General features: G+C 39.9%; 1 protein-coding gene across 25 annotated transcripts; it reads right to left on the bottom strand.

Moving 5' to 3' along the window:
- Positions 1 to 7,599: 7,599 nt before the first annotated feature.
- Positions 7,600 to 105,344, bottom strand: camk2g2 (calcium/calmodulin-dependent protein kinase (CaM kinase) II gamma 2). 25 transcript variants are annotated; one of them, XM_051959513.1, is made up of 21 exons: positions 105,072 to 105,337; positions 104,141 to 104,235; positions 63,744 to 63,803; positions 58,908 to 58,962; positions 56,298 to 56,363; positions 49,811 to 49,883; positions 46,037 to 46,139; positions 45,493 to 45,576; positions 45,009 to 45,103; positions 39,325 to 39,447; positions 37,614 to 37,697; positions 37,487 to 37,529; positions 36,815 to 36,874; positions 33,206 to 33,246; positions 28,957 to 29,037; positions 26,190 to 26,234; positions 25,140 to 25,185; positions 18,927 to 19,002; positions 18,652 to 18,746; positions 17,063 to 17,313; positions 7,600 to 12,833 (listed from the first exon to the last, which is right to left on the bottom strand). In XM_051959513.1, exons 1-20 carry the CDS (start codon positions 105,134 to 105,136, stop codon positions 17,081 to 17,083), a joined length of 1,623 nt encoding a protein of 540 aa, XP_051815473.1. In that variant the 5' UTR covers positions 105,137 to 105,337; the 3' UTR covers positions 7,600 to 12,833; positions 17,063 to 17,080. The 25 variants fall into 25 exon arrangements, with proteins under 25 accessions (XP_051815473.1, XP_051815477.1, XP_051815472.1 ...); XM_051959517.1 differs by lacking the exon at positions 28,957 to 29,037 and adding an exon at positions 32,472 to 32,504 and having other exon boundaries at positions 105,072 to 105,336; XM_051959512.1 differs by having other exon boundaries at positions 25,131 to 25,185; positions 105,072 to 105,336.
- Positions 105,345 to 109,820: the final 4,476 nt, after the last annotated feature.

The raw sequence follows: 109,820 nt of genomic DNA, 5'->3' as shown, positions 1-109,820 counted from the left end.
TGTTGCTTTAGTTTGTTCTTTAGGCGTTGGCTTGCAGCTTCCAGCAGTAAAATCCTCTTTAATGTGTTTCTTGGTGTGTTTTAGGTAGTGATGGTGAAATCGAAGCTTCATGAAGCAGTGAACCACTTTGACACATCTGCTTCAAGAATGACACATTGCTTCGAAGCATTTGACACAACCAGAAGAGTGACATCTGCTGGTCCTGTGTCAGAACTGCATCTAAGTGGAAAAAAATGAAAAAGCCTCAGGACTGCTTGTCTCACACTGCTTTGTACTTGCAATAAATGTTTTAAAATGTTATATATGTATGTTTGTGTGCATATATGTGTAGTGTGTTTCTATGAATGAATGTGTTGTGTATGAGTGAATCTATGCGTATGTATCTGTGTGTTATTTAATGTATGAAATGCAACTAGATATATCTAAACTAAATTCTAACTAAATGTATACTCTCCCTAACTTCTCTCAAAATGACAAATGGCAAATGCACTAGCGTGATCTCCTCCTCTGAAAAACCCACAGTTTGAGGAGTGAATCAGACCCCTATGCCCAGTGGCGGCTGGTGAAAAAAAATCTTGGTGGGGCTGGTGTGCCAACAGATTTCCCTGCCTAATCTAGCATAAGCATTCAAATGAACAGTCGGAAAATGACTACAGGTCCACAATAATAATAATTTAATTTCAGTTTCCAGTTTCACAGAAGAAGTAACAATTTACAGACATATTAGATGTTATGCTATCAATGTGGGTTGAGTTATTTTTAAAGAGAGAATTAAAGAGAACATTTCCTATAAAAATGTAACATACAAAGAATTGAGAACCAACCAACCAACCCACAACTATATTATTACATACTGCCCATTGAATGTAAAATAAACTTAAAAGACACTCTGTCTCTGCTCCTGTGTGTGTTTGTTCCTCTGTGAGTCTCTGTTGCTGTGTGTCTATTTTTCTGTGTGCATGTGTTTGTCTCTCTCTAGGTTTCATATATACAAGAATCTTCTCCCTCCTCTTTTCCTTCCGATGTAGGACGGAGTCTGGGAGTCGCACTACGAAAAAAACTATCGCTGGCTCCTCAAGAAGCTCTAGCGATCATAAACGTTCACGCTTTTTACGTAGCAGTTGGGGCGACATTTCCAGCGCCCCATCGGCGTTAAATTTGGTGACGCCGATAGGCCAATTATCAGTAATTTCCCCGAGCAACCATAACCTGATTGGCTATTTAGCTGCAGGTCAGGGGCACCGAGCTCCCTGTGGGAGAATGACATATTGTAGTTCGGCGGAAATTCGGTTGTCGGTTGGTGTTAATGTAGTTTAAATGATTTAAAATACATGTAGGCACACACATACTATTAAGTAAAACTGAAGCTGACTAAAAAAATAATAATAATAATTTAAAAAAAAATCCCCTCCACAGCTGGTGGGGCGGAGCCCCAGCGCCCCCTATGGGCCAGCCGCCACTGCCTATGCCCTTTAAGACCTGGACAGATTGAAATGTCCAACCTCTTCAAAGTTCGTGCGAAGCACCGCGACACGCGATGTGACGTAACGAGGCCTCGTTCTGGATAGTCACGTGACTGTGGGCGTGCTGAAGCAGGGATCGAAACACCGTTTCGGAACACTTTCGCTTCTCGGCACTGTGTCGAGCAAAGTGGCTCGAGCGTAACATCAGTAGTTTTAGGGCTTTGTACTGAATAGTAGTCTTGGTAAATGTGGTCCTTTAGCCACAGTTAGCACATGGTGCTAATGTGTGCAGTGATTAGTGGATTTGGTGCAGCTGAGTTGTGTCTTTATCTTGGCTGTAGTGAGTCTTTAGAGGTTTTTGGTCAGACACATTCTGTATTCTTGTTTGTGAACCAACGTTGGTTGTCCAGAAGGTAAGAGTTCCTGTCCTGATTCTCTGTTTAAAGAGCTTCTCTGGTAGGCTGCAGGAGACTTTAGCGTTTGGGTTGAACTAGTTTGGTTTTTGTATGGTTTCATTTAGACAAATATCTTGAGGCTTCTCCATGTGGTTTAGTGAGGTTTTCTGGAACAGTTCTACAAAGCAACCTGCAGCAGAAGAGACTTTGAGAGTTTTTAGGAAGTTCTGGAGACCAGACTTTAGAGCAGCAGAAACATTTGTCAGCAGTTTGAGCAGAAGAAGGTGAGCTTCAGAGTAGAAATGAGAAGGAAACCTTGTTGATGTGTGGTGAGGTCCTGTACCAAGAGTTTGAGCAGGTTGTGAAGAGTCTGTAGTTCTTTGGTCTGAAAGCACCAGAAGAGTCGACTCATTAAAGGAGAAAATAGGAGACGTTGGTTCTTCTGTTGCTCTGCAGTTTCCTTAGACTGAACATCAAGTTTCTGTTTTAAATGATTTACCGTGTGAACCCAAGAAGACTTCAATAAACTCCCTCCATCCCCTGAACACAACACATTTTATGACCATGCTAAATCTTTTTTTTAATGTTTTTGAGTTTTAATAGTTTTAGCATAGTTTGTCCTCTTTGCTTGTGTAGTTTTGTCGTCTGTGTGAAAGGTGCTAAACAAATAAAGTTGAATTGATAAACTGAATAACTGACTAACTCATGATTGTGACATCAGAAGTATTTTTATTGTGATTTAAGGGTTTGTTTCATTTTTAAGGTTGGGGTTAAAATCTTGACAGAAAAAAAAGATTACAGAAATAAACTACATTAAAAAAGCAATTAAATCAAATGAAAAAAGATTTAATACAATAAAACTTTAAAAAGAAAATTCAACATTAAATGCAATTAAATTATAATAAAACATACAAAATATTTAATCAGATAATTAAACAGAAGATACAAAACATGTAATTATGAAATCAAACATTTTGAAAAACAAAAATATTAAAGAAAGATGAAATATTTTAGATAAACATTTAAAAAATACAATTAAACAAGAATATTAAACATTTTTAAAAAATACAAAACATTGAGATTAAACCTTTAAAAAGAAAACATTAAAAAAATTTAAATGTTTAATTAGAAAATTAAATCTTAAAGACAATAAATCATTAAATAGGAATTAAACTGAAAATACAATGAAGCATTTAAAAAGAAAATTAAACATTAAAAGGTGGTAAAACATTTAAAAAGAGAAACCTGAACAAAGATTTAATCTAAAAATTAAACATTGGGAAAGAAAAGGACATTTTTCAAACAAGCCGATAAAGCATTTGAAAAAACAACAATTAAACATTAAAAAGACAAAACATTTCAAAATCAAATCAGACAGAAAATAATAAAAAGTGAGAAAAGAGCAAAACTAAACATTTAAGAAGAATCAAACTAAAGACAAAACATTTGAAAAGACACCAGTTAGACTTCAGAAGATCAAATTAAACAGAAGAGACGATAAAACGATCAAAAAGACCAAAAACAGAGAAAGGTCTTCAAGCATTTTCTAGTCTGAAATGAAAACATCAAGTTGTTTCTTCAAACATTTCCTCTTTCTGTGTTCTTGGTTTGATTATGGACAAAAAAATCGATGATAAATGCGCAAAAAAAAGTAGAATTCATATCTAAGTGAGTAGCTCAGGGGGATAAGAAAAGAGACTACTGAGTGGAAGGTAGTAGGATCAAGTCCCACCACTGGCATTTTGCTTTCTTCCTTTGTCTAAGTTTTTCAGAAAATTTAAGAAAGGCTTGTTCTTGAACCAGTGACCTGCAGCTCCACAGGTAAACCCTTAACTCACTGAGCTACAGATCAGATAAGAAAATATGATTTCGTCGTCCATTTGACATCGTAGTTTCCAAGTGACTACATGGGTGGAGCCAGGGCAGAGTCAGGGCGGAAAGTAGGGGGGGAGGTGGGTGGTGGCCTCCCCCCATACTAAACTATGACTTTTTTGGTCACATTTTGGACGACATACTAACCAATGACATTTTTGGTCATATTTTGGACGACATACTAAACTATGACTTTTTTGGTCATATTTTGGACGACATACAAACTATGACATTTTTGGTCACATTTTGGACGACATACTAAACTATGACTTTTTTGGTCACATTTTGGACGACATACTAAACTATGACATTTTTGGTCATATTTTGGATGACAAACTAACCTATGATTTTTTTGGTCATATTTTGGACGACATACTAAACTATGAAGTTTTTGGTCACATTTTGGACGACATACTAAACTACGACATTTTGGTCACATTTTGGACAACATACTAAACTATGACATTTTTGGTCACATTTTGGACGACATACTAAACTATGACTTTCTTGGTCATATTTTGGACGACATACTAAACTATGACGTTTTTGGTCACATTTTGGACGACATACTAAACTATGACTTTTTTGGTCACATTTTGGACAACATACTAAACTATGACTTTTTTGGTCACATTTTGGACGACATACTAAACTATGACTTTTTTGGTCATATTTTGGACGACATACTAAACTATGACGTTTTTGGTCACATTTTGGACAACATACTAAACTATGACGTTTTTGGTCACATTTTGGACGACATACTAAACTATGATTTTTTTGGTCACATTTTGGATGACATACTAACCTATGATTTTTTTGGTCACATTTTGGACGACATACTAAACTATGACATTTTTGGTTATATTTTGGACGACATACTAACCTATGACTTTTTTGGTCACATTTTGGACGACATACTAAACTATGACATTTTTGGTTATATTTTGGACGACATACTAACCTATGACATTTTTGGTCATATTTTGGATGACATACTAACCTAGGATTTTTTTGGTCATATTTTGGACGACATACTAAACTATGACTTTTTTGGTCATATTTTGGACGACATACTAAACTATGACTTTTTTGGTCACATTTTGGACGACATACTAAACTATGACATTTTTGGTTTTATTTTGGAAGACATACTAAACTACGACATTTTGGTCACATTTTGGACGACATACTAAACTATGACATTTTTGGTCATATTTTGGATGACATACTAACCTAGGATTTTTTTGGTCATATTTTGGACGACATACTAAACTATGAAGTTTTTGGTCACATTTTGGACGACATACTAAACTACGAAATTTTGGTCACATTTTGGACAACATACTAAACTATGACGTTTTTGGTCATATTTTGGATGACATACTAAACTTTGATGTTTTTGGTCACATTTTGGATGACATACTAAACTATGACTTTTTTGGTCATATTTTGGACGACATACTAAACTATGACTTTTTGGTCATATTTTGGACGACATACTAAACTATGACGTTTTTTTAAATATATTTCGACGACATACTAAACTATGACATTTTTTTAAAATATATTTCAACGACATACTAAACTATGACATTTTTGGTCACATTTTGGACGACATACTAAAATATGACGTCTTTGGTTATATTTTGGATGACATACTAAACTATGATGTTTTTGGATCACATTTCTTCCCCATTTTGGATGACAAACTGCAGTGTTTTTTGGGGGGATCCGTTTTGTTGGTTTTATTAGACCTGCAGTAAATGTCCACGAGCTGGAATCGAACGTGTATCTCTGATGCAGTTCTTTTTATGAGTCGTCCTCTCAACCAGTTGAGCTATAAGGGCACCTTTTCCACTGCTTTATAATCGCGGCTAATATGGCCTCAAGCTAGCTCAACCGTGAATTGATTATCCATTGATGGACTCAAATGTGTATTTATGTAATTATCATGCATCTATTTTTTCCGTTTGTAATTTCTAAGCACATCGTCAACTCAACTGATGAGTAAGAGTTCATTTTTTGACAACTTCCTCTACAGGTAGTTAGCTTGTCTTCTACCTTGAACTGACATGTAACATCACTGAGTTACATTTATATAGATAGTAATACCGAATATTGGCGGCTGAATTTTCAGGGAAGTTTTCTGTTTTGACAAAGTAAAAACGGATGTCGTAATAATGTTCACAGGGACGTCCCTCACCTAAAAATAATGGAAAAGTGGATTCTTGCCTTGACAACCCACGCAGGTGTTTTCAGTTAATATGGCGGACCAAGACAAACTTACACAAACATTTTCTGCTAGTTTTTCTCTCAGCAGCTAAAATGAGGCAGCTCTATTTTAATCAGAATAAGTAAGAATAGCTGTGAGGGTTTGCAGAGCCTCTGATACAACATGAGCTCTCACCTGCATGCTGTTGTTCTCCTGAACTGTTTGTCAAGGAAACCTTCATCTGTACGTCAAGTCCACGTCAGTCTTCCTTTTGTGAGTCAGTACAGGTAAACACACCTGATCCTGCCTGAGTGATGGAGGAGGATCAATCAGCGGTATGAAACACCTGGCTTCGTCCCCACACAGAGCAGCAAAGGCTTCAAGGAGAAATATGTCTGAAAACTTAAGCCCGTTTTTTCAGCTTTTGTTTGCAACTTGTCCTCCCTCCTGTTCAAACAGGCTGTTAAAGAACAAGGACTTTATAAATACTTAAGAACAGTACTTGAGTAAATGTACTTTCTTACATTCCAGCTCTGAAAAATGACTTCTAAAGCTAAAACAAGGAGTTACACAGATCTAGTAATTAGTCTTTGCAGCATAAAATTCCTCTTTAGTCGATAAAAACACAAAGAGGAGATTTTGTACTACAAAGATTGGCCTTGACAAGAACTTTTAAATACATAATTTGTTGTGTCAATACTGACACTGGATGTGCTTTAGGTTGATTAGTTTGGTGCATGGCGCTCTCTAGAGGTAACTGTTGATACTGCACTCAAAGCAGATGTCATTTTTCTGTGAGGGCAGGTTTTTTTTTTTTTTTTTTTTTTTTTTTGAGGGCAGGTATTAATTTATGGGGATGACAGTTGATTAATCCATCCTTTATTTTCTGGATTCACCTATTACTTCTCTGGTCAACAGAATGTCAGGAAAAGTTGAGAAATGTAAATCAGTCTTTCCCGAAGCCCAGAATGACATCCTCAAATGTCCTTTTTTTTTGTCAATTTTACAGTTATAAAGACATCCGGTTTACTCCGGTAGACTAATAAAACAAGAAAATCTGAAAATTTTCACATTCAACAAGCAGGAATCAGAGAATTTTTACATTTGTTTTTACTTTGAAAGCTACTTATCAGCTGTCAAAATAGTCGGAAAATAATTGATTGTTGGAAGTGCAGCAGATACAACTGCATTAAGATATTTAAACATATACAATACCGCATGTAATTTTCATTAAGAATCACTCTTCAGGTCTAATTTCCTTTAGTCCAATCACAGCCACTAAACAAATCTTTTTTTTTTTTTTTAAAGTCATTAAACACTGTAAATTGATTGGTTCCATAAAAACAGAACATTTTGAGTATTGGATCATTTTGGTACAATTTAGTTTTGTTAGTTTTTCTTGTAAACAATAAACAAGAACATAATTTGCATTTGTTTGTGTCTGTCTAATGCAGCCACACTTTTTAAGACGACAAAAAATTTTTCCACAATTATTTCATGATCATTTTTGAGATTGTGTCAAACTTTAAGGGCGTCCTAAAGTTTTTCTCGCCACTGTATTTGTTCTAAAGTTGACAGATCACGCTCTTATTTCTTTTTCTGAGCTTAAAGCATGCACACAGAGTAAAAAGCCACACAACAGGAAACAGACAGATCCGTTTTGAAATGCTATTTTTATTAAATACTCTTTCATTTTCCAGTAATAACAAAGCTATGAAGAACAACCATCCAAACAAACACTTGATAGTTTTTAATGTATGCTTTTTATTAATGGTCATGCAAAAATCCAGCATCCAATTGAAACCGATAGTATAGACATACGTGGCCCCTTTTCTCGGAAGGTTACAATGCGGTAAGTTCACCTTCAAAGGGCCACATACAAGCTAAGGCTTTTGCTCATCTTTTATGCATTTAATGCGAGATAACAACACTGGATTTGGATACCTCAGACAGCCATTTCATAACCTCGAGGATGCAAGTAACATAGATTTCCATTTCTTTATCAAGTAAACAGTGAAAAATTACCAGAAAGTAGACATGCATATTTCTTCCATTTGTAAAACTGCATATATAGTGTTGCTGTTAAAGATTGTGGTTTTTAAATTCTCCTTTTTCCAACATCTGCAGCGTTCCAAGAATCTTTTCGGCCCACCAGTTTCTGCTAACGCATATTAGACTTTTGCCAAAGTGTTTGAACTGTTTGGTTTTAGTTTTGCACACATTTTAAAAATAAAAATGTAGATGCAGCAAAACGACAGACGACAAACTACTTCAGCTCCTGTGATTTGTATTTAGGTAGTTCCTGCAGTCATCCCGAAGTTAATTAATATTTGGTCACATTTCTTATTTACAGCATACCCTGTCACATTAAAACACTGTTAAACTACACTGCATCCCAATATCATTTTACATTTATTAGCAAATGAGCACTGAACTGTGACGTACTTTATATTGATGCTGATTTGATTTTACAGCACTGAAACGTTTCACAGTTAAAACCATTAGATCCAAGTTTGTCTGGTTTGAAATCAGCTCTTTAAAACGTGAAGCGGTGCAGTGTCAAAAGCAAATTTAAAAAGATTACTTCCTCTAACAAATTCGCACAGATGATTTCAAATCAATGCTGGAATTACAATTATCAGCTGATCAAAACCTGAAACCAAGGCAGCACATCTGGTTTCTACTGACCCCAAGTGGCCAAAATGATGTTACTGCACGTGCACATGTCCGGTTCTACGATAATCAAATTGGTCATTTTAAGGGTTATTTTCAGATGTATAAAAATCGAGATGCTGAATTGGACTGGTGAGAAATTTTAACATCAAAACACAACATGAAAATTCATCTTTCAAGAGAGGCAAGTTAAGGCTTCACCTGAAAAAAGGTATTCGTACTGTATGAGGTGTATTTCAACCAGATAAACGGCCCCAGATGATTCTGAAAGTAAAATAATTCAATGCTGGCACTGACTGTCAGTTCAGTAATTATTTGCAGATAAAACATAATAACTGTCTTTCTTTGACTGATAAACTGAGATTCAGCGCCCAGATCCTCAGCTAATAGGTCAAATATGAGAAATACCTTTTACTGTCTCATGTCACACAAGATTGGATGTGTTGTAGCCGTTTAGTAAAACTCAGCAGGGCCTGGTGATGGTTTAACAAACAGTGATTCCCAACCTGGAGTAGAATAAATAAATTTAAGGTGTCATGTGGAGTTCAGTATCTCTACAAAAAAAACAACAACTATCCAACATATTCTTAACATTAATAAACATGTTGAACGAATGCATTTCCTTCAGCAAAACATCTTCAAAGCCAGATTTCTTACAAGTCTATAATTGCATCCATATTGACTTACTGACAGCCACCTTCTTCACTGCCTTTGTTGGCGCTTTGCTACAGATCTAGGCTTGTTTTTACCACCTGTAGATGGATGGAATAACCTGAAACCATCAGCAGGAATGTATCGTGTTACCCGCATGCACCACATGAGGAAAAAATAACTAAAAGTCGACAGTGTCTTTAACGAGATATATTATAAACTCTTTCCATATTTAGGCCCGTGTTTCACCTGTGTGATGAAATGTGTCACAAGACAAAAGGTTGAGAATCACTGTTTGGTAACTAACTAAAAAAGCGTGAGTGGGTTCACTTCAGCACAAACAGATTTTTGTAATAACAGGACAAGCAGAGGTGTAATAATTAACATTATAACAGAAAGCTGCACCATTATTAACCCTCGTGTCGTCCTGCACGTCAAAATTGACCCGTTTTAAAGTTTGAAAATGTGGAGAAAAAAATTATTTTCTCAGTGAAACTTCTGATGTCCACATTTTCAACATTTTCAGGAAATTTTTGAAAATTTTTTGGTGGAAAAAAGAAGCTAAAAAAATGTTTCTTTAAGAACATTCAAGAAAAACAAACCTAACAAAATCCAGCAAATTCCACTGGATTTTGGTAGATTTTAATGATATATATGTAATCACTTTAGATATTTTTAGGATTTATTTGGGAAAATTTGTACTCATTTTTTGGAAAATAGTTACAAACATTTTCTTTTTGCCAAATTCAAGGGGATTTTCTTTATATAAAACTTTCCAGGGAAATTTTCAAGGAATTATTGGAATTTTCTTCCTGAAGATTTTTGCAAATTTTCAGAAATTTTTTTTGCTGAATTTTTGAATTTTTTTCAGACAAGGAAACAATATTTTTGGTGCCCGTAAATGACGACGACAGGAGGGTTAATGCCCCTGTTTATGTTTACATCTTTGTTTTTCCTGCTACTACATCTCAACATGTTGACGTTTTAGCTTCCTTTTAATCAAAAACTCTAATATCAACTGTCCAAAAACTTTGGCAAACCTGTTCTCCCCCAAATCAGTCCCCCTGCTTTTTAGATAACCCCTGAAGTTCAACTGCGTCTCACTTTTCCCTGTCGACATTCCCATGACTGTGTGGAAACGCACAATGAAAGAAAAGCATCTGGTCAGAACGGTGGCATCAACAGACAACTGGGCCGGCGCCCACAGCACGAACAGAACTACTTAGAACCATAAAAAACATCACATAGTTTCAGTACTGGTTTTACAACGCGTCGTCATGGTGCAAAAAGTGTAGGGGGGGGGGGGGGCACAGTTTTCATGGCGTGTCAGATATGTCACAGCACAGGCGGCTGATACAGGAGGACGGGGTCACGTATGATTCACAACGTTGTTCTTTTAAAGTTTGCTTCAAGGTGTCGGTACACAGACATGATATGTGATGTTCTGAAGCATCTTTGTGGTTTCTGCTCGAACAGAAGCAGCAGCAACAGCCTACGTAGTGCACGAGTTACGATGGAGCAGCGTAGCACAGAGACGGGACGGACGGCAAGCCTCACCCCTCCACAGGTACAAAGTCACACACTCACAAGGTTCTACAACAGTGAAAAAACAGTGCTGCAAAGTGGAACCACTGACACACAGATATGTTTAGTCCTCTTTTAAAGGGAGAATCGTTCACCTCCTGTGCTTATATGATGCTGTGACTTCCAATAGCAAAGGATTTTGTCTCAAGATTGCGCATCGATCAGTGAGTGAGGGGCGTTTTTAAAAATAGTTGTGGCAGTCTCCATTCATTTCAACCCCTCTAATATATTCTTTAAAGTTCTGGCTAAAACAACTGATAAAAATATCAACATCAAAACACTGACAACTACAACATTTACAACAAAAACTGACAGAAGGGACCAAATCATTGATTGCCATCAGCAAAGGTCCCACAGCCCTCCAGACGGCGTCGCCCTCTCCCCGTCATGCCTTTTTTTTTTGTGTCCAATCCCTCGGCATGGATTTCCTTTTTAACATGCTTTTTATAGCCAGGACTTCACACCGAAGTACAGCAAGCCAAGACGGACGATACACAAACTTTTAGGAACACAGTCAGAACAAGAGACAGGCGTTTAGGGTGACATCATCATCATCACACGGCGTGGCGCTACTACGACAGTAATGGGGCTGATCAGCGAAGGTCACGACACCCGGAGAGGCAGGAATGATGAAGTAGAGGGGCAGAGGTAGGGTGGAAGGGAAGGATTTTGGCGAGCGTAACCTGAAGTTGCAGAAAGGTTCACTCCCTCGGAAGAGCAAACACAACAGCATCGAGTCGTAAGTGTCTGTGCAAAAACAGTACAGGCCATTAGATAGTTCAGTTATCATGCTTCACGGCAAAAAACACAGAAAAACAAAAGAAAAGTAAGAAGTTGGCGTGAGAGTGTCCGTGCTTTCAGATTTGGTCGTCAAACGTGAGGAGCTCTAGACTTCTAACTGACGGCGCCACCTAGTGTTCAAACACCGCAGGGCGGACAGATGGAGACCTTCTGCAACTTCAGGATGAGCTGGCCTGGACGCCGTCTGAAGCTCCGGAGAGGCTCGACCTCAAAGGCTGGAGCACAGTGTGTGTTCATGCAGGTTGTGTGTGGATATGTTTTTTATTATTTACACCTCAGGACATCAAAACAGGAAGAAAAAGACCCACTCTCATGCCAAAATCCCCTCCCTACACCCTGAAAGCAAAGAACGTTTCCCTCCTATATAAATATCTGTTTATACACAATTCTGTTAAATAAAATCCCCTTTTGATTAAAAATTACTCAACACAAAATACTTTAAAATATTATCCCTCCTTCAGGGGATAAAACAAAACACATGATACAAAAAGACAAAATAAAAATAAGGGTCCCTTCAGTAACACATCAAACGCCTAAACCCTTTAAAACATCATGTCAGATCAAAGCGGACACTGAAAATGTTGTTAAATTCTGATATTGAGTAGATATTAGTTGCTCCCCACCCGCATAAACCTGTAAAGTGTAAAACAAACAACACCTGTAATAAAGTCGACTTTCTGCTGCTCCGTCGAGACAAAAACAACTCACATTGTTCCAGATGCTGCCCCAGTCATACGCACTAAGTGTGTGAAGTGTTTTCAGTTGTTATATATATTTTTTAACACGTTAATACTTTTCCACACGGCAGACAAAACAAAGACGGGGGGGGGAGGCCATGGGAGGAAAGGAGCAGGACAGCATCACCCCTGTGTTGCCACCAGAAGCATGCACCATCTCCAAGCAGGGGTTGACATCCGCCGGGCCCCAACATCATCTAGCTAGGGTTGGACTGGATTGGTGTTGCTCGGTGTGGTCGGTCATTCACTCAAGCTTTTGAAATATGCTTTTTTTTGTTTGTTTTTTTTTGGTTTGTGTTTGTGTTTTTTTTTTTTTTTTTTAAACTGTAATGTATTTTTCCAACTTTTGTGTTTTCCAAGCAGCCTCTTCCCAGCCAGGATCCCGGCACCACTCCGACCACGGAGGATAAATGCTCCAAAAAGCTTCAGAGTTCAGGCAAAGCTGGAGAAGAGAGAACACAGTGGCTGGTGAGAAAGCCGTCGATCCCAATCACTGACAGAGGAGCATGCACAGAGTTACACCCCCTGTCAGAAGTTTTAGGACACTGTCTCATTCAAATAAAGTAGAACCTGTCCTACAACTTCTGACAGGGGGTGTATTTCATCATATGGATGTGATCAGGGCAGGACTCTGATCATACATGTAAAGTTTCAGGCAGATTGGAGCATGTTCAGGACATTTACACAGCATTTGAAATTTCATGGTGAAGGATCAAATTCCAGAGGCCGCCACGGACACGCCCTTTGACTTTGGAAAAAGATTTTAATAACTTTGGGTCATTAAGGCCTCCTGTATGTACTGGCCCAATTTGAGGTGAATTGGAGTTTCCCCCTAGGAGGAGTTCACTCTAGAAAAACATGAAAAATGGGCAAAATCTGACATTCAACGCTAAATAGCTCACTTCCTGTTGGGTTGGGAATGTGGCTGTCACTGACTTTTTTGTTCAGTGCTGCATATGTGTACCAAATTTGGTAGATACACCCCCTGTCAAAAGTTTTAGGACAGGTTCTACTTTATTTGAATGAGAAAGTGTCCTAAAGCTTTTGACAGGCGGTGTATATGTCATGGTATTGACTTCCATCTAAAATTTCCACCCTAAGCTCGATACAAATTGAATTCAGAACCATCCTGCAAAGCTTCAGACAGATCTGTTGTAAATGTTTGCACAAAAACATAACAAATGGAGAACTGTCAGTAGGTGTAACAGGGGATTTGTGCTGTGCAGGTGATGGTTACAAATGAACTTGGATGCTAAAGTGGGTGCAGAAAATTCAGAGGCAGATATCTCAAAACCTCAGCAGCTAAAATCTGAAGTCCAGGCATGACTGGACAGCAACAAGTCCCAGTGAGACAGTGTGCATGTTGTAATTTGATTACAAAAACAAAACATCTTTGTTCTACATGTCTGAAAACAGGTGAAACTGTAACAAAAAACTCAAATTCAGCACAAATAAACTTGCAAAATCTCCACAAAAACGGTCAAAACTACCACAAAAAGTCACAAAAGTCACCCCAAAAAGAGCCAAAACTACCCTGAAAGGTTCAAACGACAGAAAAAAGTCCAAAATCACCACAAAAGAACAAAACTACCACAAAACAGGAGAAATTGTGACACGAACTCAGCACAAAAACATGCAACATCTCCACAAAAACGAAACAAACAAAACAACAAAAACATCTTTTAATGCTGGATAACTCACCAAAGTATTTAGATGTTTGGAAAATGTGCTTCTTTGCTAAGATGTGCTTAGTTTAACCCGACATTCATCCTGTAAGCAGGGTGTCCAAACTTCAAGATGAACGGTTTTAGGCCATTAATAGACACAGTTTCACATTTTCCCAGAGCCAGGTTAGCTGCTTCATTTGCACCTGTAGTCTTTAGGTTCACCTTAACTAACCACGCTCCGACTCTGTATTAAATGTAAAAACAGGAGTGGCATCGAATGGAACTAACAGAATGTCACAGCTGATGTTCAAACATTTTTCCTTGAGTTAGCTCATAATAACGTCTCCATCCTCTCTGACCCACAGCTGTATTATGACACAGTGTCAAGTAAAATACCAGACCGCTGTGAGTCAGTGTACCCTCAGCTGTGGCTGCTCAGGCATGCAATGGGATGGAAGAATTTTTGGAGAATTACTAGTGATTCCTGACAGGATGATTTATATTCCTCTGGTCCTCATGAACAGCAGGTTTGTTGGTCCAGTAATGAGGAGAAATGCAGTGACAGCTGATTACCACACCAAAATAACAACACTAGTCCATGATCATTCTACTTATGATGTTCTGAAGTGACGTTTTTCATTTGTAAAGGGCCGACATTAAACACCTGCTGGTTGTGAGCATGTCTGCTTTTCCCGACTGCAAGGGTGAAGCTGTGGTTGGATTTGGTTTTTGTTACTCTGCCAAGGAACGTGGTGAAGTCCGTTTGTCTTTCTGTGAATCCGTCTGTCTGTCAGCAACATTTCTCAAAAACGGACTAACGGATTTGGATGAAATTTTCAGGGAAGGTCAGAAATGATATTGTGAGACAGCAGCATGGCGTCCCTGTAACCATGACAACAAGCGACAGATAAAATGACTCCAAATACGTCTGAAACAAGTTTTAAACTGTACATTTTAACGACCAAACTGTGACTTAAACAGTTTATTCCACCCAAAATACCACGTTCTGCCCAAATACTTGTAGTTTATTCCACCCAAACAGAACTTTCTAACAAATTAAATCAACAAATTTGTCCAAAATGACTTAATTGTTTCCAAACTGACTGGAAATTTGTCAAATTTTCCTAAAGTCTGTCTGAAATTTGTCAAAAATGACCTAAACTTTGCGCTAGATGACTCATAACTTCCCCCAAATGCTCAAAATCCATCTAAAACAAGGTAAAAGTTGCCAAAAAATTACATAAAATGAATCAAATGTTTCCAAACTGACAGATTTGTCCAAAATCATTGAAATTTCTATCATTGAAATCATTGAAATGTGCTTTAATGTAACCCAGTGAGTCAAAATTGTACCTAAATTATTTGAAATTTGGCCACAAATAAATTTAAAAAACACTCTAATCTGTCCAGAATGACAGAAAATTTTTCCTAAATGAGTTTTGAAGAATTGTCATCTGACCGCTGCGGACTTATCGGGACTTATCCATCGGAAATGACACAAGGCCGCTCAGTCTGTGTGTCAGGCACAGCTGGTGAAAAAGCTCCTCTAGTTTCCTTTTTAACGCAGTGATGCAGACTGGTGCCTGACACACAGACTCAACCACAACCAGCAGCAGAACTGTACGCCTGCGGTGGTTGTTTTTCTGGCTGAGCGTTGTATCGACCCTACTGTATTCCTTAATAATCAAACAAATCTGTCACAGAAGCACCACAGGTTAAAACAGTAACAGCTGCTGAAGTCCAAACAACAGCCAGAGCTTCACCAGCACAGCGGGCAGAACAACTGCAGCTGTGTTCACAACCAGCAGCTGAATCCTGTCCTTTTAAAAAGATGAATGCAGGTGTCACATCATCTGTCCTCCTCCTGTAGAAACTGCAGAATGTTTCAATAAACTGGCAGCATGTTGCGACAGGACTGGACCAAGACACCGACTGTTCATAAGGACTGGAAGAAAAGCAACAATTACTGCAAACTGATGCAAAAATCGTCCTCAAAGAAATGTTCACTGTGACCTTTGGAGGCTCCATAACATGAACCTTCTCATCTAGCACTTGAAAAGATGAGGACAAGAGTGTGATCATGTATTACCATGTAAGTACAGTCCTGCAGATTTATCTACAAATGGAACTTGCAGGAATTCAGAGGTGTACGTATTTTATATAAGCATATATTTTTACATAATTTACACATTTATAATTATGTAGTGTTTTACTTTTCACCACAAAAATGGCAAAAATTACCACAAAAAGACACAAAATCATCCCAAAAAGAGCCAAAACTACCCCGCAAGTTTCAAATATGGCAGCAAAAACGTGCAAAATCATCACAAAAAGAAGCTAAACTACCATAAAACAGGCGAAATTGCGACAAAAAATTCAAATTCAGCACAAAAAGTACCAAAACCACTACAAATGGACAAAAAAATCACCCCAAAAAGAACCAAAACTACCCTAAAAAGTTTCAAATATGACAGCAATTACATGCAAAATCCCACAAAAAGCAACAAAACAGGTGAGAACAGATAACGCTACAACAACACTGAAAGAAATGTATTTTTGCAAGTTGTGAGGAAGCCTGTCTCTAACTATCGCTGTCCATAAAACAGCTGAAGTGTTCCTTAATAATAAACTATCAGACAGACGTGTGGAACCATCAGTATGTCTTCCTGCTTCGATTCCTGTTAAATTGGCTTTCGCAGTGCACCGTATGAAGTCATGATGAATCGTGTTTGTGGGGAACTGTTCATTAGAATGCTGACAAGCTAATGAACAGGATGAATTCTGTGTCAGGGACGAGTCCACCCAAGAGGACGACGAGACAAACAGTAAAGATCTGCTCCCTCAAGGCTACAAGCTCCACATTGTAGCTTTAAATGCTGCACTGTAAAAACCCCTGAAGAGCCAAACAACCCGTGCAAACAGCTTTTACAGGCTGTAATCCTTCCACGCAGCATAAAACTGTCAGTACCCCCTGCAGAGTGTCATTCCAGTGAGGTGTTCTCACCTTGCCTGGCTTGTCAGTTCACTGCAGGGGTGCTGCCGGCGCTCCTGAACAGTGGAAGTGAACGTTGAGCCACTTGGCGTCGCGGCGATGCCAAACGCGCGTCTCCTCTGACTGGCAGGAGCGCGGCCGTCCCTGGCTGTCCATGTACTGCGTCAGGCGGATGTAGGCGATGCAGGCGGCGTCCTCACCGATCAGATGGACGTGAGGGTTGAGGATGGTGGTGTGCACCGGCTTGCTGTTTTTACTCAGAACTGTGGGGATGAAAACGTGCGGGTTAGGTGTCAGTGAGCAGCTCGGTTATCATGCTAGATAACGGCTGGAGGAACAGTTTAACTCACGAATTAATGGCTTCACTTTGACATTTAACGCATTTGAATAAACAGACATTGACGTCAGCATGACATTAAGCACTTTTGAAAACGCCGCAATCTGGACTTGAACTTTAAAGTTTAGTGCAGAAGCTGTTAAATGGGAAAAGAGGAAACAGTACAGAGTTTACTGGCTAATTGTTCCTGCTACAAAGATGTTTAACGGGATGGACAGCAGCAACGACAAGTAAATTACCGGTTATATTTTTTTAAGCAAACAATTTAGTGGATCGAGCGTCACAAACGGTCAAATTTCATTTTTTAAAAAAATCTGGACTGTGGATTGTTAGTTGGAAAAAATGACTTTGGTCCTCATTATATTTATATTAAAGTGGAAATAAACTATCATTATGCAGTACATGTTGACTGCTAGGGCTGCATAGTGGTTAGCACTTTCGCCTTGCAGCAAGAAGATCCCCGGTTCAAATCCCAGGGTGGGATCTTTCTGCATGGAGTTTGCATGTTCTCCCTGTGCATGCGTGGGTTTTCTCCGGGTACTCCGGCTTCCTCCCACAGTCCAAAAATATGCTGAGGTTAATTGGTTACTCTAAATTGTCCGTAGGTGTGAATGTGAGTGTGATTGTGTGTCTGTATATGTAGCCCTGTGACAGACTGGTGACCTGTCCAGGGTGTCCCCTGCCTTCACCCGAGTCAGCTGAGATAGACTCCAGCACCCCCCATGACCCTAGTGAGGATAAAGCGGTGTATAGAGAATGGATGGATGGATGGATGTTGATTGCTAGTGTCAGAATGTGGCAGGAGCACTGGGAGTGGAGTTATTGCTGCAGAAGACCACTACTAATAATACTATGAAGGGCAGAGCAGCCAATTTTAAATCAGGTTTTTGCTGGAACTTCCTGGTTACACTTCATAATGCAGAGAGAAGGCTTTTCCACTCATCAGTTAGCAGGAACTACAGTAATGTGCCGGCTAAGGAGGCAGCGAGGAACACTGAAAGCCAGCAAACATGCGTGTAAACAATGCTCTATTAAATATATTAGTTTATAAAATTAGAAGAAAGATGGGCCACTTCCTCACTGCCTTCTAACTTCAGCATCACTTACTATTTACTTTTTGTTTACCATTTTCTTCCTGATCTATCTTTTCTTTTACTCTGATATATAATTTTGCTAACACTGATTCTAGACTGAACTCCTGTAAGCAGAGTAATCAAACACAGCGGTAAATTCTGCTACAAATCTACCAAACTGAGCAACTTACGGTTCTCAAAGTAGAACTTGTGGAAGTCCATCCCCTCCACCAGGTTTCCGAGGGCCTCTGGCTCAAAAGAAGTCAGTCCAGGGTCGCAGATTCTCCTGTCAGAGGAAAATACCACCTTAAATAATCCTCCAGATGTATAACACGTATATCGAACACAAAAATGACTTCTTGTAGAGCAACACATAAAAATGACTCAGAGTTTCTCTTGACAAGATGTTTTGATCAATGATGACTCGTACACAAAGGAATGTATTAACCGGCTTCTGTTAACTCACGTGTAAGCCTCAAAGTCTCCGTTGTTGATGGCTTCAATCAGCTGCTCTGTCATCTTTATTATCTCCTGTTTACGAGCTGAAAACACAGAGAGACGAGGAGACGACCACAAGAGGTTACAGACGGTCAGGAGTTGTCTGAAGGTTCAGCATGCACGTCCCCAAACCACACGCTTCACCTCAGCTTACTGTCTGACATTTGGAATAAATTCCTCACATGGGCACCGCCTTTGGTAAAAATGAGTGACATTTGAAGTCACCCCGGAAAAAAAAAAAAATAGAAAAACCCACACCAGACTCTCCACACTGCACACAAAATCAAAAAGAGTATTTAATGCTGCATGTAAGCGTCTCTAAGTAAAAACATCTGCTCCAAAATCTAACTCTGCTGCAATTTTTACATCTGAGAACATTAAATTCTGCAGGTGCACCATCACTCAACCAGACCAGATAATAAGAGCAAGGCTGGAAGTACATCACACTGAATAAACTACAGCAGAAGACAGAAGCACACCTCAGACTTCATGGATGTTTATATTCAACAAATGACTAAAGTACCATGCAGTCCGAAACCTGCGTGTAGCTCCGACCATAAAGTCCAACCTTCTGCCAACAAGTGGCTCAGAAAGTTAGAACAAACCACACGAACACTGCTTCAGGAGCACAACCTGCCCGACACTTACTCTGCTGCAGGTTGCTGCTGCTGCCTGCAGGGGGCGACAGAGCTGACTCCGGTTCAGGACAGGAGCTCTGAGGTGGACTGGGCTGAGCTACGGAGGCAGAGGGGCTATTAACAGCCTCCTGTGGGGGAGCAGCTGTAGGCAGGTACAGTCCAAGTAAAATAATGTCACAGACATGGCTTCTCAGCTTCGGTAAATACTTTAGTATGAAGTATATCACAAAGGTAATGTACGAAATTAGGCTCAAGACACTCAGTGAACTGCAGTTACATCAGAAGGCCAGTAGATGGCAGCACAGGAGGGCAGCGCAGGAAGTTAGTGGAAAGACTGGAAGCGAGAATGTCACATTTTTCATTTATTATTTAGGTGTGGAATTTCAACAACAATGCGTCTTGTTTTTCTTGCAGGAGGACCGTTTCAGAGGAAAGGCCAGAGCAGAAAGGTCAGAGCTGAATCAGGTAAACTGCTGCTGACTTACAGGAGGCTGGAGGGCCGCGAGGAGATGGAGTCTGGACCTGTTCCTCAGCAGTGCTGCACTGTGTTAACCCTGAACTGTCTGTACGAGGAGACTCACCGGCAGCCGCTGCCCTCATCACAAGACAAACACACAAATACACACAGATGCAAACTGACAGGAAGTCTCAGAGGATTCTCTTATAATCCAGCACAGACTCACTTTAAATTATTCTGTCACTAATTTTTGATCCACTGATTGTTTTGTTGGTAACATAATAGAAAAAAAGAGTCGTAAGCTTCCAGTGTGACATATTCAAACAGCTTGTCTGAAAAAAATCCAGAAACATTCAATCTTAATTCACATAAAAACAAAGAAAAGCACCAAATCATGATGTTTGTTGAGCTGAAGCTAGCGAATACTTTAAGAATTTGCTTCATAAATGAACTAAACTCAATAGACGCCTCCGTTAACTGGCTAAACATTTCAGCACTAATATCTATTTATTATTGCATCACCGGAAAAAAAAAAAAGAAATATGAGCTGGACATGCCACCTGAAAGCAGCAAAACCTCTCAGGTCAGTTGTGCTGTAAAGTGAGACGCCTTTCAGGAGGTTTAAGTACAGACATTAAGGCCAAATGATGCAGATCAGCAGCCTGTTGCACCAGTAAGCTACCGTTATAAGTCAGTTTAGTGTGGGAGGTAAAACAGACCATTCAAGTTCACAACAATGTAGATTTAAGATAGAACATGCAAGACCTGAAGTCGTAAACACAACCCTGACTTTATGCTCTCAGTTGATACAGCAAACTGCTTGTTTACACGTTCAACAATTACAGAGGAACAACTGCTGTCATGTTTGTGTTCACCTGAAGAGTACACGTTTATTATTATTAACGTTATAATACGTCTTTTAGCTCTGCGTGTCGACTCTACCAACACAGGGGCATACTGTACTCTGCAGCTGATAAGTGTGGAGTGTAAAATGGGGGTTTAGAGCTTCACATTGTTATTATAAAATATTAAATACAGATTAATGTACACCTACTTAGAGAAAAAAAAAACTTTTTGGTGTTTTTAATGCACGCCCTGTTTCAGTTCTGAGTCATTCTGTGAACTATTTATGATTCTCACAAAGTTATGACTTAAAACACTGAAACTGATTATTGTAAAAAAGGTACAGAAATTAATTTGTATTGTTAATATTAACTTAATACCACTTTATGGTATTTTTGCTCCTCAAAGCATTTTTTTTTTTTACAAAGTTAACATTGTTTGAGCAGTAGGTTATTTTCTGCGTGAAATTATTCTGTTATTTGGAATACATTCAAGCTTGACTTCTATGATGTTTTATTTGAAATGAACATAGCCGCTCACACTGCTTACTAGCCTAAACAGAAACAAACCTACTCTGGATAAAACATGACTCTTTAGAGCAACGTTTTGATTACAGCTGTCTCGGTTAGTGTAATAAGAGACGGTGCAGCTGATCAAAGAGAGGCTTTTGGTTTGAAACTAACCGGTTAAAACGTCATTGTTGGTGCTAATTTACACTAAAAATTTATCATCACCTGGTACAAAAGGCTGCAGAAGGCTTATAAGATGCCGATTATCTAACATTCTGTTCACTTTCTTCTTTAACTGCACGTCAGCTTGTGTTTTGTATTAGAAGGAGAAATCTGATTTCGAGGCAGTGATGCATCCCAGCAGTGTTTGAGGTAGAATGTCAGTGTAGCCAGTTGAATTTATGTTGTATTCATTTAGCAGATTCTTTCATGTAACGCAACTTAAAGTGCACTCGACCCTGACAAAGAGCCTCTGGACTGCATGTCGGCAGTGATTCTCCATAAGATCAGGTTCTGCTAAACCCATGGAACGCTGCCTTAAGTAACAGGATTAGCTCTTTACTGTAGGTAGCTCTGTTTGACTTCATTCACTTTAAAAGGTCATCCCTAAGCCGAAGACGACTGATTAAAAGCTAAGCAGTGTGGGGCGCTGGCATGCGGACGCTCGGACGACCAGTCAGAGTGAGGCAAAGGAACTCACATAGAGCAGCTTCATTTCAGGGGTTCCAGTTTTTGAAATGCTGTTAAGAGTGTTCCCTTGTTCTACACACAGCTGTAAATACTCCGATCACTGAAGCCATGACTTTGACTTCTAAATACAACCTTGATTAAAGGCCACTCTGCTTAGAACTTCTTCAATCTTACCGAAAACTGTCACGGAGGGAAATGTATTTACTTTCAACTGACTCATCTTGGAGCCTGGTTATATCTGCTGCCTAGTGGACACGTGTTGGTCGTTATTATACTACTTTATAATCTGTTTGAGTCACACATGCACAGTAGATCTCTGTCTATGTGTTGCAAAAACTTGGAGGGTATGTAGACATGCGCCCAGTCTTACGTTTACCCTCTGGTGCTGAATTTTGTGTTGTAGTTGACCTTCACGTACTTGAAGATGTGGAACGTTTGAAGACATCCCAGTGCAGTGACCCGTGTAGACTTGCAGTGAATACAGTCACAAAATGTGGGCCTCATGCGGGCGTCTTCAGAGGGGTTCACAAGGGACCTTTGCAGACTCCGCAGAAAGCATGAATTGAGTAAATCTTAGTGTCTTCAGCTTAGAAAACTATCGGCACAAAAATCAGTCTGAGAAGTTTAAATTCTGCACATAGTGACTTAGAAATAAAAATTAGTTTGTCATAAAGGTTTGTCGAGCTGCATCATTCAGTTTTAAACTCCTTTTGCAAACAGATAAACTCCCCTAACAGCTGAAAAACGCATACCTGAGATATTTGTTCACTATGGCTAGCAGCATTTATGTTTATTAGAAATCGGCTCACTTTTTTTTTTTTACATATAAAACAGTGTTAATGTTACAATTTGTTGAGTAGAATCAGTTTCAATTTATATTAGTTTCAATGATATGTGAAGATTTTACTGAGTTATCAGCTAGTTGTAAGTGAAACACATTTGTTCACGTGAGAAATATTCTATGCATCGATACACCCCCACTGAAAAGGAGGGGAAGTTAAGAGAAATGAGTAGAAACAGGTTTGACGTTTTGCTCTGGAGTTGGGACCTGCCTCCCTAAATAAGCAGAACTCCATCATGCCGTCGGTTCGTACAGAAGACGTAATACTCCCAGAATCTCTTGTCCTTCGCCACACTTGTCGCCAGACGTCAAATTCTGATTAGATGGAAGGACTGTTACCCTCCAACGTTCAGAGAGTGGATCAGAGATATGCTTCATTTTATCAAACTAGAGAAGATCAGGTACACACAGTCAAGGGGTCAGCTGACAAATTTCTCATAATATGGCAGCCTTTTCTGAGTAATGTTGAGACTTTGAGTTCTGATAATTTTGTAGAGGAATAACCTATATAGGTATGACTTAAAGGCATTATGGAGGATGTTTTTTTTGTCTGATTCACATAAAATGAATATACTGACCTTTAGTGGACTTGTATGTATGGTCTCTAAAAGAATAAAAAAAAAAAAAAAATAACTGTGGACATGGCAGGACCTGAAAAACATCAGCCAATCAATGCGCTCGGACCGAGGCGTTTGGTTTGCTCCCTTTCCTGTCAATCAAAAATCTTCCGGCTCAGGCCTAGTTACGTAGATTACGTACGCCTTGGACTTACGTGTTTTCTGTATGTGTTACTTTGGTATAGCTTCGTAGTTAGCTGGCGACTTGTTTTGCTCATCTTTTTTTTTTTTTACATAATGGCAGATAAAGATCCAGGGGGACCCAGCCGTAAAAGACAACTTCACGAGTCCTACGCAAGTTTCTGGAGGGGGGCGTTTCTTCGTAAATGTTAAGAGGGGGGAGGTTAGAGGGGGGTGAGGGAGAGGTTGTATGTGCGCATGCGCATGCTACGTTCAAAGTCGTAGGAAATTTAATCTCCTCTAATGCCTTTAAGATGCTCTGGAAGATACAACTGAAAAGACTCCTGAAAGGTTCCTTTTTCTTGTGTATTTAAATGCTGTCTCTGCACTAGAGTGTTAGATGTCCTGCTATAGACCCCTAAACCCTTATTCAGGGATGGGATCAGCAAGTTCTGATTCCAGCGGAAAGTTGTTGGGGGGGGGGGTTAGATATGTGTGCGGCGGCGGCGGAGCAGCGACTTCCAATCGCTGGGCAGTTTACAATCGTTGTTAACAAGCTATCGTTAACGTCGTTACCATCTCGCGGGAGTATCAGCGACAATAAAGTGTTCAAACATGAAATGAAATCGGCGGATCCGCAGAAAATTCCCATCCCTGGACTCTACACTTCATGGTGATTCGATTACAGTATTGTACATGACTGCTCTCACTGAGTGGCAGCTAGCATTCAGCGCGGTGGATATTAGCAGCCGTTCGATATTACGACTCACCGACCATAAACATACCTCACCCCCCAAAAAAATTTTCTCCTCAAATTTAGACGATTCACAAGAATGACCCTGGCAATGATAAAATCCGCGGAATTCCCCGGATCCGCAGAAAATTCTCATCCCTGCTTATTATATATATATTACTCTGCGCCCCCCCCCCCCTTTTTGTGTATGTACTGGAGAAACATGTCTTTGTATCCTTAATACGAAGTTGTTTTCTTTTTTGTTTTCTTTCTTCTGGATGTTATCAAGGTTTTGGGAGGGGGTGGAGGCTCATATTTGCACTTAATACTGTTTTGACATCATTGTACCATTGTGAGTTACTGGAAATGTGAAAATTTAAATAAATAAACCTTGTTCAAAAAGAAGACGTAAACGGAGACGACAGCAGAAGTGTATTATCTGTTAAAGCGGCGTTCAAACACAACATTTATCTTTCCTGTGGTGCCCATCCAACTACTTAACGTGCTGGGTCCTGAAGCCTCGGCTGCCCAGACCGAAGCTCTTTGTTGTGGAACAACAGACTTGACAGCTGCCTGAAACCTCCACCCAGCAGACATGCACTAGCCCCATATGAAGTGAAGTGAAAGATATTTTGTCATTTTTATCTGCCTGACCCGGACAGGATTTAAAGTGAGCAAAAAAAAAAAAAGAGGCATGCAGAGTAGGTGAAGGTTGGACAAGTACCTTTCCTACCTTTCATCTCCTCCTCTTCTGTGTTGTTGCAGCTCTCTGTGGAGCCCTGTCAGACACAAAGGGGGAGACATAAAGGCCGACGGACAGAGAGGGTGGGAGAGGAAAAGACGGAAAAAGGGGAGGGGAGAGAGATAGCAAGGTGACAGGTTTTTAAAAATCTACATGTGAGAAGCTTTGGACGCTTTGGATATAAAGACACGGAGACGATCGGACGGAAAGATGGGCGGATGGATGACTCCCTCCCAGGAGCACAAACCAGCCAGGACAGCAGCGAGGGGAAGCCACAGGAACAGAGCAACAAGGTGTGTGAGATTGTGTAGGTTAACTTTAACAGGAAGGAGTGTGTGTTAGTGTGCTACAGAGCTCCTTGAGAGGAAGCCAAGTGAGAAAAAAAGTGAAAGAAAAGTGATTCTGCAAGCAACACGACAGTGCAAGCATCGTGACAGTTTGCTCCTATTTTAGTAAAAACTCTGACATGAATATTTGAGGACGGCAGTTTTCAGTGTGTATGTGCATCTGCTACAGACGTACGTGTAGGATTTTCTCTTTCATGTCAATCTGAAATTTGAGTTTCATCCCTGCTTAATTTGTCAATTACTTCCTCAATTGATAAGCTGTTTGGTCTATAAATTCTTCAAAAAATGGGTAAAAAAAAATGACGGCTTCAAATGTCCTGTTTCATCTACAACCCACACGTATTAGTCTTAAAGTGGTGAAGAAACCAGAAAATATTTTCAATTTAAGATACCGAAAATCACTCTAACAGAGAATTTATTATCAAAAAATTTGGAGTCTGCTTCTGACTTTTTGCAAGCTGGAAAACGTCGTTACAAATCATCAGTCAAAACAAAGTGCTGAAGTTTGAGAAAAACTTTACTGAGATTCAACCAGTTGGACCTGGATAAGCAGTATGCCATCTACAGCGATGAAGCGTATACTGCTGTTGTAGCTGCTTTGACAGTGATGTTTGGGAATTTGTTTAGAGAAAATCCTCCACGGCTCATTTACGAGTGTTAGCGGTGGCTGGAGGCTGGAGGAGGAGCAGCTTACCTTGGTGCCGTCAGCTGGGTTGTGTACAACAGTTGTCTGGGCTTCCTGGGGGGAGGTAGGAGACACTTTACCATGCAGGGAGGGAATGGATGGAGGGGCACCAGCAGATGATGCCAGGGAATACCCACATATTCCATGACCAACAAAATAAGACGCATGTGCGCACACCAAACCAAAGTAAAGCAGCTACAGTACAGCGGCTGTGGAGCGTTTATGGCGATTCTGGTCCCCATTCACCAGCACTGGATCGATTTAGGGTCTCCACAATGCATGAAAACAGCCACGAACACAATTAAACACCACATATTCACCGGTCAGGACCAGGGCCGAGGAGGAGGATGAAGTCTGGATGCAGATGTTGTCTGCATCAACATCCATGTGAACGTTGGGAAAGCGCTGATCTAATAAACTTAGTTCAAACAATTAGTGATTGTTGCACTAATAAATACCGCTGTTTATTCTTTTTAAGGCCATCAAAAAAAAGATTTCTTTTTGTAGAGAATAATCAAAGATTGTCAGCAGCAAGATTAAAAACCAGGTTGTCTAAAAAAAAAAAAAAATCACCAAAATTTGATCATTAATCAGAGAAAGAAAATGTAAAAACAGAAAAATATTTTGGGATTTTTTTATTATCCAACAGTCCTTGAACTAATAACTTGTGATGTGGGGTTCTGTCTCATTTAAAAACATGCAAAAAATAAATTAGATTCTGTTACAAAAAAACACGAAAAATTCCACACTCTTTACAGGTTTCAGTTTTTGTCAATTAAATTTAACTTTTGCTTTTTATTTTTTTTTATAATTTGTGGTATTACTACTGCGTCATACTGCACAGAAGACATTTTTCAGTTTTCTCTACTTCTGGTCCATTTCCATAGAGGTACATTTCAGTTTAAAAAAAAAGAGCCCACAGTGAGTAAAAATGTGACCGAAACAAAAAATATTCAGACATTCTTTGGGGTCGAGAGTGTTAAGAAAAAAAAAACACAGTATTGACATTTTTTTTAGGAGTGATGAGAACAAGCTAAAGTTCCAGATTCATTAGAGATTAAAAAAAAAAAACACCAACAAACAAAAGCTTTTATCAACCATAAGAATTTTTAAAGATATAATAACCATTTGATGAAGTAAATTCTCTACATGTCGAATTATGCTAGCTCAAAGCTCAGCAACGAATTAGCAACACTTCTGGGTTATAATCAGGTTTATCTTTCCTGCTCCTCATCCTCAGCCTTCACCCTTCCACAGAAACATTCAGCACAAAGCGATTCAAGAGCTCCAAATACTGCACAGTTTGGAAAACAAACCCACAGTTTTACTGGTTTTAGTCGGCCGGTCACACACGCCTCACCTGGATCCAACATTAGAGCATGCAGCCCCTTCAAACACGTATGGGATGGAGGAGAACGTTCGATCTGGGGCCTTTAAAACCGTTACTGTGAACAACGTTGGTGTCCAATTGTTACCTGTGTAGACTGATCTCAAGAGTGCGGAATTTAGTTTGGGATCATGAATACTTTCTTGCATATTTGTGAGAAGACTGACACCAGCAGCTAGTTAGCTTAGCTTAGCACAAACACTGAAGAATTGAGGGTTACAGCCAGCTCAGTTCTGTCCAAAGTTAACGGAACTGCCTCATCAGCACCTCTAAAGCTCAATGCTACATTTAGTTTATTTCCTTTGTGCAAAAACTGGAGTTTAGAATGACAAATTGAGGTTTTACAGGATGTTATTTGCTGGAGCAGAGGTCTCCAACGGGTAAGTTAGTTTGCTTAGAAGTGGTGGTAGATGGGCGTTTTATGCTAAGCTAGGCTACTTGGCTCCGGCTTGAGGCTGATAGTTAAGACAAGAGTAGTACTGTGTTCAAATCTAGTCATTCCCTTAAACTGTTGGATTAACAGCCAGTTAATAATTTCAAAGATTTAGTCATAAATTCAACCAAACTAAACTTAGTTTTCAGTCACTGACTTTGTTCTTCAACATTCAGAAGAAAAAAAATCAGTCATATAGTTTTAAAAGTGTATAAACTGATATAAAAATCAATCCAGCTACGTGTTAGTAAAAGGAAAATGTAACTTTTTCCAAGTTTTCCACGTTTCAAACCTGAGACTGCATCTTTAAAGCTCCACTATGTCTGCCTCAATCCCATTAATGAACACGGGGCTGCATCCTCACGCACCTATGGTCTGTCGGTCATTCATCCACTCGGGCTGCTGTTTTACCCAGAAGTCCTCCTGTTTCACCATTTACTAATTTAAGAGCAATTTCTGTTTTGATGTAGCAGAGCTTCACCCTCTGAGTTCTCCAGCTCTGCTTTCCATGAAATCGTAATAACCCCACTTCAACAGAGCTGAGGTTGAACACGCAAAGGAGTCACCAGGACGTGGCCGAGCACAACTCGATTGAAGTGTCTGCCGTTGTACCGCAAAATGAAAGTCATTTGTCTACCTGTCGGCGTTTGTGCACCGCGTAAATATGAGCGAGTCCACAGGAGGCTTCGGGTAAAACACGAGCCAGGAGAGACGCAGAGCAGTCGTTCAGTTTCAAAGTCATCAAATTCACCGCCAACATCACAATTTGTGCTCAAAAAACAGAAGCGAAAGAGGCAGAGGGTGATGGACGAGACAGAGGACGAAGCGCAGAGAAAATCTGACTCCACATGGGATGTGACCAAAACATGAAGGGGGGGAGACAGAACTAAACACTAAAAAGATGGAAATGATGCCATAAAAAGCCACGTGAGAGAAACCAAAGAGAGATGAGGTACCATTGGAGCTGAAGATGACATGCTGCTGTCTTTGGTGCTGCTGCTGCTTACTACACTGTTTTTACTGTTGGTTCCCTGCGACTGGGGCAAAGAAACACAACACAGGGTGATTCCCACGGGGGCTAAAGCATAAACCAACCGGTGGGAATCACAGGTGCAAAACAGGAATTGAGCCATTATACGGCCGATAGAAATACTCCACACACTAACAGATTTGAAGGAGCACGATCTGAGAGTTAAATGCTAAACAGATTTATCTGAATATCTCTGGAAATCCTCTGCAGCTGGCCGCTTTGTGCGTTTTAAAGGGCAGTTGTTGTGTCATCCTGCTCGTCTGTTGTGTACATAGCTGCAAAGTTCAATCCTTTAATCCATTTCTTTTGATCGGAAACTTGTAGAAGCAGATACCTGCTGAAATGTAAGCGTAGCGACTTTCTGACTGACACGACTAGTTCCTGACTTCAGTGATGAAACTACATCTTACTTTACATCTGCATTAAATGCCTACAATGTTTGCAGATGCTACAACAAATTCAAAAACTAGGGGGGAAAAAAAACATAATGGTTAGTCATTACATGCATTTTTAAACAATAAACATATTTTCAGACTGGATTTCGTGGCATCTGCTGCAGTAAAAGGAGATTTAAGTTTAAATCTAAATCACGCTTAACTAATTAATGGCTGATTTCTGGTAGCAACAAAGTCAGAAATCAGAAAATATGTGGAAAAATGAACAGTCCAGGTCTGTGCATGCAGTGAAAGGCCTTCATGAAGGGGTTTTCTCTAATTGAGAATGAGTGGAAGTATGCACTGTATGTTAGCTTAAACAAATGCAGCATAAAAGCATATTTTACCGAGAAAACTGCTCAGTTTGACCCGATTGTCTTAAACGCATCGTCTTGATTGCTCTAACATAATTAAATCGTCCTATTCTGGTTTACCAATAAAAAAGTCAGAATATGGTTGAAACTAAAGCTCAGTTTATTCTCACCATAATATTAACTGAAATATCATTTCTCTATGCAAATGTGTGATTAAGTTTAACGTTAATTCATTCATTCATAGTCTGCACTTTTAGGTAATTAACCAGGAAAACAAAATATTTTAAGCACAATCACGTACAAAAAATGCATCTGCAGTGTTGTACTTTTAACTACACTGTAAAAAAAAGTTGTTCTTACGGTAAAATTACGGTAAAACATTTCCTACACGTACGGTAAAGAAATGTACTGATATTGTTGATTTTAGGGTTGAAAACATGCTTCATTCCATATTTTACTGTAAAAAAATAGTTTTAACCTTTAAAAATATGAAAATACTACATAAAATAAAGTTTGTGTATAAATATTACAGCATTTTCCATTATCAACACAACAGTTAGTGTATTTAACATTAAATTTATGTATTTCTAGCAAAAATTATGAAACATATTAAAGCATGTTTGTTATTTACAGAAAAGTACATTAATTTGACCGGTACACACTGTATTTTTTACATGTAATAAATGCAGAAATTGCCATGTTACTTGTTATAAATACTGCAGCATGTTTCCATTATCTGTGCAACAATAAGTACATTTAACTGTGACTCTTTTTGAGAATTAAATGCACAAATTACAGTATTGTTATACATATTCCAGCATTTTTCCATTAAAAACTGTGCAGGAGTTAGGAAATGTATTTTTTCAAGAGAAAAAAAAACGTAAAATGTGCAATTTTTCTTTTTTACAGTGTGCAGTTTATGCAATACTTCAAGTAAAACTAAATAAAACTTGGCTTATGAGCAGTTTAAAATAAACTGAGCAGGCAGAGGGTGGAACATAAAGGTGGAATCGACTCATTATGGGGAGAATTTAGCGTCTCTAGTTGGGTTGTTTTGCCCTCTGTTGCTTCAGTGTTCACCTTTTTTCTTTTATATCTGCCGCACCCAATTTCATGGAAGCGAGAACCCCTTTAATAACATTGTTTTCTCCCTCAAACTCTTATTTCTGCTTCTTGTCTGTGTTGTTGGGACCTCCGGGCCGCATGTTCTAGTTCTGCTGCAGATTATAGCCGGAGTAAACAAGAAAACAGTCTGAGCTGGACTCTCCCTTCAGCCGGAGGCTAACTGGATGGAAAGGAGAATGCAAATATTCCCACAGGAAAGTTTAGAGGTGTGGACGAGCGGATTACGTCAATAAAAGGTTAAGAGCTAAGTGCTGGGGGGGTTTTCAGCTGTTTTCCTACAACTCTGAGATGAGCAAATACCTCAGTGTGACTCGTGAAAGCAGCATTTCGGCAGCCCTGTGGCTTACGGGGAACGTCTTCTAGCGGCTCCACAGTCTTTCAATGAGTTGTAGGGAGACTTGTTCGTTAATTAGAAACATTTGAACCCTCAAGAGGTGGATATATAGCGACTGGATTTCACCTGCAGTTATCAAAATGCTTCTCAGTCATGACTGTGAGCATCAGCTTCACAAAACCCCGACTCAGTTTGGTCTTATAGCATCAGAATTAAGTGTTTTAGGAGACTGAATGGTCTTGATTTGAAACTGAATTTTGTTTTTTTTTCTCTCTCCAATAATACTTATTAACTCCAGAAAGATTATCTGTGAAATTCAGGGCTGTTGAAAGAACTAAAGCACGGGTTCATTAAAGCCAAGCTGCAGACTTTGGTGTTAAAAAAAGTGAAATCTGAGATTCCCCCCCCCCCCGAAGTGTGTTGAATGCATGTAACTTCTGATTTAAACACAAAACAGTGTCAATATTAGATTCTATTTTACTCTAATAAAGTTCCTATTTGGCTGTTTTTACTTTTGCCAAACTTCCCATGTTTAACATTTGAAGTTTGGCTTCTTTTCTTGTCTCTAGGGAAAAATTTTTTTTATATTTGTCAAAGCAAGCAAGATATCTTCATAAAAAAACTTGTTGATTAAATAGTAATTGTGATTTTAGGGGCCTATATTGTAATTTTAAAAGTTTTGTAGCAACTAACAAACAATTTAAATATCAGTTTGACTTAGAAAATGCATTAAAATAGCCAAAAAAAAAGGAAATTCCTAAAGAATACTAAAATGTACATTCAATCTTGTTTTTTTTTTGCTTCTTTTTTACTTCCTATAAACCATTTCTAGACCTGAACTGTCTCTAGTTTAATGCTGGAGGTTGTTTGCAGGTGACCAAGACAGCTGTTTAATTTATAGGAAAAAGGGGGAAAAGTAATGAGGGTACAATAATTATGCAAGAAAAAAAAAGGAAAATGGTTGCATATTGATGTTTGCAGTGATTAAAATGTCCAAAATGGCATTCGAGTCAGCATGTTGTGTTACTTGTCACGAGCTGAAATGGTTTTGGCGGCACTTGGGATGAAGGTATGTTGGATGAAATCGGGAAATCCAACAGAAACGACGCCTAAAACACCTCTGCCCAAAAAAGATTCAGGTGAACGTAAGAGATAAAGGGAAGAGGACGACCGGAGGGGGAAAAGACGAAGATAAAGAATGAAAAATGAAGGAAAACGACAGAGCTGATCTCACCATCAAACAAACACTCGAGCTGGACTTCCTTTTCTGACAGACAGCAATGGAAAGGAGGAGGGAAAAAAAATAAAATAAGGGGTCATCGGGAAACAAGGAACTAATTAAAAGAGCAAAAAAAGTGACTCTGCCAGATTGATCCCAGAAAGAGAGAAAAAGAAAAGAGCTGCAGAAGCTCACAGGAACAGAGATGAGACAGAGGAAAAACAGAATCAGCTGCAAAAAAACAGTGCGTTAATTTTTAAAGAAGTCAGTTAATTTGTGTATATTTTAGAGGGTTTAGTTCTGGTTTAAACTGCTGTATGTTATGGGGGTTTTGTTTGGTCATGGCGCTTCACTGCATGCATGGACGCTGACTGTCGGTGAAAACAAAATAACCGCTGAAAAAAAAACTGCATTTCAATAAGCTTGTTGCTCTTTATTGTGTTCCTTACTTTCACTTTAATCTCCAATCTGTGTCACCTTTATCTGCTAACTCAAACATGATCACGCGCCTGCCTCATTTTTAAGATCAATCCTTTCCCCGAAGCCACAAAAATCTTTAAATCGCATTTATCAGATAAATACGGAGCACAAAGGTAATCCAAACTAAAGAGCATAGTGCTTCTCTGTGTGCTTGTAGTATCACAGATATTAGACAGTAGTTAGGGTGGCACAACAAAAGGGAGTTAACAGAAGACAGGAAGAGTAGAAAAAATAAGGCAAGAAAAACCCTCATGGGTCTGAAAACTTACCTTCACACCGTCCGACTTTTTGTTTAGTAAGGTTTTGCACGCTGAAAGAAAGTGATAAAAGACAGTGAGGATGGAGTTGTCCAAAAAAATAATCAAATAATGTCTGAGATCGCTAAAGAGACTAAAAATTGTCCAACTAAAAAGTGTGCTTTCTGAATCACTGAGGGCATAATCTGGCTTTTTCAAGGAATATTTGATGTTGATGATACAGAAATAGCAAACTGAAAATGAAAGGTGCATTTTATAAACAGAAAGCCCAAAAACATCTGAAACTCTTGCTATTTTCTTCCAGCGCATTGTTGGTGTCTATGGAAGACCATTCATGCCAAAGAAAAAAAGAAAGCTGTAAATATTTTACTTAGCTATTACATAATTGAGTAATTAAAAAAAGATCAGATGTAAGCTATAGTTATAATATAGTTACAAAAGAATGATATCATAAAATTTATGCAGAACTACAAGCCGATAACTCAGAATTATACTTAATTATGTATATTTTGCATATATGTTAAAATCAGGCATCAATAAGTCAAATTAAGTGATAATAGGTTTAAAAAAAGCTAAAAAAATTTCATTAACTGATAATTTTAGCGTAGAATCTAATATTTTCTGTACTTTCATTCATGTATAACTTTATGTATTTTCTATTCAGCATTGACATATGTTGATTAAAAACATTAAAAGTAAAAAAAAAGAGAAATTTAGAGGCACTATTGCTCAGAATAAAAGCTAAAATAATCAGCATCAGGAACGATATCCTTAAGCTTTCTTCATTATGTTTTCATCCTTTTAATATTAAAGGTCATTTTACTGCCTGGTTTTACTTTTCATTTCATCAACTATCAAATTTCCTTTTTTCATCAACATTTTTCTTTTTAACATTTATTCCTCCATATGCATGTCTGGTTGTAGAGCAAGAACTAACTTTAAACTTTTACAACCGTACTGTCGAGGAATTAAAAACAATAAACATCAAAAGCAAGCTGAAAAAACAAACAAAAGACTGTTTTCTCCCAAAAATATCAATTTTGGTTGAGTGCAGTCTGATCCTGGTTCAGCGTTTGATCTGCAGACAATCCTCCTCCCTCCTGAAGGCTTTCAGGGATCAGATACGATCAGATTCAGAATGGACGCATTAATAAATTAATGAATGAAATGAATGAATGAGCCTCTAAACAAAACAACCTCATCTGAGTTTCTGCTAAAAATCCGGTAAATACAGTTTGTTTCAGTGCAAGATAATCCAGTTTTCGTGAAACCGACGCTGACCACATCGATATAATATGTACATGAATGACACAGACACACAAAACTAACAGAAAACTTAATAAAAATGTTCACGTAAAAACACTGACTAAAAATAAACACAAACACTCATATTTGTGTCACAGTAATGTTCCAATAATTCACCCTTACCTTCCATTTATAAAGAAGGAAGGAGGGCATTGAAGAGGGCAAGAGAACAGTAATGGATTTAATATCTGCATCTTAACATCTGAACTGAACACTAAAGATGACAGCTGCCAGGCTTTTAGTTAAAAGGCGTTCTTAGACCACAGAGGTGATGGGTTCATGCGGTGACGGTGGCTCATCAACATGTTTGGCATGCAGCAACCACTTCAACGCCTTCATCGAAGAACACATTCCCAACACGTACGAAACTACGAAGAAACCTTTAGGCTCAGGACGTCATCGGTGCAGATTTAAACCCAATTTCTTCACTTTTACACTGTACGAAAACTCGGTCTTTCCAAGTGAAGAAATCTAGCGATTGGAATCGAGCATAAAGAGGATTCCATTAATAACTTATCGGACAAAAACATCCTCTTGTTGATTTATCCCCCTGAATGAACGCAAGCAAGCAGCGAGTTCTGTCATGTGACTGACGTTTACCTCTAGCGGGTTCAGTATGCTTCAAACAAACCGCCCTAAATGGGTCGCTACATTCACCAGTCAGGAAATAAGTAAAAGCAGCCGAGCGTATCTGAAGGCAAAGACTGTTTGTAGCTGTTCTGGATTACCACACTTAATTAAAAGTCTGCTGTCAAGGAGAAGGATGACATCGATCATACTTTGGGTATCGGATAATTGGTTGGCTTTGATTTGTACATACTTTCCATCAAAGTTGCCCAAACACAGTTCAGTTGTAAAATCTCCAGAAGTCCTGCGCTCTGCTCAACTCAAGAATAAATAAAATATGATGCTAGAGTCAAACCTTTAACTAGCTGCTATATTCTGTGAAAAAAAAAAAAAAAAAAAAAAAAGTCTCAGCGAGTCTTTCAGAAACATCCACTTAAGTGCTTGTGTGTTTCTAGTCTTCAAAATTCGAGGCAATGCAACCATCGCAGACATGTTATTGTATGTGTAAGGGCATTTTCTGTCATCCATATCATTAAAAGACTTGTAATTCAATTCTTCTGGACTTGAGAGATGCTTTGATTTGTAGCTACATGCTTTCCATTGAAGCTAGCCAAGCAGTTCAAAGTCCTAAAATCTCCATAAGTCCTGTGTTATGTCCATCCACTGGTGTTAGAGCTCAACCTCTAACTAGCTGCTCTATTCTGTAAAAAGAGCAAAGTCACAGCCAGACTTCCAGAAACATCAACGAGTGGCCATGTGTGTTTTTCTGTGTTCGAAATGCGGGGCTATGTGACCATTGTGTACATATTGTAGCATGAATAAAACCGCTTGTGCGTCCGGTCAGCACACTTATTTTTTTGTTTTCAAAATGTATATCACAACTGTTCCTCAATTCACTTCAAACCACATGACCAGTGCAGGAGCTTTGCCATAAATTCTACTTTAATTTAGCTTTTGTTTGTTTCAGAAACTTATGATCCTACAGCTAGCGCTTTGTTTGAAGCACACTGACGCCTCGAGTTTTCCTCTCTTGGTTTTGTCTGTTCACACAGAAACAACAGAGCAGGCAGGAGAAAGGAGACAAAGAAAAATCGTGAACACAGGACACCGCATTCTGTTTATCCAGCTTCCCATGCAGCTTGGCAAACTGTACTGTACGCTCATAAACATGCTCGGCTGGCTGCTGGTGCCAGAGCCATGCGGAGGGAAGGTTGCAGCGAGCACAGGCAGGCATCCACTGGGCATCAGTGCTGTGGATACTAATCAGTTAAAAGGAATGGAGTAAATGCTAGAATGTCTGTTTGTACTTATAAAATGTTAAAAGGTTGCGCTGCAGAGGATAAGACCTGCAGCATTCGTGTTAATGCAGAAGTGTGTAACCAGAGCTATGTTAAGTGGCAGCTGTGGCAGTTGGAAGGAGGTCAGGGGGTCATGCCGGGTGTCAGTTAAATGGTCGTCGTATTCGACGCAGGAGATTAAATTACCAGTCCTGGAGATGAATTCTGTTCATCGGAGCATCAAAAAAACGCAGCAGCACTAAAAGGTCAAGATCTGTGTTTTCTATTTACATGTTTATGTGTGTGTTTGTACGTGAGATGCCTCAGTGCAATGACGACCGTTTCAAAGTGGTCCATCAGTGTGCAGGCAGCAGGTGGGTGGTGGGGGGTTCAAGCAGACCAGGTCACATGCCAATAGCCTGAGTACGAAGTTGGCAGTGCGAGACTCCAACACCCCCTCCAGCAAACGTACCTTCCTGTGCCATTGCGGCCGTGCTGGTGGTAGCGGCAGGGCTGGTATGCTGCCGTCCCACTATTGGACAGAGAGGGATTCAGTGTGGAGCCGCAGGTGGGACAAGAGCCAACCTAGCCTGACTCTTCTCTTTTTCTTTAACTGATTTTAAAGAGCAAAAACATGACGCATTCGGATCCTGTGCTGCTCCCATAACAAAATGAACTGTAGCAGGAGATGCAAAATCTCAGCGCTAAAACACCCTAGCCCCAAAATACTGATCGTACTCCCATGGACTTTAATTGAAAAAAATAAGCCGAGAGTGACGTACAAATTAATTCAGAGGTCTGGCCCATCTGCCTTCTTCAGCCTACGCTCTTCTTGACTTCTAGAAAGTAGCTGGCCACAATCCACTGAAGCAGCTTTGCTTACATGAAAGCATACAAACACTGGGCCAATAGCATTAATGCATTAGCTCACTAGGCCATTGTCCAGCCCACAAATTGGGTGTACGATTAAAAGTGCCCTGTGTTTTCGGTGATCAAACTGCTCACGAGGCCAAGCCAAGCCCCATTCAATTTGAAACAGTTGAAGAAGCGGATCGCAGACTGGAGGTATAGTAGCAGGACAGCAGTGGTTAGATCAGGGGAAACGGTACATTTACCTAATTTCAAACCGAGCGCCAAAGCTCACCTGAAAAGTTCCTGGACACCAGCATCGTTGTGAGAATAGCTCCCTAGAGACGAGACAAAAACAACTTGATAGGGATGTGTGCTTCGTAAACATGCAAACGAGTACGTAGAGCTGCGTCCACGCTCACTTTAAGTTTCCTCCTGGCGTTGAACTTGCGCAGACATTCGACAGTCTCTTGACGGTGCATCATGGAGGCCACGGTGGAGCGTTGCTGCAAGTAGAGAGGAAACAATTAGGATTACGGATAAACCCAACTTTCATGTACTCCCATGTGAAATGATTCAAAGTGGCAAAAAGTCCTGATAAATGTCAGCAAAAAGCACAAGGTTTGTGTCTTTCTTCTTCAGTCAGCTCCATTCCTACATTAGGACACTACATTACTGTGGCTGTATTATTTATGTATTTAATTGGTAGGTGTAGGGCTGGCCCGAATAGTGGTTTCTGGCATCCGAATATTCGGGCCCTATTGTAAGATGAATATCTGAATATTTGTTCCGCGCGGCGGCGGCTTGTGGCGGAGACGTCCCAAATATTCGGATCCGTTCGTCTGGTCTCAGGTCCAAATTTTGCCTTCGTTTTGTCTTCAGTTAAACTGAAGAATTCCCAAACAGCGGAGGTCTTCAGCATCTTGTCTTGTGTTTATGCAATGGAATGAAGCGTGACGTCAGAGTCGGCAGCAACCCGGCCATTCAGGTGGTGGAAACAAACACGAATGGATGAGGAGGAGCCGAGATGAGCCGAACACGACGGGATGAGCCGAAGTGGGCCAAAGGCGAAGGGAAGAGACAAGCTCCGAATATTTTCGTCTTGGGGGGGAAGGGGTGATCACATAGACATATGTGTATATGTTTATGTGATCACAGGACAGGATGAGCCGATATGAGCCGATGGCGGAGGGAAGACAGTAACGCCGAATATTCGAATACCAAAATTAATATCCGGATACCGCCGTAGCGAACGAATATTCTGATATTTGGGTCCAGCCCGAGTAGGTGGTGTGTTTGTAGTCAGTTTAAGCTTGTTTTTGGTGTCTTATCAGCATTAACTTCCCAGGTACAAAAGATTAATGACTGCTTTGTAAGATTTCTTCGATTAAAAAGCTGAAGCCTGTGATTGGGGAGCTATGACTCCTGAGGTGCATTTGGTAAGAAACTTATAATCGCAACTTCAGAGACTTAGACAACCATGGAACCATGTTTTGTTTAGATTTCTAATTCAGTACAGCGCTGATATGCTCCTGTGAGTGTTTTTTCTTCAAGGCTCAGGCATATTGCCGTATTTGAACTTATCTGTGATACAAAACTGACTAAAAAAAGCTTGCAAATAAGTTTGAACTATTAAAACTGGTGGCTGCAGAATGAACCTTTGGGATTCTGACCTTAGCTGTGAGTTCTATGTAAAGGATATTGCAGGAGCTTTGGTGTTACGTGACTTTACTAGACAAGTGTTTCGGGAACCTTTTAACTTTTATCTTGTGCAAATGTGAAGCTAATGAAATGAGAGCTCTAAATGTGTGTCATTCTACCCGAAACTACACAATTCTGCTCTTGTGTTCAATGAAGGTCTGCAGAAAATTCGACTGTTGGATCAAGTTGTGCTTTTGTTTTCACCAGCTGTGTCCAAAACCAACTACAACGTAAGTCCGGGGGTGTTTGCTCAAAAGCTCACGGTGTCCTGCCAAGTTATTCCTCCATCGAGTCGACGTACGACAGCTTATTAAGATAAATAGAGAAACTAATGTGGCATAATTTGTTTAAAGCTGTCGAGAACAGCCACCGCCGTGTTTGAAAAGATTGCTTTTGATGTGGAGACCAAAGAAGGAGACAAGTGTGACTTACGCAGACCCAGGGATGCTTGAGGGCCTGGTCGGCAGTGATTCTTTTGGCAGGGTTAATCGTTAGCATCTGATTGATCAGATTCTTGGCCTCGGGGGTCACTGTGTCCCACTCTGGGGAAGGAAACTGAAAGAGGAGGAAATGTCAAGAATTTGCATGCATCGCCATCACTGAAAAACATGCTTTAGCACACATGCGCACACATAAACGGCCCAGAAACTGAAGGTTTGTTGTTCACTTTTCCACATTTATTCTCATTAGCATCAAGCAGACATTTAACATTTAGGAAATATTAGTTTGCAGAGCCGAAAGAACAGCTGCATCTGCAAAGTAGGACAAGTGCCAAAACACCAGGGAGTCAGGCAGAAATCACAGGAGGATGTATCTGAAAAATATCCATCTAAAAACCTGTTGTTGACTCTGATATAATTAAAAGGCTCCGGGCCAGATTTACAACAGATTTTGTTGCCGTATTTATTAAACAGATGTACCAGTTGCAGCCCGTGTGTCCTCTGTGTGAGCATCTCTCTGCTCGCTGCGTTCATGGGAGGATCGTGCAAATAACAGGGGAGGCATGTTAACGGAGGCCGGCTGCGTGTTTCCACTGAATTAATGAAGGTCACGCAGTTTGCGAGTGTCAGTTCTGAAGGAAAAAACTCCACCTCTGAAGCCCAAACGTGAACAGGATTTACACCAGCCGCAGGGAAGATGGTGGCGATTAGAAGAAACATGCATTAAATACAGATTTGCAGATAAAACTGACCATTAGAAATAATTAATGATTACTGTAGCACAAATGAATAGTGGACAGGGAGTTTTGTGTTCATTAAACTTCAATTTGTACTTTAATGAACTGTGAAATCACAACAGGCTACAAATTTTCTTTCCCTTTTATTAAGATTTGGCTTGAGGATAATTTGTGCCTCTATTTGACGTCTGTTTTAACCTCCTATGAACAAGTTTAATGCTTCTTCATATACAGCCATGGGAAAAATTATTACAATGTTTTATTCGATTTATGGTTCATTTTAATGCCTGGTACCACTAAAGCTACATTTGTTTGGACAGGAACGGATGAGTGACGGTCATCTGGTGGGTAGAAAGACGTTTCCTGACCAGCTAGCAGTTTGGTAGAACCATGTTGGGCTTGTTTTTTTCTTGGTGTAATGAACAGCTGTCTTGGAGATCTTCAGTTTTATCTCTACCCGTCTCTCACTCATGATGGCTGCATTTGTGGCTTCACATAATCCTTTAGTTTTAAGCATTGTGAGAGCTAGGGCTGGGTGACAAATCAAAATAATTCGATTAATTCGCGTTTTTAAAACCTGACGATTTGAAAATTTGCCAAATCGTAAAATCGAGACAAACTTAAATATATAACAATACAGATTCTTCTTCTGTCTTTTACGACTTGTGCACGAGCATTTGCTTCCGCCTCTCATCTCCTTCCACCAAAACACTCACACCCCCGTCATGGCGGACAGAAGAGCAGACAAAGAGTTGGTCGCGAGAAAAGGGCCTCATGTTACATCGATTATATGGAAGTGGTTCGGCTTTGACAAGACTGACACAGAGCAAACTGCAGTCATGTGCAAGGTTTGCAAAAGTACTGTGAAAACGAAGAGTAGCAGCACAACTAACCTCTTTCAGCACCTCCGGTAGAGGCATCCTAAAGAATGGGAAGAGTGCTGGCAGCTACGGGAGTGCGGCATGGCTAGCACTAGCCATAGCAAACAGACCGCAAAGAAACAACAACAATCTATTAAAATCGTAATCGTCCAAGATGACTAAAAGAAAAAAAAATCGAGATTTTATTTTTTTGCCATATCACCCAGCCCAGTGAGAGCTGACAGCTTCTAAATGTCCTCTTGTATACCCTGGAATACAATGAAACTGAAGCATGTCAGATAGGACAAAGTATTATGGAATCAGCTGCATTTATTGTCGTGTTCATTGTATTCTTCGGGTAATGTATCTCAAATGGTACCAGGCGTTAAAATGAACAAGAAATTGAAGAAAACGAAGGTGGTCTAATAATTTTTTCCACCACTGTATTGTTTAATTATGCTAAAGGTTATTTTATCATAATGTCAGCTTAGTGAAAAATGTTGAAGAGTCTTAGCTTTATTGCTGCCACACTCTGCTTAAGCTTTCTTTTCTCCCTGTTGTCATGAAACATGCATAAATCGAGCAGCGATTTGTCTGTCTTTAATGGGCCTTCGTTGTTTCTTTCACTCCACTCATTCACACCTGCTGCCCTCATGCCTCCATCCGAGTCACACTGACTGCCATCAAACATGTTTACTACTGAGTATCAAAGCGAGCTGTCAGCAGGCGTTTACTTCAGCGGCTCCCAGTTACTGACACACAAACAAAAAAGAAGAAATTCAAGGTATCTGCACGACAGTAACGACACTCAAGAAGTGCACATTATTCCAAGTGCTTGTCACAGTCACTTCATATCACTGCTCATATTATGCACATTTATTAGATGTGGTTGCTTCCAATTATGGAAATTAATACGGGTAATAAATTCCTATCTCCCAGAGGACGATGACAAGATCTGATAAATAAGCCTATTGCTCGTATCCCCCTTTTTTTTTTTTTTTTTTACAGCAAGATGAAAATCACACAATAACAAGCAGCAAGCAATTAAAAACTAAAATTAAATTTCTAAATTACTCGCACGGCAGAATTCAGAGCATGTTATTTGGGGAGGCTTGAAGTGAAGGTGTCCTGCAGGGCTCATCTCCAGGCTCCCATATTGTTTTTGTTTCCGTTCACACAAATGAAGATCATGTATTAGAATTCAGTTTTATTAACACAGATGGAGCTCTGTGACAGATTTCTCTGATTTTAACTCTCGTCTTTGAGGATCCTTGTATTGAAATTGGTAAAGTTTATCACGCTTAGTCTACCAGCCTTGGAAAAGCCCACGAATCTGCACTTCACAAGAGAATATAAAGCTCCACAAATCAATACAGTTTTTTATTTATCCAAGTAGAAGAGGAGCTGCTTTGGGCTTCGATTTCTTGTTTTTCCTCCCCACCGGTTCATTCAGACTTCCTTTACGTTTAGCAGCTGTCTTGACAAATTCAGTTTCATGTACATTTTACCACCATCTGTTCAATCAGAGCAGCAGGAGTCACATATAGTAGCCCACGCTGCCTTTTCCCTGCAATGATCTTAAGCTGCTACGAATAAAACACTTCCCTTTATTGGTAATCTTTTAATAAAACATCAGGAGGAGTCAAAGGTAGTGTAACTCTGATCAAGAGGGAAGCAAAGAACAAACAACTGGAATTAATTAGAGAATAAAAACATTATTTCTACCAAAAGAAGAAACTCGGAGCAGCAGTGGTGAGTATAAGAGACTCTGTTGTTGTTTGAGCTGCAGAAAGTAATAATATACAGAATTTACATTTACGTGTCTGTTTACTCAGCCGTTACTAGTGAGCACCGTTTATCTGTTTGTGCTGGCTGCGCCCTCGGCTGTTATTTGACACTATGTCATTATTTGAACACAGGTTTAACAGGCTTTGCAGTATGTTTAACATGACAGTAATTATCTGACTGTCGTTCCGCATATTTTCTGGTTTAGTTGGTTAAAAAAAGCTGCAAATATCAGACAAAATTGGAGGCTACAGTGTCTAGAAAAAGCAGCCATCCATCTTACATGAAACACTAAATCATGGTCAACACAGCTTGGCTTCAAAAATGCCTCTTTAATGTCAAAGTGAAAACAGAATTCTAAACAGTAATGTCAATTACAGCTTCAATATGAGGTTATTTCTTCCCCACTCTCCCATAAAGCTTTAAATGGAAAGGCCTGACAATGGTTATTGTATTTACACTCCTTCCTATCTCTGTCAGAAGTCACAGTGGTGGCTTCTTTCTTTCATGATTACACACGTCATATTTCTGTATAATGGATTTAACTGGACTATAAGAGATATTTAATGACTTGGAACTTTTCCTGTATCCTTCACCTGACTGACGCTTTTCATGGAGGGGCTTGGAGTGTTATTTTATCTTCATGTTGTAGTTATTTCCAGGAGATTCACCAGTGACTGGACCGTCCAGATACACGTATCTATATAAAACAATTATTGAGATGATCTCCTTTTCACTAACCGTGTAACTTCATGCATCAATTTCATCCGTGTTGAATCAGTAAGTTACACTTTAAAGGGTGTGAATGCTCACAGCATTGCTTACTTTTATTTTTTTAAGTAACTGACATTAATTAACTTTGACACGAACAAGAGTCCTTCTTGTAAATTCTTGTTAAAAAAACTCTAATTAAATTGACCGTGATTCAATGATGTTAGCAGCAGATGTTGGGGCGTCTGTGCACCGGGATTGTTCCAGTGCACACCTGGGGTTCTTTGTCCTGTTACTCCTTAACAGTTTTAATAGTTTGTTGGGGTGTACTGTGCTGTTCACTAGAGGCCACTGCCATCTGCTTTTGGCATGAAGAGGTGTGTGGAGTCCTCAGAAACATTTAGTCAGGTGGTCCGCATCAGAGTAAAGGTTTCTTATCAGGATACTTAACTGCAATAACATGATCACTGTCATTTCCTTCACACGTATATTTTCTCCTCAGCAGTTGATGGAAAGAGGGAATATCAAACTTATGCTCGCTAAGTGGGTGATTATAACAAGATATCAGCGCCAGTGTTACTGTGGTTGATGGAAGCGTCAGTAAATAACAGTTTGCCATCTAATTGAGAACCTCCTAATGTGTAAATGTTGTCTATCCAGCACCTCATGTAGCGTCGCAGAGTTACAGAGCTCGACTCATATATATATATTTTTTTAAATCAATATGCAGGTTTCAACAGGTCAAACATGGTTTTAAAGACTGCTTTTAACCGCTGCCATGACACCAACAGAGACTATGGGTCATATATTTGTGTCCCTCCCTAAGAAAATGTGAAAAAAACATCAAAAAGTTTGTAGTTTCAGTAGCTGGCTATGTCCTAAGTACAGAGAAAATAACCACACAATCATAGTGGTATGTCTGTCTGCATACAATGGCCTTCAATGTGCATAATACAACCATTAACCCTTTACGCTTCAGTGCGTCGTTGGTGTACCGCCGGCGGTACACCTACTAATTTGCATAGGAATTTCAAGAATGTCCGACGGCTGCAAACACGATTATACAAACACTATACGCTGATGGAAAGCTTAGATTCTCATGAATCCGCCGGTATAAACCACTTTCAGATGTGATTACCAGAGCGGGTGAGAAAAACACATTTGTCCGACAAAAACAAATATTCATCCATCCGTTCTCTATACACGGCTTCAACGTACACAGCGCGACTCACATTTCCGGGTTCATTATTACACACAGAAAAAAAGATTCCACAAAAAACGGCCATAATCCAACCTTTTACATCCAGACGACACAAGCCAGTAAACTATTTTGTCCAAAACATGTCCTGAAGTCGGTATAAAATCCACGAATCGGTCGTTTTCAAGGAAATGCACCTCGCGATGTGCGTCCAATATTCCCCGTATTTTTCGTAATTTTTTTTATTTAAAAACAGAATATTAGCGATTTTTTGTACTGAAAACGGCTGGAATTGACTGAAGCTTAAAGGGTTAACACTTATGTATTTTATTATAGTCACGTTATGGTAGCTGCTTCTACACAAACAACACACTGGTTTACTTACGTCATACGCGCCGGCTTTGATTTGTTGGTACAGTTTGTGCTGGTCCTCGTCCCAGAAGGGAGGGTAGCCCACCAGTAAGATGTACAGGATCACACCTGATACACACACACAAATCAAGCTGTGAAAATGAAGTCAAACAATAAAGTTCTGGCACATCACAGTCAGTTCGGAGACAGAATGACGCAGGTTAAATGCGTCAGCCAACCCTGACACAGATTGATGTGTGTTTGGGAGCCTCGGTGCAGTGTGACCTAAACACTCGGTTTTATCTGCGATTGACGCCGATTGTAAATCCTAATAAAGACGAAATGTTACGTTGATTCCTCAGAGTGCAAACAACGTCCTCTTTTATTGACATCGGATGTGAATTGCAGCGTGGCATTTATGCAAAGCAGCAGAACCAGGCTGGACCTGCATCTTACATGGCTTAGATTTTAATAAGAATTTGTGTGGGTGTCTGCAGTATAAAAGCTGTACAACTGACCACACGCCCATATGTCCACTGGCTTCCCATACGGGTCCTTTCTCAACACCTCTGGGGAAAGATACCCTGGAGTTCCGGCAAAACCTGCAAAACCACAAACGTACTTAAGTGACAGTCTTGAGCGCTCTGAAACAAACACATCAGTATTTCTTCTCCTTTTTTTTTTGCATGATTTGTGCAGGATTACGTATTCCACAAAACCTCAATTTTCTCGTTCTGCTCCCGTTTCAAAAATGTTTTAACTCAATGCGACAGTTCAGTGTTTTTTAATGCGGTTTTGAATGTAAAAGTAATATTCACCACAAATATCACCACCACATAGTTGTTTTTAAATGCAACACAAACAAAATTATCTTTTTCCCTTGGGACAGAGGCTGATTATTTAGTAAATTCTATTAAATGTATGCTCTTTTTTTCCCCTTCTTCTCTAAGACAATAACAAAAATACTGCATATAATTATCATAATGTATCGAAACGCAAACTCAAACTGGCTGCTGCTGAAGGTCGACACCGTGCAAGAAATGCAGAGAATATATTTCTTACCAAACCATGCCTGCTGGTCCCCCTGAACCTCGATGGCCAGACCAAAATCTGCGAGCTTCACCGCTGCTCCCTTCATCTTACTGGCCAGGAGCAGGTTCTCCGGCTGCAACACAGACACGCAGAATCCTCGAGGGTCAAATATTCTAATTAAGGCTGAAAATGTATTATTATTTTGGAAAACACTTTGTCAATCAGTTTTCTGTGGAATGCATGAAATACAGAAAAGTCGTGGCTTGAAATTTCTGTGAAATTAAGGAAAACGTCTGAGAAACCACATTAAAAAAAGGCAAAATCAACGAGTCATTTAGCTACACCAAGTCCTTAAATCTGTCCTTCAACAAATGCAATGAAGTTTTGCATTGCATTAAATAAATTACAGCAAAACTGTGAGCAACAACAACAAAATGATTGAATTAAGGGCTGAGATAAGCATGTACCCTACTTCAAGAAATGTCCTCTCTGTCTGCATGAGTGGACGAGCTGCAGGAGCACGATGACATCTACAGTAGTAATGAGGCATGATATGGTCAAGAAGGCTACAAAGGCTTCCCCTAAAGGAAAGGCCTTTTCAGTCAGCTGTCACAAGATTTACCACAGCGTCGTGACTCTGTCCCTCCGATCACACAATCATGCAAAAAGTCAGGCCTTGGCAAAGATCAGGACGTATTAAATGTGCTTTAGTCGCTTCTTTACATCACAGTTTCTCTCACTTCAGGACGACATGAGTGGGAGAAAAAAAAAAGATGAAACATCGAGTGTCATTTGGCACACGTTACTGACTACTGCACAGCTGTCTTAGATGTACTTGTTGTAGTTTTGTTGTGCCATTTTTGTAAAATAGATTGTTTTTCAGTTTGCACAGTGGCTCAATCTCTCAACAAGATAGTCCAGCAGCCACTTATGTAGAATTTGCAGGTTTTCTTTGTCCACCCTATGCCCTCACAGACCGTAAATGACATCTCATCCATGATGGTTTTAAATTTAAAGTCTCTAAATGCTGTGTGAAGAGTACAGCGGGGTTTTGGAGATCTCTGTGGACGACACAAGGTGCTCTCTTCTGCTATGCCATCGTTCACTTGCTCTTACTCGTTGCCCCAAAGCTTTAGAATCGTCTTGTTCTTTAAATCCTCCAGTGACATTTTTAAGAAAAATCCTAAGACCTTCATGTTTTCAGTGACCTTTGGTTGCCATTGCCTGTGTATTCTGCCTTCCTATTTGCATATATTTTTACTGTTGCCTGTTTTTTAAACATGTACCCGACTTGAGTCAACCCAATGTGTTTCTAAAACATGCTACATAAATTTAGATGTTTGGCATACGATGTGTGTTGTTAGCATAGCGAACTAATGACCCTCACTACGAATGTTTCTGTCAACTCTCAAGGTGTGATCAAGGTGGCAGGGAGGCAACACCAGGTGTTGTTGGGGTTTACGTGAGCCTCGATAGACTGGAGACCCTGAACAGGATAACGGTTTAAAAGACAGATGCTTTTCTTCGACAGCGTGGTGGCCTTACATTTCAGACAGAACTGAAACAATAGAGAAAAAAAGAGAGGAAAAAGAGAGGAACAAAAAGGGGGCTGGAGTGAAAGCAACACAAGAACAGAGACAGACAGATAGAGATAGATAGATGGGAGGTGGCATAATGAGTCCCTACGCCGGCGCTGCAGCAGCCGAGTGACCTCACCCTATAGTTACCATGGCAACCCAGCCTGCCACCAGCCAACAGCGCTCAACTCTTTCTCGCTAATTCTTGTTTTCCCTTCAGCGAGTGGCCCTCCCAAGATGACAGCGAGGCAGAAATATGACATGCATGCGTGTCTGAGGTCACACCTCGCCACGGAGCGGCTTTGTGGGCATTATTAGTGTTTTTATGGCTCCAATACAGATGCTGCTTTTGGCAGCTTGGCAGCTTTATCCCCTGGATGCTTCTAAATCAGATATTGCTTTTTGTGAGCTGCTGATGATTGCAGGGATTGTTCTACCAAGAATCTCTCTCAAAGAAACTAATGCCTTAAAGCACTATTGATAGATGTTTTTCTTTTTTCTTTTTGGCAACCTGGGGGCAGTGGAACAAGATATGAGCACGACACAGACATAAAAGCATTAGGCCAGTCTCGGTGCAAATGTGTTAGAAACAGGTGTCCATTAATGCTTCCAGCAGATACAGCATTACAGCCTTAGAGTCCACGATAAATACGAACTTTGTCATTTACAACAATTTTCGGTCACAGCTACTGCAAAGCAACAGTAACTGTGTATCACTAGAGTTAGTAGGGACCAAAAACTGAGCTGAAAGAGAGAAAATGACACTTTGACTCATAAGTTTGGACTCCAACATGACTCTAAATCAGGGGTGTCAAACTCATTCTAGTCCAGGTTCCACATTCAGCCCAATTTGGTCTCCAGTGAACCGGACCGGTAAAATCACAGCATAATTGCCTATTGCCTAGTTTTCCTGTGTTTTAGTGTAAAAAAGTGCATTGAAGGAATTATCATTTTACAAAACATGATGAAAAACCTGAAATTTCTTCAGAAAAATAAGGTCAGTTCAGCAATATTATGCCTCAGTTTATCATTTACACATTACTTATCCACGTGTGTCAAAGTTTTTGTGTTCAGATATGAGATCTTGCAGGTTTCAGAAGTTTGTCCCACTGATGGTATTATCAGGACAATGCACTTACTTTAAACAGCTTTAGGCAATAGTGCGCCAAATGCATTTATTATAATGTAAAAGGATGTTCATACTGAGTTAAATATTGAGGCGTCATGCATTTTTGCTGCTTAAGTCCATCAAACAGAAATTTTGAAAGCTTGTAATAACTGGCCCAGCAGCAGATAAATGAAGCTTTAAAGGGCTAATTCTATTAACATAGATTTCTTTGTTGTTGTTCAATACACCATTTAAGAACAAAGTGTTTACAGTAATGGTACAGCGCAGTTTGGATACATGTGCATTAACAACTAATGTAATACGTGTCTGTCCAGCGCCCTCATCATCCATCATCATTATCGTCTTTGTAAATCTCTTCCCCTCTCCGAGTTCATTTGATACCGACATCCATATGAAAGCGAAAAATCAATGAGAAGCAACACAAGTCCATTTGCGCCACTCTCACACGAAAGCCGATGGTTTATTTTCCAATTACGCCCGTCTGCCTACCCTCAGAGTAATGGCTTAATTTTGCAGTGTCACATTAAAGCAACAGATCAGATTGTAAAGTAAACTGTTCAAAGTTTAGGACTCTCAACACATTTGCAGCAATTAAAAAAAAAAAAGAATCATGCAGGTGTTTAAATCTCAGGTCTTCATTAGCTATGCTATTAAAAATTAATTAAAATCACACAGCCGAGGAGCGCTGCTGGTTTGTGCTCGGGGTGAACAAGCTTTGCTGCGAGGGGAATCGTCACTGGCCGTCATCTCACCCACCGACCCGCTATTAATAGCAGCCGGTCTGCTTTCGTCACTCCTCAGCAGTGCAGGAGGGAGGGAGGGAGAGGGAAAGAGGGGGACAGATGAAACAGAGGAGGGGTGCAGACATACAGATGTGAACGAAGGAATAAGGAGCGAAGAGAGCCGGTGAGAAGGATGACGCTCATCCCTTAAGTTGTTCTTAACGTCACCGCATGACGTCTGCGCAGGACCTGCAATAAATCTCCACACACGCCTTTCATCTCCGTTCAGTGCCACGCGGCGTATAATCATTTATTTTTGTACAAACAGAACGTCACATCGCGCACAAGGACCACCCATATTCACCGCTAAACTCACCTTGAGGTCGCGGTGAACGATATCGTGCTGGTGGATGTGACTGACGCTCTCCAGGATCTGATTGATGCAGTGGCTGCAGGAGACAGAGAAGGATGACAAACACGAGTCAGACACATCTGTCAGCCCTCAAACAGCAGCGAGACAACAGAGAGCAGTCTGGAGTGGAGGCAGAACAAAGTTTAGGAGAGAATCTTCAAATGTCATCACTGGTCTTTGTGTACATTCAGAGCAGACAGACTGCTCACTGATCCCAGGGGAAATTCAAGCATCCAGCAGCTTCAAAATACAGATTAAAAAAGCTACACAAAAAGGAAAAAGATAAATAGATGATGGAAAGAGTGCAATGCAGTGTAATTGTGGTGGTACATATGAAGCAGGAAGGTTATGTTTGACGCACCAAAGTCAGATTCTTTTGTATGAGAAAACCTACTCGGTAATCAGAGGTGGGTAGTAACGAGTTACATTTACTCCGTTACATTTACTTAAGTAACTTTTTGAAAAAAAATGTACTTCTGAGAGTAGTTTTTCTCTGCCATACTTTTTACTTTTACTGGAGCAGATTTATGATGAAGAAACGCTACTCTTACTCCGTTACACCGGGCTGCACTCCACTCTTTCCTTTTTATTTACCACAGTAGATCTGCTTTATTTTGCCAGAGAGACGCCCTCAGCGGATCTACCACATGACTGTGTTTCACCCAGGCGTAAACTAACCGTGATGTCACCCGTTGGTTTCAACGCCGAGAAAATGAAGCCCGGATTTTGCTACTTCCTGGTCGCTGTTTTGGATTTTTTTGGAGCCAGTGACGTAAAAAGCGTCATCAAACGGAGAGCAAATAGGGGCAGGATTGGCTGAGAACTCTCTTATCCCGCCCACATTTTACTGCAGAGGCTTCTGTTGCTGTCTATCAAATCTAGCCACGCCCCCTGGCTCCGCCAACTTTAACGATTTATTTAAAATTCAGTATTGATTTATTTTAAGATCGGCCACCTGATCTCTCATTTTGACCATGAAAACTAACGGGGAAAAAATCCTGAGCTGTAGAACATCAGTCTATCAAATTTTATTTTTTCCAAAAATGAATTGGGGTCTATGGAGAAAAAGCTTTTTGGAGCCAACCCTAGCGGACGGCGTGATATTGCAAGTTTTTGACACTTCCAGGTTGGCTTCAATTCTGGAGCCAGATGCTACATCCACTATATATACAGTCTATGGTTTCACCAATCAGACGATGCAACAATAATCACGTGACTCCGTTTCACCCGACGTCGCCCTGCGGTCACATTAGCGGCGTAGCGTCACAAACTCTTCACACGCAGCGGACAGGGAATGAAAAAACGGAGGCATTTTCGAGAAATTTGATCTTGCTTCGGAGTCCGATCATTAGCATAGCATTAGCATGGATATTTCTGTCTTCTGTCTTCCGTTTACTAACATGGCCGAAGAAGTGAAGTGTGATGTGAGGCTTGATAGGTCCGTGTGATACGGAGGGGATACAGCATTCACATACCGTCTATGTCATAGACTCTATGAGCGCTGTATTGTCACTGGAAGTAGTTTGCACTGTTCAAACATACAAACGTTACCTTACTGCAGGTATTTGTTTCAAAGCTTTATGTTGTGAAAAACTGAGATTTATATATTTGTGTTTTTTTTGTGCCTAAACTTGTCATTTTGTAAAGATGTTGTTTATTTTTGGTATTTTAACCCTTTAAGCTTCAGTCAATTCCAGCCGTTTTCAGTACAAAAAATCGCTAATATTCTATTTTTAAATAAAAAAAAATACGAAAAATACGGGGAATATTGGACGCGCATCGGGAGGTGCATTTCCTTGAAAATGACTGATTCGGGGATTTTATACCGACTTCAGGACATGTTTTGGATAAAATAGTTTACTGGCTTGTGTCATCTGGATGTAAAAGGTTGGATTATGGCCGTTTTTTGTGGAATCTTTTTTTTGTGTGTAATAATGAACCCGGAAATGTGAGTCGCGCTGTGTGCGTTGAAGCCGTGTATAGAGAACGGATGGATGAATATTTGTTTTTGTCGGACAAATGTGTTTTTCTCACCCGCTGTGGTAATCGCATCTGAAAGTGGTTTATACCGGCGGATTCATGGGAATCTAAGCTTTCCATCGGCGTATAGTGTTTGTATAATCGCGTTTGCACCCGTCGGACATTCTTGAAATTCCTATGCAAATTAGTAGGTATACCGCCGGCGGTACACTGAAGCTTAAGGGGTTAAAAATAACAAAATTATTTGGAAATACCAGAATTTGCACATTGTTTTACATTTTTGTCTGTCTGATCTGATAATTCCTAAAAAATAAATTGGACAATACACTCAAGCAGTTCCTCAGTACTTTCAGTACTTGAGTAGTCTTTTCACCAAATACTTTTTTACTCGAGTAATTTTTTGGATGACTACTTTTTACTTCTACTTGATTGATATTATTTTGAAGTAACGCTACTCTTACTTAAGTACAATTTTTGGCTACTCTACCCACCTCTGTCGGTAATGAAACCTTCCTGATTTCGTAATCAGCATATTCAAGGACTGAGTAGACTAATACTGGACTATGTGGACACCTTGAACTTCAACACCGATTCATCTTGCCATTAAGAGCCAGTTAATGCACTCCGTCTTCCTAAAAAGTCCCACTGGAAGACAAGAAGGAAAAGTCTGGCATTGTAGGGAAACATTTTCAGACAATCTTTCCAGGAAGACACTGATAATGTTGCGTTGCGGTACACATAAATGAAGAGAGCTACAAAGAGAAGTACAGCACTCAGCTCTGCTCAGTGGAAAGTTGTCGGGGAGGATGTTTCCGACACTAATTGAACATCCAACATGCAGCTGGGATTAAATCCTGCTTAAAGGCGCCGCTATTCTTCATCAGAAGTGCTGGTTGGATGGTTGAAAAGCCTCACAAAGCTTTTACCGCAGCACCTTCCTGACATCGGAATCGTGGGTGGACAATGAAACATTCACATCCACTTCACACCACCACAGAGCAGCTGTTCAGAGGTGAGAAAGGAACCAGCGTTGAATTCCTCTCACCGGTTCTGATTCTGTACTTCTGTGAGTGAAACACGATTAACGAATTCCAGGAAAGACTGTTCGCCATTACCTGCAAATATCAGCATCTATTTTTACACGCATCTCAAAACATTCAACCACCTTTGATTTGCCTGAAACTTTTTTTATCATAAACTATAGACATTTAAAGTTGTAGCAGTGAATTTTTGCTTTAATATAAAGTGTAGTTTCTGGGATAGAAAGTACGTTTCTAAATCACCATTCGACCCACTTTGAGCTTGTTTTTTCCCCACATCGAAATTTTAGGATTTTCTTGAAGCACTTAAAGCACAAAAACGTGAAATTTGCATTATTTCTGATCATGCCATTGTTTGAGAACCTAATATGATATTACAATGCACAATATTGGATAAATAGGTGAAATAATCTCTGATTATGAGTTGGCAAAAATACAAAAAACGCCCACATAAAACCCTTCATGAAAAGTCCCATCTTGGGGCACAAATTAGCCAAAAAAAACAAACAAAACGTATAAAACAGAACCATATATAGTTGCATGTCACAGTAATAGTAAACAAAGCATATTGAATACTTGAATAATGAAAAAAAAAAAGCTTATTTTCATTGAATTTTCATAACTTATTGAGCATTTATGACAAGTTGCGAGATAACTAATTCAAGTAGAACTGATATCCAGAGTTTCAAAACGGTTCTCCAAATATAACTAAGAAAACAGATTTTTTTCTTAGATTTTTCTAGTTTGTGAGCTAGGGCTGGGCGATAAATCGAATTAATTTGATTAATTCTCGTTTTTAAACCTGACGATTTGAAAATTTGCAAAATCGTAAAATCGAGGCGAGCTTCAATATATAACAATACAGATTCTTCTTCTGCCTTTCACGACTTGTGCACTGGCGTTTGCTTCCGCCTCTCATCTCCTTCTGCCAAAACACTCACACCCCCGTCATGGCGGACAGAACAGCAGACGAAGAGTTGGTCGCGAGAAAAGGGCCTCATGTTACATGGATTATATGGAAGTGGTTCGGCTTTGACAAGACTGACACAGAGCAAACTACAGTCATGTGCAAGGTTTGCAAAAGTACTGTGAAACCAAGAGTAGCAGCACAACTAACCTCTTTCAGCACCTCCGGCAGAGGCATCCTAAAGAATGGGAAGAATGCTAGCAGCTACGGGAGAGCGGCATGGCTAGCACTAGCCATAGCAAACAGACCGCAAAGAAACAACAACAATCTATTAAAATTGTAATCGTCCAAAATGACTAAAAAATAAATAAATAAATCGAGATTTTATTTTTTGGCCATATCGCCCAGCCCTACTGTGAGCACAAACCATAGTTTGCATTAGATTTGACATGTAGGAATCAGTGGCATGATGAGAACCAACAGTGACATTTTCAACTGTAGTCACTTTTAATTGACAACAAATCCAGAGTCTGTTTCACCAATTCTGCAGAATTCCAGCTGTGATTTGCACCAATTTGCCACAACAACGGATATTTATGTGCTACGAATGATCTCTGTAGACATAGCTGCAATCTAAGAGCAAGAACCACATGTGAAAGCTCATTTGTGCACAAATACTGGGATAAGTGATGCGTGTGGAAGAAGAATTTGGTTTTAAAGTGAATGAATGTGAAGAAGGGTTCAGTGGGGGGGCGTCTTATGTAAGCTTGTCCTCAGCTTGCATATCTGCACTTCTGCTCGCCTGATGCTCAGTTAAAGTTGCTTTTATTTCTTTTAAAAATAAATCGAGCTCGACATTAGTAAAGGGTGAAGTCTGGGTCAGTTGTGGGAGGGAACAGAGACAGATTTGGGAGAGTTTTGTCCTCTCTCTGTGAGATAGAATCCAAAAAAAAGCTCCTGGTATTGTGTTTAAACTAGGCTAAAACTGAACTGCATTTATTTGAGTGTAGCTCCTCTCAATCTTCCTGACTCACTTCTATACCTTATACTCATTTTAGTGTGTTACTAAGGGTATTTTATCTTCTTCTACTTCATTTTGTCAGCAAGACTTTCTTGCACCTTACTGTGCTTACTTTAGCACTATACATCCCCTTCTTCTCACATTTATTCATTCATTCTTAATGGTTCAAATGGAGTCTTTAAGGCCCCATCCACACGAAGACAAAACGAGGTCTAAACGCATAAGTTACTTGCCGAATCTGCGTATCATCCACACGAAGACGGCGTTTTGGGGGGTCTCTAAACGATTATTTTTGAAACCAGGTTCCAGAGTGGAAAGATTTTGAAACAGCATATACGCAGCTCCGTGTTTACTGGCTATCCGCTACTTTTCAGATACGCTTACGTCATAGTTTCGTATCTTCATTGACACGCATGCACCACACGCAGTGCAGCAAATGTGCTGATGAAGCTAGTGACCCTACTATCCCTGTTGCAGCAAAATGTCATTCTTCTCAATCACCACTGAGTTAAACAAACAATTATCGAGGACACATTACGGCACTTTATTTACTTCCCGGCTTGGTCTCTGTTTACAACTTGTGCCACAAGTGCGCATGCCCACTGTTTTTCTTCTGTTTGCGTGTTTCCATCATATCGTTACAGCGCCCCTAGAGGTCTGGCATGTGTTTTACAGCGTTTCCATGCGTATCGAGTGCATTCATGTAGACGCACACACTTTCTGAGTCACCTTCGTCTTTATGGCGATCGTTTTTGAAACTGTTAAGCGTTTTGTCTTCGTGTGGATGGGGCCTAAGTCTGATCACCTGAACAGAACACTAGAAGACAAATAATCCCAAACATATGTGTTTATCTACTAGCCATGACTTGTTTTGTCGTAGCTCTAATGACTCCACTGCTTACACCAATGTGACTATTGTCTTACAGGTTGTGTAATGAAGTTGAAACACACCACCTGAACCACACCTCTGCACAGTGACAGACGTACGGCATAAATCAGTTTATTTATAGCCGCGGACAAAAGAGTCTGAGTAATACTGAAGAGTGGTAATTATATTTTATTGCCACGCTGAGAGAACTGCATTATCTTAATGTTTTGATTTGCTCAGCAGTCATTTTTATGTAACTGTCTAACTTTTAAAGTGTGTTACGACACGGGTTAAGGCTCAGTCAGGCAGGTAATCTGTTCCTGCAACTCCTCACAACAAACGCAAAATAAGATTTCAACACTTAGGACAGCTTTGCTATTATTTATTGATGGAATTAAATTTAAAAATACCGAGTCACTTGGCCGAAAATAAAGCGTGTGCCGGAACTGCGACAAACCAGAAGCACTTCGTCTGCTGCTGAAGCACAAAGTACATTAACACAGATTTAAACAGTGAAACATTTTGTGCTTTCATAACTCGAATTTGCTGCTTTGACGGCATTTAATTTTTCAATGGCAGCCCCAAAAGACTTTGCGTATATGCAGGAAAACTATGCGCTTGCCGACACACTGTACCTGGCATCTGCCTCGCTGTAATACTCTCTTGCAACGATGTCCTCAAACAGCTCTCCTCCAGTGACACTGCAGACAGACAAAACAGAGGTTATTTCTATCTGCTGACCCCCTAAAACATAAAGTTTAGATTCCTCTCACAATGAAAAACTTACATGACCATATTTTTTAGTTGTTTTTCAAAGGGACCCATGAGCTTTGGTGGCGTATGTTCATGTGTAACCTGGCTGGTGCTTCAACAGGCCACTTGACTGGTTGCTGATAATACAAGCCTCTACATGAATGACCTGCATGTCTGGTTGATCTGTATCTGTTTTATCAAATGGCAGTAACCTCAAGCATGACCTGAACTTTCAGCAGTACCTATTAAGAACAAGTTTTACGACTCCTAGGTGCTGATTTCTACCCCACACAGCCTCGTACTGTTAGAAGAAATCAGATTAAACAAACGATGTTCAGCTGCAACCTAAATCAGGAATACAAACACTGAATCAGACAGCTTTTCATTCAGTTGGGCTAGAGGAAATTTGATATTCACCAAGAGTGATAAAATGACACCAGAATGTATCTGCAAAAGACACTTAATAGCAATATGTAATGTTACAAATCTACGGTGGTCGACAGGGGCAAACACGCTGCAAACCGCAAAAGCGCTACAAACACAGAAATGATCCAAAACCAAAAATTCACAAACGCATAAAACACATGCAAGAAAAAAAAAGTGCTGCAAGAGAAACATGCTGCAATCACAGAAACGACACAGAAGCAGACTTGCAAAATCACAAAATAGATGCAAATGAAAAATGCTGCAAATATATAAAAACATACAAACCCCCAGAACAACCGCAAGAGAAAAACGCTGCAAATTCAATCCACAACGGAAGTGCACCAGACATGAAGAAGGAGAAGCAGAAGAAGAAGAAAGTGAAAGTGTCTGATATTTTTTTAGTGTGAAAAGGTACGTTTTCATTTAGTTTTAGCATCATGTTTTACTTGGCTGGCATCTTTTATACAATATTATTTTTTATACAATATTATCGAAGAGCAGCGCACTTCCGTTGTGGATTGAATTTGCGGCGTTTTTCTCTTGCGGTTGTTCTGGGGGTTTGTGTGTGTTTTTATATATTTGCAGCATTTTTCGTTTGCATCCGTTTTGTGATTTTGTAAGTCTTTGCTTCTGCGTCGTTTCTGTGATTGCAGCATGTTTCTCTTGCAGCATTTTTTTTTTCTTGCATGTGTTTTATGCGTTTGTGAGTTTTTGGTTTTGGATCATTTCTGTGTTTGCAGCGCTTTTGCGGTTTGCAGCGTGTTTGCCCCTGACGGCCACCGTACAAATCACCATGGAACCACATAACAGAACAAGAAAAGCACTCAGACAGCGCAGTACTCTGCCAGGAGTGTTTATTCCCTGACCTTGTGCTGAGCAAAGGTGTGTGTTCTGCATGTTTACGTTATGTATGGACACCGAATCGCCTGACCTAAATATGTAGCAGGCGGTGGGAATTGCTGGGAGTCAGAATCAGCTGCTCCTTGAATCATTTCTGATAAGTCAGCAGCGGTGGATCGCTATCGTGAGATCGTCAGCAGGCAGCTGACGAAGCGTTTGCTTGTTGTCATGGTTACAGTGACGCCGTGCTGTTGTGTTGCAATGACACAGAAATCTTTAAATAATCCATGGATCCAGACTATAAGCTGCATCACTGCCAGAATCTAATGAGGTGGTCCTTCTGTCATTTATGACCTTCTCTGAAAATGTCATCGAAATCCGTTTTTGAGTAATGTTGCTGACAGACAGGAGGATTCACAGAGGGACAAACGGACTCTGATTGTCACATACCTCCTCAGTAGTTGGCAGAGTAAAGTTTAGATAAACTTTTGTACGAACGAACTCCAAGCATCCTCCTTCCCTGACTAACAAACAATCAGATCCCTTGATAATGGAGTCCTTTCGCCCTCAGTCACTCTACCTGTGGTCACTGTGCAGGTCTCCCGAGGTGTGCTAGTCAGCAGCCATTTCCCCCTCTAGTGGACGCTGTGACTAGCAGGGACGACCTGATCTAAAACCATCTACGACCCTGTGAGCCCCACCGACTCCACCTTTCCCATTTCGAGAGCCGCCTGGACAACGAGGACAGATTGTTGCCGTCTGCTTACATCCAGTCCAGGTCAGCCAGAGTAAGTCTTTCACAGCTTTTTCCTTCTCTTCCACTATCTGCATATTGCTATACAGTAAGGCAGCCTGGCTAGTTTTATTTTCTACTGTTAATTAAACAACCTAACGACAGTGTTAGTCTACCTGCATGAAAATGTTCAATACAAGCAAAGAACTGAATGTGCCAGACCACTATATTCTACAGAGTACTACCTTCTGTCTTTATTATGTACAAAGGTGAGATGATTCCTTCATATTTAGATATTTTTTGTGTTTATTTGTGGGGGGGGGTTATTATCGTTTTAACCATATAATTATTTCCTGTGTACAAAATATTTCCATTAGAAGACATACGACATGACACACAAGTGTTACAAAAAAAACGCACCATCACACAAGAAAATGTGGCAACACATCAGTTTTCCTGTTATATTTTCTGTGTGTAAATGTGTTTTACTTACAGGTCAAAGACAAGGTAGTGGAAGCCTTCCTCTGAGATGCTGTCATGGAGTCGTACTGGTGAGGGAGAAAGAAGCAGAAAGAGTCGTCAGTTACAAATCAGCCCATTAGGTAAAGCTTTTTAAGGTTTTTCTGTCCGTGTGTTGGGGGCAGCGGTGGTTAAAATTACGTTTTGATAAAAGAACACAGCTACAAATCCCACTGACACTCCGTTACATTTGGAGGTCAACTTAAGAGGGTGGAAATGGAGGTTTAATAACAATGTTTTCTCTCTGCATTCTCTGTTCAGACAGATTGGCACTAGCTACGTTAGCAATATTAGTTATGACATCATGCTTATGTAATTTACGTTATTTATCACTGACACTGGAGCCATTTACTGCTAAAGCAAATCACCTTATCGAGGTACATTATGGTGTGCAAACTCAGTTGGATGAACTCTGCCTTGTAAAAAATGAGCTACACAGGAAATAGAATTTGTGAAATTTTTTGGGCGGGTCTTTAAATATCGACAATATGCTCCATTTTCCACACTGATTAAATAAAAAACTAACTTTTTCTATGCCAAATGTAAGAAAACACAACAGAGGAGGAAAACCTAACCATCCACGGTGCTAAAACCAGTCAGCAGCAACTACTTTTCATCTGTCTTCTAATCATTAATATTCATACCAATGGGAATAATGCTAAATAAAAAAATAAACCAAGGGCTTTATAATTAATAAATATTGTATCTGTCATTTCAGATCATGAAAAACTAGACAAGACTGAGTTCCAGCTTAGGAATGGTGTAGTTCACACACTAGTATGCTCATTCATAACCACAACAAACACACAAGGTCAAGTGATACAAAGTGCTTTCAGGTTTCCAGCAGCACCGAGCCGCTTTCCGAAATCATCAGACAGTAGCTTTCTAAAGCCCGAGTGCCACCTGGCCAGTTGGCAACGAGGAACACGCTTTTGGACACAAACATCGACAGAACGGTTACCATATTTTAATCATTCATAATTAATGCGATACTGCTAAAGTCCTCGTTGGCTTTGTCTCTTTTAAAAAAAAAAAAAAAAAGCACAAAGCCAGACAGGAAACATAATGAGAGGTGAAGGTTTGTTGCCAAAAAGCACAACTTCAACTATCTGAAATCATAACCGGATTCTCACAGCAGGCTGATTAAAAAACCAGCTCGTGTCAAGGTGGGTGAAGGTGCTCGAGTTCCTGAATAAAGGCAGAAAACGCTCTATTTTACTGCTTTTCTTTTCTCTTCAGACGAGCTACATTTTGACAAAAAAAGGAAACTTGACAAGTTCTCCCCTTGAGAACAGGATAAGAAAAGAGCAGCAGCGAATAGAAGAATAGAAGAAGAAGCAGAAGAAGCAGAAATCAGGTGGGACGAAGGGAGACCAATGAAACCCTGACGTCTATTATGTTGCTATCATACCGTGTGTGTCTGTGTGTATCTCGGACTGGACGGCGTGTTTTGATAACACACTTGGCAGTTCTGCTTTAAAAACACTTTGCCATTTCCTTCCTTTCCAAGGGGCCGCCGCCTTTTGTTTGGATCTCACAGACAGTCGGAGCGACGCGATGAATCCCAAGTCGTATGAGACTCGACAACAGATTCACAAAGACATTTACAGGCACAATAATCCTTCAGTCTACCTGACAGGCGACGGTCGTGGAGGCTACACATATTAGTCTGGCTCCTGTGTGCTTTTACAGACGAGCACAGTTGCACATTATGAGGATTATTAAACTTACAGAGAATCATGAGAAATATGAAACGTCGGTATCAGTTACCAGACATCAGGAATGCTGGTAGTTTAAATGGAACATCATGAAACCATCAACCACACACAGAGTAAACACAGTGTTGATCGTATTAGTGCCACCAGCTGACCGTGCATGTGTCGGTGTTGAGACTCGCTTTGCCTCTTTGGCTGCTGGCCAGTCGCCACCATGCAAATGTCCCACACAGCCACAGATCAGGTAACTGGCGGATTTGCCTATCACCAGAGGCCATTTGTTTCGGAGTTATTAATAAACGGAGCGACACCGGAATGAAACCTGACCCCATGAAAAGACACACTTGTTGTTTTGGCTCCAATACGAAACAACGACCGCAAGGTTTCGGCTTAAATCAGGTAAAGAGTAGAACATGTTTCACTTGACGAAGGGCAGGATGAAAGCAAAAAGCCCCTGAAAAACTGTAAGAGGATCCGGTTACAGTCTGGAGGAGGAGGAAGAAGAAGTGTCAGCCAATGTCGGCGGTGACAGACTCGAGAGTTGCTTCTGTTGTTTATCCGATCCTTCTTGATATGAGCCGCATGGATAAGATTATAGAAACACCTGTCAGGATAACACAACACGACTCAACAGCATCACAAACCGCAGCCGCCGAGGTGATCTTAAAGTCAAATTAACGTCTCTCTGAAAGAGTTTCTCAGATCGAACATTACAGCCTTCATAAATGCACAATCGATTATGCACTAGTTTTTAACAGGCCCACCTAATAGACCCAGACATCTGCTGAGTGGAATACTGATCTGACTTTACATGTCATCTGTAAATACAACTCAGTAAATTGATGGCACTTCAAATGCTGAACTCTACAGTTAACAGAAACCGTGGTTCAACCGTGTGAGCATTTCACTCACATTTGCAACTAAAAATAAAAATGTCTGTGGCCTTTAAATTGTATTTAGGAGGATGTGTGTGAACAAAAAGCTTAGTATAGAGGTCACAGTGCTGAGTAGGGCTGGACCCGAATATCCAGAATATCCGAATATTCGTTCGCTACGGCGGACGTTACCGGGCGGAAAGAATTTGCGGCGTTACGGTCTTCTCTCCGCCTTTGGCCCATATTGGCTCATCCCGTCGTGTGATCACATAAATATATACACATATGTCTATGTGATCACCCCTTCCTCCCCCCAGACGATAATATTCGGAGCTGTGGGGTTTTTATGCCATTTTATGCGGGAAAATTGCGGAAAGTTGCAAAGTATGCGAATAGTTGTGAAATATGCAAAAAGATGCGAAATATGTAAGAACTGGGGAAAAAAAGGTGATTCTTCTCCTACATCCTGTTACTAGGCTACCACTAAGTTGTTGTTTGAGTCCTTTGTGTTCAGCAAACCTTTTGCTGTGCTTCGTCGGGGAGAACAACACCACGGTTGATTTTCTTCGGTGCTCCAGAACGATGTTGCACGGGATGCAAAAAAGTCTCCCCCCCACTTTGGTGCAGTAAATCTGGGTACTGTTTTGCCCGGTCTCGGGCTGAAATATTCGTAGGTAAATGTGATCTTTGAGCATTCGCCATTCTTGTTTTTCGTCTCTGAGCGCCGCGCTCTGCATCAGCTCGTGCTTCTAGTGTGTGTGTGAATGCGTGAACTGATGATGTCAGGCCGGGCGTCACATAAAAACTCACTCACAACTCCATTTATATCGGTTATAGTTTTCTCATTTTATGCGGAAATTGTGAAATCAAGCGGGACCCGCATATTTCTCTTTTTTTGTGGAAATGTGAGATTCTTGCGGGAATTATGCGCTGTTTTGTGGGGATTATGCGGCCTTTTGGGAAATAATTGACCCCCGCATTGTCAGCGGCATTTTGGTGATTAATGCGGGAATTCATGCGATCGCATAATCGCGACAAAATAAAAGGGAAAAAAGCAAGAGGACGCCAGAGAATGACATATATTGACAACATCAAGGACTGGACAAACACGTCGAAGGCTAACACTGTCTAACACGCAACGTATGACAGAGAAAAGTGGAAAGGCATGGTTGTTAACGCAATTAAGCAAGACACATAAGGAGAAGAACGAGAATAATGTAGCTCTATCAGGTGATGTGGATGCACCACTGATGACATCTTCCATACATATTGGAGGTAAATCTGCACATTCCTGCACATTGTGAATATTCCCATTACCTTTTCTATAACTTCTAATTCCCTGGATTGGATTACTGGTAATTGACTTCAGCACTAAAAATCTAATCAACAAAATCACTTTACTTTGTGTCCCATTTAAAAATTTACCAAAAATAAACCGGCTGCTCTAACCAGATCCACTAAAAAATTGAAAATTCTCCACGAAGTCAAGAGTGACTGAACTGTGGTCTGAAGTGATGTGATAAAAATTCAGGGACTTTTCAGCTGAAGTAGGCTGAACTGTAAGCAGTGTTTACACAGAGCAGATAGGAAAGATGTATGGAAGCCAGCTAATAATGTAAGAATTAAACTATGAACATTACGGAGTCGATAGACTCCAGCACCCCCCCGCCCCCCGCAACCCCAGTGAGGATAAAGCAGTGTATAGAGAATGGATGGATGGATGGATGGATGGACATTACAGAGTCGCTGTTTTTTCCCAGCATCGGTAACACCTATAAGCACTGGGAAAAATGTTACGCATTTTGACTCCAGGGGTATATATTTTTTTTAATTCATGTTATTAAAGCTCTCAGCTCTAAAACGTGGGTAAATACAGTGGAATGATTGGTGTTGACTGTAGTTTTTAATGCACCTCTCATATTCCACATTAGCTCATAAGAATTCATGTTACTGGAGCTTCAAACATTTGTCAGACGGAGAGTTGAATTTTTCTTTTATATAAATGATTTATTTGTCAAACAATAGCTCAGTAATTCCCTCTGCATTGATTTGCCAGTTACTGTTTTTACGTTGTGCCGCTAAACTATGAACAAAACATTTAAAAAACAGCACTGATGGATTTGTGGATCTACAGATGCAGTGAAATGTTCTGCAGTTGTTGATTTAAGCATCTTTTTGTGACATATCTCCATTATCTGTTGGCTCTCGGAGATGACTCACCTATGTTTGGATGTTTCAGCAGACGGCAGATCCTCGCCTCCCGCTCCAGTTTCTGGTGATCTGAGGAGGAGAAGCAGAGAGGAAACGGTGAGGGCACAACATCGGTACCGTGAAGAGAAGCAATCAGGATGCTGGAGCGACCACAACGCCAGCAACAAAAGAAGCATTTCTTGGAAACCCTCTGAGTGAGTGACCGCAGAAAAAACAACAGTTCAAGCACACAACAGGTCCTAAATGTGACTGCAGCTCATGTTGCTCAACAACAGCTTCTTCCGTGCAACTTTTCAGCAGATGTTGGAGATTTAAGTGCTAATAAATAATAAATAACCTGTTTGGTTTCTCTAAAGCAAAGATTTTTGCAGCCATTAAAACTTGATATCTTGTTTGGGAGGATTTCAGAACCGCCTGCGCCAGCGACTTTGTGACTTGATTAAAAATGTTCTTTTAACGTTGAAGCTGAGGCACGTAAACACACAACACATAGATCATTCCCTTTGTGCTGCACGCAGGATAAAAGTTTTCTGCTAAATCGCCCATTTTGCGACCAAATTGAACTTCAGGCCAAAGTAGCTCTGAGTTTTGGCCTCTTACGTCACATAAGGGAATGAAGCAGAGGCTGTCGGCTGATATTAGCAAGACGGGGAGATGTGTAGCGCATACAAACACGCACAATCACACACACAAAATAAGCATAAGCTTTTTGCACTTAGTGAAATTAGTCTTGTGGGTTCAGCCTTAATATAATCAGTGTCCAGTTAATGATTCTAATGGGGAGGGGAGGATATCCGTGTGTATGTGTGTGTGTGTGTGTGTGTGTGTGTGTGTGTGTGTGTGTGTGTGTGTGTGTGTGTGTGTGTGTCAGACAGATACAGTAGATGGATACAGTGGTCAGTGACTTCTCCTGTTGCATGGAGTCCGAGGTCAAGTTCACACTGGGCTTTTCTGCCTCCAACCAGCTGCTGGTCTCAGAGGACAGATGGGCTGCTTACGTACGTGTGTGTTTGTGTGTGTGTGTGTGTGTGTGTGTGTTCTTGTACTTGCTACAATGTGAGGGCCATTTTCTGCATTTAATTATCAAAGTGAGGACATTTTTACAAAGTGAGGACATTTTGGCCGGTCCTCACTTGGAAACAGCCATGTTTGAGGGTGAAGACTTGTTTTTAGAGAACAGGTATGAATTGAGGTTTGGTTAGGGTAAGGATTAAGTTTAGGCAATCAGTTGTGATAGTTAAGGTTAGGGTAAGGCTCTAGGAAATGCATTACGCTTATGGATGTCCTCACTAAGATAGAAGTACAAACGTGTGTGTGTGTGTGTGTGTGTGTGTTCTTGTACTTGCTACATTGTGAGAACCATTTTCTGCATTTAACTATCAAAGTGAGGACATTTTTACAAAGTGAGGACATTTTGGCCGGTCCTCACTCTGAAACAGCCATGTTTGAGGGTGAAGACTTGTTTTTAGAGAACAGGTATGAATTGACGTTTGGTTAGGGTTAGGGTTAGGGTTAGGCGATCAGTTGTGATGGTTAAGGTTAGGATAAGGCTCTAGGAAATGCATTACGCCTATGGATGTCCTCACTAGAAGTACAAACGTGTGTGTGTGTGTGTGTGTGTGTGTGTGTGTGTGTGTGTGTGTGTGTGTGTGTGTGTGTGTGTGTGTGTGTGTGTGTGTGTGAGACAGACAGGGAGAGACACTGGTCATCCTTAATCCCTCGTCCCATCCATGGTGTCTGGATACCCACAAACATTAGTCCTGTGACCATTTTACAAACATATTTTTGCAAATTATTTCTTTATCATCAACGTTTCCTAAATGCTGGTGTTCAAACTAAAACTACAAAAACCAGAAGTGGACTGACGGGGAGTTTTCAGACCCAAAACTGATTATTAGTAACCAATAAGACGGATAACCAACACTTGGAGCCGATACACATCAAATAAAATGAAAATCATGGTGTCAGAATGGTCTGCATCATTGAAAAGTCTTTGATTATTATGGTTATCCATGTGTAACTGAAAGAGAGCTTTTCAATGTTTAATCTTCAGCGATAATCGGCTATTACTCGTGACGTCCAACCAATGAGACCTCGCTGTGAGTGGAATATTGCTCGAACCCACATAGTGACAAGCCAAAGTAGGACATTCTTAAGTAAATTAATCTTATCGGGATTTTTTTTTTTTTAAATGACACTTGTAATTGGAAAATTGTAGAATATTGGATCAACCAGGCCAATAATTAGATGACCCCCAAATGAAAACCAGTTCATTTTTGTCACTGACTGCACTAGTGATGTAAATGTACGGAAATATCACTGCATCTTTTGTTCAATTCTGTCTCTCTGCACATCCTTCCTGTCTGCAAATCTACAGTCACGATCAAAAAGAGCAAAATGCAAGAAGAAAAGAGTTCATAAATAACAATGAATGAACTTTATGACAGTTAATGCCCCTGTGTGTTGAATGGAAACTTGCTAAAACATATGCTAAGCTAGAGGATACATGCAACTGTTTTCAGTGATTTTTTTTAGGTGTATTGATCATTCTAAGGTAAATGAGGATTCACAGTTCTAATCATTCACACCGATACCTGCTCTTCATGCATTAGTATACATAATGGAAACACTTCTGCATATACAAGTGTTTGAACACGGTCCAGAGCAGCAGCTAAAAGCTTTCTTTTATAGGGAAATCCTGCTGTAAACGCTTCGACTAACACTGTCCACTGGTAGCACAAGATTTATCAGAGCCATTTAAATGTCAATATCAGCATCATGTTCATTTAATTGTGATTAGTAAGTAGTAGGTGTTAATTTTGCAGCCCTGGCAGTGCCTTTATAATTGTGATTGAATGCAGTAGTTTTTCTTCTTCACTGGGTCTGGACTCTATCATCTGGTTTGACCTCCTCCTCTTACTCCTTATTTTATTCATTTTTTATAAATCTACTGTCTCATGTTTTGAGCGTTTTTAACATCTAAACTGAGCAAGTACAACTTTCAACCACAAGGACTAACACAGCAGCCATTTTTGCGCATCAAAGGGGCAATAAAACACAAATGCAACCAATTTTAATTTGTACACAGAATAGTCATATATGCAGCTATTTTGGTTGCAGTTTGTAGAACTGCTCCAACCACAATATCCATCTGCCTGTTTTTCTGCACATTTTTCCATTTCCACTTATAAAACCTGGCTTATTCTATAATAAATCTGAAAAATCTGCTGATTTCTGTTGGCACAAGGAGTCAATGACAATCATTCACTGGCCTGAAAATATTCTATATAATAGTGTAAAGGGCAATATTTTGCATGGATTCATTTAATATACTAAAGGTTATAAACATTATAAAATTGGCTGATAATGAGGGGTCAGGTGGGAACTTTTTTGCAAATGCCATTTCTGCACTAAACTCAGGACACATTACATAATTGTAGGGCTGGCCCGAATAGTGGTTTCTGCTCTCCGGATATTCGGGCCCTATTAAAGACAAATACCCAAATATACGTTGTGCCCCGTAACGTCTGACGGGGGTGGCATGTGGCGGAGACGGCCCGAATATTCAGATCCATTCGTCTGATCTCCTGGATGCAAATTTTGCACACTGCCTTTGTTTGATCTTCAGTTAAACTGAAGAATTCCCAAACAGTGGAGGTCTTCGGCATCTTTTCTTGCGTTTATGCAACGATGTGAAGCGTGACGTCAGAGTCGGCAGCCACCCGGCCATTCAGGTGGTGGAAACAAACAGGAATGGAGGAGCCGAGATGGGTCGAAGAACACGGCGGAACGAGCCGAAGTGGGCCGAAGGCGAATGGAAGAGACGAGCTCCGAATATTCCTATTTTCATCTGGGGGAGTAGGGGGTGATCACATAGACATATGTGTAAATGTTTATGTGATCACACGACGGGATGAGCCGATATGAGTCGATGTGGGCTAAAGGCGGAGGCAAGACAGTAACGCCAAATATTCGTTCTGCCCGGTAACGTTCGAACGAATATTCGGATATTCGTGATATTCGGGTCCAGCCCTACATAACTCTAGTGTTTACTGGGTTTTATTGGATGGTTTGTGGATGTTTTTTATGAATGCTTTTATAGTAATAATTTTCTTAAAATTGGTTGATTTCATACGGAATCACCCCAATGTGCTGAAATCTATGAGATGGAACATGGCAAAGAAAGTGCTGGAATAATTATCTAATGTTCTGCAAATATATACACACAGAACAGTACTGATGGAAGCAAACACTGATTTGCATTTTATTTTAGTTGCTTTTTGGCAATAACAGATGTAGCTCAGAAAAATAAGAACAGATTCATATGTTGACCAGCTTTCTCTCTGTTGAGTCAGAAAACTAAAGCATCCATTGATGTTTGATTAAAAGAGCCCCACAAAGCAACTTTAATGCAAACTCGGGTCGTTAGCAGTTCTGCTGACAAAGCTGCCAATCCCTCGGCGTCGCTGGAAGTAAACTCGCCGTTTGCTGTGGCAGCTGTTAACGGAAATCAGAAGTCTCATACTTTTACTGGAAAGGAAAAGTAATCACGCCGAACGTTGCGAATGACCCGAGCTAATGGGGTGGAGGTAACCTCAGAGGTCTGGCAGAAAAAGTGAAAAGGAAACACTTCCTTCCTCCACGGCAAACACAGAGGCAGCGGAAAATCAAACCCAGAGCTGCCATGTGAATATGGAATCTGTGGTGTTCTGTGCAAATGAAATATCACGACAATCAAGTTACAGTTCTCAAACGCTGGCAGCTATACATGAAGGCACTAATAACAATAATAATAATACAGCTAATATGTGTAAACCCTCAATATTCATCAAAAATACCAGAGTCTGCTGTTCAAGATCTGTTCTTTGGGATTGTATTTCGCTGCTATGAGGAAATCAGGAAGCAAAAACAGTAAATCAGTGCTAAAATGATTCATGGCATGTCAAATTAAAGAACACAAACCACCGAAAATTCTGATAATCAATTATTTGCTTCAGTTATTCACGTAGCAAAAATGAAAAATAACTACTCAAGCCCCGGAAAGTTATAATGCAATGTCATTTTTCACTTTTTCCTGACATTTTTTAGCCTAAACAATAATTTATAAAAAAAAAAAATGACAGCAATATCTCGATTAGGGCAAATATTTGTCTGACCAAGATTTTAAAAACCAAAAGGCATCTTTTTAAAGAGAAACTGAAAGCTTTAATAACAGTAATACAGCTAATATTATGTCCATTCTAATTCAATAAATGTTAATATTTGTTCTTTAGGACTGTGTGTAGCTGCTGTGTGAGAATTCAGAAGGGAGTCAATCAGAGCTAAAATGATTCATTAATTAACCAGCATGTCAAAAATAAGAACCACAAAAAAGTCTGATAATTCATTAATCGTCGAGGTTATTCATTCACTAAAAATGAAGCCAACCTCCTCGTGCTCTAAAAACTTATTATTCACTTTTTCCTGACATTTTAGGCGACAAACAATGGAGGAAAAAAATGCAAAACAAAATAGCAATCACTCTATTGGGGGAAACAATTTGTCTGACCAAGATTTCAAAAACCAAAAAATACTACCTTTAATTTAAGGGAAAGGTTGCATTTGTAAGACGTTTGAAAGCAATTTTTCCTGTCTTCTTGAGTATAAAATGGACAATATGAGTATGAAAACACCTTTAACTTTTACATTTTAAAAACAAACTTAAAACTTACCTTTTTAGTCTGGCTTTAACTTGAATTACCCTTTAGTGTTTTATTCTTTTTAAAAACCCAATTTACAATTATCACTATTATTATTATTATATCTTTATTATATCTATCTTTTATTCAGTTTCAGTTTATTTTATTACATGATATATTTACTTGAATTTATTTACTTATTTATCTATTTATTTTACTGATCTACTTATGGATTTATTTTATTTTTATTCATTTATTTATTTATTTATTTTACACTTTAAACTAACCTCCAGTGTTTCCCTATTTTAAACCTTTAAGCTGGCGTTTCCTCAGTACGTACTGGGTATAACAATGTCCCTGATTTATCATTGTCTTTTATTTATGTTGCTTTTTAACAATACAGTGTATGGATTGCGGGGTGGGTGGGTTCGGGGCTGGGTGGGGTGGATTTGGGTCATAATTTCTTTCATATTTTTTTTTAAATTATTTGTCTGTTTGTAAAGCACTTTGTGCTACAACTACTGTATGAAAAGTGCCATATAAATAAAGATTATTATTATTATAGATTATTATTATTTACCTTTAAAGTCTTGGGCAAAGAATGTCCATGTAGCCTTGAACGTTTTGTGTAGTTGGTGTGAATAGGTGTAAAGATCACGGTAAATGAATGTTCAGTCACACCAATCCAGATAAAAGGTGAAAAACAACAGCTGTTCCATGTTTTCCACCCATGTGACCCGTGTTCCTTCCTGCTACGTAAAGGTCTGTGCATTGATTTCCTGTTAAATCCATCACCAACAAAGAAAAACGCAGCGATAAAAGCGAACCTCGTGTCTGACCTCGAACCTCTGACCCGCTCTCTTCTGCATGCTCACATGTAGACGTAAGCCTTCCTAGTTCGACATCCCTGCTTGTGCTTGGACCTCACAGAAACCGAACCCGTTGCGATCAGACCGGCATGTTCAGAGGATGAGAAATCAAAGCGCTCCGCAGACATTCCACAACCTTCTTCTCACAGCCATAATGGGCTATTTTGGCTGCTTGTATTCTTAGAAGTTGGATCTGCCTGCAAAAATAGGACTATTTTTCAACGCTGGCCCGAGATGACGGCTTTATTACGCTCGAGACGGCAGACAGGCTTGGCAGCTGGCTGCTTAGAAACATCACAAACAGACTGAGGAATTTCAGTTGAAAAAGACAGGAGAACAAGGACGGGCTTCAAAAGGGACAAATCGTATAGAACATAATGAAACTGAGAGGAACTGACGGCAGCTTAACGAGAGCAGATCAGCGTCAAATAGAGAAAGTTAATGTATTACAACCAGCAGGGAGTAATTAGAAAAGGATGCAAACATTTGCATCTCCTCAGTGAGTTGATATTTTCCCAAATTTTAGTAGTTTGCTAAAAGAATCTCTTCGTGACCAACTGTCATGTTCGATTCCAAGACAAAAATGGAGTCAAAGTGATGCTAGCAGCAAAAAACCCAGGCTTTAAATCTTGTCTTTTACACTATATCCTTAAAAATGGTCTAATATTAACCCTTGTGCCATCCTGTTGATCAAATTGACCTGTTTTAAAGTCTGAAAATGTGGAGAAAAAAATAAAGATTTTCATGATAACACTTCTGATGTCCACATTTTCAACCTTTTTGGGAAACTTTCTGAACATTTTTGGTGAAAAAAAATGGTAAAAATGTTTCTTAAAAACATTCCCAAAAAATAATCAACCAAAATACAGCGAATTTTGCTGGATTTTGGTTGATTTTTTTGTGAATGTTCATAAAGAAAATATAACTTTTCCTGATATATATGTAATCACTTCAGGCATTTTTAGGATCTTTTGGAAGATTTTTACTAATTTTTTGAAAATATTTACAAGAATTTTCTTGCCACATTTGGGGGATTTTTTTTAAATGAAACTTTTAAGGAATTATTGGAATTTTCTTCCTGAAGGTTTTGCAAATTTTCTGAAATTTGGGGAATTTTTTTGCAGGATTTTTAGATTTTTTTTCAGACAAGGAAACAATTAGTTCTTATACTGTTCTTATACACAAATCAGCTCCCATAGGTCCTAGCTTGACAAAACAGGAGGTTCTGGATGGTTTAAACATGTCACTACTAACAGCAGAACAGAGAAAACAGCCACTCAAGAAATTTAAAAAAAAAAGCCTTAATAAGAGAGACTAGTAATCAGTCTACGGCGGCTGAGACCGACCCGTCTTCCCCAGAGGCCTGAAGCAGCAACAGAAACAGATTGCTGGGATTTGATAACTGCTGCCTTTATTTGCGATGACTTTTTCAAATCGATGGAGCCAAGATTCAGCTTCGGGATGGGCAAAAGCCAAGAGAACAGACAAATCTATCTAAAAAAAGAAAGCAGAGATAGGCCGACCAAAAGCAGCAAAACCAAATTACATCTTACCTCAGTGCCAAACACAAAAAAAGTCCCACAGCACAAAAGAAAACATCAGACAAAAGCTACAGGTAGACGAGGAACCATCTAGGCTCTTTATACTGTTGGTCAATCAGCAGCTGGTTTACTAATTAACTCCTCGTTCCATTTGCATGAATGAATGAATGAACGTCAAAAATAAAGAAAACAGCGAAAGTCTGGCAGGAAGGTTGCAAGATAATAATAAAAAAACATGTAAAAACAATGAAAATAATGGCAAATCGTTGTAAAATACAATATAATAATGATTTAAATAGAGGAAAACAGTGTAATTTTGTCCTCAAACTTGTTAAAAGATAAATTTCTATTTTTAGAAATACTGATTTTTTTAAAGTTTTTTATTTTATTTATAGTCAGCATGGAACTTGACACTTTTTTCTGAGATTTCTACAAATTTTTTTTTTAATTACATTTTTTTTTCATAATTTTCTTTCAAATAATGACAAATATATACAAAATGTATTTATTGTTTTGACTTCATTTAAATACAGTAATTATTGGACAGTATTTTAAGGCCAAATGTCATTAAAGAACCAAAAAATACAGATTATTTTGTGTCTACTGCTTAATATCTATTGTAGTGCCAATAGTTTAAATTATGTTAAGGGCTAATAAATATATTTAGCTGATTCAAAAGGAGCAAAACGGTGTAATTTTGTGCTCAAACTTGGTAAAAGATGAATTTCTATTTTTATAAATACTGATTTGTTTTAAACTGACTTATTTTATCTATAGTCATTATGTAATGTGATACTTTTTTGTGTGATTATACGAACATTTTAAAAACAGATTTATAATTTCTTTATATCAGTACACAATTTTTCTTTCAAATAATGACAAATATCTGTATAATATATTTATTGCTTTAACTTTAGATTTTATGTATAGTCAGCATGTAACTTGACACTTTCTCTGTGATTTTACGAACATTTTTAAAAAATATTTACCATTTTTTAACTAACGGGAAAAAAAATCCTGAGCTGTAGAACATCAGTCTACCAAATTTTATTTTTTCCAAAAATGAATTGGGGTCTATGGAGCAAAAGCTTTTTGGAGCCAACCCTAGCGGACGGCGTGATATTGCAAGTTTTTGACACTTCTGGGTGGGCTTCAATTCTGGAGCCAGATGCTACGTCCACTATATATACAGTCTATGGCTCACACACCCAGAGAGGCGCTGTGATGTCATGGAGACGAGCACACAGGACTTAGCCCAATTGGACTGAGCGATGACCGACGGTGAGGTGCATCATCATCATATTCATTTATCCATCCAGCTCTCTGCTTATTATTATTATCTCATCTAGACGCTCCACACAGACCGATGGATGGATAGACGGCTTCTTTCAGCCCACATTCATTTTTTGAAAAGTGATCCAAATCCCCCTCCCCCATGTGCATCAGTTAACTTCTGCCTGCAGGGACAGAGACGAATAATACTTTAAAACAAACAATAACTCAAGTAAACACTGAGACCAGCTGCCAAAAACCACCTCTGACTCAGGGTTTTTTTGTTCCTACATGGCAGATTGTTAATTATTTTGTCATCTGTGCAGCGTCCTAACATTTATTTACAGTACGGCCGTCACAAGTTTGACATTTTATCACGATTACGTCCATCACGAGCAGCTTTTAAATATTCAGCGAGTCATTTTGCAGCTCTGCCGGGTCTCCTCGGGGGACCACACAATCAGCCTCAGTCAACAAAGATCTCGGTTGCCATGTGTCTGTTCTTCATCTGCTGTCTGGAGCCAACCTGGCAACCCGCCCCCCAAAGCATACTGGATATTAGCATGATGATTAGACGCAACCAGCGAACACACAACGGCTTCCATGCGGAGTACAATCCTGTTGATTTACGTCGTCCAGGCTACAGAAGTCGACACTTCAAATCCTTTAAGTAGTAGTAATAATATTTGTCCAGTTTAAGATGAAAACAACCCCTAAACTGTTAATTAATCATGTGGAATTACAGATTTTATTAAAGGCTGTGCATCTTGGCTGGAATTGAATTTAATACGCCACACCTACCAACAGATGGAGATTAAAATGAGAAATATTACAGTAGAATTATGGTTTTAGATTGAACACGACATTTACACAATTGCCTCGATTCTAATATATATCACTAAAACATTATGTTAAAATAACTTATAAAGATGATGAATTTTGTCTACAATTCAAGAAATTCATTGGTTTTGTTTAATAAATACAGTTAGATATTATATATTTTTAACCAAGTTTCTCATATCTGAAAACCTGCCTAGCAACAAGAATGATTCTGATTTCTGATTAAAAAAAAAAATCTGTCAGGTTTTTAAAAGCTGCTGAAGCGTGAAAACTGTATTAATTGAGTTAATTTAAAGGTTAAATGTAAGTATACATAGCGAGTCGATGTAATATGTTAGAAAAGTTTGTTTTTTTACACAGAAAACTAACTGTCTTTACAGAAAAGTAGACTTTTCTCTGAGAGACAAAACATTACTAACAGTAACATTATTTTTTAATCAGATTTTATGATTTTTTTAGTATTAGTATTATTATTATGTTCAGTATATTCATCTTGTTTAAAACTACATCAACCACAACCCAGGCCTCTAGTTCCCTAGCTAAAAACGCCACATTGATCACAAAAGTTTTAATACTGAAAGATGTTTTCCACAAATCCTACACTCCTATGTCAGACTGACAAATATGTGTTCAGACTGGAGACTCACTGTGATGAACTCAACTTATTCAAATCTGATTTTCATGCAGAACTGGGAAAACAATAAATGGAAAACAATTTCTGCTGAATGAAACGAAAGCATCAGTAAAGCCAGCTTGTGTTCAAAAAAACTTGTCTGCAAACATCGACGTTTCTGGTGTTTTCCAACTTGTAAAGACACTGATGTGATTCTGAAAATGTGAAAAAATGTCAATATGATCTGTGCATACGTGGAGATTCATCATCTACTAATTCTGGCAGTAAGACTGGGGAAGATCATCTTTTGTTTTTCGACACGTACTTACACTTGAAGTATTGCTTTGTATTAAAGAGTATTTGTGCATTTACGGGGTGACCCATAAAAAAAGTGTACACTGGCAGAATACAACTTTAATACCATGTTTATTCAGCTTAGAATTAGAATTTATTCACAAATCATACATCGTTGTAAAGAGCATGTACGGTAGATTCTACTTTTCAACGTGTCCCCCCTTAAGTGTCACAACAGCCTGCAGGCGCCTGCGGAATGGTTGACAGGTCTTCTTTATGTAGGATGCCGTCATCTTCTCCCAAGATCTAAGAATGGACCTCTCCAAGGCTGGCACAGAAGGGTGTGGCTTCTTACAGGCACTGTCCTCCACAGTTGCCCATATGCTATAGTCCAGGGGATTGAGATCTGGACTCTGGGGTGGCCTCATATCCTTGGATCAGAACGCATGCAAGTTGGCATCAAACCATTCCTGAGTCCTTTTGGAGGTGTGTGCTGGTGCGCTGTCCTGCTGGACTTCATGTTCAGATCATTCTTGATGAGCCGTTGCATTGAGGAGCGGCTCACATCAAGCTCACGTGCCATCTTTCTCATGGACCTGACAGGATTTGTCGCGATGCGCCGTTTGACCTTGTCAATAAATTTTTTGGTCCGCACAGACCGGGGACGACCAGACCCAGGCTTTCGTAAGGCTGTTCCAGTATCTTTCAGCTTCTTTATAATTTTGTAGACTGCACATCTGGATATTCCCAGCTGTGCTGCAATCTCAGTAGGTGTCAGACCGGCACGCAGCAATTCAGGTACAGCTAAAGTTTTCTTCCTTTTCAACGGAAGCATATGAATTTGAGGGAAGAGAGATTACCAGCTGCATTGAGAGACTTTAAGGAATCATTGGAACATGAAAACCTAGTTAGAGATGCTTAAATGGCTTTTAAACAAGCAATCAACTGAGTGTAAACTTTTTCTTGGGTCACCCTGTACATATTCACAGCAATTTTCACCTTTTTGGTTGATAAACGCATGAAGAAATAGACAGTTACAGGCTGATTTTCTGTTGTCTAATCAAGCCATTTACTTATTCTTACAGCTTTGATCATTTAAAACCATTAAATTTCCAGGATTGAGCCCAAATGTTGCTTTTCTCCTCTCTAATTTAAATACCTACAAGCTGATTGATTGCTAAGCAAATTAAGAACTTCTAAGTCATCACTTTTAGCGCAACTTTGGTGTTTTATAGACATTAGCTGAAAAAATAAGCCTCAGATTAACAAGGAAGTGGGCCAATCCAGCTCAAAGATGCTCCTGACAGAGATATTGAACTTGTTAAACACCAGAAGGCAACTGTCTGAGGGCAAAGATAGGCCAAAACTGATGATGAGCTAAATGAAAGGTGGATTGACAGAAAGAACAACAGACACAGACTTCAGGTCAGCGAGGCCCAGAGCAGACGAGACTATAAATAGATCCAATCCTCCTTCGGCTTACAGGCCTGAATCACGCTGACCTGGACCGGCCTGCATCGCCGAGCTGAGAGACGGAAACACAAAGGGACTGAAAGTGACAGACGGAGAAACAGAAGCAGAGACAGACTGACGAGTGGAGGAACAAGAAAAGGCAGAGGAGAGTTTGTGATGCTGATTTCGTAAGATCTTTCTAAGCTTCATGAGATCAACAAGTGACTCCGCTAATCGCCTCTGTGAGAGGTCAGTGGATCATGGACTTAAAGCCAAGCAACGATGTGAACACGACAACGAGCGGTTACGAAGAAGATAAGAGGAAAAGAAACACGGTGCAGAAATAATCCTGATATGATAGTTACAGCTGCAGTAGTTCTCTACTCCTATTCAACGTCTCCTTCACCTTCTCGCACTTTGTTTCACCCGTCCTCTGTAGCTCGTTAATTAAACAGAGACAGACTCCAGTTCTGCTCTACTGAACCCCACAGACGGACCTCGAGCTCTGAAACAACTCAGACAACAGGGAGGAGGCCAGCAGACGAGAAAGAAACAAGGCGGAGAGGCTGTTTCCAGCAAGCAGCTATGTGAGGCGACACTAAATGCTAACATCAGCATCTTCAAACGAGGAGTTTAAGACGGCTTGATGGCAATGTTGTGTTAATGTAAAACAAACGCTTCAGAGGACATGACCCAGATAGCAAACTATGGGTGAATCAATGTTGAATCTATGTTGAGACCTAACGTCGAAATTATACTGAAAGCGCAAGGTTGATAAAATGTTGAGTCAACGTTCGCTTTTCAACCATAAATCACACTTTACCCAGATAGCAAAAGATGTTAAATCAATGTTGAATTAGGGTTAAGAAGGTTGAATTGTGGTTACGGTTGAAGACTGATGGTTGGATCAACGTTGATTCAACAACATTTTGTCAACATTGAAGTTTGTGTTTAAAAGATACCATTGAATCTACGTTGTATTTTGGTTTAATTAAAATGTTTGACAGGTCAATGTTTAATTAATGTTGAATCTATGTTTGCAAACATGTAATCTATGTAAGCAAACGTTGACTCAACATTTTATCAACCTTGCGCTTTCAGTATAATTTCGACGTTAGGTCTCAACATATTCACATAACACATTCAACATTGATTCACCCATAGTTTGCTATCTGGGGACTGACTTAAGAAATACTCTCACAAAACGTCTGTGTTTTTGAAAGGCAAGGAGTTTTTAAACTAGATTTCACCATCAGAACCAGAAAGTTTAGATTATTAACTTTGCTGAACACGTTGATTTAAAGTTACTCCATTCTTGCAAAATAGAAAATCAACTTCTCAAAAAGAGATTCAAGTAGTTTTTTCTCCTTTTTTTAAATGATTGATGGCATTATAACTGTGTATAATATATAACCACCATGAAAGCACCCAGTGAACACCTGGTGACACCTCAGAACTTTAATCAAAGCTGAAGACTTTCCTTAACATTTGTTTATTTATCGCATCTCATTGGCATTAGGTCAGGTTACGTCAAAGCTGATACTACTGGCTTTTTTAGTCTATCAAAGCTAAATTGAAAGGTTACTCATTTCAAAATAACCTTTTTCTTCTTATCTTGATCAATAAAAAAGAAAATCAAAATTTTTGCAATAATTACCAATATTTTTTTAAAGATTTGATTCTTTCTTACCGCAAAGAACTGATTCTACAGCGAGACTACTCATTAAATCTAATAAAAGAATCCATGTGTTCTTATTTCAGCTTTTCCTACGCTGTTCAAATGTATGTTTTGAAATTAATTCATATTTTTTAATGATACAGTAGATAACACATCTTTCAATTTAACTGTGTTGCCCTTTCAGAAGGACAGCAAGTGAGGGAAGTGTTTTATGGAAACGAGACCAGAAGCCCTTCAGACAAAAAGCTGAGGGCCTCAAACCCTCCTGGACAGCGTCACTGCAAACTCCTCCTTCCCACGGTGCTAAGCTCCTCCAGCTTTAGGGATCATAAAGAAAAGTCTATACCCCCTTCTGTAAGTTCCCCACAGGAGTATCTTTAAAGGAGGTGAGGCTGTGCTCATCTTTGTGTCCCGTCGCTCTGGGAGAACTTTTCTAACTCGGCGCTGTCAGGGGTCCTGGCAGGAGGACACAGACTTTATTCAATGGTGTCTCCCAGCAGGTCAGCTAAGGTCTGGTTAAGCTTCATTTAATGGCTCAACTTAACACACCCAATGAGCCACACACACCCACTGAACACGTGCAGAATGAAACAAAAAAAAAAAAACAGAGAAGGACCCACCATGTGTCACTGCTAGTTTTAGCTGAGCTGCTTTGATACCTTTCAGACTCACACTGCACTGTTGTGTTTCATCCTAAATGTGAGAGCAGAGAGCACCGAGTGAGTCCTGCTCTCGTACATTTAACTCGAGCTTCGACAATATTTCATAGACGAGCCATGTGTGAGAGGTTCTGCAGAAACTGTGCAAAGCCTCCTAAAAAGCATGAGGAGATATTACAAAATGCTTCCTCTTCATGTGTTCCATTCAACATTTAGTTGTGTTCAGAGGGTAAATATCCTAAAAATGTGGCTTTTTGCAGAAAATGTCAAACAACAAACACTGAAAAGTGCCTTGAGAGCGTAAAAAACAATGATGCATATGTCTAAAGCCTTTGGCAACGACAGCAGATGACACAAATTTAATGCCAAGTGGGGCCGACTGCCTGTTGCCCCACCGCCATGTGACTGGCTGTTTACCAAATGCTGTCATTTGCTCGTAGCTGTGGCAGATATTTCCTTAAAGAAAACGGTAACCGACACCAAGAACAAAGCAGATTATCTTCTACAGCACAAATCGGTAAGTTCTGCTTGGCACTGAACATACAGTGGAGAAAATGGCTCACTGCTAGCTTGTAAAACATTTACGTTAAAAATAAAAGCAACGGGCTTTTAGGACTGATTGTGTCATTTTATTACCCTGTAAGTTTCACTTTCTTCTGTTAATTCTAGGACTGGACCCGAATATCCGAATATTCGGTTGTGACGGTGGTATCCGGGTTAGGGTTAAATTCAACTTTAGTCCACTCCTTTTTCAAATGTATGGACTTATAATACTGTTTTAATGTACAGAGAACATTGTTTTAATTCTCTCTCCTCCTAGTCATTGTCTTTTCATAGAGGTGCAGGACTCTACACCCCCTGTCAAAAGTTTTAGGACACTGTCTCATTCTAATAAAGTAGAACCTGTCCTACAACTTCTGACAGGGGGTGTATTTCATCATATGGATGTGATCAGGGCAGGACTCTGATCATACATGTAAAGTTTCAGGCATATTGGAGCATGTTCAGGGCATTTACAAAGCATTTGAAATTTCATGGCGAAGGATCAAAATTCCAGAGGCCGCCACGGACACGCCCTTTGACTTTGGAAAAAGATTTTAATAACTTAGGATCATTAAGGCCTCCTGTATGTACTGGCCCAATTTGAGGTGAATTGGAGTTTCCCCCAAGGAGGAGTTCGCTCTAGAAAAAAACGAACAATGGGCAAAATCTGACATTCAACGCAAAATAGCTCACTTCCTGTTGGGTTTGGAATGTGGCTGTCACTGACTTTTTTGTTCAGCCTGATGTGCTGCATGTGTGCACCAAATTTGGTAGATACACCCCCTGTCAAAAGTTGTAGGACAGGTTCTACTTTATTTGAACGAGAAAGTGTCCTAAAACTTTTGACGGGGAGTGTATATGATTAGATGGTTGAAACGACCATAATACAGCCTGCGAGAGTGCAAAACACAGTTCGCAGCACCACAAAAAGCCGTGCTTAACCTGTAAAAAGATGTAGTTTGCCATTCAGTCGACAGATTTTGGATTGTTTTTGTCAATTATTTATATGGCCTCTTCTGTCTGCCTTTTTAAAATGTCACTTCATCCAAATACTACTAAATGTTATTACGTTTACAAATTAAAATAAGTATTATGACATATTATATAACCATCAGCACACTGGGGAAAAAAACAAAACAAAGCAAACTGCAACAGAAAAAAAACCAAAGAGAGGTGTGGTGGTTACGTAAAGGTTTTCTGCTACTGTGCAGAATCCCTTTTTAGCCTTCATTTATCAGATAATTTGAACTGAGAAAATCCCAGGCATTAGTGCTGCATCATCATCTCATCATTTTTGTCCAGTCACCCCAAACTAATGTTCTTACTTTCACTGGTCTTTTAAAATAATGGATCAGAGCAGAGATCTATCCAGCAGGTAAAAGTTTGAACACGCCGACGTCTCTTCATCCCCAAAAAGCGACGGCGCGCCTAAATATAAACGGTGGTTTCTTGCATCGCTACAAGTCCTGTTTGTTCCTCCTCTTATCTCAACTGCACTGTGCTGCGGCTAAGCAAATACAACACGAGATTAAAGGTAAATTAGATTTATCACAACTGCTCTGTCAGCTCGCGGTGCCACATGTCATTAAGTACATTTAAAAGCTTAACAGCATTAGAGCTCTGTGAGCCGTGAGCATGACCCTGCTTCTGGTTTAGACGTGCGATTTTCATGCACCGAGTTCAAAACTTGCTCTTTTTTAAAACTAAATTAAGAAGCATAATAAGTTCTGAGACGTCTGAGCCGGGTAATGACCTCTAAGTGCATCTGGAAACACATAACGTTGTGGAGAACATTTTTAGACATTAAATTATGCTTATTGCTGGACATTTACCAAACATGTGCTAACAGTTTACTATTTTTGAAGCACGGGTTTCTATAGTTTGCATAACAGACTTTACTTTTATGCCAGGAAAACTCTGGTTGCCACAAATAATTTTTAACTACCTACTTTTAAAAAAGAGAAGTGGAAAACATTTACACTGAATTTAGGAACCTTCAAATTTAACCCTGATACACAATAAGCGAGAAAGCGATTAAAACATGTAAAACAACTGCACAGAGTACATCTTAATGGCAGCATTTGTGATTTGTAAATTTTACAGTTTCAAAGTGCAGCTTCGATTTGACAACGTTTCATTGTTTAGCTGTAGTGTTTGAATACCACCTTGCTGCATTTTTATTTAGCAGTTTAGACCTCGTACTGATTACAGGAATTTTTGAAAATTTATGTAGGGCTGGGCGATAAATCAAATTAATTCGATTAATTCGCCTTTTTAAAACCTGACGATTTGAAAATTTGCCAAATGGACAATCGAGGTGAGCTTAAATATATAACAATACAGATTCTTCTTCTGTCTTTCACGACTTGTGCACTGGCGTTTGCTTCCGCCTCTCATCTCCTTCCGCTGAAACACTCACCCCCCCGTCATGGCGGACAGAACAGCAGACGAAGAGTTGGTCGCGAGAAAAGGGCCTCATGCTACATCGATTATATGGAAGTGGTTCGGCTTTGACAAGACTGACACAGAGCAAACTACAGTCATGTGCAAGGTTTGTAAAAGTACTGTGAAAACAAAGAGTAGCAGCACAACTAACCTCTTTCAGCACCTCCGGCAGAGGCATCCTAAAGAATGGGAAGAGTGACCGCAGCTATGGGAGAGCGGCATGGCTAGCACTAGCCATAGCAAACAGACCGCAAAGAAACAACAAAAATCCATTAAAATCGTAATCGTCCAAGATGACTAAAAAAAAAAAAAAAAAATCGAGATTTTATTTTTTTGGCCATATCGCCCAGCCCTAAATGTATTATATTTACACAAGAATGAGTACTAAGAACACATCTGGAGGCACCTTTATCCAGCACATTAATAACGCTGCTTGAGTTTTCCAGCCTTAGTTCTCATTTGGTGCTAACTAATCACTGATTATGGAATGTGTGAGGCATGATTCAACCCCAACCAGCTCTGAGAGCTGATCAAACTCACACATGTAAACTTATCTTCTGATTACTCTCTATTAGAGTGACTACCTCCACTGTGTCTGACTCTGACTGGCACGGCGCACATGAACATACATCCAAAGTAAACCAAAAACGTGATGCCACCAGTGAAGCTGTGTAAACATCGACAGCTGATGTAGATCATATCGGACAGCTGAGCCATTGCTGTCTCTGTGTGTTAATCCTCCTGAAAAGCAAACAATTACAGTGTTTTACACAAATGTTTTCAAGCAAAATCTAGGGCGCTAGATATTTACGTTGGAGTTTGTTGAACGAGTCCAGTTTATTGTATGATCATGGGCTCAACCAGACACGGCGCAGGCTTAGAATGCCTGGTGTGAGCAATGAGTGGGGTGTGCTGCTATCACACTTTCATTTGAGGAGTGTCGCTGCACAGTTTGAAATGATTACTCTGCTTATATGCACAGTATATCATGGCCACTCGCCAATGACTCAAACACTTCTCGTTTATTTGTTTCCATTCACAAATACTACTCAGCTGTTGAAGTTGTAGCTGTGATTAAAAAATGGATTCAAAGACTTTGACTCAGACAAAAAACTGTCTAAATTTGGCCAGTTAACAGACAAGAATTAGAGTGTTTGGGGTTAAAAAAGTCACAGTTCACATCCACAAAGGTCAACACTCACATCATTTATGTGATGAAGACTTGAAAGGAATTCAATAAAAGGTATGAAGCGTACTAGATAATAAAGATGATTCTGAGTTGTAGGCATGACAGGAGATGATGCTAGAAATAGAAAAGCTGCTGGAAACAACCTTCAAATTCTAAAGCATCTCAAATCTTCTCAGACATCTTCAACCCAGCAGCACAGAAGATCTATACAATCATTGTCCAAATTAGCATCTAAACTCTTGAGTTATGGCCAAAAACATGTTTTGTGAGCGCACAGTGATCTTTAACCACCAAATTGGTTCATCCTGGAGTCCAAAGCCGTGTTCAAGATGTCCAGTCACCAACTATACAGTCCACTTCATGGTAAACTAGTCATTGTAAACTACTGTTTGATCGGTAAAGTGTAAATTTTTGCCACTACCAAATCGAGATAAGGTGCAAAGAACCTTGTTTGACTTGGGCTGCTCAGTCCATACAGCAAATACTTTAGCAATACTTTGTCAAGTAGCTCACCAGCCCAGAACTAAAACAGCAGTGGTTATTTTAGTGTATTTGACTGCTTTGTAACTTTATTTAGAATTAACATATTGAGGATAATAGCATAGTCCCAGCAGCATTCTCTTTTCAAATAAGCAGGTGGCTACAGTGCATCCAAAGTATGTTGTTATGAGCTCATTGTGTACAGATTTGTGTTATCTATAGAAGATGTGTCAGTTACTTAATTCTGTGGTGGCATCAGCCATCCTGTATGGAGCGGTCTGCTGGAGCAGGACAGGACCAGACTAAATAAACTGGTTTAGAAAGTCAGCTCCGTCCTGGGCTGCTGTTCCTGTGGAAGTGGTGGATGATGGCAAAGCTGTTGTATATCATGGAGGACTCCTCCAAGTTAGCGAATGTAGCGGCAAACAGAAACAAAGTCGTCTCATAGCGCCGCGTGACCAATGTATATACAGTATTCATCTGCTCCGCTCGCCAACTAGTTCCACTGAACCAGATCTGCGTAATGATGAAACTCAGCACGCTAAACCGAGGACCGGCCCATAATCAGTTCCGACGTAACGGCGAAAAAACGTAAGTCAAGGACCTCCTGTAAGTCAATATGTGCAATTTCACGGAATTTTTTGTTTCTTTTCTACAAACTTTTGTATTTCTTCTCTAAGGAGAACGTGACTCGTTATATCTGTGCATTGTGTGCTGCTCTTTTTCTTTCTACCATCTTTTTTCTATCTGCTGCTGTGACACTAAAAATTTCCCCGCTGCAGGATCAAAAAAGGATCCATCCATTCATTGATCCATCCATCTATCATCCAAAAATGGCTACTTTCTGATGATCAATATTGGCTCCTTTCTAAGTCTGATTGGCTGCAGCATCATGACACCATATTTGTACACCCCTGCTGTGGACATGAAGCATCTCAGAAGTCTCTGTCATGGTGCCTGTTGCTAGCTAAACTCAAACAGGACTCTCTGGTGGTCAACACATTGCTACCGGTTGTCCTAGTGCACACCTTTTTTTTTTGGTTTCTAAAGTATTAAACCATAAGAGGATGCGTCACCAGGTAATACAACTCATCTGCAGTACATGTTCTGACAGGTATGTAGAGAAATCAGGTTTTTGCCATCCTGTAGAGCAGATGTAGGAATGCATTTTTAAACTTAGCATGTCGAAAACAACTCGAGTTGACCCAAGTGTGCAAAATATCAAGACAGGATAAAACTAGTAAAGTCTAAAGTACTAAATCAGGCAAAACAGGATGGAAACTTGTAAGATTTTTTAACACTCAGAGCAGCTGAAAGCCATTGAAAACACATATCTTGCATACAGCATAAGGTAATCTATTGACTCCGGTAATTGCTGATGCATCCCATTCACGAAAACAGGACACATGTATGGTCCCAGTCACCTTTGACCACCAAATTCTATTTAGAATCCAAGTGCCAAGCTGACAAACAAACAACCAGAAAGCATGAAGCCGACCACAGCTGTCATCCGCATAGAGGCACAAAAACATTATGCAAGCTACTACACTTTAATCTAAAACGATCCTGTTTCATTGCATCATGGGAAAAGCGCTGACATTACACTGCCTTGATACTTTGGCAGCTCATTTTGTAATTATAATCCACCGCTGATCAAGTGGAGGTTGTGCTTTGTTCCGCTAAAACCTGCACAAAACCTGCGCCGCTCTCACCGGCACAAAAGTGTGTCAAGGCCCTGAATATTACTTTTATTGTAAGCAGACTTTTACTATGAAAGGCTGTTTTGATTGTAACCTTGGAAGCAGACACAAACGCACCGACTGAGCTGGTGGCGTGCCAGTCGACGGGAGTGCACACTTAAACCCAACGACGAGGCCGCGCACTCGACTCAAAAGCAAATGCAGTGGAGGCCTACAAACTGTAGAGCAGATTTAAGTGGGGATTATCAAACGGCTTTAACTTGGCCCAGAGCCGGCAGCCAGGTGTCATTTGCTCCCATTAAACAGACATCACTGAGACGGCATTGTACAGAAAATGCAGGACAATAAACCGTGTGTGCTTGCGATCGACTGTGGGTGTGTCTGTGTGGCGCTGGTCAAACATCCTCCTCTTGGGAAAATAGCAGCCCTGTGCAAAGAACCCTGAGTGTAAATGGAGATAATGACAACAAAAGGAGAACAAATATTTACACAGATCACTATGTTGTGTGTGTTTGTTCCTTTGCATTCGAAGCCAAATTGGGATGTCAGTGAGGTTTCCTGGTTGTACGCGGTTTGCATTTTGTAAAATGAACAGTCAAAAGCACGAGCCAATAAAATAAGCAGATATGCAAAGTGATGACATGCTGCAGACAGAACCGTCTGTCGGCTGGAAAAATAACAACCGACTTTAAATTTAGGAGGATTACTGAGTGAAATGAGACTGATGCGGTGGGAGAAGTTGAATGAGGCTTAAAAAAAAAAGAAGAAGCAGTGTTTGGAAATATGTAGATCATAAAGCATATCTGCCAGAATCAAAACAAAGGGAACACGAAGGCCACCATAACTGGCTGAAGTATTCAAACCCTCCACACCCCAAATATTCTCATGTTGACTTAACTTATATGCTGTTTCCACATTCAGTACCCAGTGGTCTGGGCAGTGAGACTAAAACCAACAATTAAATGATTTTACTAACATATTTTGTCCATCCGCGGCCTTCTGTGCGCCACTGTTGTCAAAAACCATCAAAACTACATCAGTGTGCAGCGTTTGCTACACTGGAGTTCATTACGATGTCATTTAATCAGATTAAAATGCACAAACACAACCCAGTAAACATATAAACAATGCAAACTTTATACATGTTTGGATAAAGTTCACTGAAAACTACAGTGCTGCTGAGCTGTTTTAGGGAATGACTGCATATTAGGGCTGGCCCGAATAGTGGTTTCTGGCCTCCGAATATTCAGGCCCTATTAAAGACGAATATCCTAATATTCGTTCCGCCCCGTAGCGTCCAGTGGGGGGCTTGTGGCGGATCCGTTCGTCTGGTCTCCCGGGTCCAAATTTTGCCTTCGTTTTGTCTTCCGTTAAACTGAAGAATTGCCAAACACCGGAAGTCTTCAGCATCTTGTCTTGTGTTTATGCAACGAAGTGAAGCGTGACGTCAGAGTTTGCAGCAACCCGGCCATGCGGGTGGTAACAAACACGAATGGAGGAGCCGAAATGAGCTGAACACGACGGGATAAGCCGAAGTGGGCCAAAGAGAAGAGCTCCGAATATTTTCGTCTGGGGGCCGAAGGCGGAGGGAAGACAGTAACGCCGCATATTCTTTCCGCCCGGTAACGTCCGAAGGGGGTGGGGCGAATATTCGGACACCAAAATTAATATCCGGATACCGCTGTAGCGAACGACTACTCGGATCTTCGGATATTCGGGTCCAGCCCTACTATATATATTATAACTACAGCTGCTCACCATCCTTTGGGAACCTTGCCTTGTGTACCAAATTTCATATCAATCCAAGCTGTAGCTGTTGAAATGTTGCTTTATAAAACAAAAAAATACAAGTCAAGGTGGTCGTAGAGGAAAATAAAAAATCAAGGGGTCAAAAGTCAAAAATTCTATGATTGCAGCTCCTTAAATGTGAATATTTTCTGGTTTCCTCATTTCTCTATGACAGTCAACTGAACATCTTTGGGTTGTGGCCACAACAAGACAGTTGAGGACGTTATTCTGGGCTTTGGGGCGTTTTGCAGATGAAAAACGAATCGACTGAACAAGAATTTATTTGACAGATTAATCGACAATGAAAATAACTGATACTAGCAGCCCTAATTGCTGGAATGACTAAAACACAACCGATTGTAGATCATTTTTCACTGGTAGTTATTAACACACTTTCATGTCTTCTTTATTGATCACAAACAGGGCTGCAAGTACTTTCAATGTTAATTAATCTGCTTGTTATTTTCTGAAATAGTCCATAAGTCGTTTTGGTTTTTAAAAGTGTGAAAGTTATGAAAAACATCCTTTACAGTTTCTTAGTGTCTCAGGTGACGTCTGCAAACGTCTCACTTTGTCCTCACCTGGAAAAATCTACAGTAAGCTGGGTTTTTTTTTTTTCATTTTTTTGCAAAGAAATTTGACTCAAATTGATTTTCAAAATAGTTGTTCATAAATGCAAAACTTAAAAATAGATTTAAAAATAACTTTATTGAGCTATACTCCCATAAAAATGCAGATTTTACTCTGGTAATTCTTCTGTAAATTGAATTCTTGATGTGAACTGACTATTTTCTATAATACCCGAAAAGCTGTTTGTTTTTTTTAAAGTCTGAAAATAATTTTTTAAAACCACCAAAAAGACATTCTTTACAGTTTCTTAGTATCTCAGCTGCAAATATCTAATTTTTCCATTCACTGGAGAGCAGAAATGAGCACTTTGTTGACATTTTTGCGTATAAATTTGATTTTAAAAATTAACTGAGTTTCAAAATAATCATTCTTAATTGTAAAATTTTATCATAGCTTGAAACAATTCAATTTATTGAGCTCTACCGGAAAACAACGGTTATTTTTACACTGGTAATTTTTCTGTAAATTGACTCTCTGATGTGAAACTTTAAACAGACTTACTTCAGTTTCTGCTGTCAAATGAAAAAAAAAAAATCAACCAAAGGTCACATTTCTCCGAGACATTTTGTGGAAAACATCGGCGCCTCGGACTGACAGCCGACTCAGACGTGCACGGTGGACGCGGCTGCACCGTGTCACTGCTCACCGTACATGACACCCTGTGAATCCGGTGTCTGCCATTATGTAATCTTCGGCCGTCGGGTGTGAAGGATTGCGTGAAATGTAAGCTAGCTGTAACCGTGGCAACAAGCCGCTTGACTGACAGCATGACAGCGAGTGTGTGATCGGGAATGGATTATCCCTGCAGAGCTGCGGACACACACTTAGACACACACTCACATACAGTTACTTCAGGAATTTATCAATGCTTTTTTTTCTATTTTACACATGAAAAAAATAGGAAGAAATCACATTTTTAAGAAAGTGTGATTATATTAACGACGAGTCTGTGTGAAAATTAACTCCATTAGTAGAATAAAACCGCAAAATCTCAAACCGTATTTTGTTCACTGCAGCAGAAAGCAAACCTTTGGATTGCATAGAGGAGAAAATAACCAGCTTGTGGATATTTTCGCATCAGATTTGTGATTTTAAAGACTGATTTCATTGTTCAACAATCCATCAAAATTAACCGAATACTTGTTTCTAAAATCAGAAGATATTGAGTTTGCTGTCATATTACAAAGAATCTGCTGACTGAGAAAATCAATACAGACAATGAAGTGTTATCGCTTAAAAAATAACCCAAAATAGTCCCTAATTAATACAGATCTGGTTCAGTTCTGTGGGGACCAAATCATTTTAAATTACTGCTTTAACTAATCAGCTGTTGTGCTAAGTCCTCTTATTCTATAAATTCTGATTTAAACTTGTCTGGACTTTTGTACTTCATGTGTTTTTTTATTATTTCTTTAGCGTGTAAGAATCTCTGTGTATGACAAGGTGTTATATAAATAAACTTCCAACTGCACTTGTCATCCTGAATCATTATTATATCAGGTCAGATCACCATCATCATCATCTCAGGTCATACTGCACTAGTACACTGCATTAAATGTGTTTTTTTATGTGCTGTCACGAAAAGTTAACACATGAACTATTATTCACAGCAAGAACTAAACCTTAGAAATTGTAAATAAACAAACCGCACTAAAAAAAAAAGGCTAAAACTGCAAAGACCCACATCAAAAATATGTATTTTTACAAATATTTGTTCTTTTACAATGTGTTACTGTAAAATTACACAGCAAAAACGTAAATATTTTACAGATATTTGCATTTTTGAACACTAGTTTTTGAACGCTTGTTCTTCCTGGTACATTTGATGACAGATTTTCACATCTTTTTTTTACCGAACTGTTTTTACAGTGAAGCTCCACATAATGGTGGTCATCACCTTTACCGTACAGTCTAGATATGTACCGTCAGCATTTGTGTGTGGTTCTGTGTATTTTTGAATTTAAAAAAATCAGGACATTTCAATGCAGTTAGCGCTAATTTCCATGTTTTTGCGATCCCTAACACTGTATGCAACACATTTTTGCACATATTGAACTTGGTGGCATTGAAATTTAGTGAGTCAGATTAGTAGAAAGAAAAACAAGTAATAAGAACAGACAGAGAGCAAAAAAAAAACAACAACAAAAAACAACTTGAATTTGAGAGCATTTCCAGAATGAAGCGACCTTATTGTCGCACACATTATTGCTGGATGCCTCTCCCATGTGTGCAGCCGGCTTTATTGCCTTCTCAGTCTTCCAACTGTCGCAATAAACAATCTCAATAAAAAACCTCTCTATTTAGGAAACAGTATTATTTCACTGCTGGTAACTTACTCACCTATAAAGTTTAATTACTGCATCCATCTCACAGCTAAGCAGGAGTCTGATCTTCGCTTTCCTTAGATCGGACACAAAACCACAAACTAACATTTATTATGCACGTTTCCTCACACATGCAGGATGAGCTTGATCATTTAAACTAACAATTGCTGCAATTTAGAGTCTACTGTGGCATATTCAAGTATTCAAAATCATAAGAAAGTCAAGCTGCAGTCGCAAAAAACTGAGAAAAACAGCCCAGAAACTGACAGTATTTAGTGTCTAAACAGCTGATAAGTTGTCAAGTGGGTATAATACGGATTGTGAAAACACTTCTTCAAAGCGCTATACCTTATAAAAAGATCTCCACTCACAGGATACAGCAGAAACAGCCTCCACACACTTGGCTCTGTTTATTATTTACCTTATTTACACACCTTCTTCAGGCTCCATGCATGAACAAACTCTGCTGCCACAGTCAGAAGATGGGCTCACAAACATGACTCACACACACTGATGTGACAATAGCTGACACTGAAGTACACACACACACACACACACACACACACACACACACACACACACACACACACACACAGGGACACGCATGGACACACACCTGAGATTCTCTAATGTAATGTAATCCAATGAGGTGTCGGCAGGCGGCCTCCGCTCGGAAACAAACCGGAGTGATGACCACCGGCAGAACAGACAGCAGAGCTCAAATAAAGGCCTTGGACAATTTTTTAATGATTTCCTGAATGTTTGTTCCATTTTAATTCAGTCACTACTTGCTTATTTTGTTCAAAACTACAGCTAAGTTATGCCAGAAATGCGCGCTACAATACTGTGCTGGTGACATCATTTTCATCCACAGACGGCAGCACCAGTGTTTGAGATACTTGGGTTTTATTTTTACACAAAGGGAGGAAGCTGTGCAGTCGTCGGTTTGGACGGTTGGCTGGACAAAAGCGGCAATTAAAACACCGATGGCAGGTTTTCACGACTTTTACCATTACTTGAATGTATTTAATCCTCGTATCGTCCCGAAATCGACTCGTATTAAAGTTTGAAAATGTGGAAAAGAATATATTTTTACAGTGAAAATTTCCACATTTTCAAGATTTTTGGGAAATTTTTGAACATTTTTTGGTGGGGGAAAAAAAAGAAATATTAAAAAAAAATGTTTCTTTCAGCAAATTTCACTGGATTTTGATTGATTTTTTTCTGAATGTTCTTAAAGAAAATATTAAAAGTTTTACTCGTATACATGTAATCACTTTAGATATTTTTAGTTTTTTTGGAAGATTTTTAAAAATTTTTAAAAACATTTGCAACAATTTTCTTGCCAAACTTGGGGATTTAAAAAAAAAAAAAAAACTTTTAAGGGAAATTTTTAAGGAATTATTGGAATTTTCTTCCTGAAGGTTTTGCAAATTTTCAGAAATTTGGGCAATTTTTTTGCTGAATTTTTTTTTGAGACAAGGGAACTATATTTTTTGGTAAATGAAGACAACAGGAGAGTTAAACAATTAACTAATTATTAAAGATCAAAACACATGCTGTGAGAACAAGCTGAAGCCGTTAGAAAAACTATCATACTTCCCTTGAATGCAACATCAGTGCATTCAAACCTGTGCATTATGAATACTCATATTACATTAAAGATACTGTGCGCAATGTAATTTCTTCTACATGCATGAGAATCTGTGCAATGTCAGCAGAATATGTGCAAGTTTTAATATCAGTATTTTTCTACTGGAATCCATTCAATTCCATTCTGTCTCCATAAAGACTGAGAAATATTATTTTCCACATTCAAAAGAAACTGCTGGATTTCTACATATAAAGGAATCTGTACAACATCAATAGTACAGAATATTTCTTGCCGATTCTCTATTTTTCTACTGATGGCCACGTCTTTTCTGCATTATCCAGTTTGCTGGAAATGTATGTTCTCTTCTCTAATCTTGCAGTTTTGGGTAGTTTTCAGACAAAACTAGGGGCTTTCTGGCATTTTTCAGCATAACAGATAATCATATGATAGATAATGACAAAAACAACCATTAGTTTTCGATCATTATTTGCAGGTTGAGTGACTTTTAGATTCATTTTTTTGTGACACATCTTGAAAATGAATAATCTCTGTCCAGCACTATAAAGCAAATGAAAATTTTATTCAAGTTGGCTTCCACATGATACCATATGCCGTTCAGACAGGGTGGATAATGATGAGCATAAAAGAGGGGAAAAGAGGGCAAACATGAATATGACAGAAGGAGGGTGTTGGAAAAACACACTGAACCTCAGGACACACACAAGCCTTGACAAGAAAGGAGGAAGGTCTGTGTGCTGTGAGAACGCCACCAACTATTCCTGCTTCGGAGCGTGTAACCCTGACCGCTTCACTCTATTTCCATATCTACATCTTTCTCCCTCCATACACGACTCCCTGACTCTTTCTTTCTCATCAAATATTCACAGTTGGTCCCATTAAACATTCACCGCGCAGCGCTGCTACGTTTATCTGCCCTCCGCCAATCAGCCTGCAGCGCATAGCGCACCAGAAGCCCACCAAAAAGCCTGAAAGCTCAAACATGCACGCACACATTCGAGTTGTCTGCCTGCATGGCCTCCGACGCAGCAGCTTTGCAGAGCCGGGAGAGGGGAGGGGATGACGAGAAAGAGGGAGGAAGAAGAAGAAGAAGAGAGCGAAAGAGGAGAAGAAAAAACGAGGCACATGAAAGGAAATCAGATGCAGAGAGGAAGCGAAGGAAAGAGGACGAGGGTCCACTCCTCAGCTCTTGTCCATGTTCAGTGAGAGCAGAGCAGTCGTGCACCTCAATAATTCAACAGCAGGACAAGTGCCGCCAGCCTCCCCCTCCATCTCCCTCCCTGACATCACAAGGCCTTACCTCACAACGGTGTAAAAATACACTCGCTTCACAGTTCAACACAATACGCGACACATAATTGTGGCTAAAAATAACATTAAACGCCTTCTGAACAGCGTTTTATTTGGTTTGGTCTCAGCATTCCTAAACAAAAAACATTCACACGACAGAAAAATGTTACGTAAATGCGACTCGAGGTGCATTTCGAAGCTTTACATCTATTTTTTGGGGGGTTTTTTTAGCGTGTGCAGCTACTGTAATCTGAATGCAGCGCAAACATGGGTGACCTACATTCAAATCTGCACCTGAACGCATCGTGTCTAGAAACAAACGGAGCGACGAAGCTGCTGACGTCAGGCCTCCTCGTGGTGTTAGCGCCATCTCTGGTCAAGTTAGGCACTAACACAGATAAAACAACTAATAATTGTGAACACTGTTGAGCAGCATGTCAGACAGAAATATAAAAATGTTTTATTGGTATTATCTGTCATGATCGGGGCTACACAATTTATTACATTTTGGCTACATAAAATTAAATTAACATGATCAGAATACTCTTAATAGAAAACACCATATAGATGAAATCCTATGATGTCAGCTTGAGTAAATCTAACGTTAGAATTGGATATTTCACTCTTTTCACAGTAATTTTCTGGAAGACACCTGAGGGAGGAGACTAGAGGCTTCTCTGTGCACAGCCTTCCAGCTACCGTCTAACTGTAGTCTGTGTGAGGCGTTTAGGGAACATCTGTAAATTGTAGGGCTGGCCCAAATAGTGGTTTCTGGCCTCCGAATATTCGGGCCCTATTAAAGACGAATATCCAAATATTCGTTCCGCCCCGTAACGTCCGACAGGGGCGGGGGGGGTGTTTGGGTCGTCGGCTTGTGGCAAAGACAGCCCGAATAGTCGGATCCGTTCGTCTGGTGTCCCGGATCCAGATTTTGCCTTCGTTTTGTCTTCAGTTAAACAGAAGAATTCCCAAACAGCAGAGGTCTTCAGCATCTTGTCTTGTGTTTATGCAACGAAGTGAAGCGTGACGTCAGAGCCGGCAGCAACCCGGCCATTCGGGTGGTGGAAACAAACAGGAATGGATGAGCCGAGATGAGCCGAATATGACGGGATGAGCCGATGTGGGGCCAAGGGAAGAGACAAGCTCCGAGCCCCCTCGTCTGGGGGGGAAGAAGGGGTGATCACATAGACATATGTGTATATGTCATAGACATATGTGTATACGTTTATGTGATCACAGGACGGGATGAGCATTGATGAGGCAATGTGGGCTGAAGGCGGAGGGAAGAGAGTAAAGCTTTCCACCTAGTAACGTCCGACCGTGGGCGAATATTCGGATACCAAAATTAATATCCAGATACCGCCGTAGCGAACGAATATTTGGATATTCGGAATATTTGAGTCCAGCCCTAGTAAATTGCAGAGCATTGATAATTAGATGTATAATTTTATGTATGTTTTTGCCTCCAGGACAGGGGTGTCAAACATTCGGCCCACTTTCATTCACAATTTAGAAGCTTTGAGGTTGTTAAAATCATCGTGCTCCTTCACTGACTGACAACTCATCAGCAACATCAATATTATAACCAAACTAAGAGAAACAAACTTTTAATGAAACGCCAGCTTGTTTGTCGTGACTGACATACTGGCATATTCTCAAACATTTTCAGCATTTCAAATGTGAATATTTGCTGGGTTTTCTGGGTTTTTCATTATAAGATATGCTTTGTCTTTGGGTTTTGGACTGTCTGTGGGTATTTGCATCTTACAGACAAGAAAACGACTGGAATATTGACCAATAATCAACATGTCTGCTCACTGAAGTGCTTGTCCTCGTCTTATCAAGTGCACAACTTAACGCTGCACCAAAAACCCGACTTCATCCTTCGCTTCAATGAGATTAAGTGTTGCAGCGATATAAAGCAGCGCCATCCGGAAACAGATTATACGAGTCAGTGAAAAACACGCAAGTCCACATTCCAAGCAGATCCTTCAGAAAGTGAAGAGCGTGAATCCACTGTTTACTTTACAGCTGATGGATGGAGAACAATGTGAGCTGTTAAACCTGCCTCATACTCCTATAAACTACCGTTCAGTGTTAAATCATGTTAACCAAACCGGCCTCCCAGGTTGTGGTTTATCTTCTTAGTTGTACCTGTATCGACACGCCTCCAGTCCCTTACAATGTTTTTTAAAATAAAACCAATTCTGACGCCATTCATCTCTCACTTAAGAGCTTTTAACGGATTCAAATTTAAAGATTAAAACACACAACTGCAACAAATACCGAAAACTGAACAGCTCTATCATTTACATAATGCTACACCTGAGTTCATTTACCTGGAAACACAAAAGTCCACATTTTCCCACAGCGAGGTACTGCACATGTGTGACACATTTACTGCATGATGTGTGCTCTGACAAACACTGCGGATTGATAAATGATTTAAACAAACTCAGAGCTTGTAAACAGGCTACCACCCTCTCACAGTTGGCTTGCTCTGAACAACCATGGAGGGAAAACCATGGTGTGGGCCTTTGCACCAATCTCTTATTCACCAACCAAAATAAAAGATATGCACCAGAAATAATAAACCTAACTGCTGCTGTACTGCTCCTAACTCCTTCGCATTCAACTGCATATCATTTAAAAGTGCAAAACTTCACAAAACAGTAACAACAAAAGCATATGTTGGTTGAATCCTTATGTCCTACACACTTTGTTCCTCATAAAGACTCCAAAAAGCTCAATTAATTCAAGAAAATTGCTGTAGTTGTGCCAAACTTGCATAGCGCAAGTGTAGTAGTCTTTTTTGGGGGGTAGAAAAGCAAAATAGAGGTGAATGTTGAGGAGGTAATGGTTTGAATTTGTCTCGGTCAGTCATGCTTTTCTTTTACATTGCTAAGGTTATGCTAACCTAGCTTAAGTTACTCCCCGTCTGTTTATGTTAGCAATGACATTGCTGTAGTTATGCCAACCTAGCATAGCATACATGTAGCAGTCTTATTTTGATGGTAGAAAAACAAAATAGAAGTGAATGTTGAAGAGGTAATGGTTTAAAATCATACTTTTCATTTACGCTGCATTGCTAAAGTTGTGCTAACCTAGCTTAAGTCACTCCCTGTTTGTTTATGTTAGCAATAACATCGCTGTCGTTGTGCCAACCTAGCATAGCATACGTGTAGCAGTCTTATTTTGATGGTAGAAAAACAAAATAGAAGTGACTGTTGAAGAGGTAATGGTTTAAAATCATACTTTTCATTTATGCTGCATTGCTAAAGTTGTGCTAACCTAGCTTAAGTCACTCCCTGTTTGTTTATGTTAGCAATAACATCGCTGTCGTTGTGCCAACCTAGCATAGCATACGTGTAGCAGTCATATTTTGATGGTAGAAAAACAAAATAGAAGTGACTGTTGAAGAGGTAATGGTTTAAAATCATACTTTTCATTTATGCTGCATTGCTAAAGTTGTGCTAACCTAGCTTAAGTCACTCCCTGTTTGCTTATGTTAGCAATAACACCGCTGTAATTATGCCAACTTAGCATAGCATTGACTAACAGCTTAAAAGCCAGTAACTGCAGAAATAGCAGTGTGTAGTAGTCTTTTGTGGGGTTTAGAAAAACAAACCAGAGGTGAATGTTGAGGAGGTAATTGTTTAAAATCCCCTCCAATGAGAAATAAAGCAACCAGTGTTTCCCACTCGCTGAATTTGCTGAGAATTCCAACAGTATATGGCCTAATTATTTCAAGTACTTAATAGCAAAGTGGCCGTTTATAGTTGACTTTTACTCTAAAGTGTAAGAGTTCAAGAGAGAGCAGAGAGAGACAGCAGCAGTGAGTTAAAAGTGTTAAAATAGCAAAGTAGAGACAAGTGTTTAATGTGGGTTTATAAATTGGATGTTAAAGTTTATTTTATCCTCAAAGCCTTAATGACCAGGAAAAGATGCTTGTCCTCACTTCTTACAATAAATTCACTTATTAACTTGTTTATCAACGTCATAATTTAATGATCTTAAAGGCCAAATCTTAGGTTTTTTTGTATAATAAAATATAATGTGAGTGAGTGCAACTGTCCTCATGCTGTAAGTCGACTGTGAATCAAAATTTATAATGTACAGAAAGTGCACCCGTCAAATTATGCTGATAAAATGTCGCTGTAAGGGTTTTTTTTAAACAATCTGAAGAAAAGTTTTGCTCAAATCTGGCAAGGGTCTCCAATCCAGCATAAAATCAGCTCTTTTAGACTGTCTGCTGGTTTTTAAACTAAAGGTTTTTATGTGTACATGACACACAACATGCTCTCATCCTGCATGTTCAGCCTCGTGCTGCTGCAGCTTGTGCATTAATCCGATGACATTCAGCTCAGACTGGTGTTGAAAGTGAGAAAGAAACGTTACTCAGTCCAAACAAGTAATAGTGACTCACCTGCTTAATCAGACAGAAGACGAACACGTTGGCATCAGATAAATATCAAGAGGTGAAGATCTGAAAGGGGGTTTAGCAACTATAGTACAGGATCATCCATGACTGCCGTGAGAACAGAATACTGGAGAGTTTCATAACTGCAGAGGAAAGTTAAGTGGGAAAAAGCAAATGCTGAAGACTGTCCCGTTACTGCATTTTTAAACTCTAACCACAGACTTCTGGCATAAAATGAATTCAAGGGTCTACATTAGATGTACAGAAAATATGGCTCCTCACAAAATCATGAAAAGGAGACCAGTTTATCTCAGTTCTTCATCATTCTGTGCACAAAGGCATTCAGGAGGCCGTCACCACTTCAGTAAAAGAAGCATCAGCACACTTCCCTCCTTAGCTTCTGCTTCCTATGATGTTTATCAGGTAATCTCAGTTGCTTCAGGCTAACAATTATCAGCCTTATCTACTTCTGTAAACTCGCGCTCCAGTCATCACCATTCAGGTTGTGAAACACACAAATCAGCCACAGCGTTAAAACCACAGACGGCCGAGGTGAAATCTTGTGAAACTGCAATGCTCAGCTGGGAAACCTCTCTGTATTCATGTTACTCTGACACGTATCACACACCTTTAAGCTTCAGTCAATTCCAGCCGTTTTCAGTACAAAAAAATCGCTAATATTCTATTTTTAAATAAAAAAAATTACGAAAAATACGGGGAATATTGGACGCGCATCGGGAGGTGCATTTCCTTGAAAACGACCGATTCGGGGATTTTATACCGACTTCAGGACATGTTTTGGACAAAATAGTTTACTGGCTTGTGTCATCTGGATGTAAAAGGTTGGATTATGGCCGTTTTTTGTGGAATCTTTTTTTGTGTGTGTAATAATAAACCCGGAAATGTGAGTTGCGCTGTGTGCGTTGAAGCCGTGTATAGAGAACGGATGATGAATATTTGTTTTTGTCGGACAAATGTGTTTTTCTCACCCGCTGTGGTAATCGCATCTGAAAGTGGTTTATACCGGCGGATTCATGAGAATCTAAGCTTTCCATTGGCGTATAGTGTTTGTATAATCGCGTTTGCAGCTGTCGGACATTCTTGAAATTCCTATGCAAATTAGTAGGTGTACCGCCGGCGGTACACTGAAGCTTCAGGGGTTAAATTTTGTTTAAGGCCATGGCCAGGTCTGGTTGGAGCTGTTCTGGCACCAAGAGGAGGATCTATAAAATATTGGGCAAGTGGTTTAAGCGTTGTGGTTAGTCGTGTATAGCATATAAACAATAGACATGTTGTGTGTACACATGGCACAAAATTTGTCAGTTTAAGATTCTTAGTTTTCTGTCACTTTTGTAACCTCTTTTGATTTTATCTTTATAAATAGATTGATGCTAGAGGTACGGACCCGTACCCGTAGCATCTGTACTGGAGGTACGGACCCGGCTGTGTAGCGGTATTCTATGCAAAACCCACATACATAATTATATCACAAAAACGATTTTACTGTTACAGACTACAGTGTTCAATAAATTACACTGGAGTGGATATCCTCAAACACCACTGAACCAATACATGTATATATGAATACTTTTCTTAATGAAATACATCTTATTCTCTATTATAAACCTTTCTACACCACGGCGATCGCATTCATCTTTATTACTTTTTAATTAACTGGCCAAAGACAGCGGGTGTAACTATAGTGAATGCAGTAGAGACATGTATATAGAGCACAAGCCAGTTCATATCGACATGGAAGTCCTGTTTGCCGTGAAAATGGCCACTCGATAGGGGGCGCTGGGGTATTTCAGGCAGCGAGAATGGAAAGTGCCGTATCCGTAGGCCACAGGCTACGCGTACGGGTCCATATCTGTAGACACTACGTTATAAATATTAGGGCTGGACCCGAATATCCCGAATATTCGTTCGCTACGGCGGTATCCGGATATTAATTTTGGTATCCGAATATTCCAATGTTCTAGCACTTCAATTGTCCACTCCAGATCTTCAAGTATTATTGACTATTGTTTTACAGACTATGTTTCATGTTAATCTGTAGCTGCCTTCTAACTTATCTGCTAGCCGTTAGCATAGCCTTAGCCACTGTGGGAGAAGCCAATTGCCTGGTTTGTGGCAACAGCTTCAGTTTCTTGTTCAGTTTTTACTGCTTGAGAGAGTATCCTGACACCATTGAGAGAGCAAAGATAGCGAAATGTGCCGGAATGAGACCTGGAGTAGGTCGTAGAGAGATGTAGTAGCATTTAATTAATCAATAACGGATCGATAAAAACACAATACGGACAGAAAAGGTCAAATGTTGGGTATGATGATTGCCAGGCTGATGATCCCTATCACTATCCAGAATGCAGGGATTCAGGTAAAACCGACAGAAGTGCTCAGAGCTTTAAGAAATGGAGTTTTTCTCAGGTGTTGGCCATCAGCGCTGCTACCAGGCAGGACGGTGGCAGCGGCAGCAGCAGCATTAGCAGCACCGGGCATCTCCTGCTGCGAGGCTGCAGTGGAAACGCGTGTCATCACGGCTCAGCTAGGCGTGACGTGACTGAAGCAGACCGAGCAGGCCTGATGGCACAATCCTGAAAAGCTGAAGACGAGAGTGGGCGAACGGCTTTATCAGAGGGTACGAAAATCCCCCTACCAGCACCTCTAAACTTCCTAATTAACACGTCGTCTCTCATTTGCTCACTTGAGCGACTGCGCTCACCGCATGCGACGCCACATGACCCAGCCATAATCGCTGACCTCACCGCCAGTGTGCCTTCCCTGAGCCACGGAGAATAGAGCTTAATCCCGCCCACGCACAAACACACAGACGCAGACATGCACCTCGCGAGTGCAGGCGACACTCCAGAGTTCCCCAGACATCAAGCCATCAAAGCCGATATGCTGTACGTTCGCTGTTTGCAAACGCTAACGAGGATCTCCCAGACTACTACATGTTCATCTGCAGCTGAATACAGATCCAACGAGTGACATACTGAACCTCTAATACCAGGACCGCGAGCGTGCCGCCTGGGTATTATTACGTGCATGAAGACAACATCATCCCCTTCATGTGAAGACACGCTTTAGACTACGACTTTGTTGTGTTCACACGTGTTTTGATTCATCAGTTTACCTCAGAGATCGGACAATGATACAAACAATGGCCACATCATCTAAACTACTTAATTTAGAGGTGAACCCATGATTGACTGCATTAATGTCAGAGGAGATTAGTACCTTACCAGGAAATATAATCTTACCACAGCAAAGAGCACAGACGTGATGATTCAAACTGATAAGACACCGAGCATCAGTATCGGTCTGATTGGCTCAGCCGGTAGCGATGATTGATCAATCTGTCACCACAGCATATGTTTTACCTCACAGTAATTGACTGAGGGGCCCATCTCACAAAAGCAATTTATGAGTTTACACACGTCGCAGAAGGTGACATTTCACAAATCATAGTGGCTTGCAAAGTGTTGATAAATTTGGCGAGTGATGCATCGATCTCACACCCTTAGCTCACAAATGCAGCGTTTGAGAAAGGCGTCAAAAGCCCCACGAGAGGAAATTTGCTCTCGACAGTACAAGATGCGTGCAAATGTGGACCACAGAGCAGCCCATTGCGAAAAGAGAAGTTTCTTTTTGCAGACGCAAAGCTGAAGTTAACCGATGAGACCGCGGTGCGTGTTTACGACTGACAGTTTATTTGGTTGTTCGCTTATCTGTGTGGCTCAGAAGTAATGGAGGCAGTGTTTATGTGCACGAAAATACGGCGAACCGACTCTGTAAATTGTTACAAAACTGTTTAGCTTTTTGTTCACCGCCCAAAATTACAAGCTTACAAGCCGTCTGATCGTCATGTGGTCTAAAACGTTGAAGTAAACCGTTACGAAGCAGAATTATTCTTTAACACAAGTGTGTGAGGCTGGCTGAGGCGCAAACACGCACACACCATGTTTCATAGGTTTGTGAAAAACACACCGGCAGCACATTTCAACTCTGATTAAGGCCACTGTGCACTGAAGGAGACGCTAATGCCTAGTTGCATCTCGCCATGTGACACTACTCAGACAGGCCCTGTATGCGTAGAGCTGAGTGTGAGGAAGCATTAAGTAGGTGAGAAAAAGAAACGCGTGCAGCCGTGTTTGTTTGGTAAGTGAGAAAAGAAGAGCAGTCGTGTGTGTGTGTGTGTGTGTGTGTGTGTGTGTGTGTGTGTGTGTGTGTGTGTGTGTGTGTGTGTGTGTGTGTGTGTGTGTGTGTGTGTCTGTGTGTGTGTCTGTGTGTTTGTGTGATAACTGTCAGCAGAGACACACACACACACACACACTGAGAAATCGGCCTCTCTGCCAGACAGCCTATGGGATGAAGAGTTTCACCCCTGCTGTTGCCGGGTTACTGGCTCCGGACCGCTGCCAGCACCGCCATCCACACAAAACACTGGATCAAATCGGCTGGTTGAAAAGGCTTTTTAAGATCTTTGCTCAAATCAATCTTTTGTTTACACAGGAGGGAGGGAGGGCAGAAAAACAACATTACAAGGGAAGGAAAATGAGTGGAGAGGGGAGGCGGAGGGGGAGTAATTCAGCTTGCCTCCCCTGAGAAAAGAGCAGTCGGTCCTGAACTGGCCCTGATCTGCGGCTCGCATCGTCACTCAACCTCCGGTGGCCCCGCTTTGACGTTTACTTGGACAAAACATGCAGCGAACACACACACACACACAGAGGATGCAACACGAGGAGAGAAGAGATAAAGCGGAAGACGAGTGCAAACACAAACGCATGTGGAAGCTAAAACAGACAAAAGATGCTTGGATTCAGAAACAGGCAGACGACGGCAACAAATCTGCCACAAATGCCGAAGCACAGGTGGTGGTATTTCAACATGTGTCGCAGCACACACAGGTTGGCAGACAGAACGACTCAAAGGATAAATTCAGGGTTTTATAGCTCGGGTCCTACATCATGCTCAGGCCTGGAAACACAGCGACAGGAAAGCAACACTACAGAGACGACAACAGCTGGACGATCCGGCAGCTATTTATCCAGATTAGAGATAAAAATAAAGGTGAACATTTTTCATCATCATCAATCATCTGTTTACATTCAAAACTGTGCACCAGAAATGACCAAAACGTGGAACACAACGCTTCACAATTCAAAGTTAACACTCGTCAAATCTTATTGAAGGTTTCTGCTGCTAGCCACTATGAGACACACAAGCAATGAGCAAAGGACTTTCATGAAAACCGATTTCAATATTGACTCCTAGATGCAATAATCGGGTCTTTTTTCTTCCATATACCACACAAACAAGTGTCATACTTTTGGAGTGTGCAGAAATTTATGTGAAACTCTGGGTTTATAATAGCCTAGACCCAGGTCTGAAGACACAAGGGTCTAGGAACTCTCGACAGGGAGGGAGGCGGGCTAAAAGGTTGTCTTTCAAATCACTCTGCAGCAATTGGGTAGGTATACAACCAATCAGTGCAACGAATAGGCTCCTAGAGCGCCGGAAATCAGAGGATGCGGGAGTTCGATGAAGCCTTATTTATACAGTCAATGGGTGAAGCTCAAGTTTATTATAGACATGTTAACAGAAAGATTATTCAGAGTCGGTGCTAATGGAGCTCAACAACTGTTTTTGTTTTTGTTGTCGACCCTGGCAGAGAATTAAATTCGTTGCCGTGGGTTGTCCAGCGCGGCTAGGCTAGTTGTTTCCGGTTGTTTCTGTCAGAATCGTCGCGCCTCTGTCGTCACTTAGTTACGCCCGCCTTCTGACTCTACACTTCATGGTGATTGGTCCGGCCAGTTGTAGGAGCATCCAACCTCGAGCTTTATGGAGGGTAACTAGACCCACCCTGGCAGAGAATTAAATTTGTTGCCGTGGGTTGTCTAGCGCGGCTAGGCTAGGTTTATAAATCAATTTTATGAAAAAACATAAGTGAAAAGAAGCCCTGTGCACGTCTGAAGAGGCTACTTCTCCAAACAAAAGACACCAGCAGTTTGGTTGTCTGAAAAAACTCCACGTCCCTGGATCATAAAGACTCCATCATATCCTTGATAAATGAGCCCCTTTGTCCTCAGGTTGCTCTCCCTGTGTCTTCTGTGCAGGTCTCCCCAGGCATGTTAGTCTGCCTGAGCCGCGTCACCTCTGTCCACGGCTGCAGACCTAAAAACACTCTGGGCCTCCAGCTAAACACACTTCCAGCCAGCTCAACATCAGAATGTCTCCATCTGATGATACCAGACTAGGACAGCCACTAGTAACCTTAACCTTAGTGTTTACTTTATTTTCTTTGCTAAATGAGTAGCAAGCCGATTCCTTTATCCATATTTGTTCTTATTTATGTACGTAAATGTACACATTTGTCCGCGTTTTCCATTGTGTTTGCATTAAAATCATTAACCTTGATGGTTAAATTCAGAACAAACCTTTGGTCTTTCATTCAGGTTTGGTTTTGTGCACACTGGGTTTCTGTTGGCTACTTGTTGTTTTTCTGAATCATAAATGTTGCTAAAAACAGCAGGTTACTACTGTTTTGAAAGTTTCAATGAATACTTATTTCCATGACCTACTTGCACCTACTTTGTCTGGTTAACCCGGACTTTTGTCTAAAACCTGCCTGCTCATGTTTCCTCCTCTGTTTTGACTTCTTTCACCGCGTAAGCACAATGTTATCTTAACCAACGGGAGCAAGAAACCCATAAAAGCAAACCAGAACTATCCCACAAGCTGCTGCCGAGGATATTTTAAGGCTGGTACACGTGGAATCCTTCGCTAGAAGACCAACAGCAACGATAACAAACCAAAAATGGTTGCAGACGACTGCCAAAGCCCGCTGAACCTCTCTCCGTGCGACTTTAAAAACCACAGCAGCTCAGCTCTGCCAAGTGGCCTCCAGCTTTTCAGGAATCTCCGCTGACAAGGATAGGACAGAGCGCCTGGCCGGCTGCTCTTAAGGAAACACACTGATTCCACTGAGCAGCCGGCTGTCGTCAGCTTTCAACCTCATTCACAACCACACAAACTTTTATTTTTCATTCATTCACGCAACAAACGAAGCAGCAGACGTGCACCCACCTCTGGCCGAGAGCTTTTTTGTGTTGATGATTTTAGCAGCGTACTCCTGACCGGTGGACTTCTTGACGCATCGGCGGACGACGGAGAAGGCACCCCTGGAGGAGGAAGAGAAACGACAGATTTAGTGGAACATCACCTAAAGAGAGAGGGAAAGGAAGTCTCATGCATAATTAACAGTCTGTGCATGAGAAGAGGCAGTATTCTGTCATAATCCTACTCTTTTCTCCCCATTTTTTTTATTTTTTATTTTGCACAGATGCCTCCTTTAAAGGCTGCACTGGTAGGTGGAGCAGCTCTATTAGCCACACGCAGAGATTAGATGTTTCAAAGTGGCTTTGTGGGTAGGAAATACAACACACACTGCAACCTGTGCCGTCCATTTACGTTTGGAGAATTTGCATTTACTCTCACTGCAGCAAAGAATTAGACGTGCATTATTATTTTCTGGAGGGGGGGGGGGGTATATGGCACAGCAGCTCTGCGGTGTGCATGCATGCAAAAATTAAAATATAAAATGAAAAAACAGAGCTGAAGAGGACTCCAGAGAATCCAATTTTGGTGCTACCTGCAGATAAACGGACTCATAAGTTGCTCCAAATGTAGTGCGTTTAAATGACACAAGCCTTCATGTGAAGCTATTCTACCCCGCATATATATTTATATATTATTTTGACAGCCCCTCTCCTGCCTTGTCAACACTGAAGTAAACCGCGCACAATGGCAGCAGCAGCAGCAGCAGTGGAGAAAAACGTGCAGATACACTGAGACCGAAAGCAACACGAGCAGCAGCACAAAAACACACATTTAAAGACAGTGAATGCAACATGAGCAGCAGCAGAAAAACACACATAAAGAGACAGTGAATGCAACAAGAGGAGCAGCAACAGCGGAGGTGGTGGTGGAGGTGGAATCACCGGAGACGGTCGCTTACTTTCCGAGTTCCTCGTACAGCTGATATTCGTCCGTGAATCGGGTCGAGGTTACGACTGTAGCCATGTTGGACCGAACCGGACCGGAGGGGAGAAGAAGAAGAAGAAAGAGGGAGGAGGAGGAGGGAGAGACAAACACTAAACGCCTCGCGCTTCAGTGGCCGCCTCGCGCAGGTTTTGGTTCAGGGAGGAGGAGGAGAGCTCGTGCAGGCTCAGAGAGGGAAGAGAGGCTCGAGCTCAGAGAGAGGAGAGAGAGGGTGAGCTGTAGTAACAGAGATCTGCTATTAACGAGAGGAGTCACTCTGTTGATATTCGTAGAATAATATGGGTCAATGTATAATTGAGGGGCTTTTGAAGTCCATCTTCCATACATTTTTATAAAATGTATGTTCATTATGATCATGTCTTTACAAATTCCATCATTATTTATTCTGGTAACAGTCACTTATTAATTTTTAAAAAATGGCTGGATATCACTTAAATGTCAACTAAATAACCGTCCGAATTTAATAACCACATTCTAATGAGCTAAAAAATAATAAAATGAGCCAATTCAGAAATAGCTTGGATTGTGTTCTTTTTAATAAGTTAAGACAATCATGACAGATATTTCTTTTCTGGCAATATGTCAAATTTTACAAGGAAAACGTGTGTCCGAGAAATCCCTTTCCACTAAATTCCCATTACAAAAACACCTCTCCAGGAAGTGTGTTAATTCCAGATCACATGACCTGCTCCACATGATGTCATTTCCTCCTGAAGAAAAGACTGGAAGACTCCAAGGGTTTCTGAGTTACTTAATATAAAGTAGTCAACAGGTTTACTACAGTATCTTTAGAAATAACTTTCAATTTCAGTTTTAATCAGGTGTGTATGTAATATCTAGAAGAATCTTTCTCTAAAATGCCATGTGGTGTTTGGTTATAGGCGGCCATGTTGGTTTTAGGCCTGAAAACAGCAGAAATGTCATCTATGACACAAAAAGTTCCACAATTATATATTGGTCCATATATTAGATTATACAGTTCATGGATCAGCCATGTTCATACTGCACATCTACAACAACGGAGGGTCCCGGTACAGAAATGAGACTAATTTACATGACTAAATGCAATCAGGAACAAAGAAAGTGAACAAACTCAACTGAAGAGCACACAATGAATGAATTCACACCTGTCAGCTGACTGTTAATTCAACTCAGTTTTATCGACATACATCATCATGGTACTTCAGTGAATCCTTTTGAGTATGTACGCTGGTGATACTGGGAATAAAAATCCACTTTTTAACAAGAAGAAACCTCCAGCAGAACCAGGCTCAGGAGGGGCAGCTATCTGCCTCGTGAGAGTAAAAGAGGGAGAGAAAAGGAAACCGAAATTAAACCGCCCTTTCAATAATCGAAAAATGGTACAACTAAGTTAAGTGTTGCTGCTGTTACATGACCTCAGGTAATTCCAGCATAGTTCCTTTAAACATCACTTTGAGCAGATGTCTATGCAGGTCCTTGTGGATGTTTGGGGTTGCAATTTAACTATTTTGATTATCAAATAATCTGTTTCAGTGACTGCTTTAGTAAAAAAAAAAAAAAATGCTCTGAATACAGCTTTCAATAACTGAATATTTTCATTTTTTTTTAATCTGTCTGGTTTCTTTATTTGTCTCTGGCAGCGAACTGAATATCTTTGGGTTGTGAACAAACCAGACACGTCATTTTTTTCACAACTTTTTTTCCCCCATTTTATAGACCAAATAACTAATTGATTAATTAGAAAAATACTCAACAGATTACCCAACAATGGAAATAATTATTTGTTGCAGTCCTGCAAGGCAAGTAATCCATGTAAAGTTGTCACACTCAAGTCTCAAGTTTTAGAAAAAATGTAAAATTAAAAAAATAATAATAAAAGCAAAGTAAATCCTAATGTCTGAATGAAAAGTTGATAAGGGTTTTTTTTATATATATAATGCTGTTTGAAATGCAAAAAAAAAAAGAGAGGAAAATAGTCAATAGAATTGATAGTAAAATGACAGGATGACAGGAAATTAAATACTAAAAATATATTTTTCTATGAATAATCCAGCCCTCATAGTCTTGGTGTTACTTTTCTAACCGTAAATATCGCTTCACACTTGGAGTCTGTAAAATGTATACCAAGATGCTGGCACCATTCATTTCCCATCCGCTTTTCACCAGAATTTTTCAATGTGTTTTCTTGATAAAAATACACGATGACTCCACACAGTGAACTGATCCTCCAGTTCTCAGACCAGAATTATTAAGCAGAGTGAGACCTCTTTCCTCTCCCTGATCTCTGGCTGTAGCGGTGAAGGTGGGATGCAAGCCACGCGAGATCTTTGCTGTTGTACCAGCAGCTACAGATCGAGGCTCAGTTTCCCAATCTCCCTCTTCCATCTTCAGTTTCTGTGCTCTAAGGTGCAGCTGACACCAGAGCAGCCAGTGAACGCAGCATCCAGAGAGTCGTGCGTTCAGATGCGATGCCGCAATATTTTAATATTGGAACAAAGCAGTGGGCTGCATGGCCACTAAATTATGGCTTTCATTTCATAAACTGGAGCCTCCAACCTTTGAAAAAAGGGAGTCAATTAAGATTGTAGATTTTCTTTCATATCTTCTCCATGTGATGAATCACGATCATCTTAATTAGACTCCTGCTACAATAACAGGTCCATGTTGTAGATTTTAGTCTTACAGTGTCGATAAAATAAGACAACACTTTCTTAATCCTGAAGGAAAGCCTTTCAAATGTTGCTCAGAAAACAAAATTGCATAACATGACAATACAAGCAGCGCCTCATAGAGAAGCAGTAAGAAACAAGTACGATATATATCTGAAAATAAAACGAAATTAAGCAAAGACTAGAATAGAAAAATCCATCAATAATACAAAATAATATTACACACAATAATGAAATATTGCAATTGAAACAAATACTTCCCATAATAATGAAATATTGCACTTTGAACTGAAATACGCTTGAAAATTGAAATTTTGCACTTTAAATAATGAATTATTGCACATTACATTCACTACATATTACTGTTTCTTAGTAATAACCACAAATATTGCATTTTTTCCACATGTTTAAGTTTCTTTTAAAGAATTTAGTGGCACCTTATTATCTCAGTTTGATTTTAGGCCACAACTAAAGCTTCAAATAAATTATGAATCTGTCATGTTTGTTTTTGTCACCTCTAATTGGCTGTTGTATGGCCTGCCACCTTCACAGTTACATGCCTTTTTTGTGTTTGTCTCTAATGTGCTGACAAAGCTTCCTCAACTTCATCAAGTTCATTGCATTTCTGCTTTTTTTTTTTTCCTTACTTCTTCCACAGTCAGAATTCCAATATGGAGGAAATGGCAACACATTAAATGAGAGTTTTCATTGTGTTTTTTTTGCATTGAGGTTCATTTAAATGCATCATAAACTGCCTCTTGGCTCCTCAAACAGATTAGTACTTCATTCTTTATGTTGCTTTTATCACTTTCAGTGCATTCTGTTGTGGTTTATGCTGCTTTTTTGTGAAAAAAAAAAAAAAAAAGCCACTTCCTCTTGTGCAGTGGATAAAGATCTGACCTGAACTGATCAGATTGTACTATAATCTATGTATTTCAGACCAAAATCAACTTATTCGCAGTTTTTGCGGGTTCTAACCAGAAGCCGGAACGCCGCTGTATAAGAGATGGGGAATTATTTAATATGTAATGGTCCGCTGTGTTGTAAAGGTTTATCTGAGCTTTCATGAATATCTCATGAAGGCTATTAATCTAGTCTCTTAGCACCATGTTTAAGAGGTGGATGCAGGTCTGTGTGTGTAATTACAGCTGCAGCTACCAACAAATAATCTGCATTTAGAGTGTTATGATGATTGATCATTGATGGAGTCGGACAATGATCAGTCTTCACATTGGGAGCAGAAGATTCTTTCTAGAGCTTAGATCACAATAAAAGGACAATAAGTCACAAGAAAATGGCAAAAGGTCACAATAAAAAGACAATAGGTAACAAAAGGACAAGATTTCACAATAAAAGGACAGTAGGTCACAATAAAAAGACAATAGGTAACAACAAAAGGACAATAAGTCACAATAAAAGGACGACATTTCATAATAAAAGGACAGTAGGTCACAATAAAAAGACAATAGGTAACAACAAAAGGACAAAAAAAATCACAATAAAAGGACAATATGCCACAATAAAAAGACATTTCACAATAAAAGGACAGTAGGTCACAATAAAAAGACAATAGGTAACAATAAAAGGACAATAAGTCAAAATTAAAGGACAATTTCCCAACAAAAAGACAGTAAATCACAAATTTTTTTACAGTGCACAAAGAAGTTAAGGGTCAATTGTCACAAGACTGGTTCACTTTCGGCCACTGTTTAAATAACAGCTTTACAACAATGACTCTCTTTCTGTAATACAAGTGCATGAATTACAATATGCTTTTGATTTGATGTCTTGAAGCAGGTTTGGTTCTTCAGAGTTTTAAAAACTGCAACCTGTAGCCAGACATAAAAACTTTTTGGCTCAGAACTCTGTGCTTTATGAAAACAAACCCACCCCTCTCACCCAACCGGTCGAGGCAGACGGCCGCCTTCCCTGAGCCTGGTTCTTTACAAAGCGCCATCTTTAAAGGTAGAATGGAAAATTCAATCCTTGTACTTTTGATAATAACAGATTTTTAAACATAACAATGAGTCACTGAACACTGGTGTTATTGAACC

This window comes from Acanthochromis polyacanthus, chromosome 15 (assembly GCF_021347895.1).
Source record: "Acanthochromis polyacanthus isolate Apoly-LR-REF ecotype Palm Island chromosome 15, KAUST_Apoly_ChrSc, whole genome shotgun sequence".
NCBI classification, from domain to species: domain Eukaryota; kingdom Metazoa; phylum Chordata; class Actinopteri; family Pomacentridae; genus Acanthochromis; species Acanthochromis polyacanthus.
The sequence above is the reverse complement of the archived record's forward strand: the minus strand, read 5'-3'. Positions and strand labels throughout refer to the sequence as shown.

Excerpts from the sequence above, each read along its gene's own strand:
- camk2g2 (XM_051959512.1), bottom strand. The coding sequence starts at position 105,136 with ATGGCTACAGTCGTAACCTCGACCCGATTCACGGACGAATATCAGCTG. Across the intron at positions 63,804-104,140 it reads AAAAAAGCTCTCGGCCAGAG|ATCACCAGAAACTGGAGCGG; the intron begins GTGGGTGCACGT and ends TCTCCTCCTCAG. Across the intron at positions 45,577-46,036 it reads GGACCAGCAGGCATGGTTTG|GTTTTGCCGGAACTCCAGGG; the intron begins GTAAGAAATATA and ends GTGGTTTTGCAG.